This window comes from Ictidomys tridecemlineatus, unplaced genomic scaffold (genome assembly GCF_052094955.1).
Source record: "Ictidomys tridecemlineatus isolate mIctTri1 unplaced genomic scaffold, mIctTri1.hap1 Scaffold_601, whole genome shotgun sequence".
Lineage (NCBI taxonomy): Eukaryota > Metazoa > Chordata > Mammalia > Rodentia > Sciuridae > Ictidomys > Ictidomys tridecemlineatus.
Genome location: NW_027524096.1, coordinates 9,869 through 153,469, shown reverse-complemented (window position 1 = coordinate 153,469; position 143,601 = coordinate 9,869). Strand labels below are relative to the sequence as shown.

At 45.8% G+C, this 143,601-nt stretch overlaps 3 protein-coding genes, 1 long non-coding RNA gene and 1 pseudogene across 9 annotated transcripts in view; 1 reads left to right on the top strand and 4 right to left on the bottom strand.

Moving 5' to 3' along the window:
* The window catches only part of LOC144374177 (mitoregulin), a 10,905-nt gene extending 5,421 nt beyond the window's left edge, over positions 1–5,484 (bottom strand). The window contains exons 1-2 of the mRNA XM_078037107.1: positions 5,250–5,484; positions 2,093–2,166 (exon numbers count right to left, since the gene is read on the bottom strand). Of these exons, the coding sequence (XP_077893233.1) occupies positions 5,258–5,428 (171 nt within the window). The 5' untranslated portion in view covers positions 5,429–5,484 and the 3' untranslated portion in view covers positions 2,093–2,166; positions 5,250–5,257. The remainder of the gene's footprint in view (positions 1–2,092; positions 2,167–5,249) is intronic.
* Positions 5,485–32,834: 27,350 nt separating this feature from the next.
* Positions 32,835–110,718, bottom strand: LOC144374171 (uncharacterized). Of its 3 annotated transcripts, XM_078037100.1 has the most exons (16): positions 110,611–110,718; positions 108,211–108,311; positions 107,928–108,044; positions 106,841–106,955; positions 49,812–50,024; positions 44,779–44,966; positions 43,607–43,812; positions 43,165–43,370; positions 41,977–42,091; positions 40,469–40,584; positions 40,073–40,303; positions 38,875–38,989; positions 36,472–36,572; positions 36,189–36,305; positions 35,101–35,215; positions 32,835–33,206 (listed from the first exon to the last, which is right to left on the bottom strand). In XM_078037100.1, exons 5-16 carry the CDS (start codon positions 49,851–49,853, stop codon positions 33,001–33,003), a joined length of 1,758 nt encoding a protein of 585 aa, XP_077893226.1. In that variant the 5' UTR covers positions 49,854–50,024; positions 106,841–106,955; positions 107,928–108,044; positions 108,211–108,311; positions 110,611–110,718; the 3' UTR covers positions 32,835–33,000. The 3 variants fall into 3 exon arrangements, with proteins under 3 accessions (XP_077893226.1, XP_077893225.1, XP_077893224.1); XM_078037099.1 differs by lacking the exons at positions 106,841–106,955; positions 107,928–108,044; positions 108,211–108,311; positions 110,611–110,718 and adding exons at positions 57,598–58,387; positions 60,110–60,774; XM_078037098.1 differs by lacking the exons at positions 106,841–106,955; positions 107,928–108,044; positions 108,211–108,311; positions 110,611–110,718 and adding an exon at positions 50,122–55,041.
* On the bottom strand, positions 60,922–84,501 carry LOC144374172 (small ribosomal subunit protein uS5m-like; annotated as a pseudogene). The gene is made up of 12 exons (XR_013433649.1): positions 84,375–84,501; positions 80,216–80,296; positions 76,002–76,139; positions 75,264–75,389; positions 73,029–73,262; positions 71,406–71,440; positions 69,523–69,613; positions 67,219–67,265; positions 66,915–66,972; positions 66,558–66,622; positions 64,683–64,819; positions 60,922–63,676 (listed from the first exon to the last, which is right to left on the bottom strand). The product of XR_013433649.1 is annotated as a small ribosomal subunit protein uS5m-like (transcript).
* Positions 83,474–118,180, top strand: LOC144374174 (uncharacterized). Of its 3 annotated transcripts, none has more exons than XR_013433652.1 (6): positions 83,474–84,597; positions 86,142–86,248; positions 111,834–112,346; positions 114,787–115,505; positions 115,645–115,781; positions 116,070–118,180. It is a non-coding gene; the product is annotated as an uncharacterized LOC144374174 (long non-coding RNA). The 3 variants fall into 3 exon arrangements; XR_013433650.1 differs by lacking the exon at positions 83,474–84,597 and adding an exon at positions 84,655–84,758; XR_013433651.1 differs by lacking the exons at positions 83,474–84,597; positions 111,834–112,346 and adding an exon at positions 84,655–84,758.
* On the bottom strand, positions 111,380–115,081 carry LOC144374173 (uncharacterized). Its single transcript, XM_078037101.1, has 4 exons — positions 114,867–115,081; positions 113,700–113,814; positions 112,206–112,321; positions 111,380–112,040 (listed from the first exon to the last, which is right to left on the bottom strand). The coding sequence occupies exons 1-4, from the start codon at positions 114,933–114,935 to the stop codon at positions 111,732–111,734; spliced, it is 609 nt and encodes a 202-aa protein (XP_077893227.1). The 5' UTR covers positions 114,936–115,081; the 3' UTR covers positions 111,380–111,731.
* Positions 118,181–143,601: the final 25,421 nt, after the last annotated feature.

Here is a 143,601-nt window from a genome sequence, read left to right as displayed (position 1 = left end):
ATATGAGTTTTCAAAGTGAAACTATCCACCTGGTGCTAAACAGATAAAAACAATGCCAAAATATATTCTGCTAAAATTTCAAAACACCAAGGCTGAAAAGTCAACAGGCTAATTATTAAGGAACCATAATTGGACTTACCAGCATCACTGCATGCAAAGAAAACTCAATAATGCCTTCAAAAGTTTTAGTAGCAAATATTTTAAATTCTATAACCAGCTAACTATTAATCAAACATAAGGGCAAAATGACATTTTCAGACTTGCAAACATCAGTGTGAATTTTTAAAGGACTGTGAAGGGATCATTTTATTCACAAGCTAACTATGGCTTAAAAATACTTATTATTGCCAGGCGGAGTGTCACACATCTACAATCCCAGCAACTCTAGAGGCTGAGGAGGAGGATTGAAAGTCTGAGGCCAGCCAGGGCAACTTAACAAGACCTTGTCACAGAAGAAAAAAATAAAAAGGACGAGGGATGTAACCATGTGGCAAAGGGGCCTGGGTTCAATCTCTTCTCCCCATAAACACTTAATATTTTTTATTTTGAGAGAGAGAATGAATTTTTAATATTTATTTTTTAGTTTTTGGTGGACACAACATCTTTATTTTATTTTTATGTGGTGCTGAGGATCGAACCCAGTGCACGGCGCATGCCAGGCGAGCACGCTAACGCTTGAGTCACATCCCCAGCCCCAACGCTTAATATTTTTTAAAAGAAAATTCAAAGCTTAGCTTTCCCCAAGGCTTCAAATATAGTCTATATATATTATTTTGTTTTTAAATCTAGCAAAGCAAGCACGATTACCTTTATTGTTTTCTTCACTATTATTAATTAACTTAATTTGAAATAATTCCTTAAACAATCAATCCTGCCAATATTGGTAAATTAAATTCCATTTGACATTTTAAAAATTATTTATATTTTACTTTGCCTTGAGGCACTTTGAATTCCTGGCTTAAGTAACACTTTTCCAAATACTTCTAATAAATAATTTAAGTTAATAGAATGAATCTCATGCTCTTTTCTTTTCCTCCCCATGGTCTTATTACTTAAGTATTTACTATTTATCTCCTGGTGCCCCTTCTCATGTTCTTCTGAATGCTATAAACTCTTCAAATACCCCCAAATATGCAGATTTACTTAATGATGTTCTGAAATTAATGCAAAAATGTTAGCAGTCTAGTTCAGTTTAGTTCGTTATATCTATTTAATGTTAAAATTTCCCAGGGATTAAAACCAGAAATTACTTACTCATATAGAGAACACAGTATCTTTTCAAGAAAATTAAAGGTCATTATCCCAAGCAAAGACAAATTGCTTCTAGCAAGATTTCTGATCATTTCTGGGCTACATGAGCCAAGGGCCTAGGGTAATTCTGCGTGAGCCACCACAGTTCATTCTGAGCAGATATTAGTTGCTGCACAATAGCAACAAGCCCACAACCACTAGGTGTAGCTGGTTCCTTCTAGACCTTCATGACATCACCCTGCAATCCTTCCATTTGGTTGTAATGGACTAAACCCTGCACCTCTGAGATTCTCAAGTGCTCTCCCTTGCTTCAAGGAATTCTGCATTTCTTAGCCACCTTAAAACATTTTCATAGGCTCCCAACTTTAGTGTCTTAAAGCCAAGTAATGCTAGATGCATTAACTAACTGCTGTGAGCCTTGATTTTCTTATTTATGTTAATAAGTACATTATGGTATTACTGAAAAAATTTAAGAAAAAGTTTGAGGAGTACAGACTATAATGCCCGGCACATACAGGGTATAAAATAAATGAAGGGTGCTTCTTTTTAATATTTACTATTCTTTATTTGATCTTATGATTTCAAATTAAGACCAGGTAGATATAGATAATGATAGGAAATATTTAAAAAGTACATTTTAGAAAATCTTATTCACTGTCACCTCAATATTATCTACCATTATTATTTTGTCTTTTGGGTGAAACATAGATAAATAAAATGAAAAAGTAAGAAAGGAAGGGAAAGAGGGCAAGAAAGTCTCAAACAACTTCTGTGCCTTAAATCCAACTCATTGAGATATAAGTATAGTCCCGAGAAAACCCAATAATTGAGCATACTTTACCTTTGGTAAATATCTTGACTTTTATTAGGTTCTAGAGCTTCTTTCAATCGGCTCTCAGAAAGCAGACTATCAACCTACGGCAAACGGAGACAGTTTAAAACATCATATTAAGTTATGATTCTTACATTTCAGTTATGTCTATTTTCTTAGGAAATAAAAATTTACTTTTCTCCCCTTATGAAATAAACACTTTTAGGCATACGATAAAGTGGAAAGAATTTTATAGCAAATATCTATATGCCACTACCTCGATTCTACTGTTCACATTTTACCCTACTTATTTGGTCTATCTATTCATCAACCCACTTTATTTTTATGCATTTTGAAGTCAACCGCAGTCACCAATACACTGCCCCCTAAATAATGTGCTATAGGTACCACTAAGAGAGCTGAATATTTGATGTAAAACATACAGACATGCACAAACCTAAAAGGTATATCTGCTGCATTTTGACAAACGTGTGTGTTTATAACTGAAACCTCATAGAAGAACTCCAATGTCCTTTCTAGTAAATTCCATCCCATTCCTCCTGAGACAAACTTGACTTGATTTTTTTCCACCCTAAATTTTGCCTGCTCTTGAACTTTTATATAAATGAACTTGTACAGTATGAACTCTTGTCTACATGAACCATGTAATGTTATGCTTCCACACTGTTGTATCATAAGTTTATTCCTTATTACCAAATAGTATTCATTGCATCGAATGTTACATGACTTTGTCCTGACTTCCTGTGTTACTAAAGACTACTTGCATCTTTGTCAATGTACCCCTCCAAAAAGGCACACCTTTCTTTGGTTTCTTTTCTGCAGATTATGTGGAAAAGATAAAGTAGATAAAAAAGTAAATTCCACTAGCTTCTCTCCTCTGTCCTTATTATTTGGCATCCACCTGAGTTATTTGCAAAATTCATACACTCAGTGACCCAAATAGGAAGCTGATTCCTTGTCCCATGGATACCATGCTGGAAATTTATTCCACTTTCTTTTTTTTTTTTGAGAGAGAGAGAAAAAAAAATTTTAATATTTATTTTTTACTTTTCGGTGGACACAACATCTTTATTTTATTTTTATGTGGTGCTGAGGATCGAACCCAGCACCCCCAGCGCATGCCAGGTGAGCATGTTAGCGCTTGAGCCACATCCCCAGCCCAGTCCACTTTCTTTTCAGGTCTCTTTTGTGGATACAAGAAAGAATGAGCTAATACTATTAAAACATCCTTTCCAGATATTCAAGGTATCAAATGGTTCCTGAATCAATTTGTCCCCAAGTTGAATAATTTTGTAATCATCTTTTATTATTGCTTTACTAACTGCTTTTATAGTTTACTTTTGAAAAATTTCCTGGTTCTCTTAATGTCCCACTAAATTTAAAATTAAGTGCAGAACCACAGTAAGTTACCAGTAAGTCAATACTCCATCAAGTTTTATTTTTCATTTCTACCAGGAGAGAATTTTGCTTTTGCTGTACCACTGTGATTCCAATACAAAGTCACTTAAATATTTATGTGCCAAATTCTTTGGTACATTTTAAAATTTATTTTTTTTAATTCTTTTTAGGTACCAGGGATTGAACTCAGGGGCACATGACCCCAGCCCTATTTTGTATTTTATTTAGAGACAGTCTCACTGAGTTGTACAGCACCTCATTTTTGTTGAGGCTGGCTTTGAATTCACCATCACCGTGCCTGGCTTATTTTAAACTGATATAAAATAATTTTATTTAGAGTAAAAATCTTGGCAATAGATCCTTTTTACAAAATAAAATTAGCAAGCTGATAAAGAATCTTTAAAAAAAATGAACCTATTAATTGCTATTTACTTTTTTTTTCTTGAAAGGTAATAGACCTGGGATGAAATGGCACACATCTATAATCCCAGCTACTATGGAGGCTAAGGCAGGAGGATCACAAGTTCAAGGCCAGCCTCAACACTTTAGCCAGACTCTGTGTCACAATAAAAAATAAAAAGGGCTAGGGATGTGGCTCAGTGGTGGAGCATTTACATGCCTAGCATGCACAAGGCCCCAGACTTATCCCCAGTACCACAAAAACAAATAAATAATAAAAGAGTTGGGATGTGGCTCAGTGATAGGGCACACCTGGGTTCAATCTCAGTACTGGAAAAAAAAAAAAGGCATAGGCATTCGGTGTACTTAAAAATGAGAAAAAACACTACTCCCAGCAATCCACCACAGAGATACCATTTCAGCATGTTTTCTTTTATATCTTTTTCATGTACTATATATAGAAAAACGTCATTAAGATACCTTTTATTCCGTTTTGTTTTTGTTAACTAGCCATTTGATCACAAATATTTTCCCTAACACATTAACATTTAACAAAAGTTTAGTAATAGTATTATTATATCCCATCAAAAGTTATTCATTCCCCTATTACTTCTCATTAAAGTGTATCATTTTTTCTATTAAGCAACAATGAGACCAGTACTTTTACTATCTTTCAATCTCTGTCCCAACGTTTCATTATTACATAGGGCAGGTTTCTGGAACTCCACTACCCAGCCTGGGTGCATGCACATGGGCTACACCTCCTCGAAGTGCTTTCCAGAAAGCTGAACCTGACACCCTGGAGCAGCGAGTCTAGGTGCCAGGCCGGCCACGCCTCCTCCAAGACTGAGAGTGGCCATTTTCACAGTCTTTGGGAGCGTTCATCTCCTTTGCCACTGGTTTATCTTTGAAGTTAACTTTCATGCTGACATCACTTGTGTGTCCTCTAGTTAACGTCCCTGCTCGCCCTCCAGGTCCTGCAGTCCTGACACAGTAGGACTTTTCCTGAGACTTGGGCCCCAAGAGCGGTGGCTCCAGGGACAGGGACCCCGGAAAGCGCGGAGCGGGCGTGGGTAGGGCAGCTCCAGCGCGGCCCTGGACTGCAGACCCTGCGGCTGGGGGCCGTCAGGGCGGGGGACGCGGTCTGTCGTGAGGTTCCGTGGATGGCCCGGCCGGGCGCAGCGCGGGCTGGAGCGGGGTTTCGCGCGGGGTTTAGCGCGGGCTGGAGCGGGGTTTGGCGCGGGGAGGTCGCGGGTGCGGAGCGTTTGGGTCGGACGCCGGCTCCTAGGGAGTGGGGTCCCTGGGAGGAAAGCGCCGCGGCGCCCCGCGCCCCCTCGCCCACCCCGCGGTGCGCCCGGCCCCACCGTACCTGCTGCTTCAGGCCAGGTCCAGCTTCTTCTGCGTCGTCGCCAGCTTGTCCTGCAGCCTCCGCTTCCTCCAGTCCAGGTAGCGCCTCCTTAGCCGGTTCGCCTGCCAGCCGAGGAGCACTCCGGAGGCGAAAGCCACCAGCACCGACACCTGCAGCGTCCTCTCCGACACGTCCGCCATCGCGGCCGCCCGGCGTGCACCGCGGCCTACGGCGCTGCGCGAGGGTCAAGCAACGCCGCGTTCACAGCGGGCAAAGAGGGAAGAGCCGGCGGAGCAGCGGCTTGGGAGGGGCTTCCTGCTGGGTGTGTCAGCAACAGGTCGGCCTTCTCCAGAGACCTTCCCAGCGCTTGGAGAGCCCGTCTGCACCCCTCTGAGCCCTCCACAGTGTCTCATCTATCATTAATCAGATGTTTCCTTGCACTATTAGACACTATTATTGGTGTCTTGCCAAGTGTAAGCTCAGCACCTCTTTATTTTTGCTCAGCAATAGAATTTGAACCACGTGTGCAACTTAAAATCCTCTGGTAACTCGTTTCTTTAAAAATAAGTACAAGCAGATAAAATTGTTTTTAATAATATATCTTATCATTTCAACATCAGTTTGGAAATTATTTAAGAGATTTCTGGTTTTTGTATTGTCTTTGAAACTTGATGTATATCTTTACAATTAACATCAAGCATACTTTTTAAACACTGAGTTTTCAGTGGAGATATGTGATCTGTATCTAATTTTATAAAATTTACAGTTGAAAAAGAAGTCTCATTTACTTACACAAAATTTTTTTTCCTGAAACTGAGTTTACTATGGGTTTTTAAATTAAATTGATCATTAGATTTCTTTAAATTGAAAATGAAGTTCTTAGGGCTGGGGCTGGGGCCCAGTGGAAGCGCTCTTGCCCAGCATGTGTGAGGCACAGGGTTTGATTCTAAGCACTGCATAAAAAATAAATAAAATAAAGGTCTGTCAACAACCAAAAAAAAAAAAAATTTAAAAAGAAAATGAAGTTCTTTTGTCACACTAGCCATGCTATGCCAGAGCTAACAGGAGACAGAATTATTGAGATGAGGGGCACAAACACATCTAATGATACAGGTCACTGTGATCCTGCGTGTCCCACTTCCTGGTGTTCAGGCACTTAAGTGTGCAGATCCAGAGACTTGCTTATAACTAATAGAATAAAGCAAAGGTGATACGGTGTCACCTATGATTGCTTTATGTTACATTGAAGACTTTCCTTACAGCTTGATGAAGAGGGTGGAAGTGTTGAAGGAGTTGACATCAAAGAACTGTGAGTGACCCCTGGGAATGGCGGGGTGCTCCAAGCTAACAGCTAGATCCCTTATCCTACAACCACAAATAAACCAGCTGTCTGCAACCTGAATGAGCTTGGAAGCACATTTTCCTCACTGGGGCCTCCACATGAAAACACAGCCTGGCACCTTAGTTGCAGCCTTGTGAAACTTTTAACAGAGGACCTAGCTAAAGACTCCTGGCCCATGGAAAGTGTGAGAGAATAAGGGTGTATTGTTTAAAGTTGCAAAGTTTGCAGCAATGTGTTACACAGTGTGGGAAAACACTTTCCCACTCTGGTTTTCAGTACCAACTACCTCTTATGCAGACGCTCAGTACTTCAGACATCAGATGTGGGAGAAGCCCCACACACCAACCAGTTCTGCAGTGAACACCAGCAGTTGAATGTCCTCCAATTCTATCTGGAAATAGTGTCAGATACTACAAGTTGAGAGCTCAGAATCACAAGACTCTGACCACACCCCGCCCCCTTCAAATTGCCAGTTTCAAGTGGTAGGTTGTCACTTATACTTCAGACAGGTATAAATCAGGAGTTCCCACAGCCCTGTCCTCGGGTTTGATTTGTTTGCTCACAAAACTCAAGGAAACACTTTACTCATGTTTCCCATTAGTGTCATCTCATCTCTTAGCTCACCCTGTTGTGTTTTCAGGACAGAGCCGACCTCCGCTACCGCCCTAGGTCCAAGCAGTCCTGGCCTCTTACCTGAGGGGCTGCAACAGCCCCCACCGGCTTTCAGAGCTTCTCTTCCTGTCCACCATGTTCTACTCCCCACACAGCAACCAGAGCAGGTGGGCCTGCAGGGAAGAAGTTGGATCATGTCACTGCTCTACTCAAACCCTGGAGTGTAGAAGCCTCTGTGGTGGCCCCGAGGGCTCTGTGTGACCAGCTTCCCTAGCCTTAGCTCTCAAGAGCCTGCTCACTGTGACCTGAACTGGTGGAGAATGTTCACAGGGTGGGACCCTGCCGTTCTTCTTCTTCTAGATACTCCCTGGCTCGTTTCCCCATCTCCTATAAGTTTTTTTTTTTAATCAATTTTCACCTCTTTATGAAGCTATCAGACTAGGTAAAAATCTCAAACTCAAAACTAACTAACTAACTAAATAAGTCACTCACAAACTCAGCCATTCCCACTCTTGGTGTTCCTGATCCCCATGGTCCTTTTCTGTCTCCTTCTAGTCCTGGCTCCCTGCCACATACAGCAGGATTTGCTTATTACATTTACAGTGCAGTGCCTCCGGCCCTCCCCGCCACCTAGAATATAAGCCACTTGAGAGCAAGGATTTTCGTCTCCACTGTGCACCATGAATCCTAAGTGCTTAGAACAGGGACTGGCAGATAACTGACACACAGTGAATATTTGATGTTGATGACAGTAGGGAGTGGTCAGCTGTATCTTCTGGGTGAATGGCTAAATTAAATCAGTCTCTCCTCTCAGGTCCTCTCTCTTTCCCCCCCTGTCCTCCTCTTCCTTCCCTCTTCCTCTTCCTCTTCTTCCTCTCTGCAGTGCTGGGCATGGAACCCAGGACCTCCCATTGACTAGGCACCCATTCTGCCACTGAGCTGTGTACCTCCAGCTCAGAACTGAATTTTGAAAGATAAGTAGGTTAATCAGAAGAAAACATGAAATTTCTCTTTAATTAAGTTTTCTCACTTATAAAACAAAAGTTTGGTATGATGTGTTAATTTTAAGTCATTTTGGAGTCTTTTTCTGAGACTGTGTACCTGGGCCACTAGTGGTGTTCAAATTTGAACCTCATTTGGAATTCTGGCCTCATCCCTAAGATGCCTTGGGCTAAAAATAGGCAGATCCTGGACACGGGAGCCTTAGACCTGCAGAGCCAGCCAGACTATGCAAGGCCCTTATTTTAACATGAGGAAACTGGGGTCATATTCAGAGAGCTGCTGGGAAGAGACAAAGATCTACAATCTTAAAATCCCTCTTAAGAAGCCAACATGTCCCCAGCTTGAATCTTTGTATTTTTTTCACCTTGGAAAATTGTTTCAGTGGGACATTTTAGTGGATTTGATAATGGCAAACTGGTTTTGAGGTGAATATTAAATTTGGATTAATAATATGCTGAATAGTCAAATGTCATGAGTTAATTGACTACAGAGTGTCTTCTGAAGGATACATTAATTGCTGCTGTTGAGTTTGCTGTTTGAAGCTCTTACCAAGGGAAAAGACATTATCATGTACCATACTGAACCTTTGCTGCTTATGTAAATTCATATAAAGTATATAAATGACGTTACCTTCCTCTGCAACTCCCAGGCCCTGAGCAGTAAAGTGGTCACTTTATACTTGAATGTGCCCATAAAAAATGAATCTGTGATCTGATTAAAACAGAGCATTCGCCTTCTATTAATCCAGTCCCTGTCGCTAATAACACAGCACCAGAGTGGAGGAGTATAAAGAGGAGAGGTTTGTTTCCTAGGTCTACATCAGGGGCAAGGGCAGCAGCTGAGGATGGTCTTCTTGCTGCAGAGCCCGAGCCAGGGCAGAGCTTCACATGGCGAGAACCACAAGTGTAAGGATGGGTATCCTCCGAAATCTCCACTCCCCTCCCTTTATAAAGTCACCTGTATCCAATCATGGGGACTTCACTGGGGTGAATTTATTTAATCCTAATCACCTCCCAAATATTTCATTTCTAAACACCATAGGTTTTTTTTCATCTTTTTATTTGCATTTTTGAATATATTTTTAATTTATTGGTTCTTTTTAGTCATACATGACAGCAGAATCCCTTTTGATATAATTATATAAGCATTTATTGAGTACATTTTATTCACAGAAAAACAAACTTTAAGCTACAAATCCCAGATTATACAGCGGGAAGAAATTTTCTTCGTTTTCCACACTGATGGAAAGGCTCATACTAAATGAAAAAAAGCCCTATAATTATATTCACAACATTTCATGTGATTGTTCATAATATTAATACAATTATATAAGAATCAATATGTTTGAGGTTAAGCATAATAATAATGAAAAATGCAAAATCTAAGAGAAATTACATCAAAGCATTTGTTATATCAAATTTAAAAAATGCAAATTTGTTACTAAGCATAGACAAATGACAAAATATATTTATATAGTAAAATATATATGTCTTCAAGTTAGACAATGCTACAGTAATGTTGGAGTGGTCGGACTGTAGTTTGAAGTCTGAAGTTTGCAGCTCTGCACATGGATTTTTGGCATTCACCATACTGTTTGATTGACCTGGTAAAGGCTCTCTTTCCCATTCCTGTCAGAGGAGAAGTCAAAAGCAATTTACATTTCTATTGCAGGGACAGCCTTATATTTTCACTGTCTTGCTTCAGGGTTCTGTCCATTTGTTCAGAGAAACCTTGACAATCTTGAAATCCTGCAAAATAGCATGCTGGTCCATTCATGGCAATGGGCTGGTAACAGGAAATAGTAGGAACTGTGGGTGCCTTTGTAGGACAGGTACAAGTCGGAAGGTCATAGAGACAGCTAAGTTCAGGGTCAAGCTGCATGGTGAGTTTCCAGGTGTCCAGTGGTCTGGGCAGCTCAGGATATCCCTTGTAAAGTGAACGGGAAGTAGCTGCGCTTGGCAATACATCTAGTGGCCGGTCTCTTTGGGTCTGGGGGTTGGGGTGCTGCTCCAGCCAGGCAGCTCATGAGACTGACTGGCGAGCTGCTCTGCCCCTGGTTGTTATCATGGAGCCAGCTCTGGCACTGGGAGTATCTGTGGCAGTGACAAGGATGAGATGTGGAGCTTCTGCTGAGGCCCACGTAGAGCACTGCAAGGGAGACCTCCCGTCTTCCTCTGTGGCAAATGCTCTTAGTACAGCACTTCCTGTGTTGCTGGTCAACCCAAGTAGAAGCTACACTCCTGCCTGTGGGATCTCAAGGACTCTGGAGCCTGAGTGGACTGTTGTGAAAGGAATATTTCTGATGGCTGATAACTGGGTATATACAGCAGTGCCTCATTTTTAAGAGAGAATAATAAGTGGGAGACTGGGCCTGGGCCTGGTCAAGGGCCCAGGGAGACTGTGTGAGCAACCAGCTCAAAATTCCCTTGGCCTCTCCTCCAGCTCCCTGCCTCCCTCTCAGCCTGCACTTGCATGCTCAGGAGGAGTGGGAGAATTTTCTGGAAACATCCCGTTCCTGATTCATGAGTGGACCTGTTTTGGATGACCACCAGGGGACACCTGACACAGAGAAGGTGCTCAACAAGCCAGGTAGCAAGATGGCCCTTCCTGTGGGTGCCAGACGTCCACTCCCTTGCCTCCCTGGCCCTTGCTCAAAATAGGTTCATGTGCAAGGTGGTCCTTTAGCCAGGGATAGAAGGTAATAATAGTCCAAAGGTTTATTTGGGCTCATGGTTCTGGGGGATCCATCCCTAGACCTGTGACTCCCCCACTACTTTGGGGCTTTGGAGTGCACAATGGAACAAACTGCTGACATCATGAGCTAGGAAGCAAAGAAAAAGAGAGGATGGGCATGAGGTCCCAGAATGTACCTTGGGGTGCTCCCTCAGTGACCTAGGCCCTACTTCCTAAAGGCCCGTAGGACCTCCCCATAGCATCACCCTGCAGACCCAGCTTCCAACTCATGGACCTGTGGGATACACTCTTCCAAACCAAAGCAGTGTTGGAACTTAAGGGAGACTCTCTCTACCAGGTACCAAAGCACTGCAAGTGGAATATCCCTGCCTATTCTGGGCTCCTCGTGCTGCCAAACAACATGCACAGGGAGGGTGCTATGTTGCCTATGCTAGTAGTCCCAATGGCCAAGGGAAGATCTGCTCTACAGTGGGGCAGGGAGAGCCAGGTCTGGAGTCTTGGAGGTGCATTGGACATCTCTTATTATATTTCCATGTCCCACTGTACAAGTTTATGGAAAAAAACTATAGCAACCCAAGTAAGATGGGACTGCCAGTGGAGTTCCCGTAGGAGAGGAAGGTGGGATCACTCTGCCAGCTAAAGATCCCTGTTTAGCAAAGGCTGAGGGAATCATGGAGCAGGTGAAGGGATGTCATTACCAAGTAGGTCCTGGGACCAGCTACAGAAGCAGGGTTTCTGCAGTCATGCTGCTGTTACTTCATTGTTGCCTGCAGTCCCACTACTTTATATAGAGGATGTCGCTGGTGGCTCCCTTTCTGTTTCAGGTGGGAGTGTGACTGTAACAAACTACCATAGGTAGGGTAGCTTATAAACAATGGAAATTTATAAGGACACCAATTATATTCCTGAAAGCCCTACCCTCATGTCGCTGAGGCTTCACCTCTTAAGACCATCATATGGGGGGTTAGGGATCCACACATGAATCTGGGGGACACAAGCATTCAAACCATACCAATGACCAAGCTGACATTAGCTTCCAGTGATATGGTAGCTCTTTCCCACCCATATTAAAGAGTGAATATTGAGGAGCGAAGATGTAGACTGGGTGGGATTAGACTCTCCACCTCTTTCGTCCTTCCATCGGCCCCAGGAGGCTAACCTCTGTGGATTCTGTTCCACTGGCAATCTTGCCTTCTGGCTGGCATCTGGGTTCTCCCATTGAAGAGACCCACCCAGAAATGGGGAGGAAAGTGAGGGTGGGGTCTTATTCCCTGACTGCCCTTCTAGGATGTCATCTCCAGCTGGTCTTGTCCCTCTCCTCTCAGGGATGGCTTCATAGGTGTAGGACTGGCACAGCTACACAGGGTCCCACATTCAGAATGGCCCTGGCTCTGCAGTGGCCATCTTGAAATTCTTAATAATTTGCTCTGAGTTTGCATTTTAAAGGGAAGTTCCATCGGGATAGCAGAGCATGTGCCAGGACCTGGAGCCTTGCCTCAGGAGAGGCCATCTCCCAAGGTGGGCTCTCAGCCACCTGCTTTCCCACTGAGTGCCCTGGCCTCACATGGCCTTCCCTTCTTCCCTGGTGCAGCAACTGCTGCCATGCTACCCCCCAGGTAAGGTGTGGGTGCATGGGGGGTTAGGGTGGGGTGCCCACACCTGGGGCATGGCTGTGGCCGTCCTCCACCATCCCACAAGTCGGCAGCACCCTGGCCATTTCCATAGGCACCTCTTGAAGGGTTGAGCCTTTTCCCCAGCTCCTGCGGGTGCCTGGTGCATCCTGGGGTGAAGGTTTTAATTCCTGGGGGGTTGCTTTTCTTGCCATGTTGGCTGGGGTGGCAGCTCTTGGGAATGGAGGATGCCTGGCTCCACTTGCTCGCCTCCTGCTGGGGCGTGACACATCCACCCAGTCCTGTGGCTGGAGGCAGCAGAACCCTGCAGTGGGGAGGAAGGCTCTGCTAAGATCCAGAGCAGATGCCTGCGAGGGTCTGTAACCTCTCTGGAGGGAGTGGGACTCCAAATAGTCAATGAAAAGCAACAGGACAGAGAGAGAGAAGGAGAACGGAAAATGCGAGAGAGGAAGAGGGGAGGAGGAGGACCCCCTGAAGACACTGTAATACCTCTCAGTGACCGTGCCTTCTGGACAGAGGGCTTTGCCCTCTTACTCTGCTCTGGCCCCTCTGAAGGCAGACATGTCTCCATCCTCCCTGCTCCTCCTGGCGGAAGCAGCTGCATCTCCCTCTCCCTTTGGCCTGGGGAGGGGGCTGAGGAGGGTGCCAGATCAGCCTGGCAAGCCCTAAAGATTATTCTAGAGCCCCTGTCCTTTTATAAGTCATCCTTTAATTAAACCCGCCTCAGACCCTCCTAGTTTAATTGTTTACTTTTCCCCTACCAGCCCAGAGTGACACATCCTTCCACCTCCATCCCCAAACACTTGGTCTTTCTCCTGTATTTCACTTCGAGTTCAGCGGTCCAGCTTAGAGCCTGGTGTCTGTCAGTTGACACACCTTTTCTGAGCACCCAAGGCACATCCAGGAGACTGACAGACAAGTAAGTGGCTGGGAAAGAGTAAGGCACCAGGTATAGATGGATCTGGGTACTGAGTGGGACCTGTGGACCAGGTGGGCAGCACTAACCCGATGGCTACAGGACCATCCGCTGTCCAGAGACAGCACTGGGGCGGGGGTTGTTCCACACCGTGAAGGAAGATTCTCGGGTTGGCAGAGAAGCTTGCACAAACTTCTTATGACTGCATCAAAGGTCTTTATCACTGGAAAACCACCATGGCTCTTTCAAAAACGGCCTACCTGGAGCAAGTCCGTTCACCTAGCTACAATCCTGGATCTATGAAATACAATTACTCCTCATTCCTCCAGATTCTGTGAATTTGACAACCTGCTAAAACGTATGTGCAACTCCAAACCCAATACCCGCAGTACTCAATTCTCATAGCACTTTTGCAGAAATTTGCAGACATTTGCAGAACTGCCAAGCCTTGGGTCCTTTCACATGCACACCCCCAGCTGAGGTCATTCAAAGTGGTACTCTGACTTTTTGCTTCAGTTCTCACTTGCTACAAACAAGTGTCCTTTTCTATTGAGTCCACGATTTTTTTATTGCATATTTGCATTTTTTTCTTGGAGATTTTGCTGTTTCAAGTGGCCCCAAGCAAGCACTGAAGTGCTGTGTAGTGTTCCTAAGAGCAAGATCTGGGACTTACCTGTGGGGAAAATATGCTAGGTAAGCTTCACTGGGGCAGGAGATACAGTGCTGTCAGCTGTGAGTTAAGTGAGGGAAACAGAAGTGCACATTGAACAGGGCTGCAGCCTGACCATGGATGAAAATGTGATCATAGCCCATAGGAACCTACCCCGAGGGGCAGCAGTCAACGTGGCTAATTCAGTGCTCAGGGACTTTAGGACAAGAATACCAAGCATCAACAGTACTCTGACTTTTTGAGAATCAAAACTCTTCTTCAAATCTACATTCTGGGGAAAATAATGATTTCAAGTGCAGTTAGATCTCAGTGGGGCGATCGTGGTTCACAACAGCGTATCACAAATTTATAAGGAACTAGAAGAGAGGAGATTAGAGCTTCCTGACACTAAGAAATGGTGAATGTTTAAGAGGAGGGCGATGCTAATCACGTGTGTATGATCACCACTCCACACACTTGCATGTAATAATAAAATCCATGCCTAGAGGAATTTTTCACGCCTTTTTTGTTTTATTACTGGGGATTGAACTCAGGGGCACTCGACCCTTGAGCCACATTCCCAGCCCTATTTTGTATTTTATTTAGAGACAGGGTCTCACGGAGTTGCTTAGCGCCCTACTGTAGCTGAGGCTGGCTTTGAACTCGCGATCCTCCTGCCTCAGCCTCCCAAGCTGCTGAGGTTACAGGTCTGTGCCACTGCACCTGGCTTCCCTCTTCCTTTTCTTCTGTTTCCCTCCTTCCCACTTTTCCTTCCTCTCTCACTCCATCTCCTTCCCTCCCTCCCTCACTTTCTTTTTTTCTTTCTCTCTTCTTCACAGTGATTGTTTAGGTGTAGAGACCTTGTCAAGTTCACTTTCGGCCTGGGTACATCATAGGTGCTACGGGGAGGCAGAGGCACGTGGTTTTTTCTTCCCAATGATGTCAGGAGTCGCGGTGGCCCTGGCCCTCACCCCTGAGCTCAGCAGGAACTGCACGTGGTCATGCTCTACTGCTTCATTCTTCTTCACTTCTCACCTGGAATACGGCAGGAAGGAGAAACCTCCTGCTGTCCACCCGGGGGTATCCCGAATATAGTTTGATTAAATGAGATTAAAGTTGGGGTAGATGTTGGGTCTTCTCCTCATTTACCAGTTCTCCAAATAATGAATTGGTTTCCGGGCCCCCTCTGGCTAAACTCTTTATGTCATTGGGAGCTCACAGAGTTCAGCTTACTTCATGTTTCAGCCTGTGGCTATGATTGCCCTTGTTGGTGCTCCAACGATGTCATCTCTGGCCAGTGAAGCTGGACCCTGAATCCTTCCATACATGACCAGTCCTCTCGGGTCAGTCCCCTTGCTCTCTGGCATGACAAGATGTCCCAGGCTCATTTGTGTACAGTGGGTCCCTGACTTAATGATGCTGTGAATTAACAATTTTTTTTCTCAGCTTAACCACTGAGCAATACACCCAGCCCTTTTAAAAAAAAATGTTTAATTTTGAGACAGGGTCTCATTAAGTTGCTTAGGGCCTCATTAAGTTGCTGAGTCTGGCTGGCCTTGACTTTGCAATCCTCCTGCCTCGGCCTCCGTAGCTGCTGGAATTACAGGCATGTCACCACTCCAGGCTAACAATCTTTTGACTGTGGGATGATGTGAGTGTATACCCATACAACCACTCTGCTTTTCATTTTCTGTACAGTATTCAATAAATTATGTGACATACCTGACACTTCATTATAAAACAGACTTCACAATAGATTACCCCTTGGGGCTGTAATTCTGCCCATCTTTCTCTCTCTGACCTTGACCTTGCCAGCCATCAGGACCTAGCACATTCCTGCTGAACCATCCAGAAGGACAGTAGGTGCCTACATGTGACAGAGCCAGTCACAGCCTCTCCAGGCCTCGCCCTTCTGTTGTAGGTGACCAGGGATTTGGTTGGTACGGGTATCCAGCAACACTTGCCCTTGCTGGCCCTTGGTGGCATGGAAGGATTTATCATTATTTTAAATTCATAGCCAACATTAGAAGAAAAAAAACTCAGGAACAGGATCATGAAAATTCAGATTTCCGCTGGTCTTGGTGGCACATGCCTATAATCCCAGCAGCTCCGAAGGTTGAGGTAGGAGAATTGCAAGTTCAAAGCAACTCGGTGAGACCCTGTCTCTAAATAAAATACAAAACAGGGCTGGGGATGTGGCTCAGTGGCTGAGTGCCCCTGAGGTCAATCCCTAGTACACAAAATAAATAAATAAATGAATTCACATTTCCATTTTCTCTTGAAAATTTAGCATTTCTGGCAACCTAGAGTTCCAGGTCAGGCTGGTACTGGGAAGCCCCAGGAGAAGAAAGGAGGACCCACATCTCTTTCCCTGGGGGCATCCTCCACAGGAGGCCGAGTTAAAGTCCACACCCCGTCTCTGGGGGACTCCACCAGTGTAGGAGGGAACCAATATTTACCAGCGCCCAGCAGCAGCAGCCCCTGCGCATATATTAAATCATTTAATTCTGCAAAGAAGCTCTGGAGGAAGGTTTCCTTCCTATCCGCTGATCCGAAAGCAGGGCACACACAGTGTCGCGCTGGGGCGCACAGTCTGCGTGCTTGGCCAAGGGCTGCTGACCAGGCCACCAGCGCGGTCCCCGCAGCCCCGCACGCGGTCCACCCCGCCCCGCCCCGGCCAGCGCGTCCTGGAAGGGGCCTCCGGAGCTCTCTCCGCTGGCCAGAGCAGGTCCTTCGCCCCCGGGCCGATCCGCTGTGTCACCTGGACAGCCCAGCGCAACCGGGGCCTTCCGCCAGCCTGCTGGGGGCAGAGTCCGCTGGCGCGGCCCCGACGCTGGAGCATCCCTTTCTGGTGCGCCGCAATCGCGATGCCCCGGAACAGCCCAGCTGCCTGAGTGAGTCACTTACATCTGGAGGCCCACGATGAGCCTCTCGCCCAAAGGGTAAGGGACGCCGTCCCCGGTGCTCCAGGGCGCCCGGATCGCAGCGCGTCTGGTCGCCCTCCCTGTGCCAGACGCCTCCCCAGAGAAAAGCCCCCCCGGGAGAAAACGAACCGGCTAAAAGCCAGCACCGGCTGCTGCGAACGAGGGCCCTTGTGGGGACGTGGGGCAGGGAGCCCCTCTGCTCAGGGTGCTTTCTCTGTCCTCTGCGACCAGAGAGCCCCGGCTGCTCTGGAGAGCTGCGAAGCCGGAAAGCAAACCGTGGGCTGGAGGGCAGCCCTGCGAGTTGGGGGTCACTTGGAGCTGTCAAGCCTGTGCCACAGGAGAGGCCTCCCATCCGCTGGGACTGAGCTGGATTGCATGGAGACCTGATTTCAGGTCTTGCTGGCCTGGCTCCGGAGCAGTGCTATGCACTCTGTACCTGCAGGAAAACAACCAAGGGTCCCAGCGCAGGATGGGGTTTGCAGCCCTGGCTCTTCCTGGGCCTGCGCGACCCAGCTCCAGGGTGGGCTCTGTGTGTTTGCTGTGACAGACAGGCTCCTCTGGATGACTTGGAGCTTCCAAGCAGCTGCTCTTAGGCTGTGTCCTTTGGAGGGATAAGAAACAGAGGGTGGAGAGAGAGGCAAGAAGCCCTGTTCTGATGGAGCAGTTTCCAGATCACGGGCTGGTCTCCTCCTTGAGCCTCTGTAAGGTGGGATTGGTAAATCGCAGTCACCTTGTGGGATGACCACGCAGCTTGGGTCCATCCCAGTGTCTGGCACACAGTGACGCTGGTCATTTCCTTCAGGCCATGCAAGTGTGTAGGAGGTCAGAGTGTTTTAGTCCTGCTTCCCATATTTCCTGGGCTGGCCCTGCCATTCAACTCTGGGCTGAATGGCATCCCCTGCTCCCTTGCTTCCCAGTGGGCTAGTAGCCTGCTGGAGAAAGTCCACAGGGCCCTTATGTGTGGGGTGGAACATTGGGCTTCCCATCTGGCCTGCTGTTGTCCCACAGAAGTCAGGCCCCTTCCAACAGGTGGATTCTACTAAGTCCTCTCTGTGAGTGAGTGGGTGAATGAATGAGTGAGCAGACAAATGATAGGAGGAGGAGATGGTTACTTGGTTCCAAGTCTTGCCCTTGGTTCCAGCATCTACAAAATGACAGGCTTCCTTGTGACCATGAGAGCCTTCAGTGGAGAGAAAATCATTTTAGCCAGAGATGCTCGATGCCCTCCCTCTGTGTGTTTCATATTTCTTTGTCTAAATAAGAGACGCATGCAAATGACTAATACTTTGAGAGATCAAGAAATACAGCTGGGCATGGTGGCACTGGCCTGAAATCGCAGTGGCTGGGGAGGCTGAGGCAGGAGGATCTCAAGTTCAAAGCCAGCCTCAGCAACTTAGCAAATAGAAGAACAGAGAATAAGTCAGAGTCCTGGCTGACTCCAGTGTGAGCCGTTTTGTTTAATGCATGTCTACAGAAGCCAGAGATTTTGCGACTCCAGGTCTTTCAGAGACCTTTTCCAGGCAGCAGGCACTAAGGGTAATGCACCTGGTACCAACAGACAGTCCTCAGCAGAGCCCCATATTTTCTGAGGCGGCAGAACATCTAGATCTGGGGAGGTGGGTGGCCAGTTGACTGGGTTAATCTTTTGTAAGTTAGCTTTGGGTCACAGAACAGGAAACTGCATAGTCCCTGAAAAATGCATCAGCATCCCTCACTTTCAGAGTTGAAATAGAAATATCCCAATGCTAGGGATTCCCAACCTCACTGTTGGTCAGACTCATTGGGAAGTTTTTAGGAAGGTACTTTGTTCAGCTTTGCCCCTGAGATTCTGATTTTACTGGTCAGGATGTGGCTCATGCCACCAGTAACTTTAAGGCTGCTAGGGGATTCTGAGGTGCAGCCAGGGCTCAGAGCCTGTGCCCCATGCTGTTTCTTGTCAACTGTCCTCTGTGGTCACCTCTTGATATTTTGTGTGCTTCTATTTGAATGTTCTCACTCTTCAACTTTTTCATGCAGGTCTGTGATTACTCTGTCTGCAAGCTCTTGGGTCCCTGGTGTTACCTTATAGCCATTTGCAGAGAAGTTCGTGTCAGGGGAAGATGGCAGTTACCAGAAGCCTGCAGAGGGCTGGCCAGGGCTCCCTGGGCTCACCAGAGAGCAGTGTGGGTTTAATCTGCAGTGCCCTCAAGAGCACCATAAAACCAGCCAGCTAGGTGGGAATGATTCAGTGACAGAGGGGACAGGGTTTGTGAAGATCAGGAGGGCATGTCCCTTGCCCTAAGAAAAGCACAGTCACCCACCTCCAGCTGTGTCATGGGGTTGATCATAGATTGCAAAAATGCTCACCAAGTCTTCTGATCCTTGAATGCTGCCCCTTTGCAAGGTGACTTTGCAATTCCTTTCCATACAGTTAGGGTCCATTTCTCCAGCCCTTGAACCTGAAGTGGGCCATGGGACTTGCTTTGGCCAATGGGACATTAGCAGATGTCCACAAGCAGAGGTGTGTGAAGCCCATGAGTGTTGGTGCTTGCTCTCTCGATGCTCTAGACGCACATGGCCAAGAGATGTGGGCAAGATCCTCCTAGAACACCCAGTGCTCATGACCTTCTGGATCAGCTAAGTGGACTCCAAAAGGACTGCCCAGCTGACCCGCAGAACACGGGAAAATATAAAGTTCAGGTGATGAAGTATTGGGGCAAACAGCAATAACTAACCAGCCCCACCTTGCCAGATGTTATCCATCTTTTAAAGAGAAATCATAATTTCAAATTTTTGTGTAAGTTACAGTTTTGAAAAAAATTGAATTAGTAGCCAACATCCTAAACACATTCTATAGGCCAAACAAAACATACCTTTAGACTGCACTTGGCCTGTGGGTTGTTGGTTTGCAAGTGGCTATGCTGAGGGACACGAGGTGTTTGTCCTAATGCCTATTTGCAGTCACTCACTCACTCACCCTTCTTGCCAGAGTGGCCAGTGCCCTCCACCTGTGGCTGCTGTCTGTACGAGATGCGCACTGCACGGGCACTGCCCCAGCTTCTCCGGGTGGTCTTTCCATGTGGAAATGTGGGATCGCTCTTCCTCCTGGAGAGACTGCAGTGTGAGATGGAGTCCAAGGAAGGACAGTGCGAGGGTAGCGCCTGAGCATGAGATCAGGCGTGGAGGGGGAGCCCGTGGAGGGCAGTGGACAAGGAATCTCATCTGTTTTTTCCAGAGAATGTTGTTCCTGGAGGGAAAGCCAGGGAGAGAAAGTTGGAGAGAGGGGATTGTGGGGCCCCTAAAGGCCAAGCCAAGGATCTCCCACTTGGTTATCTGGGCAAAGGAGAGTAGCTCTAAGGGAAGAGAAGTCACTGGCAGCTTTTGCACAGGTGGCCCTGGGAAACAGGGGCCTGCACTGTTTATCCACGTGCAGGATGAGTTTATGGCAGGAATGGAGTCAGGCAAGACGGGGGCAAGACTGTTTGTAGTGACAGAAGGAGCGTTGGCATTGGGAGGAAAAACCCAAGTGGAAGAATGTAAGTTAAGACGTGTGGGGACTTCTCTTGACCTTGAGATAGGGCTAGTTTTGCTGATTTTCTTATCTATATCATCAAGACATGTTGGTGTGTTTTCAAAGCACTTCCATCAGCAGCTTCAGATTCCCGGCTCCTGTCGCCTGCCTGCCTGACGGAATCTGGGGCTCCCGGTGGTCACTCCTAGGGCAGGGGAGACGGAAAAAGGTGTCTTCTGGGCGTTTGGAAGGAACGTCCTTGCTCTCCCCTGAGAACCTCTGGAATCATCTGTGCCTCCTTTCTGTGCTCTCCCCTCCCTTCTAAGGCTTACAAAGTTGGGTCAGGAGGGGAGGGAGGAAACACAACTGTTTAAAATCCAGTTTTCAATCTCGAGGAGAAGAGGAAACGTCACAGCTATGAGAAGAGGAGACAAGGGAGTCGGGGAGGTGCATCCCTCACGGTGCAGTGAGAACCGACCTCAGGAGGGAAGCTGCAGGGAAAGGCCAGTGTAGACCCTGCTTCCCACTGTCACTGGACCGTCAAGTCACATTTGAACTTTAAAAAGCGGATCCCAGGTCCCGCCTCCTGTGGGTTCTGACATGGCTGGTGTGGAATGTTCTTGGCACCAGGGTCTTTGAGAGCTCCCCAGGGAGTGGACCCCTGCCGTGGGGACTGAGAACCCCTGTGTCCACCAGGGCCCTCTGTGGGCTGGTGCAGCCTGTAGGAGGTGCCTCCAGGGGAGCATCTGTATTTGGTGGTTGCCATTTTCATGGTAGATACTGACAGTGGTTCCCAAAGGCTATCATTTGGATCTAGAATGTTCCCCAAAGTGCCATATATTAAAGGCTCCATCCTCAGCCTGTGACTCTCTTGGGAGGTAGTGGAATGTTTAAGAGGTGGGGTCCAGTGGGGGATCTTAGGTCATTAAGGGTGTGCCTCTGAAGGGCATGTTGGGACCCTGGTCCCTTCCTGGCTTTCTCTTTCTGCTTCCCAGCTGCCGTGAGGTGAGTGGGTAGCTCTGCCATGCACTGCCTGCCATACTGTGCTGCTCACTACAGGTCTAAAGCAACAGGGTCAATCAAATGTGAACTGGATATGGAAACTGTGAGCCAAATATACTTTTTTCTCTTTATAAATGAGCAACCTCAGGTCTTACAGTGGCAGAAAGCCAACTAATACACCATATGAACTTGAAAAGTATAAAGTGTTGGAATGGGGTGTCTAAGATAGGTCACATTCTTGGGTTGGATGAAAAGAATTGGTTTTCTGGGAAGACACAAATGGCTTTAGTACAAGTAATCATGCTTACTACAGTTCATCTGCTGAGAACAACATCTCCCAAGTGAAATGGGCAGGAGAAAGAAGTTGCACAGTAACGGGAAGGAGGGAAGTAGGCCCAGAAGGCAGAGTAGAGGAGATTGCAAGTGGAGACAGATGTCAGAAATGTGCCTCCTCTTGAGGCAGGGAAAGCCTCGAGAGCACTTCTGTGGGCTGTCCTGGAGCAGGCTTGGTGTTACAGAGCCTGAGCAGATCTTGACAACCAGGGGTGTCCGCATGGCCAGGGGCACTGGAGGGAAACCTGTGCTGGTCTCATTAAGGTCTGTGTCTGGGTGATGTCTCAGGGAGATAACCCCCTGGCCTGGCTCCCAGGGTTGGTGGGAGTGGTTTTCCCCATCCTCCCTCTGGAGGGCCTGTGAATGGTCTACCTCAAGCTTGTGAGTGTCAAAGGGCTCCTGTCTCAGGGTCCAGTCATAAGGATGTTAATAGCTTCATTTTTTAAATTTCTTTTCCTGGGTGTCAATCAAATCCAGGCTTTGTACACGCTGAGCACACACTCTACACCAAACCCTGCGTCATCTTCTCAAACCAGGAACAGCAGAACTTTAAAAAGATATTGCTGTGAATACTTTTTAAAAAAGTCAGAATTCTTTGCTGTCCCAGTATGATCTTTCTGAGGTTTAAAAGGACTTTATTTTTTTAAACATATATTTATTTTTTTCTTTTTCTTCTTTAGGCATAAAAGACAGTAGAATCTATTTTAACATTTATATAAGGTAAAGAATTTTCTTAAAGTTGATGTGCATGCACTGAAAAAGCTAGAAACAAATCAACTCTTATTGATACAAGATGTTTTTACCTAAAACAGAATTCTAAGAGTATACTGGGAAACTCTTTATTGCTCAATATTAAAGATGCTTGATGGAAAAATAATTGATATTAATAGTTTTTCTATTAATATTTTATTAGATATGTTAAAGAAAAATGTATAATGTGTCAAAAACATAGATAGTGCATGTTAGGTTTTGGGAATGTGCCCTGGTGAAGTGTCCTCCTGCCCTGGAATGCGTGAGACTCCCAAAGCGATCCATTCTTACAGCAGTGAATCCATCTCTAAGGATATGGTTCTGCATCAACTTTTAATTCCAGCATTTCTTTTCTGTTTGGATAATTTTTAACAGCTTTATAGAACTATGATTGACCATCTGCATACAGTTGGGAATCTTTTGACCCTATGAATACGTGATGCATTTTTAAGATTAACTTGCCTGACCAGTAAGAGACACCCATTCAAAACAGGCAGGAAGATGGCTTCTGTTTACAGTGGATAGCTCAGGCAGTCAATTAGCTTATCAGACTATTTTTCTTTCTGAAGTCTATGGAAAGGGCTAAATAGCTGGTCAGTGTGTGTATGTTCTTATCTCATAGATGCAGAATCAGAATGTGAATCATCACACAGGGAGGCAGCAGTCCTGGTCCTAAGGAAAGGCAAACAAAGTCTCTAGAAGCCCCTTTGGCTGGTCGGTGTTAGACACTGTTTAAAATCACATCACCCTTAGTGACAAGCAGGAGAACGTGCACGCACGTGTGTATGTGTTTGGGCGCGCGCGCATGCTTACCTGCACAAGTTTTCTTTCCCATACCATTTGGAAGCCTGTGGGATACCTATGTCTTCTTTCATCAAGAAGTAATGCACTTTTTTAATCCTACAAAAACACTCATAGGGCTCCAAGATATTTATGTGTGCACGTGTGATATTCTTGTGTGTGTGTGTGTATAATATACAAAAGAATGTTGAGCTGAGCACATTGGCACACGCCTGTAATCCCAGCACTTGGAGACTGGGGTAGGAGGATTGCAAGTTCAAAGCCAGCCTCAGCAACTTAGCAAGCCCCTGTCTCAAGGCGGGGGGTGGGGGGGTGGGGGGGTGGGGGGGTAGGGGGAAGGGGGACTGGGGATGTTGCTGAGTGGTTAAGCTCCCTGAGTTCTGTCGTACCCACCTCCATAAGAATATGTAATGCAACTATGTTTGAATAGAAAAAAAATGAGTACTATCAGAATGATAAGTTGCTTGTTAAGAAGAATGCAACTCTGTGTCCTGACAGGGGGATAAAGTCCAGAATATATTGGCTGAAATGTGTCCACCATGAGTTACACGAAAGCCTTGTGACTGGTTTTCAGTTCCATGTATGTATAGAGATCTACCTTAAGTAGATTTGGAAGACATGGATAATTCACTTGTCAGATTTCGCCTCAAAAATCCCTTCAATCACCCACCAAAAAGCTTAAATATAATTTGGGGTTTCTATACTTGGGTTTGTGTGCATATACTCATATGTATATTTGGACAGACGGAACCTTTATTTATGTGTAAATATGCCACGTAAGCCATGTACATATTCTGTTCAGTGCTTTCTTATTTTCCTTCCTCAAATGAGAACCTGTATTTGAGTTCTAGAAAATGCAGTGTGCACGTGGCCAGCTCTGCTGCAGGATCCTTGGTCCCAGGGGACCCACCAGGAAGGGCACCTATGGCTCTGCTGATGGTGGCAACCTCTAGGGAGCCAGGCTGGAGGTGGAGGGGCAGGGCTCCCCTCCGTGCCTGATGCATTCCAACAAGGAAAAAGCAGTTTAGTTCCTGTGCTGACATTTTCTCCCTTCCAGAACCTTCTCTTGGAGCTGCCTATGTTTCTGATGCCCAGTACAACAGGAACGTTCCATTCCAAACTTCCCCTCAGGCTATCAGGTAATTTAATCATCTAGCTGTCCACTTGTCCACCTTAAGTTCTAGAGGTTGAGACAAACCTGGAGGCATTCTTTCTACAGAAACTTTTCAGAGGGGTCTAGGTACGGCACATAATTTGGGTAAAACCCAAGAGTGTTTTGTTCTGCGGTGCTGGGAGCCGATCCAGAGACGGGCCTGTGCTAGGCAAGTGCTCCACCATGGAGCTGCAGCCCAGCCCCTGAGCCTGGTGGTTTGGGTTAAGTTCTAAGAGCACAGTGTCCCACGTGCAGGGAGCATCCGGTCAGTTAAGAGCAGATCGGGGGTAATGGACACCACCAGGGCCAGGAGATGGAGTGCCCAAGCTAGACGCACGTGGCCACCTTTCTTCCTAGCCAGCGTTACCTGGAGTGCAAGGGAGGGCTTCTCTTTTCCCTTCTGTCACCTCCTAATGCTACCCACACATTCACTTCTTTCCTGGGAATCCAGCCTTTTCTATCTCCCCCTAAAGTTTCAACTAAGACCAAGCCCTTGGCTAGAGTAAGGAAAAACCCTCTCATACATCAGCGCTCGGTGTCAGGGTCTCCAAAAGCAACAAACACCTCATGTGCCCAGACTGCCAAGCAGGAGTGGGGGACTGTCCCACTCTGCAGGGATCTGGCGTGTGGCAGCCACATCTGTCCTGAGTATACCGCGTTGAGACAGGCTGTGCACATTTTCACATTGGACTCAGCCACGCCCACATGGCATTAGGTCACTGTAACTGAGGGTTCACCTTGTCAGTCTCTGGTTCAGAGTGTTCTCTTATTACTGTCACAACAACTCCGTGAAGAAGGTGCTAAAGCTGGCTCGAGACTGTCCACCAAGTGTGCTTTGAGATATGATCATCGTCTTGATGTTTTCTGTTAGTGTTTTATAGTTTGAGCTTAAGTAATATCACCCTGCTCCTGAGAACCTAAAGGGCATGTGACCCATCACGAGTCTTATTTATTTATTTGTTTATTTACCCGTTTATTTGGCAGTGCTGGGGATGGAACCCAGGACCTTGTGCGTGCTGGGTACTGCTCTACCACTGAGCTGCCGTCCCAGCCCCGGCCCCTGTTCATCTTAGCACAGAAGTTTGAGTGTTATATAACTCCTGCTCAGTGGTTATAACCACCTTTACTGTTTTTCCTCTCCAGACTTAACCATTTTCATAATCACTGGGCCATGCGGATGGCCACGTACTTCTTCATCTGTGTCAACCTCTCTCTTGCCCTGTTTGAGGAACCGGTGCTGTTTCTGCTACCGTTCTTGGTAAGCATTAGATAAAAGATGTTCAACCAGACCTTGTCACCAGTGAGTGGGGCCCCTTGCTTCTCCCTTGTTTTCCTCAAATGTCAACAAATAGGAATTTGACTTTATTTTTTTCTTGCTGGGGCTTCAGAGAATTCTGCTTGTTGGCTAATGTGCCAGTCATAAGGGATTTTGAGGGCAATGGAACTTCAGAATAAGCTGCTGAATTTGTAAAATGAATCAATTTTTAAAACCCATCAATATGATGTCTCTGGGTAAGGTACATCAAATATATGTTTATTCAGTGCAACATGTTTGTTTCCTTCAAGAAAATGTTTCCTGATACATATAGGCCAGGAGCCAAAACCTGGAGACTTTCTCAGTTGAGAGAAGCCAGGAACTTTGTGTTTCATTGGAGAGTTTCTGCCTAAATCTCAGAAGCTGGACCTCAATGACACGATCTGATAGTGGGTTTATTGCAGAATGTCCCCCATTCCTAAAATGATAGGATGGACCATATCCCGCCAGGCCAAGGGTACTTTTGGCTTCTGCCTTCTATTTGATGATATTTTCCCCTCTCTGCTCCCCCCAGCTCACTCTTGAAAGGCCTTCTGTTCTGCCAGCCGTAGTGACATCTGCTGGCGGACATGGAAAGTCACAAATCTGGGGGACCCTCTCAACCAAACCTTGTTAATGCTGCCATTTATCACAGGGGCAGGAGTGAAGGCTCTGAAGGGCTGGGCGTCCTGTCATTTCTCCCATACCCTCTCCCAAGAGAGCAACCATGTCTCAAGCAGCCAGTTCCCACCTTCCATTCACAGAACTGAAAGTCAGGCAGATGCAAACCCCAATGCTAGCGTGGGCCCTGGAAAAGAAGCCACCACTCCAGGTGACAATAGACTTGACTGGATGCTTGGGGACTCAAGCAAGGCAGTTCTCACCCACCTCTTCTCCCTCCTCATTTTCAGCAGGCCTCTGCCTGCGGCTAGGATAGGAGTGGAGCTCTGTCCCCCACCTGGCCCCGCTGTCTCAGCGCTGCTTTAGGGGCAAACTTGCAGCTAGGTGAGTTGAAAGGGGATTATTCCAACTCAGAGTTTCTTTTCTTCTGATCTAACACAGGAGATGTCCACTTTTCGTTTCTGAGAAGTTTATGGTGTCCTAAGAACTCCACTTCACTCTGGCTACTCAAAGTGGGGTCGCTTGGCCAGTAGCACCAGCATCCCTGCTCAGAGCTTGTCAGAAATGCTGCCACTCAGAGGTGCTGGAGTTTTGCACTGACAGAAGCCACGTATGAAACAAGCCCCAAGGCCATATCTTCACACACCCAAGTTCATGTGCTTGTACTCCACACTGGGTTCCTCACCTTGGCGCCCTTGGCCCATCAGGCCATATCCTTCTTAGTCTGTAGAGGTCTTCCTCATGCAGTGTAGACATTCAGCAGCACCCATGGCCTCTACCTGAGTTGTGCACCAGCACCCCTGACTTGTGATAACACAGAAGGTCTCTAGGCATTGTCAAATGACCCAAGGGGAGGGGGAAAGTCACCTGTGTTGAGACCCATCACCTTCAGGGTCACCTGAGACCTTGTTACAAACACACATTCTCAGACTCTGCACCAGATTGGCAAAACCAGGAACTCCAGTGGGGCCCAGGAAATTGGTTAACTCTCTGTGAGACACAGGCTCTCTGAGGTGGAAGAGGACTCAGGAAAGGCCCTGCAGTGAATCACTATTTGGTGACAGACAGGTCACAGGGGCCACAGCATGACCAAGAGGTTGCAGGCTGTGGGGGATAAAGAGCCCAAAGCAGTAGCCACATGGGAGGGTTTGCAGCCAACACTCCCACCTGTGCTATCTCCATGACCTTGGCCAAGTGACCTGATCTTTCAGTGCCTCAGTTGTCACCTATGAAAAATGGGGACAACCAAAGCACTGTTCCTCTTGCAACTATTCAGGGATGAGGAAGCTTTTATGATAAGGTGCTTAGAAGAGTGCTTGGCTCCAAGACCTTCGGACAAGTCAACTAACTAGTCTTGTCTTCACCATCACTGGCCTGTCTTGCCCCCGATTGTTGAGTCCCCTACAAGCCAGCCAGGCAGGTGCTTCATTCTCTGCCACATCCTCAGCAGGGAGCCCTGCCTGGCCTGGACCAGGCTCTCAATGAACATCGGTGGAGAAAGACATTGCAGTGCCCATGAGGACATGAGGATATCAGCAGAAGTTCTCTGTCTCAGGGGCTTGAACTTTGCTGTGGATCCTGTATGTTCTGCAAAGGGACCCCAGCTTCCTAGATCCAATTCTATTAGAAGGTGTCCTTGCAGAAGTGGCAACTGGGCAATAGTGAGCTTCTCCATCCATGTGGATTACATGGGACGTCAGGGAGATCTGCAGGCATGCTGTAACCAACAGTCAATCAACACACGCTTAGAAAATCATGGAAAGACTAAAGATGGGGGCGGGGTGCTTCACAGATGCTGTGTGTTTTCTTCCTCTACTTCTAGGATTCTCTCTACCCACCTCCTGAAGTCAGTCATACAACTATCCCCATTTCAGATATGCAAATACTGAGGTCCCAAGAGGTTACAGAACAAGCCCAAGCTCATTGTCTAGTAAGCAGTGAAAGTGTTCTTCTCATGCTGTCTCTGATTCCAAACCCACACCTGCCTTTCTTCCCAGGGCACTTCCTGGTGTGCACACAGGGATGACATGCCTTAAGATTGGGAGGACAATCCTAATTTCAAACCTTCTACCTCACGTTATGCTGAAGACAATCCTAAGCAGCAGAGCACGTGTCTTATTTGGTTTAAAAACTCCATCTCTGGTAGTAATGAGATCTCTCTGCCACAGCCCTACCACACAGCCATTTGGGACCACAGGAGTGTGGAGAAAGAGTGACCACAGGAGTGTGGAGAAAGAGTGACCACAGGAGTGTGGAAAAAGAACACATAATTCAGGAAAGTGAAATACAAAGAAGCAAGAGCTGAATATACTAGAACAGACAGGACCAGCAGAGAGAGCTCAGCTGAGAGAGGCCTGGAGCAGGGCGGGGGCAAGCCAGTGCATTCCACGGGTATTGATGAAGCTCTGCTGTGTGCCTGGTACTATGCTGAGAAGTAGACGTTGCACTGAGCACAGTCTCTGACCTTGCCCTGCTAAAGATCCCAGTCTGGGGATTCAAAGCTGGATGACATTGTCCAGCACTATGCCATTTCTTCACACCCCAGCTGACCTCCAGCCCCCAACACCATGGCCCATTTGCCTACAGTGAAGGCCAGCAGCATCATTTCGTCTTGGCTGGCAGGAGTGGGTGGAGAACACCCCAGCTCTCTCACCCTGTAGGAGGGCTTCTATTAGTAGCATGATCTACATGGACCCCCAGCACTCCTTATCAGGACTGTGCTTAGTCACTCAGTGACAACAACTGGATGGTACACCCTGTCTTCCAGTTCCTAATCACTTCCTGTTCCCACCTGGAGTTTTCTAGCATCACCTCCCAAGAAAACTACTTGCTACCAAATCTGGATCACAGAGTCTCCACACTTTACCTCAGGGAAGCCAGAGCATGAAAGAAGGTTCTAGAAAGATATACAGTGATCCCAGTCTATCTGGCCATTTTGTGCCTGAATTTATAGTACTCCTTGGCTGCTCTGATTGCCCTGATAGGCTTAGGAGAAAAGACAAGCCATATTTTGGGATGTAAAATGCATTCAGGCCGAGTCACTTTCACACAACCTACCAAGTAGGAGTAGAATCTCATGAAATTTTAAGTACAACAGAATGCCAAATGACTACTCATTCCAGTGAAGACATGCTTCAAATAAGACTTAGAACACGTGCTGCAAACAAGACTTAGAAAAGTGTCCTCAGAGAAGATTCTGTCATTCTGCATTTGCTTCTGAAAGTTGAAGCACACAGTTCTAATGAGCCCAGGAAGAGGTTGATACCCAGTTGAGTTGGCATATGATGTGCCAGAGCTCAGGACTTCAGGGCTGCTGTCAGGTGGTTCCCGGGCTCTTCTGGTACTCACCTTCACTCAGGGTCTTTTTGTTGGTGATGTAGTTCAGCAATGGATTACTGGCCCAGAGACTTGTTCAGTATTGCTCCGTAGGAGCAAAACACTGTCACCAGTTGTAGGTAGCCAACTCCAGGTGAGAAACTTGATAGATGTTAATGCTCACAGCTTCACACCAGCAACCTGCCCCTCAGTGATCATGCTCTCTAAAATATACACCATGCTAAATTGTGTGGAAGCATTCTAGGTCTAGCCAAACCACACGATCTTTCAAAAACAGCCCAATAACATTTAGAGGATTCACTCTCCAAAGCAAGCTTGCCAATGCCTGAGCGCCCACACACTCTATTGGCGCCAAGCTCACCTCCTTTTAGAATGCACACATCCACCAAGATACCACTGCCTGTGGTGGTTGAGCGGCCTCTCCAATGGACGAGGTGGATGTGAATGTAACACGTGAATGAATTAGCATTTACCAACAACTGGAAGAAAATAATCCATTCTCTAAGATATGATGACGGAGCTTCTCTGTGATCTAGACCATCCCTCTCTCCTGCATCCTCTCTCTTTTCCTCTGCCTCGATGGACCTCCAACTAAGCCCAGAAAGATGTGTCCTTTCTAGTCAGAAGCCCTGTCATGGCTTCCATTTCCAGGCCCTGATTCCTGGTTAACTGCAGCCAGAGCTCGCTGTCAAGGTAGTCTCTTCAGATCCCTTCCCTACCCTAACCACAGTGTGGGCTCTGGCCCCACACTTACTCTCTACACCACCATTCCACATTAGGGTCTTCCTGTCCCTCTCTGTGACCCAGGGACAAAACTGTCCATGACCGACCCCACCCAAGAACAAGCTGTTGAACCAGGTGCCATCAAAGGGAAGAAATGACCAGAGATGGCTAACTTGAAGATTTCACAGAATAGTTCATGAGACAAGGAATATCCTGAACCAGTGAAATGACATAAGAGGAAGTCAATGAATTCTAACCTCAAGGGCAAATCCTACAGTACACTGGCTCTCAAATTCAGCTACACACTGGAGCCACCTGGGAGCTGTGCATAGTACTGACCGCTGGACCACCCACTGGCCCTGGGCTGATGGAATGGCTCTGGGCTAAGATAGGACACTGCGGTTTTAAATCACCAGTTGAGTATAATATAAAGCAAACTTTGAGAACATTGCTTTTTTCCCCACATGAAGAACTGTGTGCATACAGATGCAGAAGTACACAAATCTGCAGCATAAACCACCTTGAGGGCCATAGATTAAATGCACTGCAGTCACCAGCATCCTGGCTAGGAACACCACCAGCCTCCTATTTCCACCTTCCAGGTGATTGCAGCCCTGCCATCCAAGCATGGAGGAGTCCTCCCTGCTGAGAAATTTCAGTGTGCAGAATGGAGAGCCCTCTCTCCTGGGAGCCCCTGCTTTGACAATAAGTGCACTGGAGAAGTTGAAATCAAGTGGGAGGCACATGGGCAGGCTTCCTGGATGAGGCCCTATTGAAAGGAGGATGGGATCTGAGGAGTGGACCAGAGAGAGGAAAGATGGGAAGTACAGCAAGTACATTCAGAGCCGAGGTCAGGCCCAAAACACAATGTTGGCTGACAAGAGAGCCCTTGCAAAAGGATCAACAATTTTGAGAAGGCAATGAGGACTGCCTGAAAAGATAAATTCCATGGAAACCCACTCATCACACCTTTCTGAAAACACTGGAAATGTAGGTTTCATGCAAGGAACTCTGGGTGACAGATGGCAAAGTTTGCCAAATGCAAACATGCCTACCAGCTCTGAGAAGCCATTCTCATTCACACTGCTTCAACCAGGGAAAATCCCCATGTGCTCACTGAGAACAAGTTAGCTTGTGCCACTTGAAGCTGCTTCAACAAACAGCTTCACTTCTGCACTTCTAAGCTGTTCTCCTCAAGAACTTTCAGAGCACAGTTCAGGCATGAAACACGAAGGGTGCCAGAAAGAGTTCTCTTGAATCTAGCATCACCAACTTTCAGGGGAAAAGAGGACCAGCTGAGAAGATCAGTTCTCCAAAGTCTCACTGACATCCATTTGTCACACTTGTTTACAACATTCACTTGAAATGCAGGGTTCCACATGAGTGAACTGTTTTTTTTTTTTATCAATGGCACAGAGGCTTCAATGTGTAAGCATGCCTGTCACCTGTAAGAAGCAGTTTTGAATTCTTCTAGGTCCACAGGAAAAAAAAATAGCATGTGCTCACTTACAACAAAGTTAATCAACAAAGCAAATTGAAACTGCTTGCAGCAAACAGCTTCCATTCTCCCATTCCCCAGCTATTTTCAGCAATCGCATCCAGAGTCCAATTCCAGCTCAATATAAAATGTGTGCTCCCAAGGAAGCCTGTATAATTGACATCACCCAACTTGGGGAGGCAAGGGGAATGCTGAGAAGATCAGTTCTTCAAAACTCCTACTTTTTCAGAAAACTCATTGAAAGGCAGGGTACCCACTTGCAGCCATCAGTGGTTGACAGATGGCACAGAGGCTTCAATGTGAAACCGTGAATGCCAATCATTACAAGTGCTTCTGACACACTCTAGTGCAACCTGGGACACCCCAAAGTGCTCAACGAGAACACACTTTGTTCCTGCAAGTGGAAGCAGCTTGCATGAACTGTTTCAATCAGGAAATTCCAAGCTCTTCTCAGCAATCACATTCAGAGCACAGTTTTGGCCCAATAGAAAAAGGGTCCTAGCAAGAGGGTCCCACACCTACGATCACCTTCATAAGGTAGCTTCCCATCTTCTGTGTGGAAGTGGGTTTCTCCTTGGCCCTTATGCTGTAGAGGAGACCACTAGGAGCTAAGCTTCATGCAGGACCATCTGACCCGGACTTTTTGCAAGCCCTATGAAGCCCTCACACAAGCTCAAATGCTACAGGACTCTGCAGACCAGTCCATGCAACAGTAGACATTCATTCATTGTCTAGAGTCTACAGGTTCCTAAATGCATGGCATTCATTATCATCAAATGCACAATTTTGATCAAAAACCATCACAGTAGATCAGGTAACAAATCATCACAGTAGATCAGGTAACAAAAACATATATATTTTAAAATAATAATATATTAATGGGAACAACAAATACAGGATAGAGTAACAACTGTGTTACTAAACAAGGTCAAAGACAATGGCAAACTATAGATTCAAACTTTGAAGCAAATAGTAATCAATGTAAATATTCCTGGGCTGCCTCAGCCCCGCCCAGGCACACAGCAGCAGAATGGTTTTGCAAGCATCCTCAGGAGGGCTGGAGCCTTCTTTGCAGGACGAGAGGGAGGTTGAGGCTGGATCCACTCATCATTCTTTTGGGAGAGGCTCCTTTTCCTCAGCACGAAGTTGGGTTTCGTGTGAGGGTTCTTTGCGTAAAATACGTTGGCCTGCGCTGGAATCCTCAGCTCTGGGGAGAGAGGGGTGTACAAAATAAGGTGGCTCAGGAGGTGCTCCCTGGGACACCCCAACATCTGAGAGCCTGTGCCAGAAACGAACTGAGCCACACACCTGAGAGCTCTCCAATTCAGCACCAATACCAACAAGACAGCCTCCACAGTCCTCCCTGAGGAAGAACTAGGCAGAGCACTTCAACAGACCTAATGTCTGTTCCTACCAAAGGCTTTGGACTCCAAAACATCCCAGGTCCTCTTGCATCTGCCAAAGCACACCACTAGGGTTTGCATCTGAAATCTCCCACAAAAGTGCCGAAGATTCAGACCCCACATGAGCCATCTTCACAGGTGGGTTTGGAAGGAAGCATTGGATGGTGAGTGCTCTGATGTCAACATGAAATTCTCATTCAAGATGAATACACTACTGGGAGGTGGGAGGGACTGGAAGAAAGGTTGAGCATGCTTGGAGGAAGACCTAAACAGGAGTGCGCCCTGGGCACCAGTACCTTGTCCCTGTTGGCTCCACTGAATCCTCATTCTCCAAGTAGAGGTCCTCCTTCTCCTCTCCGTCTTTCTCTCTCTCCCTCTCTCCCAGCCTTGTTCTCTCTCTCCCAGTCTATGCCTTTGTGGCAAGGGCTGAGGAGCTCTCCACTGCCACACACTAGAGCTTTATGGACAGCCTCAGTGCACAACCAAAGAGAAAGTTGTGAAACCCAGAGAAAAGGCCTAGGATTTTCAAGTATGGCTACGGTGAGGACAGGCTGACCAGCACGGATACCACATTAGAGCCACGCTTCTGCGTTGGTGGAGCCTGCTTCCATGTGAACCAGGCTTCTGAGAATGGAGGCCACATTCCAAATGCTGCCCTCCTGAGAACAATGATTCCAAAGACCAGCAAAGGGACTGCTTCCCTCCGACATGGTGTATGGCCCAGTGGTGCCATGACCCCGAGTGGGGGAATACAACAGCCAGCTTCTCCTTCCTCTGAACACCTCTTTCCTGTCGCCCTCCTCTAACCTAGAGCCTGTTCTCCATCCCTTCTGGGTTGGATGTGGGGATCTCTGCTATGAATTTCTTAGGCTACCAAGGCCCCAGACAGACTTCCTCTTCCGTAGACTCTACTAACCTAACAGAAGGTTAAGATAGGAGACAAGTGATCCTAGAACTCATTGGGATGGTGGTCTTCAGCGTACATAGGCTGGGATAATGGCTGCTGAGGTGTTTGGCTCACAAAAGCCAACCAACCAACCAATGAAAAAGCGCTGACATTATTATCAGATGAGCTCTGTGGCTACGTGCTCAGGAAGCCCTCATCTGACTCTAGTTAGGGATCATAACCTGGCTATTGGGATCACTCCTTGGCTAGTGGACTCAGGTGCGGAAGACCATGGAATTGATGCAAAAACAGATGATTCAAGCTGTCTCCCAGGCTGTGTTTTCTTCCCAATTTCATCCTGTTACTGCTTGCTAGAATCTTGGCAATGCTCTGCCCAGGCAGTGGTTTTCTGGTCACACAGAAGGCTTTCAATCCTACTGCTTCAGTCCACAAAATGCCAGTTCCATCTTTAGCCCATGCATTCCCATGTTCCTCTGAAACCACTCCTATCTCAGACCACAGAACCATACTGCTCCTGGAAAGAGGCTTTCCTCCTCACTCCTCAATGATGTCAGCTTTGCATGCGTCTTCATGTCCTGGGCAGGGCACCTGGTGGGGAGCCGCACTAGCCACTGGGGTATACCAAAACACCTGGAGAGCTTACACCAGCAGAAGTGCAGTTGGCTTTGTGCACGAGCCCAACACACCCTGTTGGAGTGTTCTTGGGGGTCAGAGACTGCTCTTTGGTGCTAAGAGTTGACCTGAGTCCACATCCTGACCCTTGCTCTCTGTCATCTGATTGTCCCACTTACTCTGACGGTGAGAGATGATTTGGCCCAGCTCATATTCCTCCGGCTTCTCCTGAGTAAGCAAGTGTAGCTCGAGGGCCCTGCGGATGACGACAGGAGCCCGATCGTGGCAGGTCACCTGGAGCAGCATGGAAGACAGGCCTTCAGGAAATGGGCCTTGAAGTGACTACTCAAGGACAGTGGGCAGGGGCATTCTGGAGGCACCTCCACTCTAAATACAAGGGCAACATCCATGACCCTACTACCTGAGGCTGACCTCCTGCTCATTGCGTGGGCTCTTCCCATAGGCTACTAGCCCAATCCTTGTACATAGGACTTCCTGGACCTGCCATTGCTCTTTGTGGAGCTGCACTTCTCTCCAAGTGAAAGGACCCCACTACCTGCATACAGATGCAATCTCATCCCACAAGTTGGGAGGAATGGGACAATAGCCTCCAAGATCCCAGGTCTGCCCGAGGATGCAGGCGGCATTGGGAATGGCCTAGGCACAAAACCTAGAGGCTTTGGTCTGGATTGCCAGGGCCCAAATCAGACCCAGGAACATGACCACACTCAGGAGTGATGAAAGATAGCCATGAGAGCTCCTGGCCTCCAGAGGCTCAGTGCTGGCTGGGGTGTACGAGGGCACCTGTTCCGCCAAGGGTGGACATTGGGTTACCTGGACATTTAGTGTGCTTGCTCCACATCCATACTGACTCTGCAGAGAGACCCTCTCAGCTCCTTGTTCAAGGAACATGCAGAACCTCATACTGGTGTCCTGCTCCATAGAGGCCAGCATCCCATACAGAGGAACCTGCAACCTAGGTCCTGGCCTGTTCTCATCTGTCACCCATACCTGCCTCTGCCCTTCTGGACTGCATGCTGCCACCTGACACACAGACTCCCTCAGACATGGCGGTGGACAAGCTGCTGCTCTCCCTCATCTCAGCTCCAGCCCTTCACACTGACCTCTTCCTTCTTGATTCCCATCTATCCTCCTGATCATCCAGAAGCTCCAAATCAAGAGGGCATGAGTAGTCCATGGTATTGGACCAGTGTCTGCTCCCCACCCAGGTGTAAGCACCAGGGGACATTCCTGCTCCCAGGCTTACCAAAACATTCTTGGCCATCTTTGGACTTTGTGTTTCTAAGTGGACACGAATTAAGCAGGTGTCTCCCACCTGCCTTTGGGAAAGCGGCCTGGAGGACTTGCAGGTTGATTCTGAGAACTGTGGGGGATGGAACATCAGCAAACCCAGAAACAGAAAGCCACCCCAGCCTGTCAGTTGGCTCTATGGGCTTCTAGCACATATGTCCAGGTGCTCAGGCTTCTCATTTCCCCAGGTGGGAGTGGAATGGCAGCACAAGTACAGCTTGAATAAGGTAGGTGTTTACCTCCTTTCCCTTGACCTCGCGGCGTTTCCTCACGATGAAATAATATTTGATTTGTGGATTCATGGACAGATACATCAGTGAGTGGTCAGGGACCTTGATTTCTGCAGAGCAAAGTGGAGAGAATTGTTAGGTGGCACTCAAGGATTAGACCACAAAACACCCACAACCCCTGAGAGTCTCCGTCAGGGCGAGCCTGCACCAGAATTGAGAGCCCTCCTATCCAGCTACAGTGCCACCAAAGACTCCCTCAGTGATTCTTCCCTGGAGAAGATGATGTACAGGATTCTAAACCAAAAGAGCACCTGGCAATGGAAACAGCACCTTGGGCCCAGAACTTCTCAGTGCAGGTTGGATCTGCCAAAGGGACACTGCTAGGATCTGCATCAGGATTGGCAAAGGCTCCTGTGCTTAGGCCTTTCTCCCCAGGGCAGCCATGCTCACACATGGGCATTCAGGGAAGCGTTGGATGGTGGGGGAATTCATCCCCTTGCCCTGGATGAATCCACTCATGGATGAATACACGGAGGGGAGGTGGTATCCATCAGAGGTGTGTTGGGCATGGACATGGGAGGACTTGAGCAGGGTGGTGCCCTGGAGAACTCTATTGTTTTCTAGGATCGCTCTCCTTCCCCTTGTTTCTCATCAGGAGCTGTCTGCTTGGTACTTCTATTCTGGTTCTTGTTCTACTTCTGGCTCTTCTTTCTGTCCTGCATCTTCTTGTAGTTCTTTCTGGGTCTTTTTCTTGTTCTTACATGATTCCTTCTTGTTCTTCTTCTTGTGTATCTCCCTCCACCCTTCCTTCTGTTCACCTCCTTCTTTTTCTTCTTCTGCCTCCTGCTCTTTATCGTGTGATCCTATCCCCACTCAGGAGTGTCTCTTTCTCCTCCTCCTCCTTCTCCTTCTTTCTCTGGCAATGGTGGGGCGTCCTGAGGAGTTCAAATCTATCACACTCTTCTGCCCAGATGCAGCCTCTGTTCAGTAGTCCAAGATGAAATCAGTTCTCAATCAATGGCCAGGAGTGAAACCAAGACCGAAGACAAGTGACTTCCTTTCTTTGTCATTGTCACAGTCAGGAAAGACTGAATAACAGACACCGCATTCTGGATAGGCTTCTACCTGTGGTAGTCAGCACCTCATCTGGACCAGGATTGCTAAAATAGATTCCACCTCCATAAAGCTTCCCCAATGAAAACAAGGTTTCCAAAATCTAGGAGAGGGCCAGCATCACTGCCACCCTCCTGCCATAAGGCATAGATGCCATCACACCTAGTGGGTTCCAGGCCCCCCGTAGTCCTCCCTTTTGACGTCTGTTACACACAAACCTCCCCTGGTCTGGAGCCTGCTCTCAACTGATGTTTGGGTTGAAAGTCTGTTTCTGAAATCACCTTTGTAGATTCTCGGTTTGGTAATTCCTTTTGACTGGCTTATTTTTTTACTAGGGATAAAACCAGAGGCACTTAAGCACTGAGACCATTCCCAGGCCTTTTGACTTGGGTACAGGGTCTCCCTAAGTTTCTGAGGCTGTTTGGAAATCCCCATCCCCATGCACTGCCTCCCAAGTCCCTGAGATTCGCAGACACTGCCCCTTGCCCAGCTCCTTGCACCTCAGTCTTCCTCATGTGTGAGACAGAGCCAACTCAAATGAGGCGGTGTGTGAAAATGGGAAAACTCACTTACGTGCCCGACAGATGGTGGGTTCTACTGTAGACAGGCTGGGATGGTGGAGGCTAGGAGTGTCGGGCTCACAAGAAAGGAAAGAGCACTGGCATTGTGGACAGCTCAGCATTGTGGCCTCTGTTCTTCAGATGCCCTTCTTTGTTGCTGGAAGGAATAATAACCTGGCCATTCTGATATCTCCAGGAGATGGGCACCCAGGCACAGAGGACTTGGAATTGTTCCAAAAAGAACCCAAACAGGCTGTCCCCTGGCCTTGACTTCCTCTTCACTGAGTGCTGTTCCCAGTTGCTGCAATCCTGACATTCTTGAGTAGGCAGGACTTCTCATATCCTGGCCATGGATTGGGACCTGTGCGGCTTCCGTCCATAGCAATGCTGATCCAATCAGGACCCATGCTCTGATCCTCTTCATTTGAAGGCATCCTTATCAGTGAGCCATAAACCAAACTGATGATGGATTGAGCCTCTCTCTGCCTTGCCCTCATCGATATTAGCTTTGCATTGCCAGACCAGGTCCAGGGGAGAACACGTTTCGGGAGGTCCAGCAGCCCCCTGGGGCCGCACTGAACACCTCCACATTGGACACGCCCATCACTGCACTTGGTTTCCTGCACCAGGCCCACCACACTCTGGCTATTTTAGGGCCAAGGCCCACTTTCTCTTGGCTGTGAGTTATCCTGAGCCCACTGTGGATCATGTCTCCCCACTGTCTGATTGTCCTACTTACTGTCATGCAGAGACATCATTCTCAGCAGCTCAAAGTTGTCCACATCCTCATGCTGCAACAAATTTTGGTCCAAGGCCCTGCGGATGAGGCTTGTCACCCTCTCCTGACACGTCACCTAGATCAGGGTGGGACAAATGTCATCAGAGAATGGATTTTAGAGGAGCTACCCAGAAGACTGTGGTCAAACATTCAGGAGAAATCTCAGCTACATATACAAGGGCACAATCTTGTTATCCTGCTACCTGAGTGTGTCCTCCATATACCCCCTGGGTTCTTGCAACGTGCTACTAGAACAATCCTGGTACAAATATCTGCCTGTACCTGCCATCTCCCCTCTCCCTGGGGAGCCACATTCCACTCAGGTCAAAGGACCAAACTGCCTATGCGCAGACACACTCTCATCTCACTGAGATGACAGCAATGGGCCAGGGATCTGTGCACCAAGTGTGCTCTGGGATGCAGGCTGCCTTTGTGGGTGGAAGAGGCAGATGCACTGAAAATTTTGGTCCTGACTGCCACTACACAAAACAGACTCAGATACAAGAGTGTGCACTTGAGTGCTTCATGATAGCCTGGAGAGGCCCTGGGCTCTGGAAGCTCGGTGCGGGTCTGGTTCTAATGATGTACTTGACTCAGCACTGGCAGTCACTGAACATGTCTCCTCTGCAGCTGGACACCTGCAGCATTAGCGTGTCTACTGCACATCCATAGAAATTCTGCCAAGAACCCCTTTAGTTCTGTATTTACATACATGCAAAGACTGACATTCCGAAGCTCTGGCATGACCCCCCAGGTGATCCCGACCCCACATTTCCACACCTAGTCATGCTAAGGAGGTTCTCTTTCCTGCCACCAGGAACACACCCCCTCCTACACATGTGACAAGTCACTGCCAGTTCCTCTGCTCCAACCTCACTCATTGAGAATACCAAGTTCTAGGCACTGCAGCCTGCACCCTGGACATATCTCTGCCTTCATCTGTCCACAGCACTTTCGTCTGCACTTCTGGCCTGCCAAACCCACAATACACAGGCCCACTCACCGCTGCAGCTGGGCATGCTGAGGCTCTCCCCACTCAGGTCAAGCCCTTAAGACTGACCTCTCTCTTCTTAATTTCCCACCACAGCCCCAGGGTTAGCTGTGTCTCCTGCCTTCCACTGTGTGGACACCCAAGAGGCAGCCCTGCTGTCGGGCTTACCAGGATGCGCTTTGTCTCCCTCAGGCTCTGTCCCTCTAGGAGGACGTGGACAAAGCGGCTGTCTTCCACCTGCTCGCTGGAGTGAAGCAGTGAGGAGCTGCTACTGGTGACTTTTCTCATGCACCACTCATTGGTTTGGGTGGCCTGGGGCAATGGTCCTGCAGCCACCGCAGAGCTGCTGCTCACAGCTGCTGGGATCCTGGATGCCACTGCCACAGAAGGCTGCAAGAACTGTGGGGGATGACAACATCAGCAAAGCCCAGCACCTGCACCCCACCCAGCCTGGCATTGGCCCTGTGGGCATTCTACAACATCCATCCAGAACCTGAGGTTCTTGTCCCCTTGGAGGATGTGGAGTGGCACCAGGAGTAAAGACTGAAGAAGGTGGCTGTTTACCTCCTTTGGCCTGACTTTAAACAACTTGCTGGCAGCTGTTTCCTGAAGAAGAAAGTTATAATCCACTCTGCCATCCAGGGCGTAATATACGTTTCCATCAGCAGGGATCCTCAGCTCTGGAGAGGCAGGGGCAGAGGCGTGGTAGGTGACACTCAAGTAATACACTACCCAACATCCCCCACAACTGAGAGCCTCTGCCAGCTCAGGTCTCACACACAGACCTGAGAGCCCCCGAATCCAGCTACTGTTGCACCAAAGACTCCCCACTGATTCCTCCCTGAGGACCCTCTATGCACAGGAGGTCCCCTACAGGAACACCTTTCAAGGAAATAGCCCCTTGTACCCCAGACCTTCTTAGTTCACGTTGGACCCACCAAAGACAAACAGCTAGAGTTTGTATCTGGATTGGTCCCCAAAGACTCATGTGTTCAAATTTTTCTCCCCACTGCAGCAATGATCACAGGTCGGTTTATGGAAAAGCACTTGATGGTGGGTGCCTCCACCTTGCCAGTGGATTCATCCACTCATACAGGGCTACACTAATTGGAGGGGTATGGTTTGGAGGTGTGTTGAGCGTAGGTGGAGGATGTCCACAGCAGGGCTGTGCCATCCAGAGATATATATTTCTCTTGAGTTCCCCACTTCTGCATTTTCTCCTCATGAGTATAATTCTCATTCACATTTTTAATCAATTTATTGTTATACTTCTTGTTCGGCTTGTGTTTCTCCTTCTTGTTCTTGTTCTTCTTCATCTTCTCCTCATGCTTCTTCTTAAAGTCATCTTGACCTTCTTATTCATGGTCTCCTCCTTCAACTTATTTTCATTTTTCTACTTCTCCTTCTCCTCCTCCATGTCCTCTTTCTCCTCGTCCTCCTCATCCTTGTCCTCCTCCTCCTCGTCCTCCTCCTCCTCCTCCTCTTTCTTCTTCTTCTTCTTCTTCTTCTTCTTCTTCTTCTTCTCTCTCTCTCTCTCTCTCTCCCTCTCTCTCTCTCTCTCTCTCTCTCTCTCTCTCTCTCTCTCTCTCCAAGAAGAGTTTACAAGCTGTGAAGGGTTCTATTCTACCACACTCTTCTCTGTAGAAATGGCCTCTGGTCCTAAGTGGACTCAGTTTGCAATGAATAGAAAGATTGGAAACCAGAAATGATTCTTCATTGAACTGCTTTTCTCATGTACTCAACTAGGTCAGGAAAGGTCGCCAAAGTAGGCACCCTGTGGTTGTCTGTCTTCTTTGACACAAGACAAAGAAGCCTCTCTTCTTGGCCCCTTGTGGATAATAGCTTTGCAATGCCTCCTCAGGCCAAGGAAAGAACACATGTTAGGCAGGTCCACAGCCCCTGGGGAACATGAAGAACCTGCAGATTTATGCCCCATCATTACACTTTGTTTTGTGCACAAGTCCCACCGTACTCTTCCTGGGCATTGGGTCAATGCACACTGTGTTTTGGCTCCCAGTTATCGTGAGCCCACTGTGACTCACTGCTCCCTACCCTCTGATGGTTCCACTTACTCTGATGGTTCGAGAGAATTTGCAGAAGCTCGTAGTTTTCTGGGTCCTCCTGCTGGAGCAAGTGTGCATCTAAGGCCCTGCGGATGATGACTGGAGCCCTGTCCTGGCAGGTCACCTGAGCAGGGTTGGAGAAAGCTCATCAGAGAGGGAATTTGGGAGTAGCTACCCAGAGGACAGTGCTCAAGGACAATCAGAGACAAGTGAGCTCTCAACACAAGGGCACCATCTTGATACCCTGCTACCTGAGGCCTTCATGTGATCATGTGGGGGTCTTCCTATGAGCCTCTAGTCCAATCTTGGTACAAGAGTTTGCTTCAACCTGCTATGCCCTACAGGGACAAGGGAATAAGGACCAAAAGGCTTTGTACAGACACACTCTAGTCCCATCCAGATGGGAGGAATGGTCCAGTGCACTTCCATATCCCTGCTCTGGTCTGGGATGCAGCTGCATTTTTGTGTGGACCAGGCACAAACCCTAGTTGCTTTGGTCCTGACAGCCAGGGCACAACACACACTAGGACTCTTTAATGATAGGCATGGAAGCTGCTGGGCTCGAGAGTGTCAGTGCTTGCTGGGGTGTCAGGAGGTTTGGACCCAGCAGGTGCAGTGGTTCAACATGGCTCCCCTGGAGGTGGACACCAGAGTCTCATGATGGATACTCCACACCCAGGAAGATCCTGCAGAGAGAGCCGCTAAATCTCTATTCACATACATGCAAACTAGGACACTAATGGGCCCCTCCAAGGCCCCCAGTTCTCTGTGACCCACACCTACCCACCCTAATCATTCTACAATGGCTCCCTTCCCTTCAACCAGCAACATATCCCCTCCCACACACAAGAAAATGACTGCCAACTCCTGTGCTTCAACCTCCACGGTTCAATATACTCCTCCTCAATACCAAGGTCAGTAGAGGATGGCCTGTACCCTCGATATTTCTCTGACCTCCTCTGAACCCAGCACTCACTCCTGCACTTCTGACCTGCACACCCCAAAACACGCAGGCCCACTCGCACCCAGACCTGGCATGCTGCTGCTCTCCCGCCTCTCTCTTGCTCACTTTCTGCTCTCCTTCCTGACCTTCCAGAAGCTCCAGTTCAAGAAGACAGGCCTAGTCCAAAGTGTTTGCTGTGGACTCGGTCTTCCCCACTGTGGGCTCCCAGGAGACTCCCCTGCTCGAAGACTTACCAGGATGCTCCTATACTGTGTTGTCCTTTCCTTTTCCAGGTAGACGTGAATGAGGCACCTGCCTCTCATCCGCTTGTTATATTGGGGCCTTGGGGAGGACCGAGTAGAGACCCCTGATGTCCTATACTCCGGCTCTGCCCCTTCCCTGGGAGAAGGCTCTGGCTCTGGGGTTGGCTGAGGAGCCGTGACAGGAACTGAGCTTGTAGCTAGAGGAGAAAAGATGCCAACATGACTGCCTTGCCCTGACCTTCCCACAGACAGACAATACCTCTGCTGCCAGGAAGAACTCAGGCCCTTGGCCCACACAGGACCTCTTTGCAGACTGGGGTCACTTCCTGAATGGACAAAGGCTTGTCCTAATTTCCAGCCCAACACCAGGCATACAGACTCCCTGCAGTGGGACAACAGTCGGACCTTTCCTCATATACCCTTAGGTACTCACCACAGTCCGCCTGGCTCTCAGGCTTTGCCTGGCTTGATTTGCCATCTTCAATTGCGGCCAGGAGGTGGTGTGCTTGGTGTTCCAGGTTCAAGCCTCCCAGCAGGAGCCACATGGATAGCAGCTGCTGCAGACTCAGAAAGCCTGGAGGCTGATGGGAAGCCTCGGAGTAGAGGTTCACCCAGATCCCCAGGAAGGAAGGTGAGGCACTGTGGGGAGGAAGGTGTGGAGTCAGCAAAACCCTGGCCTTGCCTTCACCACGGCCTCCAGAGAAAACCTCTGACCCTACACTGGGGAGAGCAGTCTTTCCTCAGCCTTCCCAAGTCAAATCACCTTGCAGGTCCCTATTCTGGAAACAGGAGCCCACCCTCTTGACCCCAAGCCCATTCCATGTTGAAGTTGGTCCAGGGGTCCACCATAGTCACTGAAGAGGACAACGTGCACTTATGCCCCATGGAGTCAGGGATGCAGTCACATGTAGGATATGTACTCATGGCACCTGCGGTTTGAGGCTGACCCCCATGAAAAGGGACACAATGGCAGTCATTTGCACCCTATTTTTCAATGAATTATGAAACGTGACTGGAAACGTGTCTTCACACAGTGGGTGCTTTCTCCATGTTCATCAGTGAATGAGCCCAAACTGCTGATTCCCACATATCTCTGGGTGTGGGAGCCGCCATGTCCAAAGCCCCTGTCCAGCTATGTCCCAGCTAGGATGCTCTGTCCCACTATGGAAACTAACATGTCTTTATTAACCCAAAAGTGCTTTTCCCAAGGCCTGAGTTTTGAGACGCCTCTGGCACAGATCTACGTTCTTCACAAAGCCAATATCACACCAGAAAGGCCACCTGGCCTCGCTGAGTCCACCTGGGAATGAGCTCAGTGCACATCATTGAGCTATGGTGCCCAGTGTGTGGGGACTGCTCCACGGACCTCTGTGAATCAGCTGGAGTCAGGATGGTTTCTCTGCCTGAGAGGGGAGTTCACTCCCCTTGCAAGGCTGTGGCAGGCACCTCCAGGACTCGTCCCATTTGGGACTGACATTCCACTATGAGTGTGGTCCTCTATCTCATTAGGTATCACAAACCTTTGGGTCCCTGAGAGGTACATGGCAGCCCCAAGACCCAGGCATGAGGGGGCTACACACTTGGGCTTGGTGGTCTGGTGCTTACCTTGGGAACAAGAGATCCAGCACCTGCTGGGTGGGGATGGAATCCCAGGAGATTAACCCCATGTTGCTGCTGAAATGTAGGTTCCTCCCACAAATGACAGGCAGGAGCTCACTCCTAAGCTGGTCCTGCCTGTAAGGTTCAAGGCTCTGTACCCTGAAGGGCTCCTCCGTGTTCTCATCATTTTCACCCTGGGTTGGGACCAAGAATGTTGGTTTAAAATGGAAATGGTGACAAACAGAAAAATGACTTGTGCCAATACACTAGAGTCAAAGCACAATGGGACAGTTCCCATCAGTACAAACACACACACACACACACACACACACACACACACACACACACACACACACAGTCAGAATAGGAGTCCTGGGCCATTCATCAGGGATCAGACTAGAGGGCCTGCTGGGCTCACCTGCCCTGTGCTACTCACTGTTACTCTTGAGCTCCTCTGCGACAATCGCCAGAGGCTCTGGCGTCTAAGATGAAGCCTCACCCAGTGCATCCACAAAAGGGCTAGTTGGCCCCCCTGAGATTCCTGGGAGCCTGAGGCTCGGCATTGTTTGCAACCACAGGAGAACATCCTTCTCCCTCCAGTTTCTCCAACCAAATGAGCTCGGATGGCTTGGTCAGTTAAGTGGGTGCCTGGATACCAGGGTTCCATGTTCTGTTTGATCCATTGTCAAGGCAATGATGTCATTTCCTGTGCCCATACCTGAGCCTCTTTTCACATAAGACCACTTTCAAAAGCCCTATGAGCTGCTGATTTCTGCTCCTAGCCTAAACATCTCAGGTGCGCAGGTGTTCACCAACAACTACCCAAACATCCCCACCAGCATCTGCCCTGCTTGGTGCCACTAGAGTTCCAGCTTGGAGCCTTCAAAAATGCATTCACAACCAGTCCTTCCCTCTCAGCAGCTTTTGGACCCTGGTCCCATCATTGTGCAACTCATGGTGTGCCCAGTCTTTTCTGGAAAGTAGGGTAGCATCTAATCTCTAGGGTTTATTGTGTCTATTGGCCCATAACACCCTCTATTCTCTCTGAAACCCGAGATGGGACTCACAGGTGGCTAAAGCACAAATGTAGAGATGGGACAATCACAAGAAGGGCAGAGACAAAGAATGCACCCCAACTCAATCAGGCCTGTGTCCCACACAGGGACGTGGCCAATGTCCGTCCCATCGTGGCTGCAGTTCCCTCTCTACACCATGGCAAGTTGGAGGGGACTGAGATGCAGAGGCTGCTCCCCTCTGCCATACAACTTCCCAAGGCTTCTCCTAAGATTTCAAAAGGGCCAAGTGTGTCTAGTGTTGGGGTCTCACAGAGACTCCGAGGTACCACAGCATCCTGCTGCCCAGAACCGGTTCACCCCTCACCTCAAGGGGGCTCAGCCTCTGCATTCATGGGAATTGAAGTGGGTACAGGTGATGGGATATCACCTCCAAGACTGAGTTATGCCAAGTCCATGACCCCTGTCTGCATCCCTGTCTCCAGCACCACTCCCCTCTCTCTCTTTCCTCCCCAGAGCCAACAAATCCATTTAGCAAGTGTGTCCTGTGATAAAGACATGACAGTCACCCATCCTCTCATTGCAAAAACACTGAGGCTCAGCCAACATGGATCCTACCAGGAACACAGGCATAAACTCAGAGTCCGATCCTCCCAGCCGAGCCTCAGTGGAGCCTGGACTCCCAGCCTCCTGAGTCAAGGAAACAGAGGTGCCTAGCCGAGCCACCTTGGATGCAGCCGCACACAAACTGAACTCATCAATGCCCTTTGCTCTCAGTTGTGAGTAAGAGGGGAGGTGGTGTTTCACAACCCTGGACATCAAGTGCAGTCTCCAGGCTTTGGGGTGTGCCCTGGCCTCTCTCTATCTGCCCAGGCCCTCCAACTCACACTGGCCTTTTACCCAACCTCCTCCTAGGGCCAAACTCAATCCTGCCTCTCAATTTCTTCTGCCTTCCCCAACACACTGCTCCGCAAAATGAGCAGGGCTGGCTCTCTGTTATCATGCTGGTGTCAGCAGCAATGCCACCCCACTGACATAATTCTGAGTCCCAACCTAGGCACTCCAGCTGTCTTTGCCACATGTGGCCCTGTTTGGGCTCTGGCTCTTGCTCTTTTCTTTCATGTGCATGTGTTTTGAGGTTTTGAGTTTCTCCCACTGCAGAACTGCAGCTGTGGCAGGGTAGAGCTCATGAAGGTGACATTCTGAGCCACATCCAATCCCATCAGGACTGTGAACTGGGGTGATGCTGGAACACAGTGATGAGTGAACACATGGGAGGTGGTTGGACCCACCTTGCCTCTGAGTGGTTTCCTTTCAGGACAGGAATGTAGGGATGGGAGCCCCTGGCGTGGGATGCTTTGCACAAGGCGTGACCACGGGCTCTTTCCTGGCAAAAACTGGCTCCACTCAGCATGGAGAGCACTGTCATTCCTGGTGGCTAACAACAGCCCTGGACCCCAGAAAGGAACCCACACTCAAGATTAACGTCTGAGTGTGCGTGTCCTCGAGGAAATGAGGTCTCCTGATCCCAGGTACAAAGGGGTAAGTCCTCTAACTCCAGGGGCCATGAAGGGACATCTGAGTTTCCCTTGTCCTTCTTTCCCTCTCTGAACCCATGGTGTCCTCACACTAACCACAGTTAGGACCCTGGCCTCATTCCCCAGTTGGGATCATTAGGCTCCATAAAGGACAGTCTCTAAGATGCTCAGTAAACCACCACCCTCTGCACAACCCATAACCCTATTCACCCAAGAGGCAAGAGGATTTCTATTCAGGAAAACCAGGAAAGGGAGAGCCTTTCTCAAGGACACAAGGACATTAGTGAGTGAGGGAGTGATTAATGGATGGAGAACTATTTCCACCACCAACTTCCAGGAGCATATATGGCCCTTTGGGCACAGGTCCGGACCCTTTTTTTCCAATCAACTTTTTCAGAGAAGTGAGGCTGCCTTCTAGATGGCACCTCCACACTAAGGGGGTCTCCTACTTCTTCCACATGTACATATTGCAACGGGCCTCCCACTGTGCATCTGAGAACACTCTGTGGGCATCTGTAGCCTTTCAAGACCCCAGAAACCATGCGGGCACCCCAGCACCAGCAGAGCATTTGTGCACATCACAACAATCACCCCGGGTGAGAACTCTCCGTTCCACTCTGTACTAGGCCCTGCCACCTGTACTGATCAGTCCAACCCCTCTCCTTCCTGTTTCTTGATTATACTACCATGGTTCCCACACATGGATGCCAGGATGCTTGTGGCCCCCCCAACCATTTGAGTTCCAGGAACAGTGGAATGTGTTTGGGAACTTCTGGATGACGGGAAGTCCCACCCTCCAGGGTTTCATCTTCAATGTAATGAGTGCAGAGGGAGCCAGGAGGGCTCTGTCAGGTAGAGAGAGGTGGGAGCTGATGGAGCCTCAACTAAGTGCCCAGGACTCTGGGTTCAGAGCTGGTGTTATGTGGAATTGTTGAGGGACGTGAAGAAAACCCAGCTCACTGTACGCAGAGACAGCAGATGCCCTCACGTGGTCAGGCTGCTGTGCTAATCAGAGCCCCAAGATGTTCCACAGGTGTGCAGGTGGGGAACCCACGTGCCAGCCCAGGCTGTTCCTGAGCACCTCTACCTGGATTCGAAGCATGTGACTCTGCATCAGCGTCCTCACATCAATGTATCCCGGCCCCCCACCCCAAAAGTTCTCTCAGAAGACAGTGAGGTTCCACTGCTCTGGACTTGCCCTTTTCTCTGGGATTCTGGGGGCCCATTAATTAGGAGGTCACAACAATTCTCAGCACACAGGCTGAGCCTACTGAGATCCCAGGAGTATCCAGGCATTGCTTCTATTTATAGTCCATCATGTCCCACGACACTTTGGACACGTATTGCACTCACCTAAAGAAACCACCAGGCCCAGGGCCTTCGTGCCACTGGCCTGCAGACACCTGGAGGAACAGGCAACCTATAGGCTGCGTGGAACCAAAGACCCTAGATCCTGGGATCTGAGCTGGACACACAGCTCATGTGCACACAGTCACCACTGTCACCGAGAGTGCAATTGAAACACCCGCAGAGTTAGCAGTGGACCTGATATGCCCACGAGTGGGGGTGAACTGCATCCCTTGAAAATGATCGTGTCCAGAGAAAGGCAAATTTTGTAGGATTTCACTTATCTCAGATTCTCAATTATCAGGTTCATAAAAAGATAAAGTACAATGTTCTTTTCCTGGGCCTCAAGGGCACTAGAATTCCGCATTGATGGCAAGAGTGTGTCCACGTGAGTTCTGGAGATGCATGGTGGTGACGCCTATACACCAACATGAACATGCTTAATGCCACTTAACTGTGTCCTCCAAAATGGTTTAATTACAAAACAGATGTTCGGTGTCAATTACCACAATGTAAACCCTTGGGAGACTGCTGATTGACTCATCTTAGCGTAAGTCAATGAATAAAGGTCCTAAGGTGCGAAGCTACAAAATGAGGGATGAGCATGGATGAGGATGGGCGGGAGAATCCTCCCCCTCTAACACAATTAGGGAAGGATGTGCTGCCCTCAAGTGGCTGGGGGGCCTGGGATCCTGCCACAGAGGGGGATTCCAAACCTCACATCCCCTGACCCAGGCCAGAAGACCAGGTAGAGTCCAAGGACCCTGGGGCGGCCCAATGGCAATAAAGGTCAAAAGGAACTGGGATCTGCCTGGACCCTCAATCCCCTACTCTGAGCAGGGCTGCATGATGAGGCCAGAGGCCATCCACAGCAATCTGCCTTTACAGGAAAAGAGGGACTGCAGGCTGCCTCTGGCTCACTGACTCAGGATGGTGTTTTCATAAAGCAAGACCACTTCCTCACATTTGACCAGCAGCTCATGCGCTGACAGCACAATGGCTGGCTTGACTCAGGCCCTGAGAAATGAAATAGAAAATTCATAGCAAACCCATCTTTAGCTCTTCCACATCATCAGGGGGTGTGATTCATTTCCATCAACAAAGATGTCTGAAATGATGTCTAAACATGCTGGGGACTCACCTCCGTGTGGAACTCTTCAGGAAAAAGGGGATCAAATCTCATGAAGCAACTCTTCTCTCCTCTAGCCCATGGGCAATGCAAGGAACCTGCATGTTACCAGAGGCTCACTCTCTCTTCTCATGTCTTCTGGAAAGGATTCATGAATGCTTCCTTCAAGGTGAAGCAGAAGCCTGCATTCCCAGCTGCACAGAAGTGTTTGAGGGCAGTGTCTCCCTTAAAACCCAAGAAGAAAAACAGGTCATTAAACAGGCACATGGATTAGAGTACATGATCAATGATCCCTCCTCCCTGAAGCCTTCCACATGCCCACCTTCCACATTCACAGAGAAATGCTTGGCCATTCTCAAGACCAGGAGACCATGATGCTCATCACCAGGAAGTCAATAGGAACATGAACAGAGCAGCATGGATTGCACAAGGTGGCACACCAAGGATCTGCAGCACAGCTGCTAGAACACAAGAGCTGAACTTCAGTATTGACTTTCTGCCACGTGCCAAGTACGATGGTAATGTCAAGCACAACATGCAGATATGCAAGTAGTGGGTGACACGGTGCATCCATTCACAGAAGTGGGCAACATCTTCATTGGAACAAGGAAGTATCTTATCCTTACTCATCAAAATCATCACAAAGAATAAAATGGATGCAAGACTTCTCATTTCACTATCATGTAGCTGTTGGATTTCCCTATTAAATAATACCTCCTCCAAAATAAAAAATATCTCAGATATGTGTCAACTATTCGATGGATGACATTTTAAAAACTAGGCCTTTACTTCATATTTATGTATGCTATAGCCCTGCCTAAGGCTCTTTGAGAAAGGAGCACATAGAATTGGATCTTTGAAAATCTCACATTTGCCGATAAATATTACCGACAATGTCAGGCATGGCGAAGTGAAAAGTGGGACTTTGGATACTCAAAGAATGCTATGTTGTGAGATTGGTGTCTCTGACTCATAGACAGCATGTGGTTTCTATGAAAGCTGGTGAGGGAGCAGGAGTAACGAAGCTCATGGAACAGATGACCTCAGGGAATACTGACAGATAGGCCAAACTGGAGAACATGTTCCAGCTAACATTGGTATTTGGGCTCCTGAGCCCAGTCCTGTTTTAAAAAGAGTTGCAGACAGGCAGTGTTCATGTACAAAATGTCTACCATGTAAAAGTGGGTAATTGAAATGTCATCTAGGTACACATCTGATAGAATGGTCTGCCAACCTATGGATTTCATTCTAACAAATAAAAAGAAAAACACAGACATGAGACAGAAAGATAAAACCTTGTCTTCACCAGGATGCCTAAAAATAAGTTTTATTTGCCTCATGCAAAGAGCTTTCAATAGAACTTCTGATTTCTGAATGAACCCATTCAATTTTATAATGCACAGATCATAAGGTTTTCTTTACAGAATATTCTCTTCTTCTTCTTCTTCAAGCCTCACATAGAAAATGTCTCACAGGACATAGGAGGGGAATGACCCAAAGGATGAGAGAATGGCTGGCACCGTTCTCAAATGTGCCCATGTAGCCTAAAGTTTGAAGGCACCTAATTGTACTCTAAAACAATGATGAACCTATTTGATCCATTAATTAATAAATAGCACCGCTTTACCACTTGAACCAAATCACAGAAAAATGGAAACAGATGATCGAATTCCTCTTCTCCCATCACCTCCTGGCCCAGACTCTCCCCAGAGGTGGCTCTGGTCATCTGTCTATTAGGGAGTCACCCGTGGTCCCCTATCTCTCAGAAAAGAAAACCACCTCAGCTACTGTCCCTAAAGCCAAGTGATGGCTGCGGTTTCCACACTGTGTGGATCTGGAGAGATGCACAGTGCCGCTGGACCAGCCTATGTTCAGGGCTGTGTCTGTGTCCCACAGCTGAAACATGTGGTCCAGGGTCTTCTTTCCACCCACAGGTCCTAAGAACTTGCAGTCAGCCCGTGCCTCCTTATTCACTGTGGCCACAGACTTCCTGCCAATGGCCATTGCATTGTACATGTCTTATAATTTAACACGGCATTGAAATGAACTTCCTTCTGGGAGCTTCCCAGGGCACGTCCCAAGACCTGAATTTCTGTGTTGTAGGGAGCATAGCATTCGTGCATTTTTTAAGTTTCATGGATAATGTTAAATGTGCCTCCAAAGTGTATGAAAAAAGCTTATCTTCCTATCCCCTCCCAGCACATATTATCAACATCCTTAATTTGGGTAAAAAATAAATAAATAAAACACATCATTTGAGCCTGTGTTCATCTTCTTGCCAGCTGTGTTCCAGTGACCTCCTCCCGTGCATAGTGCTCATCTGTGTTTCTCCTCGTGCCTCCTGTTCTACTGGGTTGCCATTTCCTCCCAATCGGTCCCTCGGTTTTGACAATGTTTGGGGCATATTTCGTTGGAGAGTAGTTTCTAACGTGGATGGTCAATTGAACCATCTTGACAGCTTTGGGTTTTGAGGATTGAAGCCAACCCTCCCCATTTCTAGCCCACAGCCTCTTCTCCTAGATTTCTACCAGTATTCCAGTAAATATTTCATTGAATTTGGTTGGTCTCCGTGTCTGGGTTCAAGACTTAGGTCCTGCACTTGCTAGCAGGGACATTGTGCTTTCTGGTTTGTTGTGTTGGCTTCTTGGGGACACTGTGAGGATCAGGTAGGCAAGGCAGGTAGAGTGGCTGGCCTAGAGCATGGCCCAGAGGGACCGTTAGATCAACATTATTTGTAAAATGACAGCTGTCAATTATCACAACCAACATGAAAGGCCATCCTAATAATCATCATTATGAAAATATTGGTCACAATAATGTTTTCTACTTCTATGGTACAACTGTATTATACTCTCCATGAGTGAGGTCACAGGCCATGTGTCATTGTGTGCCTGCTTCTGTCACTTAGCCTGGAGGCCCCTGGCATAGTTTGCGCTTCAGGACTGGAAGCTCTTTTACGATACAGTTTTCAAGTGGCCATTGGTCGCCTGATGGTACTCCATGGGGTCATCTGAGCCTGGCTTGCATCTGGCTCCTGCAACCAACATCCTGTTTTGCTAGAAACTCCATCGAAAGAGGCTTGGAACTCCTGCTCTCTTGTTCATCTCTGAAGTTCTGCCATTTCTTCTCAGATGGCTCCACAAACCTTTCAAACCCCTCCCCTGCTCCAGGGCTTTGAAGCGGTTTCTTTGGAAGCTTCTGCACAGGGTTAAGGACAAGCCATTCCTCACATGCTCCTTCAACAGGAGGAAGAGAGGGGCCAGAGGGGCCACAAGGAGCAACCTCCTGCTCTGTTCCAGGCAGCCACTTCCAGGCTGGGGCTGCAGCCTGGGGCTCTCAGGACAGCTCTGGCTAAGGGGGAAGCCCTACCCAAGCCTGGGTCACAGCCTCCCATGCCCCAGGGCAGCTGGTGAGCACTGGTGGAGGGTGGAGGGGAAGGCTTGCACCCCAGGAGTCGGGTCTGGACAGCACTCAGGTGGGAAGAGACCACTCACTGGTCACCAAGGGGATGTGAAGCAGGGGGCGACCCAGGGCAGCCATGAGATCTCCTCTAAAGACCACTGTGGTCCCAGCAGTACAAAGGGACTGAGTGACATTATTACTCTTCCCTGTTTTAAGGACAGAGGTGTGGAAGGGATTCCTGAGAGTCACAGAAAACGTGGCTCACAGGTTTCATTTTGCCATCTAGGAGTGACCTTGGCCGCACTGGTGGCAATTCCCCGGACCTTTGATGAGCCCCCTGGCATCCTCCCAGTGAGTCCTCCCAGGCCCAGTCTCAGGGGCAGACAGCTGCTCTGACTGCTCTCCCTGGACCTGAGGATCACATGGGGTTTTGAAATTCTTTTTGTTGCCGCACTGGGCATTGAACCCAGGGCCTTGCACATGCTAGGCAAGTGCTCTACCGCGGAGCTCACTCAGCCCTGAGGGTGACAGGTTTGGAGAGCATTTGCTACCTGAGTCTTGGTGAGGTGAATCCTCATAGCCCTGAAGTCAACACGTTTCTCTACCAGCTGCGTTTGCAGGGTTAAGATCTTAGCTTGAGTTTTGATTTCCCTTATTTCTTCACTTCTCTCTCTCTCTCTCTTTTGGTACCAGGGGTTGAACCAAGGGATGCTTTACCACTGAGCCACATACCCAGCCCTTTTTAAAATACTTCATTACAGACAGAGTCTCAGTGAATTGCTCAGAGCCTCACTAAATGGCTAAGGTTGGCTTCAAACATGCCATCCTCCAGCCTCAGCCTCCAGAGTCCTGAAATTACAGGCATGTACCACTGCCCCCCAGCTCTGCACTATTCTTAATCAGAGAACCTGTGGGGCTATGTTTACTAGGTATGAATTGAGTTGCCCTCCAGAGAAAAGAAAAAGTAACAAAGCTCTGCTGTGTGGGCAAATCAGGGATGACCCCAGGACAGGGTCAGCTTTCTCTCCAAGGAAACCCCACTGCCAAAAAGGAGCCTTTTGGCCAAAGCAGTGGTGCACTCCTGGAATCCCTGCACCTCCGAAGGCTGAGGCTGGAGGATCAAAAATTTCAAAATCAGCCTTAGCAATGGCAAGGCACTAAGCAAATCAGTGAGACCCTACCCTAAATCAAATTAAAAATTGGGCTGGGGATGGGGTTCAGTGGTCAAGCATCCCTGAGATCAATCACTGGTACCACCCCCCGTGAAATAAAAGAGCCTCTGCTAAGGACTTCCATGTTGGCTGAGGCAGCTGCCTGCAGTGGGTGTCCTGCAGAATGCAGTCAATCTCCCCAGGCCTGGGCTGTGGGGAGGGGTTGGCCCGGTGACCGGGGGTTAGCCCCCAGCTAATGATCACTTGGTATTGTGGTTTGGATGTCAAATGTCCCCATTGCCCATGTGCTAAAGGCTTGGTCACCAGCCTGTGGCCCTTGGGACTAATGGAAACTTTAGTAGGTGGGGCCTCCTGGAAGGAATGAGATCATTAGGGGTGTGACCTTGAGGGGGATATTGGGACCCAGCCCAGTCCTACCCACCCTCTTCCCAGTTACCCAGAGATGAGCAGCCTCCTCTGTCATGTGCTCCAGCTGCCAGGATGTCCTACTGTGCTGCCACAGGCCCAAAGCAACAGGGCTAAGGTGCCATGGACTGAGACCTATGCAGCCATGAGTCAAAAGAAACCGTTTCCTTTTAAGGGGATTCTCTCAGATGCTTTGTCACAGCAACAGAAAGCTGACAGCACCCTTGGTCTGTGCCCCTGCTTTATACATAGGGATGCTGAGGGCCCACAGGAAGCTGAGCAGCCCCAGGTCACATGGTCCCATAAAAACAATTATTATCCATTCATTCACTGACTACATGGCAGGAGCTGGACTCCAGATCTCAGTGTTTGAAAAAGTTGTGTTTCCTTCCTGCTCCTTAGTCCCTCGCTCTCTTTTTGTATGAATCCAAGAAGGACCTTCAGGAGATTGCAATGCCACCCAGTCATCCTAGCCAACTTTGTACTTGAACATGAAGTTCATGGGATGTTTCTGCTTCACACTGTGTTAGTCACTAGTCATCAGAGAGCTCTGTGCTTTCACCTACAGAGTGCCACCCCACTTCCCTGCTGCAAGGGCTCTTCCTGCCAGGTCACCTGCTGGATGGAGGGCACTGCCCAGTGCCCTAGATCTCTCCTGAATGTCCTGTGACCTACCCACTGCAGGCCAGGCAGACATCCACAGAAAAAAACAGCGAGAGGGTCTGGCGCCCCCTGCAGAAAGCACCCCCGTCCAGGTACTGTTATATAGATGCCCACAGAACATTCCTCAAACCTGCAGCAGCTTGGACTGCATCCAAATGCAACCACAGGCCGAGCACAGTGGCACCCACCTGTGCTAGAGTGACTCAGGAGGCTGAGGCAGGAGGATTGTGGGTTTGAGGCCAGGTTTAGCAACTGATTGAGGCACTGTCTTAAGATAAAGAATTAAAAGGGCTGAGGATGTAGCTCAGTGGCAGAGCCCCTGGTCCAATCCCCAGTACCAAGAGGATTAGGAGATACCAGAGATGGGAACTTATGAGTTGGGTCAATGGTAACTCCAAGTCCAATGAGACTGAATGCACAGGGAAAGCTTTAACCCGCAAAAGAAAAGGAGGCAGGGAGCTTCAGCTCCAGGTAAAGGACTAGGAATTGAACCCGGGTGCCTTACCACTGAGCACACCCCAATCCTTTTTATTCTTGTTTTGAGAAGGGGTCTTGCTATGTTGCTGAGGGTCTCACTAAATCACCAAGGTTGACCTCAAGTGATCCTCCTGCCTCAGCCTCCCGAGAATCTCTGGGATTACAGGCATGCACCACCATGCCCAGCAGGAAAGGAACTTTTATCAGTGCAGCCACACGGGGAAGGCAGGGGACCCACATCTTAGCCTGTCTTCAGGGGGTGACAATGACTTGGAGCTTTTATAGAGAGGGGAATGAGGGCAAGGGCTTGGGCTTTGCACAGCTGCCAAAGCAGGTGGTCCTGACCAGTTGAGGTCTGTCCATCTACCCAGGATTGGCCAGGTGGTGCCTTGTCAGGAGAGCTGTGTCACCTGCTTTGGCTCTCAGATGCACATCAATCAGACCTTGTTCCTGGGACATGAAACAGACTGCATGGGGGCGGGGGTCTGGATTCTGAATGAAGAGCAACTTCCTTCTGCTGAAAATAGAGAGGGGCTACAACCCCCACACCCACCTCAGGAGCCAGGAAAGCTAAGATGGGTCCCGCCCTTCCTCAGGCCTGGGCACAGGCCATCTGCCTAGGCATTTTCTTTGCTTTTCCCATTTTTGCTTTTCTTCAAGCTAAGGAAATTCACATATGTAGATCACTTGGGTTTTGTTTCTTTAAACTGTAACCACTTCTGTGGGTCAGGGGCTTTTCTTCCAAGCCTTCTGGCTGCTTCTCCCCAGTTTGATCAAAGTTCTTGATTTTTTCCTTTTTCTTTCTTTTTTTCTTTTCTTTTTTTTATTTTTTTTTTGCCTGTTCCTTGTGCTGGTGGGCACTGATGCAGCCAGCAGGGTCCCGTAACAAATCCAAGGTGACTCAGGCAAAGGGGATGGATGGGCCATATATTGAGGCAGAGATGCTGCCCTTCTAATTCTGCCTTTAGCCATCCATTGGATGTCTGCGGGTAGAGGTGGAGGGCTGGAGTCCTCCTTACAAACTCCCCAAGACTCAAGTCAGCAAACACTGAAAGCCCTGTCGCCCTCAGGGACAGGGCCCCAGACAGTTCCTCGGTGCCTCCCAAAGGCTACCAAGGGAGAAGTCACTTGGGGCCCGACTCCAGGAGGATCATCAAGGGGCGGGACAGGGGGACTTCAGGTAAAAAGCTGCAGCCAACTCGCCCTAGGACCCCAGCACTCACCAGCCCCACCCCGTTCCTGGACAGAAAGGTTTCCTCAAGCATTCTCACTGGGTGTCCCTGCAGCAGGGCCCCAAGACTGCCCTGGAAAGGGATCTGTCAGGTGTGAGCGACCGATTTCCCTGATATATGCTGCTCAGCACCAGTATCCCCTTCTCTAGGCTCGGCAGAGTCCCCTGAACCTGCAATGTGCCCAGATGTGCCTGGCCTGCAGCCCTGGCTCTGAACCAGCCTCGCGGAACACTGGGTGCACAGTGGAGGCCCGTGTGGAGTGTCCTCCTCCCAGTGCGCACCTCCTACTCATCCCTTGGCACATCCCCAACCCTCTTTGCTCCCAGGACCCCTCAACTTTCTTTCCAAAGGCCTTGGAATCCCCAAAGGATTGATGCATGAGGGAAGGGACCTGCATCTGGGGGCACAGACCTCGCTTTGGCATCATGTTGCCTACGTGGTACTTACACCCCTGAAGATCTCGCCCAGCATTTGAAGCAGGATCGATTTAGCCACGCAGGAGGTAAGCACTGATAAGCTCAAAACATTGCATGGACAGGAAAGAGATTTCTTCTGCAATCAATTTCTATATCATAGTCTTCAGTAAAGGAAGAGACCACTTGGGGGCTTCTCTGTCCCCTGTTGGTTGTAGCTAATTTCAAAAAACAGTTTCAATGAAGGGCAGCAACCTGCACATTTCAAGCACACTCTGCTGAGTTCCAATACTATGCATCAGCTGTGAGGGCACCACAATCAATGTAAACAACATGTCTATCACCCTAAAAGTTTCCTCCTGCCTCTCTGCAATCACTTCACACCTCCACCATCCCCCCTCACATCTCCAGGTGACCCCTGATCTGCTTTTTGTTACTATATACTCTCTAGAAGTTTCAATAAATGGAATCATACAGCATGTTTTATTTTTTTTTTTTAATCTGGCTTCTTTCAACATAATTATTTTGAGCATCATCAAGGTTAAGTGCCAATAGCTCACCCTTTCCTATTTTTGAGTGATCAACTGTCTCTTAAGGTGGGCCTGGGGAGTCTGCATCCACTCACCTGCTGATAGACATCTACACTGTTTCCAGTTCTTGTCTATAAACAAAGCTGCTATGAAAATGTGTATACTAGTCTTGGCAAAGGCAGGTTGTAATTGATGGATTTCTGGAGGCTCAGTAGGCAAGTTGAATATTGAAAACTCCAGGGAGGGAACCCAGTGGGCAGAGCTTATTCTGCAGAGTGAAGTCCTGAGTTTAACCTCCAGCACCAAAAAAAAAAAAAAAAAAAAAAAAGAAAAGAAAAAAAAGAAAAGAAAAGAAAAAAGAAAGAAACAGAAAAAAGAAAAAGAAAAACTCAGAACCACCGCCAGATCACAGGGGCCCTCCACCTTTGTGGGTTTCAGCTGCAGGAGTTCAGTGTTCCCACTGAGACTGTCTCCAGGTTCCTCATGTTTCTGGACCTTTCTGACATATGCCAGAGCATTCTGTTCCTAACAAGGCTGCCCTCTAGAGAAACTGCTTTATCAGAGTCTGAACAACTGGGAATCACCAGAGCCTGTGTCACCTGGGGGAAGGCAGGCACCCAGCTCCAGCACCCTGAGTCCTGCTGTTCCACCTAAGAGGGCAACAGGGAGAAGCACTGGGGACATTCCCAGCCTAGGATGCAGGCTCAGGAGACAGGGACCCGCTGGAGGGGCCACAGAAAGCTTGCCTCCCACTCCTGGACACTCCCCAAGGCCTATTTCCACGAGCTCCCTTCCCCAGTGCTAGAGTTACAAGGCAGACTAAAAGGCAAAGGCCTGAGAGAGGAGCAAGCACGGAAACTAGACTCCCACCAGGAGGGATGCTGGGACCCTCAGACCAGAAACCCCTCAAACAACCACGACTAACCTGCCAAGGGCTCTCATGGAAAGACAGAGAACAGGCACCAGCAGAGGGGACAAGGCAGAAAGAGATGGAGACACAAAATGGTGGGACACAAATGAGAAAGAGCTTTGATGAGCTCATTAACATACTGGACTCCACTGAGCAAAGAATGTCTCAGCTTCCAAAACACGAAAGCAAAGCAAGATAGGGAGAGGGAGAGGGAGAAGAGGGAAAGGGAGAGGGAGAGGGAGAGGGAGAGGGAGATGAGGGAGACAGGGAGAGGTAGACAGGGAGAGGGAGATGGAGAGGGAGAGGGAAAGAGAGAGAGAGAAGGAGGGGGCAACAAGGGAGAGGGAGACAGGGAGAGAGAAAGGGAGACATGCAGAGGAGTGGGGGAGGAGAAGGGAGAGGTAGAGGGGGAGAGGGGGAGATGGAGAGGAAAAGGAGGAGAGGGAGAGGGAGAGGGAGAGAGGCTGAGGGGGAGGGAGACAGGGAGAGAAAGAACCAACATCTAAGAACTGTGGGAAGATAAGAGGTGTCATGTAGACAAGATGGGAATCCACGGAAGAGAAGAGGAGAACTTCCCAAATTAGTACCAAATCAAAGTGGCTCAGAGAACTTCAAGTAGAAGGAACAACAAAACAACTCCACCCAGCCTCAGCCTCCAGGAATCCAAACTGCAGTACCAAGAGAAAGCCAAGCCAACACCAAAACAGAACCACCATCAAACACACACACCCTAAAGGGACCAGAGGAAGAAGCCCGGCCTCTGGGAACAGAGACACAATATATCCAACTGCTCAGAAAGTATTCAAGGAAGAGCGTGGAGCAAAACACTTAGAAGTGTTGAGGTGAAAGCCCCCCAACCTACAGCCATGTCCTGAAAACTCAGCCTCAGAGTGAAGAGAAATAGAGACTCTCAGACACACCACAGAGGGACTGTGTCACCAGGAAGCTGCCTGGCAAGAAATGATAAAAGAAGTCCTTTAAAGACAAGGACCATGATCCCGGCCAGAAAGAGACTTACATAAAAAAGAAAAACAACTTAAGTTTTCTTGGATAAGTTTGTTCAGAACAAAATTAACAAATGTCCTCGATGAGAACTGTATACGTACATGTGAGATGACAGTGTGACGCGGGGTGGCAGAAGCACCAGGAATGCTTTGTTGCTGTGAGGTACTGACACCAGTCTCGACCCGGCAGTGTCATCCGAAAGTGGACCTGGGTTAGTTATCAGTATACACTACAACCACTAAAAAAGGTTTTTAAAAAGAAGCATAACAGGTATGCTGAGAAATGTGAGTAGATGGAATCAAAAGGCAGGAAAAGAAGAGACAGACAAAAACAGGCACAAAGAACCAGGGCAATTACACAGAACGGTACCAAGCACAGCAGATGCTATTTCAACTGGATCAATAATCACATTATACGTCAGGGGCCTAAACGTACCAATTATCAGAGATTATCAGAGGGGTTCAAAAAACAGGTTCCAACCCTTTGGTGTCTAGAAGTCCACTTAAAATATACAGTAGTACCCCCACCCAGGGATACATCCCGAGACTCCCAGTGGATGCCTGAGCTGCAGATGGCACTGAGCCCTATATACACTGTTTCCCCCTATATCTACATTCTTATGACTGTTATAAATTAGGCACAGGAGGAAATTGACAATGGTAACTAATAGTAAAATAGAATAATTTTAACATAATTCAATAAACTTCCCACCATCGCTCCCCTTAAGCTTTAAGTAAAATCAGGGGTAGGTGAGTGTCAGCAGTAATACTGCAACAGTCCATCTGATAACCAAGATGGCTACCAAGAGTGAGTAATAGGCAGGGAGCGTATACAGTGTTGACACACTGGACAAAGGGACAATTCATACCTCAGGGGGACAGTGCGAGACTTCATAGCATTACACACAATGAAATATAATTTAAAACTTAGGAAATTTTTTTATTTCTGGAATTTTCCACTTAACAGTTTGGGACTGCAGTTGACCACAAGTACCTGAAACCTTGGCGAACTGAACCGTGGGTACGAGGGGACCACCGTAGATTAAGAGTGAAGTGTTGAAGAGGGAAACACGGGGCCAACTCTAGTGAAGGAAAGCAGTAGTCACTGTATGAAGCTCAGACTATATTAACTACGTGCAAGGAAAACTGCCAATCATATAGAGGGACACCACCTGAATGATGATGGGACAGTTCTCCAAGATGTACCATACTCAGGGAGCACGCACTGTACGGCAGAACATTAAAATACTTGAGAACTGCGAGGAGAGGTGGAGACGGGACCAGCCTGCTGCCAGAAGTGGACAGACCCTGAAGGGGAACACCAGGAGGACAAAGTTAAGCTCAACAGAACACAGCACAGTGCGCTGACAGGATGTGCACAGGTGTTCAGAGGGCTTGCACTTAGTGCGGTCTAGGAACGGCTGGTTTGAACTTCCCAGGCTTCTCTTTGGGGCCGCCTGTTCCTTGTTCCCCTTCTCCTCTTTTTCTGCCTTCTCTTGGATTGAGGGTTTTTTGAGTTTGTTCTGTGGTGCAGGGGATGGAACCCATAGCTTCCCACATCGATGCAAGCAATCCACCACTGAGCTGGGTCCCAAGCCTTTTTTTTCCCCCCAAGAAAACCATGTCTTTAAAAGCTTTAAAAACAAATAATGCTATTTTGCAAATATGACTTTGCTTAACGAGGGCCACCAACTTACAGCACTGTGATGTCAGGAACACAGAGTGTGCAGGGAAACTAACTAATGCTGCTACAGTTGGGAGATTGGCTGCTGTTGCTGACTGAAGTGTGGGTGATACACATTGGGACTTGTGACCCATCAGATCAGCGTAGTTAATGGTCACCCAACTCCCTGCACAGGCTTGGGTCTGATCACATATTCTGCCTGGATAGATATTTCAGCCTCTTTTGTATATAAAAGACACACACATACTCTCTCTCTCTCTCTCTCTCTCTCACTCACACACACACACACAAACTCTCTCTCTCTCTCACACACACACACACACACACTCACACATACATGTATGTCCTGTCATACAAACATGTAAAATTGTCTGCAAGGGCACACATTAAATAAACAAGTATTACGCGCCTCAGGCAATCCTATTCACTATAAATACATACACATTTTTTTGCATTTTGGTTTTTTTGTACCAAATTTCTACATTATCTAGCAACTTGCAAAAGAAAAGTTTCTTTTTTTCTGATACAAAATGTCTCTAAAGACTCGTTATGTTTGGACTTTAATCAAAGGATATGTATAATCAACAAATCAAGAGCATTGTATGTTTGCCCAGCCCTTTCTGAGACAGGGTCCTGCTAAGTTGCTGAGGCTGCACTTGAACTTGGGAAACTCCTGCACAGCCTCCTGAGCAGCTAGGATTACAGGTGTGTGCCACTGCACCAGCACAATGAGTTATTTTTAAGATTGCACCTCATTCTCTTTGCTGGCTTAATAGCTACAGCTCTGTGTCACGCTAGTGACTCCTTTACAATAGGGTTTAAGTGCACATCTTTACCTTAACCAGTCCACCTTCAAATGACCCCTTGAGAGAACCAGGTGACAGCATATTTCCAGGACTCCTGCCTGGTCTCTGTGTTGTTATCATACATTGCACATCTACATGTGTAAAAAAAATGTTGGCATTAATTGTGCTTTAACTACTCTATTGTCTTAAAGGCAATAAACTGGGGGACTGTGACAAGGGCCTACCTGGGTAGGCAGAGGATTGGGGGAGGATGGGGGCAGAGAAAGTATTCAAAGAAACAGGAAATGATGATCTGCCCACGGAGGAGGAACATGGTGGGTCACACCCCTTACAGGGGCCTGTGTCCACAATACTAAAGCATCTTTACAACTCAATGATAAAAACACAAATAACTCAATTTTTCAAATGGGCAAAAAGAGGTGAAGAGACATTTCTCCAGACACCACACAAGAGGTGTCAAGCGTGTGACAAGAGGTTCCTGCTGCTGGCACTTGATGTGCAAGTTGGAACAATGAGGCACTTCCTGCCACCAGGGCAGCCTGGGCCCTGCTGGAGGTGGGTGCAGCTGTGAGGGACAGGGCAGGAGGTCACCTCCCAGGGATGGGTCAGCCCAAGCGGGCATCGGGCACAGCCACCACAGCCCTTCATGTCCCTGTGCACATTACCCCTGGGTGGGTCTTTTCCTGTCTCCCTGCTCCATTTGCTTTTGCTGGTTTCATGGAGTATTTAAAGTAGTCTTGAACTGAGGTCAGTACATAATGTCTCTGTCACACTGCCTGGCACAGATCACGTGATCAATAAATCAAAACTAGATTTATTTATTTGTAAATAAAGAAGGTTGAAATTACCTCAAAAAAGAAAAAAGAGGTGACACAGCAAGATGTGACGGGGGAGTCCCAGGCGCCTAGGGCAGCAGGCACGGTGTTGCAGTAGGGGAGCCAGGTGGCAGGAAGGTCAGGTGGAGGCCCTCTTGAGACCTGACCAAATAGAGCGCTTCATTCCCTGTGCAGCCTTCACCTCTTCCCAGTCCAGCCTGATGTCGGGAACCTCCTCTTCTGGCTCAGGATCCTTCCTCAAGGCCCCCCGGGGGGAGGCGACCAGGATGGGCAGGGGGCCACATTCCTCCCGGAATTCCACCACATGGAGACCTTTCTTGTCGGCCAGCTGTTGGTGGGTTTCCTGGGCAAGACCAAAGTGACAACAGCAGTTAGGTCTCAGAGGATCCCTGTGGCTATAGGAGTGAGAGGCACCACCACAGGGGTGGGGTGGGGGTGGGAGTGCAGAACCCACCAGAGAGCTTGGGGGAAAGAGCAGTGCCAGCTGATTCTGGGTGGTTAAACCACAGTGGCTGTCACAGGGGGATGCCTCAGCCCACCTTCCCACCCCAAACTGGGGTACGCCAGGCCTCGCCTTCCAAACTCCCTAAGCACATGCCTGCCGGGCCAAGCACCAAGCCTGAACCTGGTGGAGCCCTGAGATCTAACAACCAAATCACAGGAGGTCCAGGGGGGAAAGGACATCAAGGACCCCACGGGTGCTCAACCCTGGAAACACTATGGGACAAAACACCTGACTTCTTCAACATAACAGCAGCAAGGGGGGAAGAGAGAGGGACAGACCAAGAGAGACTTAAAAGACACAGGAGAAACTTTAGAAGTGCTGACATCTTCTCAACTGGATTGAATCAAATCAACGGGATTGAATCAAAAACTGTGTAAAAAAAAAAAAAGTTTTTAAATCGGACAAATGGATAGATTTGAATGAACAGATTCGATACTTGATAATACTGAGTCATGATATTTAGGAATGGTAAGGGTACCATGACATTTTTTTTTCCCCAGTGCTGGGGATCAAACCTGGGCCTTAAGTGTTCCTAGCAAGCGTTCTACCATAGAAGTAAACGGATCCTTTAGATCCTCTAAAGGATCAGAATCAGAAACCACTTCTCAGGTTTCTGATTCTGATCCTTTAGAAATACACTGAAATATTTACGAATGAAATAAAATGGAACCTGAGATTTGGTTCAAAACGACTCGGTGAGGTGATGTTGAGAAACAAGATTAGCTCTGGTTGGGCAGCAGAGCCCTGGGGTCACTGCAGCAGGTGGCCGTGGGAGCCCCTAGGAGACCCTCAGCACCTTGGTCTGCAGCACAGCCAGACCTGCTCAAACCCCAGGGAAGGTTACCTGGCGGGAGAGCCCATGGAAGAGGCCCCGGGTGAGGTTGAGCATGTTGACGGACCCAGAGACCTCGGCATACATGTCCTTGATGCCAATGAGCCGGCAGATGGTAATGATGGCCCTGTGGCAGCGCAGGCCATATCCTAGGAGACAGGAAATGGACTGAGCACCTGCCAGCATGCTGTCTTTCGTGTGGCTCTGGGTTTAGGGAATGACATTTTGGCTTCACCACCCCCAGCTAGTGTGACTTCTAGGACGACATTTATTCAATGGTATGTACAAAAATTAAACAGAATATCTACCTTAAACGTAGTGGGGGGGAAACCACGATGTTACTTACATTAAAACTTTAGTGCCTGAAAACTCTTGGCCCTCTGCCCAGGCCAGCTCCCGTGTCCATGCCTGGTTACCATCAAGGGAGACGCCTGTCCTCACCCTCCTAGACCACTCAGCTGCCCTGGCAGCGACACCACTTCCCTCTCCTGGGAACACCTTCTGGCCTAAGTGGCAGCGTCTCCTGAATTGGTGGCTCCTGGAGTGCTTTCTCACCTCCCTGATGGCCTTCAGTGCTGGGGTGGTCTCCTCCCCTCTAGCCACGTGCCCTGCTCTTGGCCACCGGCAATCCCTCCTCCAGAAGAGCATCAAAAACACAAGCCAGGGCTGGGGCTATAGAGCAGAGCGCTTGCCCGGCATGTGTGAGGCACTGGGTTTGATCCTCAGCAAATCAAGGCTCCGGGGCACAACCTCTCACTGGCCATTGCTCTCTGAATTAAACAAAGACATCTGCAGGATCTTCCCCCCACAATATCATTATCTCTCTCACACACACACACACACACACACACACACACACACACACACACACACACACACACACACACCGTGCCTGACCCCACTTACTGCACTGTCCTCACATGGCCTGTGCAGGAGGGCACACTGTACCTGGGGCACGCACCAGCCTGGAACGTTCTCCCAGACCTGCCCCTCTGCTCCTCTTCCTTCAGGATCTCACTCACACTGCCCCTGCTCAGAGGCCACCTCTGGCCACCCTGATGAAGGTGGCCCTCCTCCTCCTCTTGACAGCACTGAGGAAGGCACAAGGCAGTAGCTCAGTTGCTTAGGGCCTCACTAAGTTGCTGAGGCTGGCCTGGAACTTGCAATCCTCCTATCTCAGCCTTCTGAGTGTCACTGGGATTACAGGTGTGCACCACTGCGCCCAGCTCCTGACCTGAACTCCTGAGATTTAAAAAACTACAGTCAAATGAAACAGGTTCTTACTACAGAACTGCAAGCAAAATGCAAATCCAAATGTTTAAGAATTCTGCACCAAGAGTGCACTGGGTGTGACTGTCCCCATAACCAACACTGCCTGTGGCCTGTCCACAAGACAAGAAAGGCCATTTCTGCTCACCCAGTGCCTCAATGAATAGAGATCATAGAAGTTCAACAGTACTCAATGGTGAGGGGCTGGGGGAGCTCCGTGACAGCGCGTGCTTCACAGGTGTGGGGCTCTGCTTTAATCCCCAGCACCAAATAACAAGCCTAACACCATGACACTTGTAGAGGAACAGCACGTGACTGGCAGGAAAAAACACCGTCCAGCTGGGTGAAGGCTCCAGGAGGAACCACGTGCCCACTCATCCAACCGGACCACCACCACCTGCTCTGCATGCCTCAGCCACTCCAGGAACAGGCCTGGGCCTGTGCAGCCCGACCTTGACTTCTTCCCCAGGAGCCTGGCCTTCCTCAGCCTAATTCAGGACTTCCATCTGTCACTCTCAGGATGAGTTCAAGGAGAGGCGAACAACCCCAGGGGGGAGGGTGGGACTGTGGTGCTTTCTCTGCTTTATGTTCAACAGAGAGTCAGAGCTTTCCAGTTACCTCTGGGCTGTTTCTTCATCTTGATGTGTGTGTCCTCTTAAATCTCAACGAGATGTGATGGAATACTGGGGGGTAAAGCAGACACAGGAGGGTCAGGCATGTGGCTTTAATGTCTGCAAAAGCCACAGAGCACTGGGTGCTGCCCTAAGCAGCCAGCCCACAGGACACACAGACGCTGACCCCACTCATTCTCCTGCCCCCCCCCCCCCCCCCCCCCCCGAGGCCAGGCTGTTTCCTCATTTTGCACATTTGTAAGAATGCAGTCAGAGCAACACAAAGACACCCATTGGGCATGTCACAGACACACCAGGACACAGTGGCATTCTGCAAATCTTACAAGAAAAGACCCACACTCACTTGTATGGTCTTCATACCGCTCTATGTAATGCAAATAGTGGATGGCTTTGTTCTTTGCCTGAAGAAAGGAAGGAACAAATTCTCCTAAATCTCTCGCTGGGTTTCAAAACTATTTTATAAAGTATTTTATTATAAAAAATTCCACCTATGCACCTTAAAACATAAGGACTTAGCCACAATATCATTATCACACATACACTGACGATTCCTTCGTGATACGTGACTGTGTGCCTGCAGTGCCCCCATGTGAACACAGAGCTTTTCGTCTTCTACTAAATGTTAACAAAGAAAAACATGCACGTACTTTCCTGAAAGCATCCACCCGCTCAGTGGCCTTCCCAATGGCAAAACCTTCAAAAGAAAAAGCAAAACTTATGAAAAGGAAAGCTACTCTGACCCAGCCTGTGCCTCTCCCCAGCTCCCAGTTTGGGCTCTACAGCATTTCACGCCCTTCTTTCAACTGCCCACAGAACACCTGCTCTGCACAACCAGCCATGAAGAAAGCCAGAGATGTGCTCATCTGTTCTGAGGCATTCGACAGACTTGACATTGAGATACATAACATTACCTTTTATAAATCTCTAATAAAATGAAATATACTCAATTTTTTAAATTAAGTATGCTCTATATTTATAAAAGGCAAATGTTTTGGGGCACTTGTGCAAAGAGATTAAAATGACAAGAAGGGATAGGGGAAAAATACATTGTTATAGAGTAAAACTATGATTTCAGTAGAATTTCAATTTTAATTAACCAGAAAAATAAACCTAATAGTTTCCAATTTGTAAATGCTTTACCCTAGGAAATGAGGTCTAACACAAGTTGCAGAAATGCTTCCATTATTTGCTGCCACCATTTATTATTTAATTTGAAAAAAGTACTTTGTTTTAAAATTACACACAGGAAAATAAAATAGGCAAGACATCTGAGGCCTGGGATGAAAAGGGCTTGAATTCCAGTTCCTAGTTTAAACAGAACAAAGTAAACCATGGAAGTCCTAGAGGGAAATATGAGTGGACTTACTTATAATCTTCAAAAGGAGACTTTCTAAGCAAAACACAAACCAGAAGTGACCTAGGACTGATAAATTTGCTATGTTAAGGTTTAAAACTTCTGTGGATTTTAAAGCTTCGATGTGGAAAAAAATTCAAAACTAAGTCAAAAGATAAGACAAAAAAGGCTCATGTCCTTAACTTACAAGAAGCTAATCCCAATCAATAAAGACAAGAAAACCACCCAATTAAAACAATAGGCAAAGCACCTGGACTGACAGATGTCCAAAGGGAAAGCGCAACGGCCAATGAACACGCAAAATGGCGTCGGCACTCTCCTAACTTAGAAAGTACAGGTGTAAACTGGGAGAGACGTTTCAGGGATCATACTGACAATCAGTAAAGTCTGATACTACTCAGGGCAAGGATGGGTGGTACAGAGGGACATAAACTGATGCAACCTTTGAGGAGGAGATCTGGCAATACTTGACATTTACACCCAGTGCGGCAGCAATTTCAAGACATTTCTCCTATTTCTATATTTCCAAAAGTTCAACAAGCTCCATGTACAAAAAGGTCAATGTTATTGTTGTTGTTTGTAATAAATGATACAAATTTGGAAACAATAGGGATTGGGTCAAAAATCATGTCTATGCACACACTGGAACACTATGAAACCAATACCAGAAATCTGCTTATGCTAACAGAAGACCTCTCAGGGCAAAACCAAGCAAGAAGAGCAAGGTGCAAATTCATGGCTATAATAAGATCTCTGCTAAGCTTTTGATAAAAAGGTAAAGGGACACAAAATTTCAGAAAAGATATTTTTGAAAAGAGACAACAGTTCTGCTAACCATGGTCTCTTACAGCAACGCACTATCATGTCTTTTGCTTTTGCTTTGAAATTTTCAAAAGGAAGCAACAAACAGTTTTTCAGTTCTATGTGAACACATTTCAAAAACAAGATGTTCAGTAGGGAAACTTTAAAAGTCTAAAGAAGAAAATTTAAATGACTGACAAACCTGCTAACCCAAGTGAACACTTATCAGTCAGTGTACAGTCTTCTAGTTTTTTTCCTTGCATATAAATGACTTTAAAAAAAAAATCATGATTACATGACAAATTTTTAACCAAAATTACTTATTGTGTAAGTAATTTTTCACAATTCTTTAATGGCTATAGAATATTACTTTGGAGGCCTGTGGTTGTGGCTCAGAGGGAGAGCACTCGCCTGGCATGCGTGAGGCACTGGGTTTGATCCTTAGCACCACATAAAAAATAAAGATCTTGTGTCCACCTATAACTAAAAATAAATATTAAAAAAAAGAATATTATATTGGACAGCTATCCTGTAACCAGGCCCGATTGAACTTGTTCTAAGTTTTCACTATTATGCACCATACAATAGTGTCTTAAGCCCTTTAAAATACCCAGTCCTCAGATGTAGGCCTTAAGAGCTTTTCTTTCTTTCTCTGAGAAGCTTCGTGGTTTACCACCAGGTTTGTGAGCCCAGACCTCTAGGCGGCTCTATTAGTAGAAAAAGTGAGACTGGCAGCAGGGCCCTGGCTTCCAGCCGGGCAGCCAGGCCTCTTTGTGTCCAGCGTCACCCCACTCACCTGCAGCTCCCTGCCCATTCCCCACAGCCACCAGAACACGGACTGATCTCTTCCTTCCCTCTTTGGCTGTCATATTGAAAACATTTCTGACCTAAAAGACAAAATGCTTCATCAATAGGACAGCTGAAGAAAACTCTGAGGTAGAGGACGAGGACCTGCTGGCTCAGCCACACAAGGCTTGGTGCAGGACCCAGCACCTCCTCCAGTCTGTAGGCACAAAAGCAAACTTCCCAAACAAACCCTCCCTCTGAAGCATTTCGGGAACACAATGGAAATAAGACTTTCTCTTCCTATTTCATTGGGTTATTAGGAGAGTTAACTAAGATAATCTTTAAAGGAATTTACAACTACACAACTCAATGTACCCCATCTTAATAAATGTACACAGGAAAGAAAACACTATGGATTAAACTTTGAAATAGTTTAACACTGATTATAAGACAAATTCCAGTATCAAAGGTACTAAAATATCTTAGAAATGATGAAATGCAACGTAAGGAAAAAACTTCGCAGGACTGGACTGCTATGTTAAGGATCAGGCTTAAACAAGAATACAGAATTTGGAAACACCTATTCATTATAAACTTCAGGAAAATCTCCCATTTTTTCAGCCTATTTTAAAGGCCAGGAATTATGAAACTATTAACTAAACTGCTTAAATGACAGTTGTCCCCTTTCCTTCCTAGGAAGAAGTTTAAGGAAAAGGGAGGCTGAGGCCACACTTTTGAATGATCTTATAGGAAACAACCTACATATGAAAGACTCTTTCAGTGGGATTAACTTTCAAAAGCTATGAACTGGGGTGTGTGTAGGGGCACACGCCTGTAATCCATGTGACTCAGGAGACTGAAGCAGGAAGAAGGCAAAGTCAAGGCCAGCCTGGGCAACTTAGCGAGACCCTTCTCAAAATAAAAAGTTAAAAGGGCTGGGGATGTGGTTTGGTGGCAGAGTGTTTGCCTAGCAATGCACAAAGCCCTGGGTTCAATCTCTAGAATTGGGGTGGGGGGAATAACACACAATGGGATACCAACATAAAACACTTGTAAACATATTTTAAAAATTCCATAATATAACTGATATTGAAGAAATAATATACATATTCAGAGAGGCTTTGTCACAAATTTGATATATAACTTATTCCACAATTTGGGGAGGTACTGGGAATTGAACTCAGGGCACTTGACCACTGAGCCACATCCCCATCCCTTTTTCGTATTTTATTTAGAGACAGGGTCTCACTGAGTTGCTTAGGGCCTTGCTTTTGCTGAGGCTGTGGAACTCACCATCCTCCCTCCTTAGCCTCCCAAACTACTGGGATTTCAGCTGTGCACCACCGAGCCCGGCTCTGTTCCACATTATGAAACACTGATTAAATGCACAGTGCCAGCTCCAAGGAACACTGGCCATCAGAGAACCACCCTGGAAGGGTGGTTCAAGCACACCTGATACAGGATCTGTGAGCAGCCCAGAGACCACTGCCCTAGTCAAACTGCACACTGGCCATAACCTGAGGCTTTCTGCCCCTGCCCCTGCTCCTCCCAACCTGTTCTCTGATTGTGTCCTAGATACAACTGGTGTACAGCTCCACAAGAGGCCACCACATAGCACACTCTAGCTCCAGGAAGAAGGAACTTAACATAATCTCCAAATTCTGCTCCTGAATTTGCCCCTCACAAACCTCAATTTCATAGTCCCCACAAACCAAGGCAGCAGTGGGGACCACCAACATGAAGGAACTGAACTTCAAATTGTGTTAATTCCTCCCTGAACTTGAGTCTGTGTCCGAGAGATCACTGTCACCACAGCTCTGCTCAGCTCCTCCTGCCCACCCGACCCCGGCAACCTCTCCAGAGGACCCTGGGAGTTGAGCTCGGCAGGCCTACCTCGAGTATCCTGGTATCAAAGTCCTCATAGGTCTCTACAAGGAGAGAAGAAAAAGCACACAGATAAGAGCATCCACGCTGCTCACGTGGGACAGCCTTTCCCAGGTGCCCTCAGACTTCTAATGGGAAGAACCTGAGCTCTCTGGTGCCGCTCTCCAGGCTGCGTCCCAGTTCCCATCATCCACGGGGACTGCCTGGCCTGACTTCACGAGCTCAGCCACGACTCTCTGACCGCAGCCTCCCCCTCTCCAGCTCCCTGCTGCCGGCTCCCGAGGCACAGGTTCCTGGAGCGCCGACACCTCCAGAGCCTTCCTCGCTGCTTTCCCATCTGGTCTCCTGGGCTCTTCACAGCCTCTCTCACCAAAGTCCCTCAAAGACACCAAAGTCCCTCACTCCTCATAGATCTCGCCAACGTCCTCAATCCCTACACTTTTGTCTCTACCGCCCTCTCCAGGCCAGAACCCACGCAGCTGTCTGGTCACAAGTGGCCTGCTGCTGCTGCAGGGAGAGATCAGAGCCTGGCCTATGCTCACCACTCTCAACTGCGGGTCTGACCCACTCGGGAACTCCCGGCTCCTCAGCTTTCAGTTCTCTTAATTCAGCCTCTGCTCACCACCACAGCTGTTTCCAACACTCCCCAATTCTCTTGCTTTTACTTATTACACAAAATCTCAATTACAAAATAAAATAGGAGAGCAGAATAAAAGCTTCTGTACCCAGCAGTCGGCTTTGAAAGCGGTCAGCTCCAGAGTCAATCTTCTTTCCTGGACACTGCCAGGGTCCCACCCACTGGGTGATAGTGAAGCCAGTGCCAAGTGCCACCTTCTCATCAAGAAATATTCTGGTGGCCATGTTCACCAATGCCACTATCTGGCTTGATGACTCCTGACCAAAGCTACCAGATACCAGGTGACCTCCCCGCCTTTCCACCCTCATTGCACAGGCTCACCCAAACCTGCACCTTGCCCCTGCTGGCTAACAGCAGCCTGTCTGTCTAAACTCTGGATCTGGTTACTGGGGACTTGGCTCGTGGGCAGGTCCTCTCCCTCCCAGACCTCCACCCTCCTGCACGCTCGCCCCATCCTCTCCAGCCCAACCATTCCTCTACTTTGAGCCAAACTCCTGTTTGCTTCCTCCTCTCCCACTCACTGGCAAGAGCAAGATTTTCAGGTGAATCTGCCTCTGTGGGGAGGGGGAGGCTTTGTTTTCTAATTCAGCCTAAGTGTCGTCAGTTTTTGTTTCATGTTTGCTTTTACGAAGGCTTAGTGACAGCTCTCTGGGGTCTCTCAACTCTGCTGTTAAACAGCACTCCAAGCCTGAGGCCACGTGTTTGGGAAACGCTGTGCCCTACAGATCTATAATGCACACCACCATGTCTAAGGCACCTGCTAAGGCACTGGGACCCAGGGCTTTCCATCCTGTTGGAGGAACACTTCCTGGTTACAGGCCTCTAGTGTCCCACAAATGCAACTGGGATAACAATGTGGAAAGTTAGTCAAAGAGGTCAAATTCTTTTTTCAGAAAGGGTAATCTAAACAGACAAGTAAACAATTAAATTATTTTCAGAAACACTGTAGGACGATACGTCCTCTACCAAAGGCAAGCAAACCAGGCCTCCACTACCTCCATTGGGACCAGGGTCCGGGGGACCGACACTGAGGCCACCCCATGTGTTCCCGCTCCAGCCTCGCTCCCGCTTCACTTTCATCCTCCGCTTCCAGTCCCACTCTTCCCTCTGCTGGAGCATGTCAGCCACCACCTGCTCCTGCTCCTCCTTGCTCCTCTGGGCAATGGTCTGCACGGCTCCATTTCTCATGAGAGGGGCATTCAGACCCGGCCACAAGAAGCCGGAGCGTCCTGAAGGGTAAAGATTATAGGTAAGTGACAACTTCTAAAAGGTGCTCACTCTTCATGTTGCTAAGATGCCAGGGAACGCGTGCACAGACACCAGCACAGTATTGTGGAGTTGGAGCTGATGCGATCACTTGGCAGGTGACCTGGCACTGTCACAGTTTTATGCACATCTACCCTACAGGCATGTGACCGCATTTTCACTTTTACCAAGAGAAACACTCGTGAGGCCTGTGAGCGCTAAGATGTCTGCTGAAACACGACCTGTAACGCAGGTCGGCAACAGAGGAACGGCTGAACGCACAGCCAGCAGGTGCCATATCCTGCACAAAATCAAAAGCCGTTGCTCTCGGGCTGGGGATGTGGCTCTCAAGCAGTAGTGCGCTTGCCTGGCATGCGCGCGGCGCGGGGTTTAATCCTCAGCACCACATACAAAGAAAGATGTTGTGTCCACCAAAAACTAAAAAATAAAATATTAATTTCTCTCTCTCTCTTGCTCTCCAGGTTCTGATGTGGAATGATTTCTAAGACATGTTATTATTATTACTTTTGGTTCTGGAAATTGAACCCAGTGGCGTTCTACCACTGAGCCACATCCCCAACCCTTTTTATTTATTTTGAGACAGGGTCTCACTAAATTCTTGAGGCGGGCCTTGAAACTTGTCATCCTCCTGCCTCAGCTTCTCCAGTCGCTGGGGTTAAGGGGTTTGCCACCATGTCCAGCCCTGAGACCTCTTATTGGGTTAAAAAAAAAAAAAAAAAAGCAGATTATTCAATTGCATGTACCATATAGTATAATTATCTTTTTCTTTTCTTTTCTTTTTAAAGACGATATCTATTTCTTTAAGGAATTGATACAAAAGCGCGCACCAGCACACACAAAAACAACTGAAGGAAATACCAATATGAGACCAGTGGCCCCTCAGGGGAGACAATGGGAATGTGGACGGCAGGAAGGACATCAGGGGCTTTTAGTTTTCTCTACACTCTGCGTTTTTACTGAGAAGGTATGCATACGATTTTTATAATTTGAAAAAATAAATTATAGCCAGACACAGTGGTGCATGTGAGCAGTCCCAGCTAGGTGGGAGGCTGAGACAGGAGGGAGGTTTTAACCTGCAAGTTCAAGACCAGCCTGGCAAGACCAGATGGCAAGACCTGTCTCAAAAATAATAATAATAATAATAATTATTATTATTATTATTAACATTATTAAAAATAAATAACAAATGCTTAAAAATGCTTAAAAACTAAAACAAGATACAAGTAGTAAAAGCACCCAAGCAGATGTGCAATCTTAGAAGTGCAGCACAAGGTGCTTCCTTTATTTCTGAAAGGTTGTTAGTATCAAAAGCGATGAGTCTGCACAACAGTAAAAATAAGCCAATTCAAGTTCACCTATCCTATTTTTGCTTTCAAAAGCACAAGTATAAACAATCACATCAGCATGTGAAGGACCAAGGCCAAGTGCGGCCCACCAGCTGATTTGTAAATAAAGTTTTACCGGAACACAGCTGGGCCTGTCCAACCATGCGCTGTCCAGGGCAGTTTCTGTGTGACAGCAGCCCAGTTGAGTAGCGGCAACAGGCCCTGTGACTACAGATCTGCTCTTGGTCACTGTCTTCTCTGGGCAGGGGAAGCCTGCCAGCTCTCTGCGAGCTCCACCTGCTTGCACTGGGCTGTGTGCAGCACAGGACCTATCACAGCTGTGCCCCATGGAGTACGTGACACTCTGGGGCAGCTGGTAAGCCCCCTGGTTGGACTCTAAACCATGGATTCTTATGCACTTAATGAGAATGTTTCCAGTTTGCCAAATATCCATAAAATCGGGGGAAAACACTTTAAAAGCACATAGACTCTTTTTAGAACAAAGTTTGCCGTTGGGCCCCCCCAGGCCTCCCTCAGACCCAGCTTGCTTGCTATTTCTCCCCTTCCCAAGATCATCAGTTTCCCACCCCAAGTTCAGGACCAAATCTGAAAACTGTCAAAACAACCAAACACGTTTACCTTCACCAATGACCTGACCCCTGTTCAGATCCTTCCTTCTCTTTTTTTTGCTTCTTTTGCCTCTTCCTTTTCTTGCCCCAGCACCAGTCTCTGCTAAAGCACCTTTCCAGAGCTCATCTGCTGTCACTGTAAGGAAACGGGGTTTTGAAAAACTCTGTAGTTGTAAAGCAAAGATCTACACTCTCCTAAGAATAAGAAAGGCCACAAAGCCCAGCTTCATCCATGTCACTGAGGTAATGAAAATAAAATAAAATCATACAGTGAACATAAAACATGATTACATTTGGAAAACACAAGAGGAGACAATTCCACTTTGTTTCCACAAAAGATGGCTAACATTATATCCCAGTAAGTCCCTGACCATTAAGTAGACTTGCTTCCCTGATGTCTGCCAATCACAACTCAGGTCTCAGTAGTGACATCTCTTGAACTTCTCCAAATGATATGTCCTAGCAAAGGCCCAGCTAAAAACAGTAAGGGCCTTCTTGGTGTGACTCTAAATCAGCAGGGTATCTGGGGCACAATTCAATACTTCTAGGCCTTGGGTGCCCCAAATGAGGGGCTCAGATAAACTAGTGCTCTCCAAATACAGCTGTAGCACATGAGATAATTCTAGTTGCATTTTTAGTTGAATAATCACTAAAATGTTAATTCGTTTATGACAGAAGAAAAATTAAGATAGGAAAGCACCCCTACTTTCCTGTTGCAGGAAGTGGAAGTGTGTGCCAGTCTACCTACATTTAGTGAAGAAGCTGTAGGGTCTATACTGCTGGCCTGACTGGCTGGCGGGAGGAGAGATACAGCACTGTGTCTGTAGCGCATGACTCAAGCTGGTGAAGTGTCGGCTGTCTCTGGTTCCCTGCAGTGACAAAGGGCCTACAGAGAGATGAAACAAAACCAAGTTAGATGCTCCCTGGCTGTGGAGCTGCCAGCACCAAATAACTGTGACTTGATGAAAATAAGTCTCTAAAAATTCTAATCTTTTAAGAATCATATTTTGAGGACAATTGTTATTTAAAAAATAAAACCAAACTTTTAGGAATGAAAGCCACCTAAATGCCCTTCCTAGAGAGGTCATGGTTCATTTCCACAGTGGATGTCCCAGTCTCAAGAAAGCTCTGTACAGCCAGGGTTTCTGCCCTGCATTATCCAGCCCAAGCTCCTGGGCTGCTCTGGGCAAATGGCGCCCTCTGCTGTATGCAGCTGGGCAGTGGACAGATGAGGAAAGACCTTCAAGTGAAACTCTTCAGAAGAACAAGACTCAATGTGTAGAGGGTACCCTGCCCTTTATGTTCAAAACACAGGGAAGCAGGGAAGGCATGCTGTAGACAGCTCCAGAAGATCAGGCAAGAGACTGAGGAGCGGCTGCCTCTGTGGAAGAAAACAGGGGCACTTAAGGTTGGATGTGAAAGACCCGCATTTTTGTATTTTGAGGGATTTTTTTTTTTTTTAACCACATGCATCTATTACTTGAGAAAAGGTTTTAGAACAGCCATGTCTGAGAGGAAGCCATCTGACCAGTCCCAGGGATGGCGGTTTCACGTGAGGAAGAAGGCAGAGGTGACAGGAACAGGTGGTGATGAAGGAGTGGGACAGTGCTGGCAAGATCAGTGCATGCACAGATTCTTGAGCTCTGTGCTTCACTAGAGAAGTGACAGGATTCAAACAGCCCTGGAGGGAAAGTGGCCTTTAGGGTATTGGCTTGATAAACACAAAACAAAAACCTGACAACAGCTGTTTTCAAGTCTGAGTGAAGCCATGCAGAGGACAGTAACTGCAGATTCATCAGCAGCATCAACCATGACTCACAGGACCAGAGAAAGAAAGCGGGTAAGGACAGGGAGAGTGACATCTAAGGGTGGTAGGAAGCCATCGAAATAGTTCCCCTGAATACAGAGACCCAAACACAAAGGGATAATCTTTGATTACTGGACAGCACTTAATACGACCATTTTGTTTCAAATGTAGGCCTATGAGATACATTTGCCAATGCCACAAGGAACTGGATGACTGGATGAGATTTCAACACTAATTTCGATTCCAGATGATTTGCTCACCTGTGGGGAGGGAGATCGCACCAAGCACACAGATGTCCTCTAGACCTGTAGCCCACCTGATGAACTACCAAATAAAATGTAGCCAGAAAACATTGGGTCTTCATTTTTTTTGAAGTTGTTGATGGATCTTTATTTATTTATATGTGGTGCTGAGGATCAAACCTAGTGCCTCACATGCTAGGCAAGCACTCTGCTACTGAGCTACAACCCCAGCCCTGGGTCTTCATTGTTTAACAAACCAGAACTTTATCATTACAAATCTCATTCTGCTATACACAGCCTTTCTTGTAAACACCTTCATCTTCAACACATATCTAATATTAAAACATTTCATCTTGCTCTGTTCAGCATTATAATCTTTAATGTAGTTCAAGAAGTGTAAAAATTATTAACAGATTTTTTGGAAAGACTGAAATATCACTCATAGCTAATAATGTACCCAGCCTAAAAGAAACCAACTGTCAAAAATAAAAAGAAATCAACTTTAGAATTTAGAAATAGCCACTTGTTTTTTGTTTGTTTGTTTTAATGGGAGGCAGGGAAGAACTGGGGATTGAACCCAGGGCTTTGTACACATTAGAAATAGTCACTTTTTCTGGGTGCATGGCACATGGCTGTAATCCCAGTGACTCAGGAGACTGAGGCAAAGGATTGCAAGTTCGAAGCCAGCCTTAGCAACTTAGCAAGAACCTGTTTCAAAATAAAACATAGGTCTGGGATATAGCTCAGTTGGTAGAGTGCTTGCCTTGCATGCCCAAGGCCCTGGATTCAATCCCCAGCACCATCAAAAAAATAAACAAAGAAAAAATATATCAAAAGGGCTGGTTATGTAGCTTAGTGATAGGGTGCCCCTCAGTTCAATCCTCAGTACCACCAAAACAACAGTCAATTTTCATGCACACTTGTATAAATGGTTTTGCTTACATTGTGTCACGATTTTTTTTTTAATATTTTATTTACATTTTAGTTTTCGGCAGACACAACATCTTTGTTTGTATGTGGTGCTGAGGATTGAACCCGGGCCGCACCCATGCCAGGGGAGTGTGCTACTGCTTGAGCCACATCCCCAGCCCCGTGTTATGATTTTTTAAAGAAGAAAGTTCAGTAGTTCAGGCTGAGTCACGTTCTGAAGCTCACTTACAGATCACAATCCACCTCACTTATCAACTCTGTTCTGATCCTTTGAGTTCTTATTAAGTTTAGGTCATGAGACCCCAGACTCAGGAAGCAACAACCCTGCAGCCTAAAGTGGGATAGGCCACAACCCCTCAGGTGGGGACGGAGAGGCCCCCAGGGTTCTACCTCAGCACACATCACGTTCTACACCAAGAACTCCTTCCTTCTCACTTGGGTCTCTTCTAGGAAAACTGGTTGGTGAGAGATTTTAGAAAATTTATTACTATGTTTCTGACTAATTTGTTGCAGCATTTAGAAAAATAGAGTGATAAGGAAAGCAATCAACTTCTTAAAAGTCAGGCAATTATGAATTTCAGGAAAAAATGTAACAGTAGAATACTACCTAGCTCCACTCTGAATGTGCACATAATTTAATAACAAAAACAATGCCCAGAGATTCAGTCCAAACTCGGCTTCTACCTATACTGGAAGAAAGTAAGGGTAAGGATAGACTGTTACATCTCCAATTAGCATAACAATGTTGTTTAAAGAAGACTGAGTGTATTTAGAAATATAACCAGAGGAAGGTGAAAGAATTAGTGTTCCTAGATGATGGGAAGGAGCAGAAAAGGACTAGGAATGAAAGCTCTGAGCCTTTTACGACCTTTTGGAAACTCAATTTTTTTTTTTTTTTTTACTTCCGGTGTGGAGCTGGGGATTCAATTTCGGGCCTTGGGCACCCTAGGCAAGGCTCAACCTCTGAGCCGCACCCCCAGCCTGAAAGTTAATATTTTAAGGAATAGCACAGCAACCTGCAGTGAGGACAGCTATCCCTATCAGGCCCTACACCGGCTCAGGTCAGGGCAGTGCCTGGCACATGTTAAGGGGTAAATAAACTGTTTATAAATCAGTGAGTGAATCAACCAAGCAACAAATCAAACTGGTTGATTCACAGTGGGTATGACAGGTCGTAGGAAATCTGCCATTAGGGAGAAAGCCCTGTCAGCTGGACTTCTCCCAGGATCTCCAAGGCATCTCACAGGTGGGTCTACAAGAGGAAAAGGCAGGAGACCCACAGGGAAGCCCAGCACTCAGGAGTCCCAGAAGCTCAAGGTGAAAGGGCCAGGCTTCCTTGCACAGCAAGGTTGGCCTGGACTTCCCAGAAGGAAGCTGAACAGAGGCCCTGCACTATGTCAAGGAAGTCTGTGTCCACAGGAGGGGGCATCACAACAGCCAGAAAGCTCTGGGACCAGCCCTGCTTCACTGGCTGTGTGATTTCTTTCATTCTTTTTTGGGGGAAGGTACTGGGCATTGAATTCAGGGGTATTTAACCACTGAGCCCCATCCCTAGTCCTTTTTATTTTTATTTTAAGACAGAGCTGGCCTTGAACTTGCAACCTCCTGCCTCAGCCTCCGAAGTCACTGGGATTACAAGTGTGCACTACTGTGCCTGGCCTGGCTGCATGATCTTGAACAAGTCACTTGGCTTCTCAGAGATTCACCTTATCATCTCTAAAATGCGAATAAGCTCATGAAAGCCAGTGTGAGGGCTGAACAAGGTGATATGTTTCAAGCCTAGTGCACAACACCTACTCAAAAATGGCAACCATTATTTTTTAAAGCCTTGAACTACAACAATTGCACTCATAAAAAATTTGAAAAATACTCAAGACGGTACAATACCATCATCAAGGACATGCCTTGTCCATTCACATTTTCAAATCTACAGAAACTCTTATTAAATCTTATGAGAACAGATACTTCCCAAATGAATCTCACCATTGCTGAGAGTGGTCTTCAGCGCCAAAACAGAAGCTGTTGGAAAGGTGTTCAGGGAAAGCTGCCAGCACCAGAAATGACCTGTCAATTAAAAATAAGTAAATAAATATTTTTTGGTTCCAGTGCTGGGGTTGAACCCAGGGCCCGGAGCCTGCAGGCACGTGCTTCACCACTGAGCCACATCCCCTCTTCGTTTTTTGAGAAAGGGTCTCCCTAAGTTGCCCAGACTGGTTTCCAACTTGCAATTCTCCTGTCTCAGGCTCCCAAGTTGCTGGGATTACAGATGAAGGCCTCTGCACTCAGCAAAAAGTGGAGTTGTTTTATGGTGTGGGCAATAGAACCCAGAGCCTCACATATGCTGGGCAAGTGCTTTACCACTTAGCTATGTCCACAGGCCTCCAACAAGAATAAATAAATTTTAAAGATACATTCCTACATGAAGAGGGACATTTAAAATAATAAGGTGAGCCACCTACTGTGGCACAAACCCGCAACCACAGATACCGAGGAGGCTAAGGCAGGGGAAGTGCAAATTCAGGTCTGGAGATATAAAGGGTTGAGGATGTGGCTCTGTAAAGCACAATAGGGTGCAATGCCCAGTACCCCAAAAATAAATAAAACAGTAACATTCACAGAATAATACCATCCACAGAATTAAAGAACTAAGAGAAGTGGATGAGTGATTTCCAGGCTTAGTGACCACTGGCCAGGTAGCTGCCATCATGCTGCACCTTCTCTTCACCCTCCCATCAACCAGGCTTCATGCTTGGCAGTCACCTTAAAAATCCCTCTGCCGTGGGCCACACCTCTGCTGTGGTCCTGTTGCCACTTCTTTGTTCAGGCCTTAGCATCACTCAGACACAGGTTCAAGGTTTTTTAATGGGTCTCCCACCTCTCCCCTTGTATTTACCACCTTTCTACAGTAAGAGGCTTCATCAATTAACAGCCCTGACATGTCCTTCCCTGGCTTCCTGCTGCCAAGTTACAAATTCTGGGCACAGCCTGCAGGACTGCCACATGGCCCCAGGCTTCCACACCAGCCTCCTGCTGCCCCTGCCCCACCCTCCCCATAGCCATCCAAACACACAGTTAGTCTTGAATTCGCTCTCATACACTTTTGTATATGAGATCCTGGATCCACCAGATCCTGGAGGCTCAGCAGCTCTTGTGAAACCTCCACCTTCTGGAGCCCCCACAGCACCAGGCTGACTGTACCTCCCTGTGCAACCCTTCATACAGTGTGGTTCTCCAGAACACACTTAGACAGCATTTGTGGGCAACTGGTTTTTGGCAGAGGGACCATGACCATTCAATAGGGGAAAAGGAATGTGTTCAATAAATGGTGTTGGAATAACAGGGTGTCAACCCATAGAAGAATGAAGTTGGGGGGCTGGGGAGATAGCTCAGTGGTAAAGTGCCTGCCTAGCACACATGAGGTCCTGAGTTCAATCCCCATCACCACATAAAAAAAAAAAAAATAAACAACAACAATAAAAAAGATATTTAAAAAAATACAACTTAATTATTTGGGGCTGGGGATGTGGCTCAGGCATTAGCGCGCTCGCCTGGCATGCGAGCGGCCCGGGTTCGATCCTCAGCACCACATACCAACAAAGATGTTGTGTCTGCCGAGAACTAAAAAATAAATATGAAAAATTCTCTCTCTCTCTCTCTCTCTCTCTATCTCTAAAAAAAAAAAAAAAAAAAAAGAAGAATGAAGTTGGAGCCCTACCTCACACCTTATGTACAACTTAATTCAAAATGGACTAAAGACCTGAAGGTAACAGCTACAACTATAAAACTCCTAGAAGAAAAACAGAGGTAAATTATCATGACCTCGGGTCTAGCAATGTTTCTTAAACATAACTCCAAAAGTACAAGTGATAAAAAGAAAAAAAAAGAAAAAACCCATAAACCAGACTTCACCAAAATTTAAAACCTGTGTTTCGGGGATGGGGATAAAGCTCAGCTCAGCGGTAGAAGAACCAGCATGCCTGGGTTCAGGCTCTAGCACTACAAAAACAAATAAACAAAAACCTTGTATGCCTCAAAAAAACACTATCAAGCCAGGCTTCGTGGTGCATGCCTATATTCCCAGCAGCTCTAGGGGCTGAGGCAGGAGGATTGTTGAGTTCAAAGCCAGCCTTAGAAAACCCCTAAGCAACTCAGTGAGACCCTGTCTCTAAAAATATATATATAAACAAGGGTTGAAAATGTGTCTCAGTGATTAGGCACCCCTGGGTTCAACCCTCAGTACAAAAAAAAAAAAAAAAAACCAAAAAACAAAAAACCCACAAACTATTAAGAAAGTTAAAAAACAACATATGGAATAAAATTCTGCAAATCATACATCTGATTAGACATCTTTAGAACTCCTTACAATTCAATAATAAAATGAAAACCCAATTTTAAAAGAGCCAAAACACTTGAACAGACATTTCTCAAAAAAAACATGTAAAAATGGCTAATAAGCACATGAAAATACATTCATTATCCATCAGGGAAATGCAAATCAAAATTTCAAATTAATACCATTTCATACTCACTAGGATGGCTATAATCAAAAGAACAGATAATAAGAAATGTTGCTAAAGAAAAATCAAAACCCTCACTGTACCCTCAGGTACTTTGAAAACATTCTGGCCATCCCTCAAGTGTGGAATTACCATTTTATCCAGCAACTCCATTCCCAGGCACATACTCAAGAGAAAAGAAAATAGACACACATGTGAAAACATGGCATGCTAATGTTTACAGCAACATTAGGCATAATAGACAAAAGATGGAAAACAACTCAAGTGTCCCTCAACTGATGAGCAGATAAAGTGTGGTGATGGACACGTTACAATTCGGCCCTAAGAAATTCAGGATGATACATGTTACAATGTGGATGAATCTTGATGACCTTGCACTAAATAAGCCAGCCATGTATGTGGTTCTACTTATATAAAATGTCTAGGACAGGAGAGCTAAGAAGAGTGGAAAATAGATCAGTGGTGGCTACAGCTAAAAAGCTTCCTTCTTGGAGTGATAAAAATGTTCTAATTAGATTATAATGATAAATGCAAAGGTTTGTGCAAATATTGTGCACTTCAAATAGATGAACTGTATGGTATGTGAATTATAGTTCAATAAAGCTGAAAAAAAATAGTTATACACAAGAAGACAAAAAAGGGGGGGCAGGGAAACACACTTTGGTGTCAGGAATTTTGGGTGCAAAAACCTATGTCCCTTGTTCCATCTATGTGGCTCCCTCCACCACCTGTATAAAGAGTGTAATAACAGAATCTACTCCATAAAGGGACTGGGAAGGCAGTGAGGGAAAACGCATGAACAGAGGAAGACAGTGGCTGGCACACAGTTTAGACTCATGAAGGAAGATAGCCTTGAAATACTAGGAGATGGGGGAAGAAAAATAAAAGGGAAGAGACAATCATAAAGACAAAAGAAAAGAATATTAAGGTCAGATTTTCTGCCAAGATTGCTGGTGAAATTTTTTGCTGCAAAATGAGTTACCAAAAAAAAAAAAAAAAAAGAACTTTGAGGGTTTTAGGGGGCTCTGAGTTCCAGAATTAGAAATGCTGAACTGTGGACTTAACAACAAAATAGGGCAGAGAAGGCAGGCGGCGGCCACGCAGCGGCCCTGGAGCCAACCTTAGGCAACACAGCAGCAGGGCGCCTTCCTAGGGTGCACACAACCCATCAGAGCCCGGGGGACAGGAAAGGCGACACTGCGGGCTGACGTGGGAGTCATCCGTCTCTGCACGGAGGCCACCGGCCAGCTGGAATTAAGCTGACGGAGGCCAATGCTCTCCGACTCCACCTGGAGAACCACCATCACCTTCAGAGCCCTGCGGGCGCCTCTCAGCCCCGAACCCGGTGGGCATCACCATGTGACCCGGGGGGTCGCGCCTGCCCGGGAAAGCAAGGCTCGTCAGTTCCCTCCTCTTCACCGACACGAACCCTGAAGAACCGACTGCACTTCACGGTCACGTTACAGCCAAGCGCCCCGACGCCCAGAGAGGAAAGGAACGCGCGCAAGGTCACCCAGCGGTCCCGGGCTGGATGGGAGAGCCGCGAGACGCTGCTCACTTCCCTCCGCCCGTACTCCCGCAGGCCCTGGCGACCCCTGGCTCCTGCTCCCCCTCCCCGCGCTCACCGGTCGACACACCGCACAGCGCAGGAAAGCGGCCCTCAGCGCGCACCGCCGCCGCCATGCTGAAGCGCGAGCCGCGCCTCCTCCCTCCGGGGCAGCCGGTCCTTCGCCTGCCGCGAGGCTCCTCGTCAAACGGCGGGCCCCAGCCCTCGGCTGGAGGTGCGAGACCCGAGGACCACCCTGTAGCCCATATCGGGTTGGAAGGATTATCCGGATGGGCCACAGGGTAGGTTGGATCAGGCGTAGCCGCGGACAGCTTCGCGGGGTCCTCGCGCTAGGGCCCGGGGGCGGGGCTGGGGCGGGGCCAGCCCAGGCGCGGGTCGGCGAGTTGGAGGCGGCCGCTTGTGAGCGCCCGTTAGGTCCGGCTGGCGCAGCGAGCTCTCCAAGGTACCCAGGGCCGGGACCCACGAAGTGTAGGGAGGATCCACAGGGTGGATAAGACAGGGTGGAGAGATTGAAACCCGTTCCAGGAAAGCCTTGCAGTTTTGCAGATGAAGTACTTTGCTCGAGTTTCACAGGCATTTCTGCATTTATTCTGATTTCAACGTGTGGTCGTCACACACCGTATCCCAGGGTTTTCCCGTTCTTCTCAGGCTCCGCTTTATGCAGTCTGTTCTGGCACAAATGATGCACAAACCTGCCACAAAGGACGGCAGGAATGTGTTGTGAGAAAGGGACTCCTGCTCAGATAGTCTTTAACGATCGATCGGATCAGGGTTAGAATGTTCAGATATACAGAAAAGTAAAAATCGTGGTAGAGCCGACCAAGACTGACATAGTTGGGTTGGGGTTGTGGCTCAGCGGTAGAGCACATGCAAGGCCCTGGGTTCGATCTTCAGCACCACGTAAAAATGAATAAATGAAACAAAGGTATTGTGCCCAACCACAACTAAAAAATAAATGTTAAAAAAAAAGTGACACAGTTGTTGTGCACTGCTGACCTTTGTGGCTAAGTGAGACAAAAGCCAGTTCAGTATGGACAGCCCAGGTCAGATCGGTGGCAACTTTCTGGTCTGTGTTGTGGTCAAGCCTTCAAATGCTGTAAGGTCACTAGCAAGTTTTTTTTTTATTTTGGTTGGCATGTTGTTTATACCTAAATAATTATACATTTGAAATAATTATACATTCACAGAAAGTTGCAAAATTAGGACAAAACGATACCCATGCACCATTCACCCAGTTTCCTGAAATGGTAATATTTTACAGAAGTATAATGTGAAAACCAGGAAGTTGGCGTTGATGTAACCCACTGAGTTTGTTCAGATTAATCAGTTTTGCATGGACTCATCTGTGAAAGTGTGTGTGTGGAGTTCTATGTAATTGTAGCATAAGTAGACTTATGTAACCACCACCACCATCAATGTACAAAACTTCTGTCTCCACAAAGATCCCTCCTTTCACCTGTAGAGACACTCATCCACCCTCCCAACATCTGGAAGATGTCAACCACCAATCTATTCTTCATATCTATAATTTTGTAAACTTGAGAACATTTAGTTATTACCATCCTACTCACAAAAGAAGAAATTCATGTGTTGACGTAAGATGAATAAAATTCATTTATAGGTACCATTCAAATGTAGAGAGAAGAAATTGAAATAAAATATGTATTTCATTAAAGATTAAACTGAAACAAATACAAAAATAAAAAATAAAAAAATAATAAATGGAGTCACATAGTGTGTGATTTTTTTGTTTGTTTTTTTAAAGAGAGAGTGGGGGGGGATAGAGAGAGAGAGAGTTTTTTAATATTTATTTATTTTTTCTTAGTTCTCGGCGGACACAACATCTTTGTTTGTATGTGGTGCTGAGGATCAAATGCGGGCCGCATGCACGCCAGGCGAGCGCACTACCACTTGAGCTACATCCCCAGCCCCGTGAGTGATGTTTTGAGTTGGCTTTTAGACTGTTGATGTCTATTCAAGTTGTTTTATACTTTCTCACTTTTATTACTAAGTACTTATTACTGCCATTTGTTTTACCATTTGCCCTTTCTAGCATATTTGGCTTGTTCCCAGTTTGGGGCTATTCCAACCAAAGCTATCATAAACAATCATGTACATATTTTAGACATTTAAACTTTAAAAATTGTAGCAAATACATGTAAACTTTACCATCTTAACCATTTTAAGTGTGCAGAACAGTGGCATTAAATAAATTCATATTGTTTTGCTATCATAATCACCTTCTGTTCATAGTATTCATTTCATCTGTGCTGGGTGTGGTGGCGCACACCTGTAATCCCAGCTGCTTAGGAAGCTAAGGCAGGAGCATCACTAATTCAAGGCCAGCCTTAGCAACTTAGTGAGACCCCATCTTGAAATAAAAACAATAAAAAGAGCTAGTGATACACCTCAGTGGTAGATCACCCCTGGTTCAATCCCTAGCACTGAGGGAAAAATTCTTTACATTTTGAAAAACTGAAACTGTACTTACCAAATGCTAACTCCCACTTCCTGTCTCTCAGCCCTACCTTTCCCCTTTATGTCTCATAACGTATGTCTACTCTGAGTACCTCATACAAGTAGAGTCGCACAGTATTTCTCCTTTTTCTTGTTGATTTCACTTCAGTAGCATTTGGCAGAATCATCCTTTAGAGATCAATAACATTTGCATGCACATGCGTGTGCACACACATATAACTCCATATATATGTCATGTATACAGCTGTTGACTATATACACCTCCATCCCTGTGGTGTTTATATAGTCACTTGTCAAGGGACAATTGGGTTATTTCCACCTTTTGTCTATTGTGAATAATGCTGCCATGAACATGGGTGTATGAGCATGTCTTTGAGTCCCTGCTTTCAATTCTCTGAAGTGTATACCAACCCCATACCTATTTCTGCATGGGCATAAGATTTCATTTCTCTGGAATATGCCAAGTTCTAAGATTCCTAGATGTATGGTCAGTATATGCTCTGTTTTTAAAGAAACTGCCAGCTGGGTGCCGTGACACATGCCTGTTATCCCAGTGGCTTGGGAGGCTGAGGCAGGACGATTATGAGTTCAAAGCCAGCTCAGCAACTTAGCAAGGCCCTAAGCAACTCGGTGAGATCCTAGCTCTAAATAAAATATAAAAAAGGGCTGGGGATATGACTCAGTGGTTAAATACCCATGGGTTCAATCCCTGGTACCAAACAACAAACAAAAAAACTGCCAAACTGTTTTTTCAAAGTGGTCTTAGCATTTTATATTCCCATCAGCAATGTGTAAGAGATAGATGCTCTCTGCATGCTCACTAGCATGTGGTATTATCACCATTTTAAAAGCTGTTCTAGTGGGTATATAGTGATATCTCCTTAAGGCTTTAATTTATATTACCCTAATAGTTAATAACACTGAACTCCTTCCATGTGTGTGTGTTTTTTTCTTAACCATCTATCTGCATATCCTTTTTGGTGAAATGTCTGTTTGTATGTTTTGCTCAGTTTCTAGTTGGATTATTTGTTTGTTTGTTTGTTTTTCTCTTTTTCCCCCCAGTACTGGGGATTGAACTCAGGACCACACACATGCTAGGCAAGAGCTTAACCACGGAGCTACAGCTCCAACCCTGATGATTTCTTTTACTGTTCAGTTACTGTTCATTTCTTTCTTTATTCTAGGCGATTCCATTTCCAAATAGATAATTTGCGAATATTTTCTCACAATCCACAGTTTGTCCTTTCATTCTTTTAGCAAGGCCACTTGGCCATTCACAAAGCAACAGATTTTTATTTTGATAGTCCAGTTTATTAATTTCCCTTCATGCATTGTTCTTCTGGTGTCGTGTCTAAGAACCATATCCCTAATTCATGGTCTAAAGCTTGTCTCCTGTTAATTTATAAAAGTTTTGTAGTTTGGGGCTTTACACTTAAGTCTTTAATCCATTTTATTTTGTTTTGTTTTCTTTTTGTAAGATGTGTGAGTTTGAAGTCGGCTTGCAGAAGTGTTCAGACAAGCTAGTCACTTCCTCCCCCAGGAGCCAGGGGTCCCCTTATCCTCATTTCTACAAAACTGCCTCCCACAGCCACTGCTAGTCCACTCTGCACCCACATGCATCCCCATGTTGCCCAGTGGGACATTCTGTGTCTTCCTTTTATAAACTACTGTTGAGCTCATCTGTCATTGTGTGGTCAGCCATCCACATGGCCCTGGAGCCATTTTTAGTGTATTCCCAGAGCTGTGCAACATCATCACTGTCAATTTTAGATCACATTTATCACTCCAAAGAGAAACCCCCTTACCCTCTGCCACTCCCCTGATCCCCATCTGCTACCCCAGCCTGAAGCAATAGCTAGTCTACTTTCTATCTCTATAGATTTGCCTCTTTTAGAAAATTTCTATCAATGCAGTCACACATGGTCCATTGTGGCTGGCTTCTTTCACTTAGTATAACATTGTTGCGGTTTACCCATGTTGTCGCAGGTATCTGTACTTCCTTACATTTTATGGCTGAGTAACATTCTGTTTGCTTGGATATACTACATCTTATCCATTCTTCAGTTGATGTACATTTGGGTTACTTTTGCATTTTGTCCATTATAAATAATGCTGCCATAAACATGCATGTACAACTTTTGTGTAAACATGCTTTTGTTCTTTTAGATATGTACCTAAGAGCAGAATTGCTAGGTCACATGGTAACTCTGCCAGACTATTTTTCAAAGTGGCTGCAATATTTTACAGTCCTACCAGCAGTGCTTAGGATTCTGATTTCTCGCCAATAGTTTTGGAGTTCAAGCATTGCTGTTTTAATCTAATTGTCTTTTATTATCCAGTTTTATTGGTTCTTTGAATATTTTGGATATAAGCCCCTTATTGGTACATGATTTGTAATTATTTTCTTCCATTCTGTAGGTTTTATTTCCATTTCTTAATAAGTATCCTTTGAAGCACAAAGACTTGAGTTTCAATTGTGTTTTTCTATTTTATTGCCATTGCTTATGCATTTAGTGTCATGTCTAAGAATTTACTGTGAAATCTGAGGTCGTGAAGATTTGATCCATGTTTTCTTCTAAGAGTTCTTACATTTAGGTCTTTAATCTATTTTGTGTTCATATTGGTGAGATGTGGTCCAACTTTATTCTTGTGCATAGGCCCTCCAAGTGTTCCATCATCATTGGTTAAGGGAAGGAAAAAAAGAAAGAAAAAGATAAAGAGAAGAAAGGAATGACTATTTTTTCCTTATTGAATGGTCTTGTCACACTTGTTGAAAATTAGCCATTCATAGACATGTAGGTTTACTTCTGAGCTCTCGATTCTATTCCATTGATCTACAACATCTGTACCACACTATCTTAACTGCTGTTGCTTTGTAGTAGGTTTCAAAGTTGTGAAGTATGGGTTTTTCTACTGTGTTCTTCTTTTTAAAAGTTATTTTGGCTATTCTTGATATCTAGCAATTCCATGTAAATATTAGAATCAACATGTCAATTTCCGCAAATAATACAGCTGGGATTCTGATAGAGAGTGCTTTACTGTATAGATCAGTCATCTTGACAATAGCATGTCTTCTGACCATGAACATGGGATGTTTTTCCACTTCTTTTTTATAACTTCTTTAATTTCTTTCAACCAGTGTGTTTAGCTTTCAGAATATAAATGTTGCCCTTCCTTTTTTATTTTATTCCTAAGTATTTTGTTCTTTTTGGTGACATTTTACATGGAATTGTTTTCTCAATTTCATTTTTGGATTGCCTGTTGTGCATGTACAGAAGTAGTAGTGATTTTTGTATATTGATCTTGATTCTAGCAATGTTGTGGGACTCTTGTATTCTAATAGGTTTTAGTGGATGCTCAGGATTTTCTGTGTACAAAATCATGTCATCTGTGAACAAAGAGGTTTTCACTTTCAGGTAGCTAATTAGCCTCTTAGGGCATGTGTTGTTCTCTCCCTCTCAGATTTCTTTTTACCACTCTCGTGCTCTGGATCCTGACATTCTCTAGCTTTTCACAGAAGGGGACACTCACAGTTGTCTTTCCTTAATCACAGAATCTCTGTAGCTCACTTGGATTTATTAGAAGTTCCAATTAAGAAACCTGTCTTATTATTTGTTGATGAATCCTCTCTCAGAACTGAAACTGGAGGTTATCAAGCAGAATACATGATCACTAATTTGAATTCTCTTTAGAATATAGTTGACCTGAGGGGATGTCAGACCAGATGGCAAAATGTACTGCATTTACTACACAGAGTTTGTCAACTCATGTGCACTGAGAGTAGGTTTGCATGGCAGCATCACGTGACTTTAGGATGCTTTGAAAACAAGAGGGTTTCCTAACCTCTGCTATGAAAATGAACAAATTAAGGAACATGTAGATGCAGCTTTCTTCCTTCTTAGAGGAGCGGCTATCATCAGGGCTGTGGCCCATGCAAAGTCAGAATGAGAAATGGCACCATGGATGTGAAAGGAAATGCTCTAGCAAGCAGTTATGTCAAAGTAGCAGCCTCAGCCAAAGTTATGCTCCTAAATGGACCCCAAAGAGTAAATCTAGAGTGATTCAAAGAGAGTATTACACATTCTCAACCTGAAAACCCTGGTTCTGAAAAAAGAATAATATTAAAAATTATAACCTTCACTTGGATAATCTCTAGTGCTCCCAAAATGGCTGCTTTCTGGTATCAGATTATTTCAGATGGATATTATCTAAATTTCTCCATGTATTTGCCCATCATAATACAGACAACTTGGTCACTATCTTAAATTAGTATTGGAGAAGGAACTTTTAAAAGGGAGCTTTTTAACAGGTTATTTTCAGATTATGGATCACCTGTCAGCATAATTCTGGAAATCCTGTAAAGGTGGGGCATGGCCAGGAGCCAAAGCCTCCGGGGCCACCCTGCACACCTTCAGGTGGGTCTTACCCAGCTTCCATTCTTAAAGAGTTGGAATATATATGCATCAATGTATATCTGTTTTCAGGATGAGCTGAAGCATTTCCTTGCTAAACATGCACAGTCCTTACAACCACTAGCAGCTGCTTGTTTTTTTTCCCCCAACCTGAGGCTCCTAACTTTCATATCAAGTGATCAAGGCACATATTTTACAGGAATCATTAGAACTCCATAAGGCATTACCCCACGTTTAAAAATGACACTGTTTTTACCACACATAATCTCCCAGAAAGCTTGAAAGAACCAACATTATTCTTAAATTAAAATGAGCAAATTTTTCAGAAACCCTTGAACTCCTGGCTAAAGGTTTTACTCACAGAATTCCTTATGGCCATAAGATTCACTCATTTGGGACACATCAATTCTTCCCCTGAGAACTGGTACAGTAAGGCCCACTTACTTGGGGGTTTTGCCTCCAATGATAAATCTACGCTGCTATTCTCAGGCATGGAAAAGTACTGCAAAGGACTCGGGTCTAGATCCTTCCCACAGCATCTTCCTAAAGACCCTCTTTGTTACATTAAACCACAAGATTTTGTCTATTAAGAGTCACAGGGGAAAGGTTGAACCTCCTTGCAAAGGACCTTTCAAGGAACCAATAACAAAAGTATCACTAACTCTGGAATAAGTTATTGACAGCAGCTCTCCCTGGGATACAGATCTGTGTCTGTGCGTTGGCACAGGAAGTGATGGGCTGCTGCATTGCTCTGGATTTCTCATTGGCTTGACGTGGTGGCATCTGCGCTTCTTTCTGAACTTGGATCAATGAACGGGCTAGAGGTCACATTAAAGAGAACAATTTGCTCCATTCTTCTGCACGGCTACCATTTCTTATCAGATATTATGAAGATGATATAACAAGATCATGTGCTACGGTGTACATGAACAATGGAACATTCCCCACGTGGTGAAGATAGCATCTCTAGTGGTCCCTGAATTGGCCAGCCTCTCTCCAGCAAGAGAATGAGCAGAAGGGGGATCCATAAGCACACAAGCGGAAGATGGCCACACCACTGAGCCACAGGTCTGGCTCACACTTCTTCAGCAACCATCGTGGAAGCCAGAAGGTGACCTGTGCAGCAGTCATCTCAGACATGGCCTGAACTTGGTCAATTACTGAATCTCCTCTGTCTTTTGCCCCCACTACCAACTCAGGACCAACCATGGAAAGTCACATATCTCCCTGAAGCAGCCACATGAGATGTCCTGCTCCCAGCTCGGTAAGCCCAGTTTTCCACGCCAACAGCTCTCAACCTGGGGCACACATGAGCTTCCTTTTATTATTATTTTTTCCATTGTAAATGTGTCTCACTCCCTGCATGCATTTGGATGTCTGCTGCAGGTGGAGGTGGCTGATGACTTGGTTATAGGAACCTCTGAATCATCTCTGACTGCTCTTATTTGAAAGGCCTTTATTTCCACATGGGCAAAGCCCTTCCTCTTCTAGAGAAGAAAACCAAGTCCCAGAGAAGGTCATTGAGGTGACCTCCAAATGTCTTGGAGTATTTGGCACAGATTCCTGTCCCCCTCTTCTTCCTTAGTAATTGTAGCTGAGCTCACTCCTGCTGTGTTAGACAAAGACTTTGGTTTCCAGTCTCCTCAACAGGGAGTCTATAAATAGGAGTGATACACTGCAGTTGTTTATTGAGGAATGTCTGTCATCTTCATGTTTGTTACATGTTTGTTGGGGACCGCAAACCAAGATGGCGCCTGGCAGTTTGCCAGGAGGAGTGGTTTGTAAGACAACGCCACTGAGCCATTAAGTTGGTGGGGATTCCTTATTGGCTGACTGTTGTATCTAGATAATGCTAATTGAGTCGAGCTGTGTGTAATCAGTTAGGTATGTATACCTCTGCTGTTCTGCAATAAAGCGGCTCTTACTACCTTGGGTGCCCACTACCTTGAGTTCCCGCTCAGTTTGCTCAGTTTCCGCTGAGTTTTCCCGAAATGAAGCAGTTCCCGCTTCAACCTTCAAGTTGCTTGTCACCTCCCAGGTATTTTGCCCAGACAGACTGCGGTACATGTTTAATTGAATAATAAGTGAAGAAGGATTTTTGACTGATTTGTTTTAAGGTGGGTGCTATGTAATAAAGTATTTGGTCAATCCTTGTTGCCGGTTCCTTGGAATTTCCTGAGCAACAAGAGAGCCCTTCGACCATACATGATATGCAGAGTGGCAGCCTGGCCTTGCCAGAATTACCAACCAAATGATTAGAGGGTTGAGGCTTTGAGCCATGTGGTATCAGTCCATCCTCTAGGGAAAGGAAGGGGGCTGGTGACTGGGTTCAACTGAGGGGTCAAGGATAGAATCCACTATATCTGTGTAATGAAAGTCCAATTAAAACCCTGGACCCTGATCTCAGGTGAGCCTCCCTGGTTGGCAGTACTCTGTGTATTGTCACACATAAGTGTGCAGGTAGCCTAATGTGCTCCTGGAAAATGACAGGAGCTTTGCATTTGGAAGTTCCTAGACCTTGCCCAATCTACATCTCTTCCTTAGGCTGGTTCTACTGGGTCTCTTTTAGCTATCATTAAATTTATGATGACAATGTAATATTGTATGGTGGTGCATATCCATGATCCAGTGACTCCAGAGGCTGAGGAAGGAGGTTCTCAAGTTCAGAGGCAGACTCAGCATCTTAGAAAGGCCCTAAGCAGCTTAGAGAGATCCTGTCTCTGATAAAAAATAAAAAAGGGTTGGGTTGGGGATGTGACTCAGTGGTTAAGCACACCTGGGTTCAATCCCTGGTACCAAAAACAAGCAACAAAAACATAGCCCTTTGTCCTGAGTTCTGAGAATCATTCTAGTGAGTTATCTAACATACAGGGGTAGTGGGGAGCCCTGAATTTGTAGCCAGCTCTCAGAAGTGAAGGTGGTCTGGGGATTCCTAAATCTGTGAGGGCAGCCTTGTAAACCACCATGTTTTTAACCCATGAAGTTTATCCCAATTCTGAGCAGTTGGTATCAGAAACTATTACAGTGCAAAATCTAAAAGCACTCAATTTCTATTACACACACACAAAAACACACCACACTATCCTAAAGATGAAACTATGCTAATCTATTTCTGAATTTGAAAAACAGGAGGTACCATTACATTTTTCTAAGGAAATGTTTAATTGGCAGTTTTCTAGAAGGAAAGCTTTTCAACTAGTACAAAAATATGAAATCAGCCAGGTGCACTGAGACAACGTGGGAAAGTCAAATTCTTTTTTCAAAGTAACCCCCAACTGGTGAGAACCCACTGGAAGCTCCCTTCTCAGAGGAAGCATGAGACATGACCTTCAGCAACTGATAAGAGTGGTGAGATGATGAACAGAAAATTACTTAAATGGTTATCACAAGACCAGAGAACCTCTGGAAGGTGTGGTCATTCATTGTGGCTCTCCACACTTTAGAGATTTGTAATTTACCAAAACATTGAATCATAAGTTTTAGACCCCCCCCCGTCCCCATAACATTGTGGTCACTCTCATTTGCCATTCTCAGGACACCACTAAATCTCATTTGTCTCTGAAAAATGTCCTTTTCTGGACATTTCCTAAGGATAAAACCATATAATATGGACTCTGATATCTGCCGTCTTTCATTTAGAATAATGTTTTTGAGGTTTTTATTTTTTATGACAGCCATATTTTAGTGGTTTTAATCTTAAAAGAAGATTTCATTCCAAAAATCCCAAATCTAGTAGCATGCAGTTGCAATGGGAATTGCTTCTTGCTCAGATACAGACTACTTGTGGCCTCACAGACACAGTAATGTGCTACAGAGAAACAAGGACACAGGGTGTCCTATGTCAAGGGCCTTCAGTCTCATCCCCAAACTACAGCTGAACCCACGGGAGGAGGCCAGCCCAGGAAGGTCTGCAGGGCAATGCTCTCTAAAGATCCATCTCCTTAGCCTAATCATGGCTGGGCTAGGTCACTGATGGCTGTCCACCTGCTCAGCCTTGTCACTCTGGCACCTGTGACACCCCTCCCCGTGATCCACAGGATGTGGTGACCAAGGACAGGCACAGTTAAACACTGGCCTCCGCAGGTAGAAGGCACCGGGCAGGCCATTTTCAGCTTCCTTTCAGCTCATGTGGTGGATTTCAAATCTGAAAGGAATTTTCCTCACATTCCTTCAGCTCCCAGGGTTTTTCTCTGGGGTGAAGAATTGATGTATGCCGAGTTCTGAGTTATACTAGTGGGTTTTCTCAGTTTTACCAAATTCAAAGAGTTGCTCTAGAGGTAGGCGCAATGGCATGCACCTGTAGTCCCACACACTGAGGCAGGAGGATTGCTGGAATTCAAGACCAGCATGGGCAAAACAGCAGGATCCCATCTCAAAACAAAAATCTTAATAATACTAACTTCTAGCATGGTAGACTAGGAGCTTGATAGACCCACTTGCCTAAAAGGTGACTGTTCTACAAATTATCCAGTATAACAAAGAGCAGAAGAGCCAGCAGAGTCTCCCCACATGGTCCACATTCCAGGGTTGTAACCAGCAGGGGGAGCTCTCCGGCTTCTGAAGGGATGGCTCCACCCCCGACACACACACCCCAAGGTTCTCTCCAGTATGAATTCTCTGATGTGTAATAAGGGGTGAGCCCTGATGACGGCTTGCCACATCCACACCTCCATCTTCCAAAGGGTATATGGCTTTGGGATTTTTATTTTATTTGTTTTGATACTGGGGATGGAACCTAGGGCCTCACAAATGCTTCATAAACTTTAGGATATTTTAAATATAAGATTTAAAGGGACTTTTTTAGATGGGAATTTTAGATTAGAAATAAAGTACAAGTGTACTTTAGGTTAATGATTGGTTAAGAGACTTAGAGTCTGGTTACGTAGCTTGGCATTAGTTAATAAGAATATAACATATCTCGGGAAAAATAGTAAATCTTGGGAAAATCTGAAAAATGTAAATTAGTGACGTATTTTATTAATGATTCTGTACTTTTAATAATTACACAACTGAAGGTCATATCCTGGAAAAATGTAAATTAATGTTACATGTTTTGTACCCCCAATCATGGTTAAGGAAATGTCATGTCTCGGCAAAGTTTTAAATTATATAATCAATGACGTATTCTGAATCTATAATGATGAGAAAAATTGTAATAAAAGATGACCCAGAGAAAGCTGCATCTCTCTCTGGAGATTGCTCCAATGGAACGACTCCTGTCTCATCTTTTTGCCGACGCCACTCATCCTTCAGGACTCCCTGGACCTCGCTAGGGCAGGACCCCGGCAAGAATGCATTTGGATTCACTGTACACTATTGCAACACAATTTTTCATTTACCTAATTGGACACGATGTAGCATTGCACCCTATGTTACTCATCCATGTACCTGGGGGAATAATGTCCATCTCATTCCACCATCTATCCTGCCCCATACATCCTTCCCTCTCCTCCGTCCCATTTGATCAAAATTTCTCCATTTCTCACATTCCCCCCATTTTGGATCAGCATCTAGTTCTTAAGAGAAGAACATTCAGCCTCTGGGTTTATGGGATTGGCTTACTTCACTTAGCATGATAGTCTCCAACTCCATTCATTTACCTGCAAATGGTATCATTATATTTTCTTTTAATGCTGAGCATTAGTCCATTGTGTTTATATAGGATAATGTTTTTGTATCCACAGCAGAACATCTAGGTTGCTTCCACAGTTTAGCTTAGTGAACTGAGTTGCTATAAACATTGGTGTGGCTGACTTACTACAGTATGCTGATATTAAGTCCTTTGGGTATAGGCCCAGGAGTGGGGTAGTTGGGCCAAATGGTGGTTCTAATCCAAGTTTTCTAAGGAACAATGGAGTTTTGAACTGGCTGTTGGTCACCTGGTGGTACTCCATGGGGTCCTCCAAGCCTGGCTTGCATCTGCCTCCCCCATCCTCTGGGATGAGCCAGATGCTCAATCATGTCATCTGCAGTAAATGGCTTTTCTATGTCCTGTTCCTCATCAGCTTGCAGTGCTGGGTCTGCCCCCAAGATGGAACTGAGCAGTGGATGCACAGGCATTGCTCCAATGTCCTGCTACCTTCTGACATGGAAAGAACATCTCAGAGGCTTGTTGTATATCCACCCTCACCCCTGCTTTTCTTTTTAATAACTTTATTTATTTATTTATTTATGTGGTGCTGAGGATCGAACCCAGGGCCTTGCACATGTGAGGTGAGTGCTCTACCTCTGAGCCATAACCCCATCCCCTACCCTTGCTTTTGCTATCTCTCATTGAAGTCTTAAGTGACCTCATTCCACTCATTCTAACAAGCCTTTAGACATTCTCCATCTCCAAAACAAGAACTTTTCTCCTCTGATGGATACCCCTCATTCAACACCCACATTTGCAAGTTCCTGCAAAGATAAAAAAATTAGGTGCTATACTAAAATTCTCAGAACAGATGCTCTAGCATTAAAAATGCCGCAGAGACAACTTGGCTACACCATGAACAAGCTCTGCCATTGACTTCAGGTCTTTCCCTGCTAGGAAAGGAGGCCAAGTGCTATCCAGATGCAGCTAATAGAATTATCTCTGTTCTCTGGCTTTGATTCTTAAGAATCAAACACACACACATTCTCTCTCTCTCTCTCTCTCTCTCTCTCTCTCTCTCTCTCTCTCTCTCTCTCTCTCTGAAATACAATTTGGACCACGGCACACATATCAATATGGTAAATACTAATTATTTACAGAAGAAGGTTCTAGACCATGTATTTGCTTGATGTGATTGTTTTTATTATTTTCTCAAGAGGCTAGGAGCAAAGAGGATCCTGTGGCTGTCCTCCTTAAAATCTTCCATGGCTCTTCCTTTCTGGCAAGTCTCATAGGTTGTACAGCCAGGAAGGGGAATGAATTTGGAGGCCAGAGCTAAGGACAGCCCAGTCTGTGAAATCAGATTTGGTGTTTTCTGGCACAGTTTGGAACACTGACACCTGAGCCCAAAGATCTGTCCAGAGAGTCAATTTTGAAAACACTTGTTTTTACACATGAAAGGCACATCTTCATGGAAAGATTAAAGGAAAGAAATGTGATTATAATTACTGCTAAGCATCTGTTAGCAGTTGTGTATATTAATATGGCCCATGAAGAAGGCCAAATTTATGCCCTGTTTCCAAACCTCATACACACACACACACACACACACATAAAAATTCTAACAATTAAAACATTAATGACACCTATCAAATAATTGTGAAAATGGGTAAAATTATATGTATACAAAAAAATTTCAGAATACACTGCTGCTGCTCAGAGCTTGTCAGAAACGCTGCCACTCAGAGGTGCTGGAGTTTTGCACTGACAGAAGCCACATTTGAAACAAGCCCCGAGGCCATACCTGAACACACCCAAGCTCATGTGCTTGTACTCCACACTGGGTTCCTCACCTTGGCGCCCTTGGCCCATCAGGCCACATCCTTCTTAGTCTGTAGAGGTCTTCCCCATGCAGTGTAGACATTCAGCAGCACCCATGGCCTCTACCTGAGTTTTGCACCAGCACCCCTGACTTGTGATAACTCAAAAGGTCTCTAGGCATTGTCAAGTGACCCGAGGGGAGGGGGAAAGTCACCTGTGTTGAGGGAGCCCTGCCTGGCCTGGACCAGGATCTCAATGAACATCAGTGGAGAAAGGCATTGCAGTGCCCATGAGGACATGAGGACAACAGCAAAGCCCTCTGTCTCAGGGGCTTGAATTTGCTGTGGATCCTGTATGTTCTGCAAAGGGACCCCAGCTTCCTAGATCCGATTCTATTAGAAGGTGTCCTTGCAAATGTAGCAACTGAGCAAAAGTGAGCTTCTCCATCCGTGTGGATTAGACAGGACCTCAGGTAGATCTGCAGGCATGTTGTAACCAACAGCCAATCAACATACGCTTAGAAAATCATGGAAAGACTAATGACGGGGGTGGGGTGCTTCACAGATGCCAAACCCACACCTGCCTTCTTAGTCTGTAGAGGCCTTCCCCGTGTAGTGGTAGACATTTAGCAGCACCCATGGCCTCTACTTGAGTTGTGCACCAGCACCCCTGACTTGTGATAACACAAAAGGTCTCTAGGCATTGTCAAATGACCTGAGGGGAGGAGGAAAGTCACCTGTGTTGAGACCCATCAGCTTCAGGGTCACCTGGGACCTTGTTACAAACACACATTCTCAGACCCCGCCCCAGATTGGCAAAACCAGGAACTCCAGTGGGGCCCAGGAAACTGGTTAACTCTCTGTGAGACACAGGCACTCTGAGGTGGAAGAGGACTCGGGAAAGGCCCTGCAGTGAATCACTATTTGGTGACAGACAGGTCACAGGGGCCACAGCATGACCAAGAGGTTGCAGGCCGGGGGGGATAAAGAGCCCAAAGCTGGAGCCACATGGGAGGGTTTGCAGCCAACACTTCCCCCTGTGCTATCTCCATGACCTTGGCCAAGTGACCTGATCTGTCAGTGCCTCAGTTGTCACCTATGGAAAATGGGGACAACCAAAGCACTGTTCCTCCTGCAACTATTGAGGGATGAGGAAGCTTTTATGATAAGGTGCTTAGAAAAGTGCTTGGCTCCAAGACCTTCGGACAAGTCAACTAACTGGTCTTGTCTTCACCATCACTGGCCTGTCTTGCCCCCGACTGTTCCCCTACAAGCCAGCCAGGCATGTGCTTCCTTCTCTGCCACATCCTCAGCAGGGAGCCCTGGCCTGGCCTGGACCAGGCTCTCAATGAACTTCGGTGGAAAAAGGCATTGCAGTGCCCATGAGGACATGAGGACACCAGCAGAAGCCCTCTGTCTCAGGGGCTTGAACTTTGCTGTGGATCCTGTATGTTCTGCAAAGGGACCCCAGCTTCCTAGATCCAATTCTATTAGAAGGTGTCCTTGCAAATGTGGATACTGGGCAAAATTAGACGGGACCTCAGGTAGATCTACAGGCATGCTGTAACCAACAGTCAATCAACACACACTTAGAAAATCATGGAAAGACTAAAGGTGGGGGCGGGTGCTTCACAGATGCTGTGTGTATTCTTTCTCTACTTCTAGGATTCTCTCTACCCACCTCTTGAAATCAGTCATACAACTATCCACATTTCAGATATGTAAACACTGAGGTCCCAAGAGGTTACAGAACATGCCCAAGGTCATTGTCCAGTAAGCAGTGAAAGTGTTCTTCTCATGCTGGTCTGATTCCAAACCCATACCTGCCTTTCTTCCCAGGGCACTTCCTGGTCTGCACACAGGGATGACATGCCTTAAGATTGGGAGGACAATCCTAATTTCAAACCTTCTACCTCACGTTATGCTGAAGACCATCCTTAGCAGCAGAGCATGTGTCTTATTTGGCTTAAAAACTCCATCTCTGGTAGTAATGAGATCTCTCTGCCACAGCCCCGCCACACAGCCATTTGGGACCACAGGAGTGTGGAGAAAGAGTGACCACAGGAGTGTGGAGAAAGAGGACACAATTCAGGAAAGCGAAATATGAAGAAGCAAGAGCTGAATATACTAGAACAGACAGGACCAGCAGAGAGAGCCCAGCTGAGAGGCCTAGAGAAGGGCTGGGGCGAGCCAGAGCATTCCACGGGTATTGATGAAGTTCTGCTGTGTGCCTGGCACTATGCTGAGAAGTAGACGCTGCACTGAGCACAGTCTCTGACCTTGCCCTGCTAAAGATCCCAGGGGATTCAAAGCTGGATGACATTGTCCAGCACTATGCCATTTCTTCACACCCCAGCTGACCTCCCGCCCCCAATACCATGGCCTATTGTCCTACAATGAAGGCCAGCAGCAGCTTCCCGTCATGGCTGGCAGGAATGGGTAGAGAACACACCAGCTCTCTCACCCTGTAGGAGGGCTTCTATTAGTAGCATGATCTACATGGACCCCCAGCACTCCTTAGCAGGACTGTGCTTAGTCACTCAGTGACAACAACTGGCTGGTACACCCTGTCTTCCAGTTCCTAATCACTTCCTGTTCCCACCTGGAGTTTTCTAGCATCACCTCCTAAGAAAACTACTTGCTAACAAATCTGGATCGCCGGTTCTCTACACTTTAACCTCAGGGAAGGCAGAGCACAAAAGAAGGTTCTAGAAATGTTTGCAGTGATCTCAGTCTATCTGGCCATTTTACCCCTGTTGTTGGTTCTTTTTGGCTGCTCTGACTGCCCTGATAGGTTTAGGAGAAAAGACAAGCTGTATTTTGGCATGTAAAAAGAATTCAGGACAAGTCTCTTTCACACAACTTACCAAGTAGGGGCATATGATGTACCAGAGTTTAGGACTTCAAGGCTGCTGTAAAGTGGTTCCCGGGCTCTTCTGGTCCTCACCCTCACTCAATGTCTTTTTGTTTGTGATGTAGTTCAGCAATGGATTACTGGGCCAGAGACTTGTTCAATATTTTTCAGCAGTAGCAAAACGCTGTTGCCATTATAGGTAGCCAACACCAGTAGTAGCATGATCTACATGGACCCCCAGCACTTGCCCCCAATCTGCCCCCCCCAGCAACCATGCTGTCTAAAATATACTCATGCTAAATTGTGTGGAAGAATTCTACATCTAGCAAAACCACAAGAGCTTGCAAAAGCCAGCCCAATAACATTTAGAGGATTCTCTCTCCAAAGCAAGCTTGCCAATGCCTGAGTGCCCACACACTCTATTGGCACCAACCTCACCTCCTTTTACAATGCACATCCACCAAGATATCATCGCCTGTGGTGGTTGAGCTGGCCTCTCCAACAAACAAGGTGTTTTCAGATGCACGTGAATAAACTTACCAAAAATACTGGAAGAAAAAATTCACTCTCTAAGATATGATGACGGAGCTGCTCTGTGATCTAGATCATCCGCCTCTCCTGCATCCTCTCTCTTTTCCTCTGTCTGGCTGGACCTTCACCTCAGCCCAGAAGGATGTCTCCTTTCTAGTCAGAAGCCCTGTCATGGCTTCCATTTCCAGGCCCTGATTCCTGGTTAACTGCAGCCAGAGCTCGCATTCAAGGTAGTCTCTTCAGATCCCTTCCCTACCCTAACCACAGTGTGGGCTCTGGCCCCACCCTTACTCTCTACACCACCATTCCACATTAGGGTCTTCCTGTCCCTCTCTGTGACCCAGGACTGCCCATGACCGACCCCACCCAAGAACAAGCTGTTGAACCAGGTGCCATCAAATGGAAGAAATGACCAGAGATGGCTAACTTGAAGATTTCACAGAATAGTCCATGAGACAAGGAATATCCTGAACCAGTGAAATGACATAAGAGGAAGTCAATGAATTCTAACCTCAAGGGCAAATCCTACAGTACACTGGCTCTCAAATTCAGCTACACACTGGAGCCACCTGGGAGCTGTGCATAGTACTGACCGCTGGACCACCCACTGGCCCTGGGCTGATGGAATGGCTCTGGGCTAAGATGGGACACTGGGGATTGTAAATTACCAGTTGAGTATAATATAAAGCAAACTTTGAGAACATTGCTTTTTTCCCCACATGAAGAACTGTGTGCATGCAGATGCAGAAGTACACAAATCTGCAGCATATACCTCCTTGAGGGCCATAGATTAAATGCACTGCAGTCACCAGCATGCTGGCTAGGAACACCACCAGCCTCCTATTTCCACCTTCCAGGTGATTGAAGCCCCGCCATCCAAGCATGGAGGAGTCCTCCCTGCTGAGAAATTTCAGTGTGCAGAATGGAGAGCCCTCTCTCCTGGGAGTCCCTGCTTTGACAATAAGTGCACTGGAGAAGTTGAAATCAAGTGGGAGGCACATGGGCAGGCTTCCTGGATGAGGCCCTATTGAAAGGAGGATGGGATCTGAGGAGTGGACCAGAGAGAGGAAAGATGGGAAGTACAGCAAGTACATTCAGAGCCGAGGTCAGGCCCAAAATACAATGTTGGCTGATAAGAGAGCCCTTGCACCAGGATCAACAATTTTGAGAAGGCAATGAGGACTGCCTGAAAAGATCAATTTCACAAAATTCCATGGAAACCCACTCATCACACCTTTCTGAAAACACTGGAAATGTAGGTTTCATGCAAGGAACTCTGGGTGACAGATGGCAAAGTTTGCCAAATGCAAACATGCCTACCAGCTCTGAGAAGCCATTCTCATTCACACTGCTTCAACCAGGGAAAATCCCCACGTGTTCACTGAGAACAAGTTAGCTTGTGCCACTTGAAGCTGCTTCAACAAACAGCTTCACTTCTGCACTTCTAAGCTGTTCTCCTCAAGAACTTTCAGAGCACAGTTCAGGCATGAAACATGAAGGGTGCCAGAAAGAGTTCTCTTGAATCTAGCATCACCAACTTTCAGGGGAAAAGAGGACCAGCTGAGAAGATCAGTTCTCCAAAGTCTCACTGACATCCATTTGTCACACTTGTTTACAACATTCACTTGAAGTGCAGGTGCCCACATGAGTGAACTGTTTTTTTTTTATCAATGGCACAGAGGCTTCAATGTGTAAGCATGCCTGTCACCTGTAAGAAGCAGTTTTGAATTCTTCTAGGTCCACAGGAAAAAAAATAGCATGTGCTCACAACAAAGTTAATCAACAAAGCAAATTGAAACTGCTTGCAGCAAACAGCTTCCATTCTCCCATTCCCCAGCTATTTTCAGCAATCGCATCCAGAGTCCAATTCCAGCTCAATATAAAATGTGTGCTCCCAAGGAAGCCTGTATAATTGACATCACCCAACTTGGGGAGGCAAGGGGAATGCTGAGAAGATCAGTTCTTCAAAACTCCTACTTTTTCAGAAAACTCATTGAAAGGCAGGGTACCCACTTGCAGCCATCAGTGGTTGACAGATGGCACAGAGGCTTCAATGTGAAACCGTGAATGCCAATCATTACAAGTGCTTCTGACACACTCTAGTGCAACCTGGGACACCCCAAAGTGCTCAACGAGAACACACTTTGTTCCTGCAAGTGGAAGCAGCTTGCATGAACTGTTTCAATCAGGAAATTCCAAGCTCTTCTCAGCAATCACATTCAGAGCACAGTTTTGGCCCAATAGAAAAAGGGTCCTAGCAAGAGGGTCCCACACCTACGATCACCTTCATAAGGTAGCTTCCCATCTTCTGTGTGGAAGTGGGTTTCTCCTTGGCCCTTATGCTGTAGAGGAGACCACTAGGAGCTAAGCTTCATGCAGGACCATCTGACCCGGACTTTTTGCAAGCCCTATGAAGCCCTCACACAAGCTCAAATGCTACAGGACTCTGCAGACCAGTCCATGCAACAGTAGACATTCATTCATTGTCTAGAGTCTACAGGTTCCTAAATGCATGGCATTCATTATCATCAAATGCACAATTTTGATCAAAAACCATCACAGTAGATCAGGTAACAAATCATCACAGTAGATCAGGTAACAAAAACATATATATTTTAAAATAATAATATATTAATGGGAACAACAAATACAGGATAGAGTAACAACTGTGTTACTAAACAAGGTCAAAGACAATGGCAAACTATAGATTCAAACTTTGAAGCAAATAGTAATCAATGTAAATATTCCTGGGCTGCCTCAGCCCCGCCCAGGCACACAGCAGCAGAATGGTTTTGCAAGCATCCTCAGGAGGGCTGGAGCCTTCTTTGCAGGACGAGAGGGAGGTTGAGGCTGGATCCACTCATCATTCTTTTGGGAGAGGCTCCTTTTCCTCAGCACGAAGTTGGGTTTCGTGTGAGGGTTCTTTGCGTAAAATACGTTGGCCTGCGCTGGAATCCTCAGCTCTGGGGAGAGAGGGGTGTACAAAATAAGGTGGCTCAGGAGGTGCTCCCTGGGACACCCCAACATCTGAGAGCCTGTGCCAGAAACGAACTGAGCCACACACCTGAGAGCTCTCCAATTCAGCACCAATACCAACAAGACAGCCTCCACAGTCCTCCCTGAGGAAGAACTAGGCAGAGCACTTCAACAGACCTAATGTCTGTTCCTACCAAAGGCTTTGGACTCCAAAACATCCCAGGTCCTCTTGCGTCTGCCAAAGCACACCACTAGGGTTTGCATCTGAAATCTCCCACAAAAGTGCCGAAGATTCAGACCCCACATGAGCCATCTTCACAGGTGGGTTTGGAAGGAAGCATTGGATGGTGAGTGCTCTGATGTCAACATGAAATTCTCATTCAAGATGAATACACTACTGGGAGGTGGGAGGGACTGGAAGAAAGGTTGAGCATGCTTGGAGGAAGACCTAAACAGGAGTGCGCCCTGGGCACCAGTACCTTGTCCCTGTTGGCTCCACTGAATCCTCATTCTCCAAGTAGAGGTCCTCCTTCTCCTCTCCGTCTTTCTCTCTCTCCCTCTCTCCCAGCCTTGTTCTCTCTCTCCCAGTCTATGCCTTTGTGGCAAGGGCTGAGGAGCTCTCCACTGCCACACACTAGAGCTTTATGGACAGCCTCAGTGCACAACCAAAGAGAAAGTTGTGAAACCCAGAGAAAAGGCCTAGGATTCTCAAGTATGGCCACGGTGAGGACAGGCTGACCAGCACGGATACCACATTAGAGCCACGCTTCTGCGTTGGTGGAGCCTGCTTCCATGTGAACCAGGCTTCTGAGAATGGAGGCCACATTCCAAATGCTGCCCTCCTGAGAACAATGATTCCAAAGACCAGCAAAGGGACTGCTTCCCTCCGACATGGTGTATGGCCCAGTGGTGCCATGACCCCAAGTGGGGGAATACAACAGCCAGCTTCTTCTTCCTCTGAACACCTCTTTCCTGTCGCCCTCCTCTAACCTAGAGCCTGTTCTCTATCCCTTCTGGGTTGGATGTGGGGATCTCTGCTATGAATTTCTTAGGGTACCAAGGCCCCAGACAGACTTCCTCTTCCATAGACTCTACTAACCTAACAGGAGGTTAAGATAGGAGACAAGTGATCCTAGAACTCATTGGGATGGTGGTCTTCAGCGTACATAGGCTGGGATAATGGCTGCTGAGGTGTTTGGCTCACAAAAGCCAACCAACCAACCAATGAAAAAGCGCTGACATTATTATCAGATGAGCTCTGTGGCTACGTGCTCAGGAAGCCCTCATCTGACTCTAGTTAGGGATCATAACCTGGCTATTGGGATCACTCCTTGGCTAGTGGACTCAGGTGCGGAAGACCATGGAATTGATGCAAAAACAGATGATTCAAGCTGTCTCCCAGGCTGTGTTTTCTTCCCAATTTCATCCTGTTACTGCTTGCTAGAATCTTGGCAATGCTCTGCCCAGGCAGTGGTTTTCTGGTCACACAGAAGGCTTTCAATCCTACTGCTTCAGTCCACAAAATGCCAGTTCCATCTTTAGCCCATGCATTCCCATGTTCCTCTGAAACCACTCCTATCTCAGACCACAGAACCATACTGCTCCTGGAAAGAGGCTTTCCTCCTCACTCCTCAATGATGTCAGCTTTGCATGCGTCTTCATGTCCTGGGCAGGGCACCTGGTGGGGAGCCGCACTAGCCACTGGGGTATACCAAAACACCTGGAGAGCTTACACCAGCAGAAGTGCAGTTGGCTTTGTGCACGAGCCCAACACACCCTGTTGGAGTGTTCTTGGGGGTCAGAGACTGCTCTTTGGTGCTAAGAGTTGACCTGAGTCCACATCCTGACCCTTGCTCTCTGTCATCTGATTGTCCCACTTACTCTGACGGTGAGAGATGATTTGGCCCAGCTCATATTCCTCCGGCTTCTCCTGAGTAAGCAAGTGTAGCTCGAGGGCCCTGCGGATGACGACAGGAGCCCGATCGTGGCAGGTCACCTGGAGCAGCATGGAAGACAGGCCTTCAGGAAATGGGCCTTGAAGTGACTACTCAAGGACAGTGGGCAGGGGCATTCTGGAGGCACCTCCACTCTAAATACAAGGGCAACATCCATGACCCTACTACCTGAGGCTGACCTCCTGCTCATCGCGTGGGCTCTTCCCATAGGCTACTAGCCCAATCCTTGTACATAGGACTTCCTGGACCTGCCATTGCTCTTTGTGGAGCTGCACTTCTCTCCAAGTGAAAGGACCCCACTACCTGCATACAGATGCAATCTCATCCCACAAGTTGGGAGGAATGGGACAATAGCCTCCAAGATCCCAGGTCTGCCCGAGGATGCAGGCGGCATTGGGAATGGCCTAGGCACAAAACCTAGAGGCTTTGGTCTGGATTGCCAGGGCCCAAATCAGACCCAGGAACATGACCACACTCAGGAGTGATGAAAGATAGCCATGAGAGCTCCTGGCCTCCAGAGGCTCAGTGCTGGCTGGGTGTACGAGGGCACCTGTTCCGCCAAGGGTGGACATTGGGTTACCTGGACATTTAGTGTGCTTGCTCCACATCCATACTGACTCTGCAGAGAGACCCTCTCAGCTCCTTGTTCAAGGAACATGCAGAACCTCATACTGGTGTCCTGCTCCATAGAGGCCAGCATCCCATACAGAGGAACCTGCAACCTAGGTCCTGGCCTGTTCTCATCTGTCACCCATACCTGCCTCTGCCCTTCTGGACTGCATGCTGCCACCTGACACACAGACTCCCTCAGACATGGCGGTGGACAAGCTGCTGCTCTCCCTCATCTCAGCTCCAGCCCTTCACACTGACCTCTTCCTTCTTGATTCCCATCTATCCTCCTGATCATCCAGAAGCTCCAAATCAAGAGGGCATGAGTAGTCCATGGTATTGGACCAGTGTCTGCTCCCCACCCAGGTGTAAGCACCAGGGGACATTCCTGCTCCCAGGCTTACCAAAACAGTCTTGGCCATCTTTGGACTTTGTGTTTCTAAGTGGACACGAATTAAGCAGGTGTCTCCCACCTGCCTGTGGGAAAGCGGCCTGGAGGACTTGCAGGTTGATTCTGAGAACTGTGGGGGATGGAACATCAGCAAACCCAGAAACAGAAAGCCACCCCAGCCTGTCAGTTGGCTCTATGGGCTTCTAGCACATATGTCCAGGTGCTCAGGCTTCTCATTTCCCCAGGTGGGAGTGGAATGGCAGCACAAGTACAGCTTGAATAAGGTAGGTGTTTACCTCCTTTCCCTTGACCTCGCGGCGTTTCCTCACGATGAAATAATATTTGATTTGTGGATTCATGGACAGATACATCAGTGAGTGGTCAGGGACCTTGATTTCTGCAGAGCAAAGTGGAGAGAATTGTTAGGTGGCACTCAAGGATTGGACCACAAAACACCCACAACCCCTGAGAGTCTCCGCCAGGGCGAGCCTGCACCAGAATTGAGAGCCCTCCTATCCAGCTACAGTGCCACCAAAGACTCCCTTAGTGATTCTTCCCTGGAGAAGATGATGTACAGGATTCTAAACCAAAAGAGCACCTGGCAATGGAAACAGCACCTTGGGCCCAGAACTTCTCAGTGCAGGTTGGATCTGCCAAAGGGACACTGCTAGGCTCTGCATCAGGATTGGCAAAGGCTCCTGTGCTTAGGCCTTTCTCCCCAGGGCAGCCATGCTCACACATGGGCATTCAGGGAAGCGTTGGATGGTGGGGGAATTCATCCCCTTGCCCTGGATGAATCTACTCATGGATGAATACGTGGAGGGGAGGTGGTATCCATCAGAGGTGTGTTGGGCATGGACATGGGAGGACTTCAGCAGGGTGGTTCCCTGGAGAACTCTATTGCTTTCTAGGTTCGATCTCTTTCCCCTTGTTTCTCATCAGGAGCTGTCTGCTTAGTACTTTTATTCTGGTTCTTGTTCTTCTGGCTCTTCTTTCTGTCCTGCATCTTCTTGTAGTTCTTTCTGGGTCTTTTTCCTGTTCTTACCTGATTCCTTCTTGTTCTTCTTCTTGTGTATCTCCCTCCACCCTTCCTTCTGTTCACCTCCTTCTTTTTCTTCTTCTGCCTCCTGCTCTTTATCGTGTGATCCTCTCCCCACTCAGGAGTGTCTCTTTCTCCTCCTCCTCCTTCTCCTTCTTTCTCTGGCAATGATGGGGCGTCCTGAGGAGTTCAAATCTATCACACTCTTCTGCCCAGATGCAGCCTCCGTTCAGTAGTCCAAGATGAAATCAGTTCTCAATCAATGGCCAGGAGTGAAACCAAGACCGAAGACAAGTGACTTCCTTTCTTTGTCATTGTCACAGTCAGGAAAGACTGAATAACAGACACCCCATTCTGGATAGGCTTCTACCTGTGGTAGTCAGCACCTCACCTGGACCAGGATTGCTAAAATAGATTCCACCTCCATAAAGCTTCCCCAATGAAAACAAGGTTTCCAAAATCTAGGAGAGGGCCAGCATCACTGCCACCCTCCTGCCATAAGGCATAGATGCCATCACACCTAGTGGGTTCCAGGCCCCCCGTAGTCCTCCCTTTTGACGTCTGTTACACACAAACCTCCCCTGGTCTGGAGCCTGCTCTCAACTGATGCTTGGGTTGAAAGTCTGTTTCTGAAATCACCTTTGTAGATTCTCGGTTTGGTAATTCCTTTTGACTGGCTTATTTTTTTACTAGGGATAAAACCAGAGGCACTTAAGCACTGAGACCATTCCCAGGCCTTTTGACTTGGGTACAGGGTCTCCCTAAGTTTCTGAGGCTGTTTGGAAATCCCCATCCCCCTGCACTGCCTCCCAAGTCCCTGAGATTCGCAGACACTGCCCCTTGCCCAGCTCCTTGCACCTCAGTCTTCCTCATGTGTGAGACAGAGCCAACTCAAATGAGGCGGTGTGTGAAAATGGGAAAACTCACTTACGTGCCCGACAGATGGTGGGTTCTACTGTGGACAGGCTGGGATGGTGGAGGCTAGGAGTGTCGGGCTCACAAGAAAGGAAAGAGCACTGGCATTGTGGACAGCTCAGCATTGTGGCCTCTGTTCTTCAGATGCCCTTCTTTGTTGCTGGAAGGAATAATAACCTGGCCATTCTGATATCTCCAGGAGATGGGCACCCAGGCACAGAGGACTTGGAATTGTTCCAAAAAGAACCCAAACAGGCTGTCCCCTGGCCTTGACTTCCTCTTCACTGAGTGCTGTTCCCAGTTGCTGCAATCCTGACATTCTTGAGTAGGCAGGACTTCTCATATCCTGGCCATGGATTGGGACCTGTGCGGCTTCCGTCCATAGCAATGCTGATCCAATCAGGACCCATGCTCTGCTCCTCTTCATTTGAAGGCATCCTTATCAGTGAGCCATAAACCAAACTGATGATGGATTGAGCCTCTCTCTGCCTTGCCCTCATCGATATTAGCTTTGCATTGCCAGACCAGGTCCAGGGGAGAACACGTTTCGGGAGGTCCAGCAGCCCCCTGGGGCCGCACTGAACACCTCCACATTGGACACGCCCATCACTGCACTTGGTTTCCTGCACCAGGCCCACCACACTCTGGCTATTTTAGGGCCAAGGCCCACTTTCTCTTGGCTGTGAGTTATCCTGAGCCCACTGTGGATCATGTCTCCCCACTGTCTGATTGTCCTACTTACTCTCATGCAGAGACATCATTCTCAGCAGCTCAAAGTTGTCCACATCCTCATGCTGCAACAAATTTTGGTCCAAGGCCCTGCGGATGAGGCTTGTCACTCTCTCCTGACATGTCACGTAGATCAGGGTGGGACAAATGTCATCAGAGAATGGCTTTTAGAGGAGCTACCCAGAAGACTGTGGTCAAACATTCAGGAGAAATCTCAGCTACATATACAAGGGCACAATCTTGTTATCCTGCTACCTGAGTGTGTCCTCCATATATCGCCTGGGTTCTGGCAACGTGCTACTAGAATAATCCTGGTACAAATATCTGCCTGTACCTTCCATCTCCCCTCTCCCTGGGGAGCCACATTCCACTCAGGTCAAAGGACCAAACTGCCTATGCGCAGACACACTCTCATCTCACTGAGATGACAGCAATGGGCCAGGGATCTGTGCACCAAGTGTGCTCTGGGATGCAGGCTGCCTTTGTGGGTTAGAAGAGGCAGATGCACTGAAAATTTTGGTCCTGACTGCCACTACACAAAACAGACTCAGATACAAGAGTGTGCACTTGAGTGCTTCATGATAGCCTGGAGAGGCCCTGGGCTCTGGAAGCTCTGTGCAGGTCTGGTTCTAATGATGTACTTGACTCAGCACTGGCAGTCACTGAACATGTCTCCTCTGCAGCTGGACACCTGCAGCATTAGCGTGTCTACTGCACATCCATAGAAATTCTGCCAAGAACCCCTTTAGTTCTGTATTTACATACAAGCAAAGACTGACATTCCGAAGCTGTGGCATGACCCCCCAGGTGATCCCGACCCCACATTTCCACACCTAGTCATGCTAAGGAGGTTCTCTTTCCTGCCACCAGGAACACACCCCCTCCTACACATGTGACAAGTCACTGCCAGCTCCTCTGCTCCAACCTCACTCATTCAGAATACCAAGTTCTAGGCACTGCAGCCTGCACCCTGGACATATCTCTGCCTTCATCTGTCCACAGCACTTTCGTCTGCACTTCTGGCCTGCCAAACCCACAATACACAGGCCCACTCACCGCTGCAGCTGGGCATGCTGAGGCTCTCCCCCCTCAGGTCAAGCCCTTAAGACTGACCTCTCTCTTCTTAATTTCCCACTACAGCCCCAGGGTTAGCTGTGTCTCCTGCCTTCCACTGTGTGGACACCCAGGAGGCAGCCCTGCTGTCGGGCTTACCAGGATGCGCTTTGTCTCCCTCAGGCTCTGTCCCTCTAGGAGGACGTGGACAAAGCGGCTGTCTTCCACCTGCTCGCTGGAGTGAAGCAGTGAGGAGCTGCTACTGGTGACTTTTCTCATGCACCACTCATTGGTTTGGGTGGCCTGGGGCAATGGTCCTGCAGCCACCGCAGAGCTGCTGCTCACAGCTGCTGGGATCCTGGATGCCACTGCCACAGAAGGCTGCAAGAACTGTGGGGGATGACAACATCAGCAAAGCCCAGCACCTGCACCCCACCCAGCCTGGCATTGGCCCTGTGGGCATTCTACAACATCCATCCAGAACCTGAGGTTCTTGTCCCCTTGGAGGATGTGGAGTGGCACCAGGAGTAAAGACTGAAGAAGGTGGCTGTTTACCTCCTTTGGCTTGACTTTAAACAACTTGCTGGCAGCTGTTTCCCGAAGAAGAAAGTTATAATCCACTCTGCCATCCAGGGCGTAATATACGTTTCCATCTGCAGGGATCCTCAGCTCTGGAGAGGCAGGGGCAGAGGCGTGGTAGGTGACACTCAAGGAATACACTACCCAACATCCCCCACAACTGAGAGCCTCTGCCAGCTCAGGTCTCACACACAGACCTGAGAGCCCCCGAATCCAGCTACTGTTGCACCAAAGACTCCCCACTGATTCCTCCCTGAGGACCTTCTATGCACAGGAGGTCCCCTACAGGAACACCTTTCAAGGAAATAGCCCCTTGTACCCCAGACCCTCTTAGTTCACGTTGGACCCACCAAAGACAAACAGCTACACTTTGTATCTGGATTGGTCCCCCAAGACTCATGTGTTCAAGGTTTTCTCCCCACTGCAGCAATGATCACAGGTGGGTTTGGGGAAAAGCACTTGATGGTGGGTGCCTCCACCTTGCCAGTGGATTCATCCACTCATACAGGGCTACACTAATTGGAGGGGTATGGTTTGGAGGTGTGTTGAGCGTAGGTGGAGGATGTCCACAGCAGGGCTGTGCCATCCAGAGATATATATTTCTCTTGAGTTCCCCACTTCTGCATTTTCTCCTCATGAGTATAATTCTCATTCACATTTTTAATCAATTTATTGTTATACTTCTTGTTCGGCTTGTGTTTCTCCTTCTTGTTCTTGTTCTTCTTCATCTTCTCCTCATGCTTCTTCTTAAAGTCATCTTGACCTTCTTATTCATGGTCTCCTCCTTCAACTTATTTTCATTTTTCTACTCCTCCTTCTCCTCCTCCATGTCCTCCTTCTCCTCGTCCTCCTCATCCTTGTCCTCCTCCTCCTCGTCCTCCTCCTCCTCCTCTTTCTTCTTCTTCTTTCTCTCTCTCTCTCTCTACCCCTCTCTCTCTCTCTCTCTCTCTCTCTCTCTCTCTCTCTCTCTCTCTCTCTCTCTCTCTCCAAGAAGGGTTTACAAGCTGTGAAGGGTTCTATTCTACCACACTCTTCTCTCTAGAAATGGCCTCTGGTCCTAAGTGGACTCAGTTTGCAATGAATAGAAAGATTGGAAACCAGAAATGATTCTTCATTGAACTGCTTTTCTCATGTACTCAACTAGGTCAAGAAAGGTCGCCAAAGTAGGCACCCTGTGGTTGTCTGTCTTCTTTGACACAAGACAAAGAAGCCTCTCTTCTTGGCCCCTTGTGGATAATAGCTTTGCAATGCCTCCTCAGGCCAAGGAAAGAACACATGTTAGGCAGGTCCACAGCCCCTGGGGAACATGAAGAACTTGCAGATTTATGCCCCATCATTACACTTTGTTTTGTGCACAAGTCCCACCATACTCTTCCTGGGCATTGGGTCAATGCACACTGTGTTTTGGCTCCCAGTTATCGTGAGCCCACTGTGACTCACTGCTCCCTACCCTCTGATGGTTCCACTTACTCTGATGGTTCGAGAGAATTTGCAGAAGCTCGTAGTTTTCTGGGTCCTCCTGCTGGAGCAAGTGTGCATCTAAGGCCCTGCGGATGATGACTGGAGCCCTGTCCTGGCAGGTCACCTGAGCAGGGTTGGAGAAAGCTCATCAGAGAGGGAATTTGGGAGGAGCTACCCAGAGGACAGTGCTCAAGGACAATCAGAGACAAGTGAGCTCTCAACACAAGGGCACCATCTTGATACCCTGCTACCTGAGGCCTTCATGTGATCATGTGGGGGTCTTCCTATGAGCCTCTAGTCCAATCTTGGTACAAGAGTTTGCTTCAACCTGCTATGCCCTACAGGGACAAGGGAATAAGGACCAAAAGACTTTGTACAGACACACTCTAGTCCCATCAAGATGGGAGGAATGATCCAGTGCACTTCCATATCCCTGCTCTGGTCTGGGATGCAGCTGCATTTTTGTATGGACCAGGCACAAACCCTAGTTGCTTTGGTCCTGACAGCCAGGGCACAACACACACTAGGACTCTTTAATGATAGGCATGGAAGCTGCTGGGCTCGAGAGTGTCAGTGCTTGCTGGGGTGTCAGGAGGTTCGGACCCAGCAGGTGCAGTGGTTCAACATGGCTCCCCTGGAGGTGGACACCAGAGTCTCATGATGGATACTCCACACCCAGGAAGATCCTGCAGAGAGAGCCGCTAAATCTCTATTCACATACATGCAAACTAGGACACTAATGGGCCCCTCCAAGGCCCCCAGTTCTCTGTGACCCACACCTACCCACCCTAATCATTCTACAATGGCTCCCTTCCCTTCAACCAGCAACATATCCCCTCCCACACACAAGAAAATGACTGCCAACTCCTGTGCTTCAACCTCCACGGTTCAATATACTCCTCCTCAACACCAAGGTCAGTAGAGGATGGCCTGTACTGTTGATATTTCTCTGACCTCCTCTGAACCCAGCACTCACTCCTGCACTTCTGACCTGCACACCCCAGAACACGCAGGCCCACTCACACCCAGACCTGGCATGCTGCTGCTCTCCCGCCTCTCTCTTGCTCACTTTCTGCTCTCCTTCCTGACCTTTCAGAAGCTCCAGTTCAAGAAGACAGACCTAGTCCAAAGTGTTTGCTGTGGACTCCCAGGAGACTCCCCTGCTCGAAGACTCACCAGGATGCTCCTATACTGTGTTGTCCTTTCCTTTTCCAGGTAGACGTGAATGAGGCACCTGCCTCTCATCCGCTTGTTATATTGGGGTCGTGGGGAGTACCGAGTGGAGACCCCTGATGTCCTGGACTCCGACTCTGCCCCTTCCCTGGGAGAAGGCTCTGGCTCTGGGGTTGGCTGAGGATCCCTGACAGGAACTGAGCTTGTAGCTAGAGGAGAAAAGATGCCAACATGACTGCCTTGCCCTGACCTTCGCACAGACAGACAATACCCCTGCTGCCAGGAAGAACTCAGCCCCTTAGCCCACACAGGACCTCTTTGCAGACTGGGGTCACTTCCTGAATGGACAAAGGCTTATCCTAATTTCCACCCAACACCAGGCATACAGACTCCCCGCAGTGGGACAAGAGTCGGACCTTTCCTTATATACCCTTAGGTACTCACCACAGTCTGCCTGGCTCTCAGGCTTTGCCTGGCTTGATTTGCCATCATCAATTGGGGGCAGGAGGTGGTGTGCTTGGTGTTCCAGGTTCAAGCCACCTAGCAGGAGCCACATGGATAGCAGCTGCTGCAGACTCAGAAAGCCTGGAGGCTGATGGGAAGCCTCGGAGTAGAGGTTCACCCAGGTCCCCAGGAAGGAAGGTGAGGCACTGTGGGGAGGAAGGTGTGGAGTCAGCAAAACCCTGGCCTTGCCTTCACCACGGCCTCCAGAGAAAACCTCTGACCCTACACTGGGGAGAGCAGTCTTTCCTCAGCCTTCCCAAGTCAAATCACCTTGCAGGTCCCTATTCTGGAAACAGGAGCCCAACCTCTTGACCCCAAGCCCATTCCATGTTGAAGTTGGTCCAGGGGTCCACCATAGTCACTGAAGAGGACAACGTGCACTTATGCCCCATGGAGTCAGGGATGCAGTCACAGGTAGGATATGTACTCATGGCACCTGAGGTTTTAGGCTGCCTCCATGAAAAGGGACACAATGGCAGTCATTTGCACCCCATTTTTCACTGAATTATGAAACGTGACTGGAAACGTGTCTTCACACAGTGGGTGCTTTCTCCATGTTCATCAGTGAATGAGCCCAAACTGCTGATTCCCACATATCTCTGGGTGTGGGAGCTGCCATGTCCAAAGCCCCTGTCCAGCTATGTCCCAGCTAGGATGCTCTGTCCCACTATGTATACTAACATGTCTTTATTAACCCAAAAGTGCTTTTCCCAGGGCCTGAGTTTTGAGACGCCTCTGGCACAGATCTATGTTCTTCACGAAGCCAACATCACACCAGAAAGACCACCTGGCCTCGCTGAGTCCACCTGGGAATGAGCTCAGTGCACACCATTGAGCTGTGGTGCCCAGTGTGTGGGGACTGCTCCACAGACCTCTGTGGATCAGCTGGAGTCAGGATGGTTTCTCTAAGAGGGGAGTTCACTCCCCTTGCAAGGCTGTGGCAGGCACCTCCAGGACTCGTCCCATTCAGGGCTGCCATTTCACTATGAGTGTGGTCCTCTATCTCATTAGGTATCACAAACCTTTGGGTCCCTGAGAGGTACATGGCAGCCCCAAGACCCAGGCATGAGGGGGCTACACACTTGGGCTTGGTGGTCTGGTGCTTACCTTGGGAACAAGAGATCCAGCACCTGCTGGGTGGGGATGGAATCCCAGGAGATTAACCCCATGTTGCTGCTGAAATGTAGGTTCCTCCCACAAATGACAGGCAGGAGCTCATTCCTAAGCTGGTCCTGCCTGTAAGGTTCAAGGCTCTGTACCCTGAAGGGCTCCTCCGTGTTCTCATCATTTTCACCCTGGGTTGGGACCAAGAATGGTGGGTTCAAAATGGAAATGGTGACAAACAGAAAAATGACTTGTGCCAATACACTAGAGTCAAAGCACAATGGGACAGTTCCCATCAGTACAAACACACACACACACACACACACACACACACACACACACACTCACACACACACATAGTCAGAATAGGAGTCCTGGGCCATTCATCAGGGATCAGACTAGAGGGCCTGCTGGGCTCACCTGCCCTGTGCTACTCACTGTTACTCTTGAGCTCCTCTGCGACAATTGCCAGAGGCTCTGGCGTCTAAGATGAAGCCTCACCCAGTGTATCCACAAAAGGGCTAGTTGGCCCCCCTGAGATTTCTGGGAGCCTGAGGCTCGGCATTGTTTGCAACCACAGGAGAACATCCTTCTCACTCCAGTTTCTCCAACCAAATGAGCTCAGATGGCTTGGCCAGTGAAGTGGGTGCCTGGATACCAGGGTTCCATGTTCTGTTTGATCCATTGTCAAGGCAATGATGTCATTTCCTGTGCCCATACCTGAGCCTCTTTTCAAATAAGACCACTTTCAAAAGCCCTATGAGCTGCTGATTTCTCCTCCATGCCTACCCATCTCAGGTGCGCATGTGTTCACCAACAACTATGTAAATACCCCCACCAGCATCTGCCCTGCTTGGTGCCACTAGAGTTCCAGCTTGGAGCCTTCAAAAATGAATTCACAAGCAGTCCTTTCCTCTCAGCAGCTTTTGGACCCTGGTCCCATCATTGTGCAACTCATGCTGTGCCCAGTCTTTTCTGGAAAGTAGGGTAGCATCTAATCTCTAGGGTTTATTGTGTCTATTGTCCCATAATACCCTCTCTTCTCTCTGAAACCAGAGATGGGACTCACAGGTGGCTAAAGCACAAATGTAGAGATGGGACAATCACAAGAAGGGGAGAGACAAAGAATGCACCTCAACTCAATCAGGCCTGTGTCACACACAGGGACATGGCCAATGTCCGTCCCATTGTGGCTGCAGTTCCCTCTCTACACCATGGCAAGTTGGAGGGGACTGAGATGCAGAGGCTGCTCCCTTCTGCCATACAACATCCCAAAGCTTCTCCTAAGATTTCAAAAGGGCCAAGTGTGTCTAGTGTTGGGGTCTCACAGAGACTCCGAGGTATCACAGCATCCTGCTGCCCAGAACCGGTTCACCCCTCACCTCAAGGGGGCTCAGCCTCTGGATTCATGGGAATTGAAGTGGGTACAGGTGATGGGATATCACCTCCAAGATTGAGTTATGCCAAGTCCATGACCCCTGTCTGCATCCCTGTCTCCACACCACTCCCCCCTCTCTCTCTCCTCCTCAGAGCAAACAAATCCATTTAGTAAATGTTTCCTGTGATAAAGACATGACGGGGGCTGGGGTTGTGGCTCAAGCGGTAGCGCGCTCGCCTGGCATGCGTGTGGCCCGGGTTCGATCCTCAGCACCACATACCAACAAAGATGTTGTGTCCGCCGAGAACTAAAAAATAAATATTAAAAATTCTCTCTCTCTCTCTCTCTCCTCTCTCACTCTCTCTTTAAAAAAAAAAAAAAAGACATGACGGTCACCCATCCTCTCATTACAAAAACACTAAGGCTCAGCCAACATGGATCCTACCAGGAACACAGGCATAAACTCAGAGTCCGATCCTCCCAGCCGAGCCTCAGTGGAGCCTGGACTCCCAGCCTCCTGAGTCAAGGAAACAGAGGTGCCTAGCCGAGTCACCTTGGATGCAGCTGCACACAAACTGAACTCATCAATGCCCCTTGCTCTCAGTTGTGAGTAAGAGGGGAGGTGGTGTTTCACAACCCTGGACATCAAGTGCAGTCTCCAGGCTTTGGGGTGTGCCCTGGCCTCTCTCTATCTGCCCAGGCCCTCCAACTCACACTGGCCTTTTACCCAACCTCCTCCTAGGGCCAAACTCAATTCTGCCTCTCAATTTCTTCTGCCTTCCCTAACACACTGCTCCCCAAATGAAGCAGGGCTGGCTCTCTGTTATCATGCTGGTGCCAGCAGCAATGCCACCCCACTGACATAATTCTGAGTCCCAACCTAGGCACTCCAGCTGTCTTTGCCACACCTGGCCTGTTTGGGCTCTGGCTCTTGCTCTTTTCTTTCATGTGCATGTGTTTTGAGGTTTTGAGTTTCTCCCACTGCAGAACTGCAGCTGTGGCAGGGTAGAGCTCATGAGGGTGACATTCTGAGCCACGTCCAATCCCATCAGGACTGTTACCACAGTGCTGAGTGAACACATGGGAGGTGATTGGACCCACCTTGCTTTTGAGTGGCTTCCTTTCAGGACAGGAATGTAGGGATGGGAGCCCCTGGCGTGGGATGCTTTGCACAAGGCGTGACCATGGGCTCTTTCCTGGCAAAAATGGCTCCACTCAGCATGGAGAGCACTGTCATTCCTGGTGGCTAACAACAGCCCTGGACCCCAGAAAGGAACCCACACTCAAGATAAATGTCTGAGTGTGCGTGTCCTCGAGGAAATGAGCTCTTTTGATCCCAGGTGCAAAGGGGTAAGTCCTCTAACTCCAGGGGCCATGAAGGGACATCTGAGTTTCCCTTGTCCTTCTTTCCCTCTCTGAACCCATGGTGTCCTCACACTAACCACAGTTAGGACCCTGGCCTCATTCCCCAGTTGGGATCATTAGGCTCCATAAAGGACAGTCTCTAAGATGCTCAGTAAACCACCACCCTCTGCACAATGCATAACCCTATTCTTCCAAGATGCAAGAGGATTTCTATTCAGAAAATCAGGAAAGGGAGAGCCTTTCTCAAGGACACAGGGACATTAGTGAGTGAGGGAGTGATTAATGGATGGAGAACTATTTCCACCACCAACTTCCAAGAGCATATATTGCCCTTTGGGCACAGGTCCGTACCCTTTTTTTCCAATCAAGTTTTTCAGAGAAGTGAGGCTGCCTTCTAGATGGCACCTTTACACTAACGGGGTCTCCTACTCCTTCCACCTGTACATATTGTAATGGGCCTCCCACTATGTGCATCTGAGAACACTCTATGGGCATCTGTAGCCTTTCAAGACCCCAGAAACCATGCGGGCACCCCAGCACCAGCAGAGCATTTGTGCACATCACAACAATCACCCCGGGTGAGAACTCTCCGTTCCACTCTGTACTAGGCCCTGCCATCTGTACTGATCAGTCCATCCCCTCTCCTTCCTGTTTCTTGATTATACTACCATGGTTCCCACACATGGATGCCAGGGTGCTTGTGGCCCCCCCAACCATTTGGGTTCCAGGAACAAATGCCACAGTGGAATGTGTTTGGGAACTTCTGGATGACGGGAAGTCCCACCCTCCAGGGTTTCATCATCAATGTAATGAGTGCAGAGGGAGCCAGGAGGGCTCTGTCAGGTAGAGAGAGGTGGGAGCTGATGGAGCCTCAACTAAGTGCCCAGGACTCTGGGTTCAGAGCTGGTGTTATGTGCAATTGTTGAGGGACGTGAAGAAAACCCAGCTCACTGTACGCAGAGACAGCAGATGCCCTCACGTGGTCTGGCTGCTGTGCTTCTCAGTCGGCTAGGTGTACAACTCAGTGGTAGACCACGAGCTTAGCTAGAGCAAGTTCCTCAGTTCTATCTCCAGTTCAAAAAAGTAAAATGAAAAAGAAAAGAATTTAGTTGATGAATTAAGACAAAAAAAAAAAAAAGAGTAAGAAGTCAATAAAGAATTCATTGTGGAGTAAGTTACCTGTCTGGAGGTGAACAGCTGCGCTTCCTAAGGCAAAAAACGTGGGGCATTGATCCAGTGACTCCTTTCCTATGAATGGCTTTCAATTCCATGGCCCTCATAGCTTGACTTTTGCAAGTGGGTTGATGTCACTAGCAAAAACCCAGGGCCACAGAGTTGACTGACTCCCTGGAAGAGTGGGTCCCATGTTGATTGTTTCTCAGTGCTCCACAAATGTGCTGCATACCTCTTTACTTCACAGTGTCTTTTTAATAGTTCATAGTATGAAGACTTAGTTTTCTGAATTCTGAAATTTCTATACTTCTTATCTCATCTGCCAAACCCAAAATCCCTAATGTTCTCTGAAGTCAAGTTATTCCTGTAATTGTACGTCTGAAATATCATTGCACATCAAACAATGTTTATGCAACCATTACCCTTTGTCTTAGGACATTTGAACTGCTATATCAGAATACCTTGGAATAGCTAATATATAAAGAGAAAATAGTTAAGATTCAGACATAGCTGTTGGATGAGGGCTGATTTCTGTTTCCAAGTTGGTGCATATGCTGCTCATCTGGCAGAACAGAGAAGAAGGACACTATTCCCTCAAGTTCTTTTTTTTTTTTTTTTTTTTGATACTGGGGATTGAATCCTGGGGCGTTTTAACCACTGAGCCATATCCTCAGTACTTTTTTTTTTTAATGTTATTTAGAAACAGGGTCTTGCTGAGTTGCTTAGGGCCTAGCTAAGTTTCTGAGGCTGACTTTGAACCGCAGATCCTCCTGCCTTAGCTTCTTGAGCCCCCGGGGTATAGGAGTGCACCACCAAGCCCTTTTACCTGAGTGACAATCCCTTTCTAGAGGGAAGAGCCCTTGGGATAAAAACCTTCCAGAGGCCATACTTCTTTCTTCTTTTACTTTGTGGACCACATTTTAACATGAACTTTGTAGGGGACACCATCATTCAAACCATAACACCTTTGTTTTACTGTCTGGGTAAAAAGTTTAGGACTAAGCCTTCCTCTCTCAAAAATTTAAACTTCTTGACTTTTACTGGAAACATATATTATCACGTGAGAAATCTAAGACAATTGTGGTTCCAAACATTTCTAACAGACTTATGCACTCTCTTTAGATGTTTTTGGATTATTGTCTTCACTTTCTATGTTCTGAAAATCGATCAAGGTTGTTGATCTCCATTCTGAAACTGTTAAATGTTAAATCTAGAGTTTTATTCCCTTTGTTTCTAGAATTCTTCCTATTTTTTAAATTTCTGGTATCTCTTCTTCATTTGCTTAAATTCTCTTATAATTAAATGTTGTAGTACCTCAATTACTTTTTAATTTTACTATCTTTTCTATTTTAAATGCCTTTTGATTTTTTTCGACTTCATGAAATATCTTTGAGTTATATATTCCAATCTTAATTTTCAATTTTTCATTTCAGTTATTATTTTGTTGGTTTTGACTTTTTTGACTTTCTTTTTTCTGTGATCTTTCAATTTTCATAGTAATCATTCTTTTTCTTTTTCATAGTAATCATTTTTCTTTCTTCTTTTTTTTTTTTTGTATCAAGGATTGGACTCAGGTGCACTCAACCACTGAGCCACATCCCCTATCCTATTTTTGTACTTTATTTAGAGAAAAGGTCTCACTGAGTTGCTCAGTATCTGCCATTGCTGAGACTGGCTTTCTACTCCCAATCCTCCTGCCTGTTGCTGATTACAGATATGAGCCACTGCACCTGGCAATAATCATTCACAATAAATTAAAATTTCCCCCTGAATCTCTGATTTTATGACTATACTAATTTTAGAGAAATGTATTTGAAGTTCTGTTCTGTGTCTGCATTATTACATTATCTTTATTTTTTTCTGTTCTATCTTTCTTCTTTTAATTTTTTAGTCATCTCTTCCACATAAGGATGATTGTCTCAAATTCTCAAGTATAATAAGATTAATAAAGGGTACTAAAAATAGGTCCATGTCTGAATTTCTGGAACCTGTGAATATGTTACTTTATATGGAAAAGTAGACTTTGCAGGTGTCATTTAGTTATGTGTCTTGATATAGAAGATTACATGAATCATTCAAATGGGCCCAGATTAATTTGAAAAATCTTTATAAGAGAGATGGAGGTCAAGATATAAGTATTATTACACTGGTTTTGAAGACAGTAAGAAAACAGATTTTTCGCTGTGCATGGTGGCACATGCCTGTAATTCAAGTGGCTCAGGTGGCTGAGGCAAGAGGATCACAAGTTCAAAGCCAGCCTCATCAACTTAGTGAGGCTCTAAGCAACTTAGTGAGACCCTGTCTCAAAATGAATAAAAGCGGGGTGGGGACTAGGGATGTGACTTAGTGGTTAAGTTCCCCTGAATTCAATCCCTGGTAGAAAGGAAGAAAGAGAGAGAGAGAGAGAGAGAGAGAGAGAGAGAGAGAGAGAGAGAGAGAGAGAGAGGAAGGAAGGAAGGAAGGAAGGAAGGAAGGAAGGAAATAGTTCTCCCCTTGAGACTTCAAGAATGTAACTACTCTGCAGGCCCATTTTAAAATACTACCTCTAGAACTGTAATATAACAGATTTGGATCTGGAGGTGTAGCTCAATGGTAGAGTGCTTGCCTTGTACATATAAGGTCCTGGGTTTGATCCCCAGCCATGGAAAAAATAAAGGTTGCTAATTTATGTTGTGTTAATTCATTATATTTGCAGTAATTTTTACAGCAGTCATGGGAAATGAATACAATGATCTACAAGATAGGTAATGAACTTCATTTACACTGAAATCTCATATCACAGTAGGTAGGCATGGGTGTCTCGATGTCTGTTTTTTCAAAATTTACCAACTCTATAAATGGTAACTTTTGAGGTTGACTCTTAGCTTTCTCATCTAATATAGTGTGCATAATAATAACATAGCCATTTTACCATATTTTTGAAAGAATTATATAAAAAATTGGCATGTAGTTTCCTTCAAAACCATAAAGTGCTATAAAACACAAGATTTGAAAAAGAGCATTATCTCTACACATAAAATCAGGAAAGTATTTTGAAGTCTCTGTTCTACAAAGACAAGTATAAGCTTGTTTATATTAATGCAGCAAAGTGAAAAAAAAACTATATTGCTAGATAGTGAAAGGAAATGTCAAGGTGTGTCAAATATCCCCCAAGCAAGTGGATGTTTGGATTATTTTAAATAAATTTTTACTTTGATATAATCTCACACTTAACGAAAATATGTTACAGCAGTACAAGATTCTTTTATCTGAATTTACTAATTGATTATAGTTTTTCCCATCGGCTTCATCTTCTCTTTTTCCCTATTCTGTATGTGTGTACAGATATATATATATATATATATATATATATATATTACATATATTTATATATTAGATAAAATGTAGAGACAAAAATGCTTTTCATCCTTAAATACTTCATGGTTTATTTCTAGATAATTAGAGTAAGCAAAATCATAAATGAAGTATTAAAACATTACTTCTTTCTAATGTAGTTTATTCTAAATGTTTTTAAAGATTAGAATCATCTGATAGGACTTTTGAAAGTTTCTCAAGGACCAGGTCACAAATACAGGAATTAAATCAGAATGTCTAGGGTGGAAACCTGGCAAATAAATAAATGAATAAATAAATAATCTACCACTAAACATTAAGGAAATAGACTAAGAATAGGCTATATGGCAATTTAGAAACTAAATCAATTTTATTAGAAGTTTCCAATGAATCAAAGTGGCAAAAAAGCTGCTTGCAATTGGTAGAACCACCATAACATAATATAGGAAATACAGGATTTTTTTTTTAATTTAAAGGGTAAAGTATTTTTTTCAAAGAACCAAAAGTTAAAAATCTAAAAATTCAGTTTGACAATCGTTTAAATTTATGTGCCATTTTGAACTTCTGGGGAATCCTTTCAATATGACCTCCCACATGCTGCGTGGTTGAAGGATGCCATTGATGCTCATGGAGTTTTGTTCCGGGTTTGTTGCTCTCAGAAGCAACCTCAGGGCTTGTAACTACGTAAGACTGAGACGCTCCAGAAGGGGTTTCTGTGAGTCTGGTGGAGAAGGTAGAGGCAGCACTAGAGAGGGAGGCAGGCCCAAGTGCGAATGGAAACCCTGCTTCAGTCCAGAGGAGACAGCCAATTGGGTGCCAGTTGGCCCTGAAGCTTGAAAACTACAAGAACCAAGCCCTAAGTACCTTGAGCTTTAGCTAGGACTGTTAAAAGGGTCACTGTCCTTCACAATGATTATTTTATTTTTTATTTTTCAATGAAGTCCTATAATAGTTTACCTTCATATTATTATATTGCATTTTTCATGGCTTGGGTAGTTATTTGGACCTTATTTTTCCTTACCAACTTGAAGTGCTGAGCATGTCTTCAATATAAGATAGAGTCTTATATTGAATATATTGAAGTGTGCCTTAGAATGAAAAGTTTCCTCTGGATTTCAGATCTTTCTCATACCCAGCAGGGTTTTAAATTCCCCTTCTGCATCCTCTGTGCAGAAGCCCAGCGACACATTGGCAGAACAACTGCATCACACGATTATTATTTCCAAGTACAATGCCTGGTAATAGTTTATTCTCTTTTTGTTTTTGTTTTTGGTTGTGTTGTCCTAGCAATGGAAAAGGATTTCTAATTTCTTATATAAAATAGCATATAAAATACAGTGCCTGGTGTTCTCATTTTATTATAATAGATACTGAAGAAAATACATACTCTCTTAAGAGGCTTCATATAATTATCCATAAGTGAAGAAGATGGTTCATTTCCTTCTGTTAGAATATTCCTCAATAATTTGTGCATTATAACTATATCCAGTGGGGTAGTTAATCGGTGTAGGTAAGGGAAAGGCATTTTTCAAAGAGAGCATCAAGTTTCCATATAACCCTTCTCCCCAATCAGAGCATGTGGCATCTATGGGTAGAGGTTATGCAGATGTAGCAGGGTGGAACTGCTGTGTGAAGACCCAGGGTGCCTCATTCATCATGTTTCAGGGACCAAGAGTACTCAATACCCGCTACAGAAAAGAAACCCAGGGTAAATTTTATTGGTCAACTAAGAATCTTCTTCACTTTCTACACACTTCATGCCCACTCAAAGTTCTAAACAGTATTTAATGGTGCTTATGGTTTATTTCTCAAGGAACAGAAGACTTAATTTGTTCTTTATCCAAAATGCATGTCACATTTTGAGAAGAACAGCACATAAATGGAGGAATTGAGAACTTGGAAATGACCAAGGTATATTAAAACCTGCAAAAGTTTTAAGTCTTTGCAATACATATTTAATATACTAAGACAATAGACCCTAGAAACTAAAACTCTTTGTACTAGGTATAGTTTTCTCCAAAGCACGAATGTATTGAAGTATGGTAAAGATATTAAAATGTCTATTTGTATTTATTTTATTGTTTTTTTTTCAGATACATAATTTGAAGAGTTTTAAACTCAAAGCAAAATAATCACAAGGATAGTAAAAGGAAGACAACACAATTTTACCTCATTTCACCAACTCTTAACATCTGGCAACATTTACCTTATCTTCATTTATATCATTTAAAAAATTGTTAAAAAAATCTTTTGAGAATTGCAGCCATCAAAGTATTAAAGTCCTGAATACTTAATTATGCAAAGAATAAATTGAATTGATTTTCAATACAATCATGATATATGAGTCATACTCAGGAAATTGGCATCAATAAATATGAATATCCGTTATACAGTGCCAACTTTTATGATTATCACTTCTATTATCAAAAAACATAATTGTCTTTTCTTTTTATACAGCTTTGATCAAAAATCACATTTTTGCCCTTAATTGTGGTATAATACGTATATATGCCTTTTCAAAACTGAAACATATTCCCTTTTTTACTTTTATCTTTTGTCTTTCATGACAAATTTAAGAGGTGAGGCTATTTTTTTTGCATAAAGACCCTCCATCTTTTTTTCTTAGAATATGCATACCGTAAAATTGAGCCTTTAGAAGTATGCCATGCAGTAACTTTTAATGTATGTGTCAAGGTTTGCAACCATCACACTATTTAAACTTTCCCTTTTTAAACTCCAGAACATTTTAATCACCTCTAAAAACAAACACCATGCATGTTCTCAGTCATTCCTAGGAACCCCCAACCCTTGATCATCACTGATATGCCTTTTGTCTCCATAGATTTGACTATTTTAGACACTTCATATATATGTGAAGTCATACAATATGTGTCCTTTTGTGTGTGACTTGTTTACTTACCAAAGTTTTTTCCCCACATTTTTATTGGTGCATTATAGTTATACATAATGATGGGGTTTGTCATTACATATTCATACATGCACACAATAAAACAATGTAATTTGACAAGTATCACTGCTCAGCACTACCCCTCCCTCTTTTTCTTCTATCCTCTTGTTCTTTTTCTCTGCTTATCTCCCTTTAATTTTGATGGGAAAAAAAGTTTGGAGTGCTGGAGGGTTTTTTTTTTTTGACAAAATAAATGTATGTGTTTTTTTTTTAATTATGTTGCTTGTGCTTTTAATGTTATAGCTAAGAAATTATTCACTAATTTAAGATCATAGAGGTTTACACCTCTTCTAATTTAGTTTTTTAGTTTTAGCCTTTAGATTTAGTTTTTTATTGATTTTAATTTTTTTGTATGTGATATGAGGTTGGGATCCAACATTTTTTGGCTTTTCTTTTCTTTTCTCTTACAGGTATCAGGTTGTCTCAGGACTATCTGTTGAGGAAAGGTATTCTTTCCCTTTATAAATTGCTTAGGTATTTTTGTCAAAATCAGCTTGCCATAAACGTGTTTTTTAAAATTATTATTGTTTAAATTTGCATTTCTAATGCTATCTTTGGGTCTATACAACTCTCTGGATGCCATTACCAGACTGTCCTGTTTACTGTAGCTTTGGAGTCCAGTTTGAAATCAGGAAATGTGAGTTCTCCAGTTTTGCTTTTTCTTTTTATCAAACTGCTCTCAACATTGTGAGTCATTTTCATTTTCACAGAAATTTTAAGACTAGCTCATCACTTGAGAGAGAGAGAGAGAGAGAGAGAGAGAGAGAGAGAGAGAGAGAGAGAGAGAGAGAAGCTTGGATATTGAATGGGTTTATAAACATTTTGGGGTGGGAATAAATTATTGCCATCTTAATAAAACCGAGTTTTCCAACCCATGAACATGCAACATCTTTCTATTTATTGTTACTTTTAATAAAGTTTTTTTTTGTTTATCAATGTGTAAGCTTATACTTCTTTGTTTCCTTTCATTTAATGGTTTAATTGTTTGTAAGTATTTTAATTTTTGGTGCTACTATAAAGGAAATTAATTTATTAATTTCAGTTTCAGTGTTCATTGCTTGAATATGAAAAATAATTTATATGTACATAATGTATCACACAATTTTGTTGAAGATTTTTTAGCATCTATAAGATTTTCCATATGCAAGACCATGTCCTACATACGTAGTTCTTCATGATCTCTATCGCTTTCATTTATTGTGATTAGAGTTTGGGTAATCATTTCTGGCAGGCATACTACATAGGTGATGAACGGTGTTCTCAGTGCATCTCATTAGAAAAAATGATGGCAGTTTGTCCTATTTTTGATGCCACTTAATTTGCACACTTCTTTAAGTTGGCATCCACTGGATATTTTCATTATGAATATGATCTCTTCTCGTTTTAGCTTTTCTTTTTCTTCCATATTTTTATAGGTGCATTATAGTTGTACATGACGGTAGGATTCATTGTTACTGATTCATGTATATACACAGTATGATAATATAACGTGGCCAGTATCACTACCGAGGACTTCCTCCTCCTGCCCACTCTCCCATCCCTTTGTCCCTTTCCTCTACTGATGTTCCACTGATTGTCACGGGACCCACCTCTCTCTCCACCAACTTCCTCTTCCTTTTCCCTCTATAGCTTCCATATATTAGAGAAAATATATGGACCCTTGACTTTCAGAGTTTGGTTTATTTTGCTTAACATAATGTTCTCAAGTTCTATCCATTTTTGTGGAAATGACATAATTTCATTCTTTTTTATGGTTGAATAAAACTCCATTGTCCATATATACTACATTCCTTTATTTCTTTTATCAATGAATAACTCGTGATGAGATTCTTTGGGGCTGTTTATCTCACCCTCTCATGTTTCTATCTTTGCAAGTTAAGTATCGTAGTCTACTCTTATCTGCACCTTCAGTTTTTCACAGATTCTGTTAATTTAATCAAACTTGGCCTGAAAATATGAAACTTAATGCAAAAGCAAATGATACTCAAGTTTTAAAATGTAGGCTATTATAGAATTTTTATAAATATTCTATTTTATTGTTAACTAATGTTGTTAACCTCTTGGTGTTCCTGATTTATAAATAAAATAAAACATGTCACAGATATGTATGTATAGAAAAAAAAAGCAAAATTGATATTGGGTGTGGTACCATCTCTGGTTTCAGAAATGCACTGCGGGCTGCAAAAACATCCCCTGAACATGGCAGGTGGGGGCTACTAACCACAGTTTGTAATGGTGGTGCATGCATAGAATTTAAAAAAAAATAAACACACTTATTTGGGGAGTATGTGTTCCTCTCAGTAAGGTGTGTAACATAACCTGTTTGGGAGCCACTACTCTACCAAACCAACTCCTCTCTTCCCTATTCCTTTCTACCTGTTGACTCTTGCTTGGGTCTTAGACCTCAGCAGTGTGGCTGTTCACCCCAATTCCCCAGGTCTCCTGGCATCTTGGCAACTTGGAAGGCTGTTGAATCCCACTCTAGATCTTGTGAAAATCAGCTTTCAATCATCTGCATTGGTTAACTTTTTCCTTTTACTTATCTCCTTTTACCTTGTTGGGCTTCTCACCTGTTCTAACCCCCTTCATAGCTACCATTTGCATGCCCTGAAGAGCTCACACAGGGATGCGTGTCAGCCAGCCCTTCTTGCTCCCATTTCTTGGATCCAGGAAAGAATGAACTCTTTGGTGTGCATCGTTCCTGAGATAGAAGTAAAAGTTCTGATCCTCAGTGGCCTTTTTAGGATTCAATGTGAACTTTGTTTAAATCAATGGTGTGATTCTGTATAACCATATTTAATATAAATACCAAAGCAATTTCTTTTTGATATATGCACATATAATATCAGTTTTCAGAAAAGAATTATATGTATACATATATATACATATGCATATTTATTTGTTTATTTATACATTTTCAGGTAATTGTCCTGAGGTTAAATGCTGCTCATATTATCCAAGCAAATATTCAGTCCATTTCTTTCAGCATAATAATATTGGACTCTGGAATGCTTTTGGAGGATGGAAGGGCACTTGGAGTCCGTGCATTCATCAACATCTGGATTATGCAGCTATAGCATTTTTACTTCCCTTGGTGATTTCTGCATGCAGATGGAGCCCACTTATAATTTTTGCAATAATAAGAGTGTCCTGCCAACCCCATCAGTAGATCTGTTCACTAAACGACAACAACAAAAAAGAAAGACAAAAAAAGAAAGAATGATTAAAAAAGAGAGAGAGAAAAGAAAAGAATAAAAAAAAACAAAACTACCTATATGGCTCTGAGGCGAAAAGGCAGGAGAGGAGAGCAGACAGATAAAAAGAGGATTTGCTGATGGTGTACTTCCATGTGGATTTCAAATGCTGGCCAAGGGAATCGACTCCATCTGAGTGTATAATAGAATAGCACAAATTTGATTAGACTCCTTGACCCTTAGTTATCAACCAAGAATCAGACACAGTCAGCAAGCTGTGTGCCAAGATGTACTTGGCCTTCAGCATAAACCTTCATCCTTCAGGGACCTGTGGGCTGCACCATGGTTTTCTTACCCTTCCCTCTCATGATCATCTCAGTATTTGTGATGGACTTCCTCGAGATGCCTCAGCACTTTGCTTTTATAAGTCTCCCCTTGAATAAAAATGCTGATCTCCTATTCTCTGAAGAGGCCAAGATGGAGAGAAGAGGACGGATCTGGAAGCCATGGTCCAGAGGGGGCATGGTGTGCAGATGGCTGCAGGTGGCCTATGAGAATACTGGATGCACTTTGGGAAGGTCATGCACATCTGGGAAACTCACGCCAGTGGTCTGAAGTCATGATCTCAGTCATAAATCTTCCCTTCCATCATCACCGAGTTCTATCTTACCTGAAGGCCTTGCCTTCTGCCATCAAGATAGGAAACCCACCTTTCCAACTCCTTCCTTTCTTAGAGGCCTTTACCCCATCTCTGTGGTTAACCAGGTGATCTGTATTTTCTTCCACACTGTTTTCGAGAACATGGTTCCTTCTTTCAGATTATTGTAACTCTCAATGTCTTTTTTTTTTTTCCCTTTCATGGATCCTTTTAAATAAGTTATCAGGAAACGGATGAAGTGACAGAAATTACAGGGAGAGTCAAGTCCGACGGTGCTAGTATACTTAGAATCAGTCCTCCCTCACCCTCCCCGCTGGAGTCTCCTTGCCACTGCGTGGGTATGAACCTGCCTACACCTCCTGGCCCAGAATCAAAGAATCACCTGCTTTGAGGGTTCTGGGGTGAAGTTTTTCTGTTGGTGTTTGGCTAGGAGAGAGGACAGGGATCACCACAATTGTTTTCTGACGTTAAATCACCATCTGTCTTGTGGTCCTTCAGTTAGTAACAACAGGATTTTTTTTTTCTGCATGCTTATAGGCGTAGAGAAAGTAGCTTCTCCACATCCTGGTTCAGGATCTGTGGAAGTGATCAGGAAACCCAGGGTACTTGCTATGCATCACCCCTCCAATCTCAGGGTTCCTAGGAAGTCCAAATTCTTCTTTCCCCATTTCTGAGTCTTCCTTTGTGGATTGGTTGTTTTGTGTCTGGTAATTTATAGTAATAAATGAGAGGACCCTAAAGGAATAGACTACTCTATCGTGGGCATAACCTACAATCCATGTTTGACCCCCAGTTATTTCCTTATGTTTGAATTGCCGTGTTAGTAGCACGGCTATTAGTGAGCATGCAATGATGGCTAATGTGAGCTGGGCATCTTTCCTTCAATTAAATCAGACACAGGCCAGGCATGGAGGTGCACACCTGTAATCCCAGAGGCTCAGGAGGCTGAGGCAGAAGGATCACAAGTTCGAAGCCAGCCTCAGCAACTTAGTGAGGCCCTAAGCAACTTAGCAAGATCCTGTCTCAAAATAAATAAAATTTTAAAAAGGCTGGGGATGTGGCTCTGTGGTTAAGAAACCCTGGTTCAAATCCTTAGTTCCAATAAATAAATAAATCAGACACACTTCTGAGCCCTGAGTGTCTGATTAAGTTCTAAAGCATTATTTGCCTTTTCCACTTCTCTCTCTTTCTCTCTCTCTCTCTCTCTCTAACCTCTTCCCTTGCCCTCCAGGTTTTAATACTGCCTCTAGTAGGGTTTGCACTCTCCATCATATCAATCTATATTTTCATCAAAAATCTCTTCCTACTGTTTTCTTACATTTAAAATCAAACAATGTCTATTTAGTCTTTTACTAATGCAAAATGAAGCTCATTGACACCCATATATTACTCCAAGCTGTGGAAGCAACTGATGATCTTCTTTGTTACTGGTATTGTGAAAATCTCACTTCTTAGAAAATCAGAGGAAAGAAACCACAGTTAATGAATTCCTATTGTGTTCCAGAAACTCTATTTTGGTTTTTCTTTTCCAACTTAGAAAGCCACTTCAATTACTAAGAAATTTTTACTTCTTGTATTGACTGCTGTGAAACAGATGATGATTTCTGTCTGTCCTTGTTGTACTTAGTGAAAATAGTCCACTATCTTGTGAAATCCTCTAAGTTTTATAATTTATGTTACTTGGGGAATTCAGATCTCTGTTCTTGAAGAAATGCCAGGGAAGATGATGGCTTTAATATACAGAATTTTAAAACAACAATTTTAAAGTGAAAAACGATGAACAAATAAATAATTTTATTTGATTTGTAAAACATTAAGATGAAATTAATAACCTTTTTAATTTCAGCAAATAGATTATGGTTTTAGTATACTCTTAAAAGAGCTGTTGGCCATTTGTCTGTGTCTTCCCAGGTCGATCTGCCTGGAATCTAACTAAATAAAAATAAAATAAACTTGTTGTTAAGTAACTTTGGGATCAAAGAAGAAATAAAAAAATAAATAAAAACTAAGGATCAACTGGAACACAATGATAATAAAAACATTTTAAATTAGAATTTGTGGAATGAAGTATTCAGAGAAAAATTCATGGTGTTGAATATAACAATAGACTGATGACCAATGGAATAAGTTTCCAGCTCAAAAAGTTAGGAAACGAACAAAGCAAACCCAACGAAAGCAGCAAGAAGTAAAAGACGGAGAACGACTAATGACAGGTCATGAGACACAGAGGAGGTGATGAGTAAAATCAAATATCGGTTCTTTCAAATTTCCATCAGTCAGCCAGATAACTAGCTACCATTATCCACACAAACGAAGGAAGCATAAAAGTGCAAAAAAAAAAAAAAAAACCCAAAATGTCCAGGAGGAAATCAAATGTAAAACAAATGGAAATTCAAAACAATGATAAAATAAGCTGTCTTCTGTAAATTTAATTTTTTAAAAATCTATTCAAATTTATTTGAAAATCTAAAAGAAAAGATGACTTTTTAGGAAAAGATGACTTTGCAAAATAATCATAGTAAAACAAAAACCTTAATCTGACCAATGTGTATGAAAGGAATAAAATTTAAGAAACAACCAACTTCCAGCAAGCTCAAATAACTTTATATTGGTTAATGTAGTTGAAAAAATTATGATGTATCTATCACACAGGGGAGTACTATGCTATGCAGCTGTATAAATAGAAGAATGAGATTTCTGTATACTGATATGGAGTAATTTTCAGAATATACTCTAAAGTTTTTCTAAGGCAACAAATTAAAATGATTATATCTGGGCAGGGTGGCACATGCCTATAATCCCAGCAACTCAGGAGGCAGAGGCAGGATTATAAATTTACAGTCACTCTCAGCAATTTAGCAATATCCTATCTCCAAATAAAAAACAAAAGGGGGGGCTGGGATTGTGGCTCACTGGCAGAGCGCTTGCCTCAAATATGTGAGGCACGGTGTTCAATCCTCAGCACCACATAAAAATAAATAAACAAAGTAAAGATATTGTGTACATGTATAACTTAAATCAATATTAAAAACAAACAAACAAAAAGGCTGGGGATGAGGTGCTTTGATAAAATCCCACTGGGTTCATTCCTCAGTTGCGCGCACACACACACACACATAAAAATAAAATAACATGTCACCTTTTGTGTAGGAAGAAAAAAAAAAAAAGCAGGGCTTGGTGGCCCATGCTTGTAACCCCAGCGGCTCAGGAGGCTGAGGCAGGAGGATCATGAGTTCAAAGCCAGCCTCAGCAAAATCGAGGCGCTAAGCAACTCAGTGAGACCCTGTTTCTAAACTATAAAAAAATCAGGCTGGGGATGTGGCTCAGTGGTCAAGTGCCCCTGACTTCAATCCCTAGTATCCCCCCCCCCACAAAAAAAAGAGAAAGAGAAAATATTGATATGTACATATAGAAAGGATAAATATACCACACAATATTCAGCTATATGTTTATAAAGTAAATAAATATTATTGCTTAGCCCTATCAAAAATAAAATAACCAGCTGTCTTATTGAACTTGATGCATGGAATATATCATACATGACACTGACCATGAGGTCTTACTCTTCCTGATTATATTATATTATAACTATAATCTAATAAGTCCTCCATCTCTAATTTCTGGTCTACTTGTATTTCTGGGCTACACAAACAAGTTAAAGGTTACCATGAGGTAGCACTTAACCCAATCTCTAAAACGAGATATTTCCATAGGAAAATTGGCCACATTTCTTCAGTAATTCAGTGGAAATAGTAATAAAGGAGATACTCTTCTAATTTAAAAATACTTAAATGTAATTTAAGAGATAGAACTACCCAAATGATCCTATTAGAAATGGACCAGAATAAATTTGAGAATAGTTCTTCAAAGCTACTGCTATAGAAGAATGTTGTTTATTTTTTGAGATATGTACTGAAGTTCTTGGTGGGAGTTGTTGAAATGGTACAATCTCTGGGATTTTCTTTAGTGTACTCCAGGGAATTCAGAGGTACAGGGGGAAAAAGAGTGATGGTAGGAAAGTAAAGCAAATGACAGACACTGCATAAACTTTTGCAATCATTAAGCTTATTTGTGAATCCATAGTCATCCTTCATATTTTCTATAGATGTTTCCATGAACAAATTTTCCTAGGAAACAAAGAAAAATAGAAAGGATGGGTTTCACAAAGAATCAGCTTGAAAACTGTATTATTCTTACACAAAACAAACCAACCAGAAAACAGTAACGACACCATTACTTACAAAAGTAAGTTCTGGGATAAGTTGGGACAGATTTATCCCACAGTTTTTTCTTGGACCTGGCCTGAAGTGATAGCGACTGAGGAGCATATGCTTCCTCAACATGAAAGACATGAAAGAAGCTCTTAGAGAAGAGAGCAAAAATGCACAATGCCTCTTTGGACTCAGCTGTCTTTGGACCCAGCTCACTTCTGCCATGTAACATTGGGCAAACCAAGATGCATGCTCCAGCCCAGCCTATAGCATTGACAGCAGGGAAAGCCACTGTTGCTACAAAGTTTGGGTGGAGGTATAGGTCTGGAGTAGGAGGGAGGAAAGGAGTAGAGCAACAATGGACCACCGGGAATAAGGCTTAGAGTTCCATGGTGGCCATGCCTTTTTATTCAAGTGAGCGAGGAATATAGGATTCTGGATTTCATAGAAGAGTTTGGAATAGAGTTGCAATTTTTTAATATTAATTTACCATTGCTTTCATTGAGTTGCCATGATATTTTAGTATTAAATATTGAGAAAGCATATGGACAAGACTAATCATGGATATTTTCCAAATCTTAATTAGAAATGTGTAAAGAGGTTTATATAAAATAGCAGAATTCAGATACAATACAAATACATTTGTGAATAATTTTTCAAGGCTAGTTGATTCTGCTAGATGAATGATGTTAATCCTAGCTTAACTTTCTAATTTTCCGAAATAACAAAATGGCTAACAGCAATATGTTAGAGACTCTCAGATTTGGAAAGACCAAAGGTATCATCTGGCCCCAGCTCCTGCTCACTCCAGGAATTCCTTTGACAACATCTGTGCAGATGGCTATCCACAAGTTGCTTATCTACTTTCAATGAAGGAAACCACATTATTTTACAGAATGGCTTATTTAACCCTTATAGCAACTGAAAACATTGAAGACAATCTCTCTTTGGGGCTCTGATTTCCTAGTAAATTTAAGTTAGTAGAACTGATTGTACAGAGCAGCAAAGTCTCTAGCCACCTTTAGTGAACAGGATTTATTCAAACACTTTTAATTGGTAATATTCCTCATAAATATTAGATCTGGAGTTTTCTTTTGTAGTCAGAGTTGCTACAACCATACAGCTACACTCTTCATAGGCTCTCAAAATTCAGCATGCATCAATGTCCTCTTGGGAGCTTGATAGATAGATAACCCCACCATCAAAGTTTAGTTAAACCTGATAATTTAGCTTTTGAATGTGTTCCCAGTTGATGCCAGTGTTGCTCCTTTGGAGAACTCTGGTGGGTACAGGCAGCTTTTGGAGCTCTCTGATTTGTTTCATTTGCTCTTTACTGATTATGCACCCTCATTCCGTTTATTTGCGTAAGGTAGTACTTCTTAACTCTGCATTGTAAGGCCTTCCAGATGATTCTGATGCAAAATACAGTTTGAGAGACACTGGTCTGGGTATTCAGACTGCTGAAACACTCTCCCTCGCTCCTCCTCTCCTGTTTCCCTCTCATGAATCACTAGTGTTGCTTTGAATTCTTGAGAAGAAGCAGTTAATTGGACCAGTTCATCTTCCACCCCAGACCATAGGTGCTATGGTTTTCCCTCAAGGCTTCAGGCACTTGAAGTGTGGTCCCCAGTGTGAAAACGTTGAGGGGGTGGAGCCTTTAAGAGGTGGAGCCTAATGGAAGTTAATCAGGTCATTGGAGGTGCTGTCCTCAGAAAGCCTTTAGGTAGTTCTCATGGGACCCCCTGTTCATTCTCTCAAGAACAGGTTGCTACAAAAAGATCAAGACCAGTCCCTCTCTGGTCCCTAGACTTCCTGTCTTGCCTTGTGATTGCTCCTTCTCACGCATTTTTCTGTCATGATGCCCTCTGTCATTTGGTGATATAATCAGGGGAATCTTGATAGAATCTGCTTCATGTTGTTTAGACTTTCAGATTCAAAATTGTGAGCTGACTAAATCTTTTTTTCTTTATAAATTATATGGCTTCAGGTACTTTGTTAGAGCAGCAGCAAAGTAACTAATACATTAGGCCATTGGTCTTACTGGTCAGCTTTGGTTTGAACAGATGTTTTTATCAGGCATGAGAAGGTGTGACCTTTGGACCCCTAACAATAGCATCATCTGGGAACTTGGCAGAGATGCAATTTCTCAGGCTATCACCAAGACTTGAACCAGAAGCTCAGGGGTTGGATTCAGCAATTTGTGTTTTAAAAAATCCCGCAGGTGTGGTTGCTGTGCCATGAAGTTGACAATCACTGCTACAGAAGAAGAGTGTAGCTTAATGCCTATGTTCCTATATCTCACCCCAAACAGTATGTGCCAGGCTGCTAACAAGGGGCATCAGAATACATTTAAAAATACAAAATCTCACCACTAATTTGCACTTCTTCAAACTTCAATTTTACAAGCTCTGAATTTCTAAAGGAGATAGGAAAAAAAACATAAAAGTGATCTGTCTTCAAAACCATAGGCCACATATTACCAAATTTCTACATGGTCTTTGGTTGAAACCTTCTATAAACAACCTGGCTTTGGAATATAATTGTGGAATCCACAAGGGTCACATTGGCACTAAAATAATCCACCACTTCCATGGCAGTGGACATCTGGTATGTAATTTTACATAAACAAATTTGACTTTGATGAAACTTAAAACCTCTGAAACTTAAATGAAATGGTGTTAGGGCTGAATCCCAAAAGAAAAAGAAAGGAATTTGGGTTTTTGTTTTTCCTTTTTTTGAAACCCAGGTGTACATTAAAGTTAAAGCCAGGACACACACTTGTGTAATTTGGCTCAAGTGCACATTTTCCTGTCTCATGGCATGAGACAGGCGACATCAAAATAACCACAGGCCTCAAGCAGAGTTTGGTAAACCCTATCCTTCCAACAGAGGACAAGGAAGGAACTGTCCTGGGCAGTTGGTAATGTGCTCAGCCACAGCATAACCTTCAACTTGATCTCAATGAAAACATTGAAGGAAAGTGTGATTCTCTACTTTGGATTGAATTACTTAGTGACTCAATTTAGAAATCGGATTCAGGCAAACATCTCTATCTTATTCTATAGGGAATGAGAAGCTAAAATACGATTTTTTTGCATGGGCTCTCTCTTGTCCAGTGAGGAGGTCCACGGAACAGGGTACAGGAGAGTGTGGCTGCAGAGTCACTCATCAAGACCTCCAGAGACCAAGCAGGAAGCAGGTGTGATTTTACTGTGCAGTTACCATGTCTATATACTCAGGCAGCAGCTAAGCAGATGACAAGCAGCCACCAGTGAAGTTGCTGGCCAACTGTCCCTGCAGCTACCAGTCTAGGGGTGGACCATGGAGCAAGTGCAGGGACTGCAACACGTGGCCTCATGCCAGGGTTGTGCCTGTGGGGCAAGTGGTTTGCCACTCCTGCGCCTAGCCCTTAATGTATGCCATGTATGCAGTACTCTACGCACTTGTCCCCACATTTTTTCATTTTTTTTAAATATTTATTTTTTAGTTGTAGTTGGACACAATACCCTCACTTTTATTTATTTATTTTCATGTGGTGCTGAGGATGGAAACCAGGTCCTCGCACACGCAAGGCGAGCACTCCACCGCTGAGGCACAACCCCAGCCCCTATTTTTTCATTTGTTTTTAACGAATAATTTTAATGGCATGAAACCTCTGAACCCCTACAGTATAGAATCTCAGTGCATTTTTGAAGATGCGCAATTTTTTAAAGGCCTTATCCTCAACTAAATTTTTTCTTTTCTTTTGGTCCTAGAGATGGAACCTGGGGGCACTTTAACCACTGAACCACATCCCCAGCCCATTCTCATATTCCTTTTGGAGACACGTCCTGTAAGTTGCTGAGGCTGGCTTTGAACTCACGATCCTGCCTCAGCCTCCCAAGCCACTGATTGCAGGTGTGTGTGCCACCGTGCCTAGCTCAAATCAGCATTTTTCAAAAGTGGATGAAACATAGATACGAGCTTTTATTTGGAGGAATTCATGTCTTATGGAGAATGCCAGTTCAGATAAAGATGGGCAGTAAATTAGAAGGAGGGCCGCTAGCCACAGTGATCATTGTGATCATTCCTCTAGTCCAACCTCTGTGAACTCAGGGTGACCCCAGGAAATGCCCTCAGGGTGACCCTTCTCCAGGCTGCCACTTCTCCACTCTCCACTTCGTGGTGGCTTCTCTCTGGACCAACATCCTCCCCTTCCTGAATGAGTTTTTCCCTCTGAGCTTGTTCCCTGATATCCTGACTTCAAGGTTCCCTGCTCAACTATGGATCACCTTTCCTCTGTGCGCACCACGGGCATCTCAAGCCTCAGATCCCCCAAGTGAAACTCTGGGTCCTTTTCTCCCTTCCCATCAGAAACCTCATCTCTGTCCCGTGTTCCCAGAGCATCTCATAAGCAACAGATCCAGGGATTCCTTCTGGCTCCTCCCCCTCCCTTATTTTCAATCTGTCCTCTCTCAGTGGTCACTCACGCTCACCGATTCTACTAAAGTAGAATGACCTTTTGAATCTGCCGTTCACATCGCTTCTCTATTAATGCTTCAAGATATGTTCTGATACCTTCATGATTTTTTGTCGCCATCTACTTTCCTCATTCCAACCCACTTTCCACTGGTGGGATTTCTTCCTTAAAATCCATCTGTCCCCTTTGCTCCTCTTTTTAAATCTTCCAAGGGAATTTCTGTGGTTTGCAGAGTAGGACGTACGGTGAGACCCTTTCAAAGATGGCAGGAACTTGCCCGTCCACCCTGGTCTCTAGGTTTTCAGCTTACACCGCAACCACGGGCCCTCTGTACTACTTTTGGAATATGCCATCCCTCCTCAGGCCTCTCTGCATACTGCAGAATGCACTGTCCCTTTCACTGTATAGCCCTCACCTTCAGCCTTTGTCACCTCCTGCTTTTTATTCTTTGACCTGAAGCTGTGCTCTTAGCTCAACTAAGAGGCTTACCCAGGGTAAGACATGTCTGTGTTTATCCTACCACTGTGAACAGCACGGTGAGGTGCCATGAGAGACGATTCCAGTGCTCACCTGCATTTTGTTTTCCTCTCCTTTCAGGGCACAAGAGCGGAATACACAGCTTTGCCCCTTTGCAGTTATTTGGAGACAAATCACCACATTTATAGTGAAGGCATAGGGAGCAGAAATGACAGGGGTCATTTTTAATGCATAAGCATATTTACTTACTCTCTCCCTCTGTTTCAGTGACTGATTGGGCCTGTTTTACCTATCAGATACCTATAAAATGGTGGTGTCTTTGTTAATCTGGGTTTCTTTGTGACTGTAGAGTAGAACTTTCCTGCCACCCCACAATAAGCAGGTATGATCAGTGACAAGAACCTTTTGTACTATGTTTATTTAATTGCTGCACACACACACACACACAAACAAACAAAAAAAAAACAGCCTGAAATGAAATAGTTCAAACAAGAGCAATCCATAATTTCTCATGGACCTGTGGGCTTGCTGGGAAGGTGTGCCGATCTCACCCAGGCTCACTGTGGTTGGGGTGAGTGTTTTAGTTCTCTTCCACACAGTATGTCTCTTTCCATGTGATCTCCCTCTTCCACTTGTTTTCTTTCCTTCACATGGGCTCATCCTCCAGGGACATTCTATACAATTTTCTTATAGGATGGTGGCCATGTTCCAAGAGAGAAAAATGTCAGTCCTGCCAAGAATGAAGTTTGGACCATCACATATTATTGAATAAAGCTACTCACAAGGCCAGTCTAGAGTCAAAGCAAGTTTCTATATCTTCTTGGGAGGTTCATCATGGACATACAGAGAGAAGAGAAATAACTCTTGGCTGTCTTTAGAGATTAACTACAGTATAAGGTTAGGCCACTGAGACTTGAGGTTATTTATTACTGTAGCAGATCCTAAATTGTCCTTGCTGATACCTACAGCATGTATTTTTGTCTTAGGAATCACTTTGGGGATTCTCCGTGATAAACAGAGTCATGAGGTTCTATTTCCTTATATTTGCAATCCCCCCATGTTTGACTCATAGTCAATAATTCACTAAAAGCTATTGAGTAAATAAATGAAGGTTTTTCTTGTGCAAACAAGGGAACTATAGCTTGAGGAGAATAAATGACAGCACAGAGGTCAGAACATAATGTCTGAGTAATGCAGTATAATGACAATATTATGCATGGTGCCTATTTACCAGTACATTGCTTTTATCCAAAATAGTTTTATATACTCTCTAATCTTTTATCCTCTCAGACGTTCTATGAGATATGAAAAATTGTATATTATTAAAATAATTTTACAAATCAAATACTTGAGTCACAGAAAGGTGGAGAGAATATTCAAGATCAAACAGCTGGAGAGTTGCAGATATTAGTCCTGTGGTTGAGAATTCAGTTTTCTATTCATACATGTCTACATTATTATCTTGGAATTCGGGGAAATATTTGAAAGTGAAAATAAAAGAAATGAAATGAGTTTGTAGGGAGATTGAAGGTCAAGGCGAAGATTTAAAAGAGGATAAGCATATTCAGAGGAAGACAGCTTTATGCTGTCAGGAAAAACGTGGGCAGGTAATAGATAAAATGGATAATTTAATTAGTTGAAATGGATAAGTGCATTTAAGAAGAGTGTATAAAAGAAACACTTAGAAGAAGCAGTCCCAGTTATAGATCTGTCTGTGTACAAAAGGCAAGTGACAAACATCATGAATCTTCTCTGCTAAATTAAGCATTTATAAAAGAGCAGTGCGTGTCTTCAAATAAATAATCCATGCAAAGAAAATATGGGCTTTGGGTCAGAAAGCTCTCTTTTGAGCTCCAGTTAGAGTTATATTCTCCTTCTTAGAAGACGCTTCCCTTAGCTATCTCTTTCTCGCCCTCTTATTTCAGGTGATAGTCACCCTCTGGAGCGTCTGTCTTCCCACTCCAGGGGTGTCCTATCCCACCAGTCCCTGGATGCCCACGGGGAGATCTGAAGCAAGGTGGGGGCTATCTTTTGCCTGTCTTCCTCACCCTCCCCTGGGCTCTTGCCCAAACTCTGGAGGCAGCCATGCCAGATGACTTAAGGTTCCTGGACGGGTGGAGCCATGGGGTAGAAGCAGCATAATTTTGGACTCCTGCTGGATTCTGCCCACCACAGCCTCCCTGTTTCTTCTCACAGCCTCCAACACATGCAGAGATCTGTCTCAAGACTGCCTGAAATCAATGACACTTTGTCCACATCAGAAAGTCTGAGGCTTCACGTCCACAGCACCAGACTGCACTCAGTCTGTGTAGGAACTTTCAGTCTTTGTACGTGATGGTTATCTGCAGAGCTGTCTTAGTTTTATAAGGGGGGAAGAAAGGTTACAATAAACCAGAGCAGGAGTTCTCTACCCTTGTTCTCAATGTGAGAAGTTCCCATTTTTGTCTCAGTATTGCTTTTAGATTCTTAAAAACGATCGAAGACTCCAAAGAGCTTTTGTGTATTATATCTCTTGATATTTGAAATATTGGAACTTAAAACTAACTTTATATATCATGTGTTAATTTCATTTAAAATAACCATGACTCCATAATAAATTTACACAAGAAAAATTTTAAAACAACTATGTGTTTTAGTCAGCTTTTTTTTTTTTCTGTTGTGATTAAAAGACCTGACCAACACAATTGTAGAGGAGAAAAGGTTTATTTGAAGGCTCATGGTTTCAGAGGTCTTAGTCCATAGAAGGCCAGCTCCACTTGTCAGGGCTTGAGGTGAGGCTGAACATCATGTGGGGAGAGTGTGAGAGAGGGAAGCAGATCACATCATGATATCAGGAAGCAGAGAGAGGTCTCCACTTGCCAGATACAAATATACACTCCAAAACCATGGCCCTAATTCCCACCTCCTCCATCCACACCTTACCTGCCTTCAGTTACCACTCAGTTAACCCCTGTCAGGGAATTAATTCACTGATTGGGTTAAGACTCTTACAACCCAATCATTTCTCTTCTAAACCTTCTTGCATTGTCTCACCCGTGAGCTTTCGGGGGACGTCTGACATCCAAACCATAACACTGTGTGTTTCAAAACCAAAACAGTCAGTGAAGTGAATAATATTGTCTTACATTTGCATAAATGTATTTAATGTTTGGCTTCATGAAAGATGGTTGGATTCTCATATCTGTGTCTGCATGTAATTCTGTTGTGACATATAGGATTTGGTTGAATTATATGAAAAAAAATCCAGATTCACATTGATATTAAAGGTGGAACCCTTAATTTTGTCCAAGAGATTCTCAGAGGTTCTTGAATTATTTGATAAAGTGTATGTTTGTGTGTGTGTGTGTGTGTGTGTGTGTGTGTGTGTGAGAGAGAGAGAGAGAGAGAGAGAGAGAGAGAGAGAGAGAGAAAGAGAGAGATTCAATGTTTTATAGAATATTTACATTATAACCTGTGAAACTATAACAAATATATGATAATATGGGCTAGGGATATGGCTCAAGGGGTAGCGCGCTCACCTGGCATGCGTGTGGCCCGGGTTCCATCCTCAGCACCACATACAAAGATGTTGTGTCCGCCGAAAACTAAAAAATAAATATTAAAAAATTCTCTCTCTCTCTCTCTCTCTCTCACTCTCTCTTTAAAAAAATATATGATAATATGCCTTAAAGTTTTATGTTCTGAGATGCAGACAGCATTTTTAGTAAAACTAAATCATTACAAACAGAAGAAATCAAGAAGGAAGAAATTTAGCAGGATATTAGAGATTGGATAGAAATTGGATAGTCTAAGAGTCTAGGACTTCCATTCTGGGACACAACACAACCAAAGTGCAAAGATACAGTTTAGTGGGTCAAAAAAAAAAAAAAGAAAAGAAAAGAAAAAGAAAAAGAAGAAAAGAAAAGAAAAGAAGA

Coding starts and splice junctions, on each gene's coding strand:
- LOC144374171 (XM_078037100.1), bottom strand. CDS start 49,853: ATGAGATTTGATCCCCTTTTTCCTGAAGAGTTCCACACGGAG. Junction 36,573..38,874: donor AATGATGTCTCTGCATGACA/GTAAGTAGGACA, acceptor TTTGCTCTGCAG/AAATCAAGGTCCCTGACCAC. Junction 33,207..35,100: donor AATCATCTCTCACCGTCAGA/GTAAGTGGGACA, acceptor CTCTCTCCCCAG/AGCTGAGGATTCCAGCGCAG.
- LOC144374173 (XM_078037101.1), bottom strand. CDS start 114,935: ATGAGAGGCAGGTGCCTCATTCACGTCTACCTGGAAAAGGAAAGGACA. Junction 113,815..114,866: donor CACAGTATAGGAGCATCCTG/GTGAGTCTTCGA, acceptor AACCCTGCTCAG/GTGACCTGCCAGGACAGGGC. Junction 112,322..113,699: donor AATTCTCTCGAACCATCAGA/GTAAGTGGAACC, acceptor CTGCCTCTCCAG/AGCTGAGGATCCCTGCAGAT.